Source organism: Pinus tabuliformis, chromosome 5_2, assembly GCF_031772625.1.
Source record: "Pinus tabuliformis cultivar Carrire ecotype Pingquan chromosome 5_2, CPIR1, whole genome shotgun sequence".
In the NCBI taxonomy this organism is placed as follows: Eukaryota; Viridiplantae; Streptophyta; class Pinopsida; order Pinales; family Pinaceae; genus Pinus; species Pinus tabuliformis.
Window position 1 is genome coordinate 431,315,128 of NC_142306.1, and position 144,179 is coordinate 431,459,306.

Consider the following 144,179-nt stretch of genomic DNA (forward strand, 5'->3'; position numbering starts at 1 on the left):
TAAAATGATTATCAAATTATTAAGTACAGAAAACAAATTCATTTGAATATTTATATTTTTTTAAGGAATATATTAATTTTGCTCTTAAGAACAATTATGTTTTAAAATATATTTATTTATATTTTACATACAAAATGTAAAATTTTTTAAGATGTATTTTTCAATAAAAATATTATCATTACAATAAGACTTGTAGTTGAATAGGTTTGGATTCTCCATCACAACAATACAAAATTACAATTAACAAAATATCTCATTCTACCAATTAGTAAACCCTAAATTCACTGGATTCTAAACCTTAATTCTAAAATAAATTTAATATTTTTAGTTTAATTTAATTATATTTAAACTAAGCAATAATTATTAGCTACTATATAGCATTTATTTATTTATAAACAAAAAAATAATATTATTTAAAAAATAATTTAAATATTTTAAATAACAAATTTATATGAATAGTTATCAATTATATATTAAAAAATTAACACTATTACGATAAATTATGTTCCGACCACTCATAACTACTATAGTTATTAAAATAGTGTAACTCAAAGTACAACTTTTTCCAAAAATTAAGACTATTACCCTAAATTATTTTCCTACCACCTTATAACTATTTTAGTTATTAAAATAATGTAACTAATGGTACAACTTTTTCTAAAAATAATGTAGGCGCACGTTTTCACAGTGACATGACGGATTTTCAAACCGCATTACATCATTAGAGATATGTTACTTGATGTTTTACTGTTCGTTCGCAAGGCTTTCCACATCAGTTCCCTTGCAATTTGCATCTCAATACAACAAACATCGATCTTTTGACTTTTTAAGTCTCCAACAGTTCTCAAAATTTCCACAAGATTATTGATTATTGAAAACTTTTAGGTATCAGTCGCTTTCCATGCTCGTCTCATCTAATATTTAAAGTTAGCATCGAGATACATTAACAGAGAGTGGGGATTCTACATCTTGAAGTTATAAATACGAGTTAGCAATAAGTTAACATAAAGCTTGAAGAGATATTAAAATCAGTTTAAGCTTATAAAATCTGTATGTATTATTTTTAATTGAGCTATTTTATAGATATATGTATTTATAAGTTGTAATTTGTTGTTGGAGAATTTTATTTTTTTCTGTAAAAGGAAGATAGGGTTTCTAGTGGTTTGTTTAATTTTGTGAATGGAAAATAGAGTGTAGCTATATGTTTGAAGTTAAAAAGGTTATATAAATGTGTATAAGTTAACAATAATTAAATGACTTTATTTTTTCACTAATCAGTTATATAGTTATAAAAGAAATATGAAATATTTATTTCAAAATAAAGCTCATTCAAAATTTAATATAATTAGGAGAAAATCGTTTAATATTTTATTTTGAAAATTTCTCCAAAAAAATGCTTGGTGTCTTGTATAGCAATTCTTTATCACTCTTCTTACATTATTTGTACAAAATAAGACATGTCTACTCATGCAAAACTTCTAATTATGTATTCACTAATATATTTATTATTCATCCATCCACATGTCTCTTGCATAAATAATTCTAATTTCTAAAAATGTATATTATTGTTTCCTCTCTCAACAATTGTGCCAATTTTCAATGTTTCTTATTATTTTTTCTAACTTTCTTGATTTTTTCATGTATTATTTCATTTTTTAAAAATGTAAAATTGTATATCAAATTTATATTAATACATATTGTTAATGTGTAACTTTCATTTTAAATTCCACATAAAAGTAAAATTTATTTTTACCCTAATACATACTCTTACTCTTATAAAATACATGTAATTAACCTCACATTAATATTACATTAAAAATTTAAGTATTCATAATATAATTTTGAATTACGTTCACATAAAAGATACCTTTCTTAAAATATTTCCCATAGATTATACAAATTATCCTCAAGTGACTTCATAGCACATTCATCCACGGTTAGAGGGTGGACATATTTGGAGTTTAAGCCTTTGTGATTTATTTATGTATATGTGCTCCAATTTCTCATTTTAATAAAATCTTCATCCTCTTACAAATTAACAATTTCTCACTTTTCTCTTTGTATATTAAGATTACCATCATTTGGATAGAGGGCATTATAATGGCGCTGGGTGGATATTCAATTTAATTAAATATAATTTTTTTAGCTTAATAAAATGTGAGAGTTTAGGATAATTTATATTTTGTTATTGCTCTACCCACAGGGGAAATGTTTTGCATAAATGATCAAGAGAACTTATAGTTTAAAGAATGTAACACGTGTTTAGTTATAAACATTTATGTAAAGAGAACTTAACGAGAAAGAATGGACACTCACGTTTTTCATATTTTAAGTTAAGAAAAAAAAATATATCACAGAGAAAAAATATATATGAATAATGTTTGGGGAATTTATTATTATTATTATAATGATTAAAGTATAAAAAATAATAATGTATATATATTTTTTTCAATTGTGGTTTAGGTAGATCTATTTAAAGGGATTTATCCGCGGGCTTATTTGATCAGGCCTAATTTGAAAGGTGTCTCGGAAATTTGACCACATAACTTTCCAGTTGGCAAGTTAATTAACAATGAGAATTCTACTAATTAAACTATCACTTATAACTATGATGTATATATATATTAATATAATATAAATTAATTTTAAAAGTAAATAAATATATTAATATAAAATCAATTATATTTATTTTATTTTATTTATTTAATTATTTATTAAAAATTAATAATAATTATGATAATATTTGAAAGAGAAAAATTAATAATGTAGATTTTATAAATTTCAAATAAAATATAAAAATATAACACAATACTCTTAGCCTCATAGCCTCATAGATAAATTTAAAAGTATAAATTTTCAATCATAAATCATATCTAAAAAATGGTACTAAAAACTCAGGGAAATAATTGTGAAAAGTAGTATTAATTTATTTTATTTATATATAAAAACAATATTTTCAAATTAATTAATTTCATCTTCTTACACCTTAATATATATTCTTTTTATATGATTATAAATCTATATTAAACTTATATATTAAACTTAATCATTAATGATTTGACATCTTCCTGACATTTACATGTTAAACTTAATCTCTTGAACGATTAGACGTTTAACGAAGATTTAAATGTTAAACTTGATCTGAAATTCAGATGAAACGTGAATTGCCAGTTATGACATGTGAAAATACTATTGTAGAGATTTGACGCGTAAGAATTAGGATTGGGAAAGCCAATGGTCAGAAGTTCACAATATTCCGTCTTTTGTGTGGAGTTTTCCTTCACCATGTGTATCAGTGAAAGAGCGGTACTGCAGTGTCGGTTGGTAAGGGTTCACCATTTTCTTTGAAGTTCAGTTTCTCGTATCAAAATTTCGACAGATGTTGGTTGGTTTTAGCTTGTGAGAGATCCTTCCTTGACCGCGTTCAATAAGACTTCAGAAAACCGCTGCTTGAATGTTTCCAATATCTCATAAAATATATTTCTGACGGTTCAGCCCCACGCGAACATAAAAATATGTCGTCGACGGTGGTTTTTAGTTGTCAAACATCACTGTTCGACTTCCAAGTCTGCGCTGTGTTTAAAAGATTCGCAGCTGACGTTTGCCATCTCCCTCCAGTCAATGCACGTCCCTACATTCCTTAAGCCATCATAAAAACATGCGCAAGGAAATTCATACTGCAATTTACCAAGTGTGATGAAATGATAGTAACGACAAAACGGTGGAAGCTATAAGAAGGCCTCGGCATTTGAAAGAGTGGCTCAGAGCAGAAGCAACCAGCACCAGTGTTCTTAACGTTGGTGTTTCTTTGAGAAGACAAACGTGAGTCGTGGCTATCAAAATGAGGAATCAAATTAGTATTTTGAGCTGCATGCTGTTGATTGGAATACTCAGTTGCGTTCATGGCGGCGCGCCAAAGCCATTTGAATCAAAATATGGAGAGAAGTTTATGGGACGGAAGATAGTGGAGGCACCGGGCAATATAACTAGATCCACGTTTCGTGGGGAGAAAGAGCAGAGGAACGGAGCGAAAATAGTTCAACAGTAAGTAAATCGCTCACTGCGACATTACGTTCCGTTTTGTTAATCTCTCTGTTGTTGTTTTTTTTAATTATTTGATGTTGGAGGCTGAATTGACACGAGAATGCTTCATATGTGTATTCAAACAGAAGCAGAAGCATTAGTAACAGTACAAGAGAAGAAGAGGAGCTGACCGTGTTGTCATGTGCAACGGGTAATCCCATCGACGACTGTTGGCGGTGCGACCCCAACTGGGAGCGCAACAGAAAACGGCTGGCAGATTGCGGCATTGGATTTGGCAAGGATGCCATCGGAGGCAAGAACGGCAAGTTTTATGTCGTTACGGATGCCGGTGATGATGCCGTGAATCCATCCCATGGCACACTGCGTCATGCCGTGATTCAGACGGAACCGCTGTGGATCATCTTCCAGAATGACATGCTCATCCAGCTCAGGGAAGAGCTGGTTATTAACAGCTTCAAAACAATCGATGGACGAGGCGCCAACGTTCACATTGGTAAGGGCCCGTGTATCACCATAAAAGATGTGACAAACATCATCATTCATGGCATCAACATTCATGAGTGTAAGCGTCTACGAAACGCTATGGTAAACACCTTTCCTCTGAATAGAAAAATAAATCATGGCGATGGGATTTCCATCTCGACAGCGAGGCACATCTGGGTGGACCATTGCTCTATGTCTAACTGCGAAGATGGCCTCATTGACGCAATCAAGTCATCCACCTATATCACCATTTCCAACAATTACTTCACTCGCCACAACAAGGTAAGCGACCTCACATACTCATTCCTTCATTAATTGCAATTCACTCTATTTTGTTCCTTCTCTTCTACCTTGACAATGGCCTGCTTCTCTCCAATGGTAGGTGATGTTATTGGGTCACAGTGACGACCACCATCATGACAAAGTTATGCAGGCAACGGTTGCACTCAACCATTTTGGCAAAGGTCTCGTGCAACGAATGCCAAGGTGAGTAATTATTTGCTATTTCATTCATTTCCCGTCTTGTTTTGCATTTTGTTGTGAAGGAAAAGTATGAAATAGTTATTATATTATTTAGAGATTAAATGATGAATTAAATGGATGTAGGTGCCGATTTGGATACTTCCATGTGTTTAACAACGATTACACTGAGTGGGGAATGTATGCCATCGGTGGAAGTTCAAACCCCACCATTTTGAGTCAGGGCAATAGATTCATGGCATCTGCAAATCCCTTGGCTAAACAAGTAACCAAGAGGCAAAACGCCACAGAAAGTGAATGGAAAAAGTGGAACTGGATATCAGAAGATGATATGCTACTAAATGGTGCATATTTCACGCCGTCAGGATCTCAGGTGCTTTCGACCTATGCAACCGCATACAGTGGCAGACCAAAGAGCTCAGCCGTTGTGGAAGAGATCACCAGGAACGCAGGCGTGCTCTCGTGCAAGAAAGGAACTCGCTGCTAACTGCAACTTCTTACCCACAATTATGACACCTGAACTTGAGCAGCCGCAAACATTGCTTTTACTTTTGTAAACTGTGTCTTCTTCAATGTCGCCCTTCTTATCCTTCACATTATCTTTTATAATAATAAGTTATCCGGCATATTGATATTGATCTGCAATTTATTACTTTGTCAATTTCGCAAGTATAAAAGATTCATGTTTATATGAAAATGTAAATTTTAAAATTAATCATTTTAAACTTTGTCCGCAATGAAGGACTTAATCAGAAGAATTATGTGCCGAATTATGTGCCAAAGTGTCTTGAGTCTTTGGTTAATTTTTTTTCCTAAAAATTTTGCAGCAATAGTATTTGAATTATGGTTTTGATGGTGGAAATAGATTTAGCCCCATCAAAAACCTTTGGAACACCCAAAACTTTGAAATTTGACAACTGTAAAAAAATCAAATTCTATTATTAATATATATTTGAAAATATTATCTATTCAAGATTTTTAATATAATAATACTCATCACTCTTATCTTTTTTATAATAATAATAATAATAATAATTTAATAATAATTTGATTTTTATCTATTCAAATTTATATCTTAAAAATATGTACGATTAAATAGGAATTATATATATATATAGAGTTCATTTTCCAACCAGCTTTAAATCATATTAGCATGTTCACACCATCATATTCAAATTGATGGATAATGCTCTATCCACAATATAGGTGTGTAACTTACCTCATTTTCATTACATATCCATGTGGTTCTTCATATCTACTTGAGGTCATTAATAGATTTGTAGAAATAGGCTACCTTAATAGTACAATTCATATATATACAATGTCAAATCAACTCACTCCTTCAAACACCCATTAAAACTATCCAACAACCTTATATAACTGTTGATATGTTCAGGATTCATATATATTCATGGCATGATGAAATTTTAGATTACGGTAATCCCGAAGAGTACCAAACATCAATCTAGCCAAAGCACATCAATCAATAAAGTCATGTAATTAAAAAATCTAAAATGCAGTCAATTATTATTGTAAATTATTGTGAAAAGAAGACATTAAAATACTAAAATAATGATATCAACTTTATGAACATACAATATTGATACTCTCATAATATGATCATTTATAAAAAAAATATCATGAAATTATTAAAACATATATATTAGCCATTATGTATGTCCTCCCATCTCTCATTCTCTCTCTCTTCCCGTTTTATCTCCCACAATTCTCTCTCTGTCTCTCTCTCTCTCTCTCTCACACACACACACACAAACACACACACACACACATGCTCACTCTCTTTCTTTCCTTGTTCTTCTATCTTCCATACACTCCCTCTAGCACCCTTCCCCAATGCCCCCTATCCCCCACCTTTCCCTCTCTAAGTCTCCTTCTTCTTAATTCTCTTTCTCTACCTCGTGACTCTATCTCCCTTTTATTCATTTCCTCTCACTCATTAACTCCCTCTTTATCCATTTACACCACTCTTCTCATGTCTCCCCATCCTTATCATCTTTTGTCTCTCCGCCCTCACTCCACTCCCTTCATTTCCATATCTATCCTTCCATCCCTTCACCCCTTCCTTATTCCGTCCTTAACAACCAAACCCCAACTCTACCCCTCTCTCCCTCCCTCGCTCCATACATCTTAATGATTCTAGACATAAAAGAACATACATGTTTTGAAAATAAACACTCATTCCTGAAAGCGTGTTTTTTTATAGATTTCCCACGTATTGCTGAAGCCTAACTCATGCTTTTTGAATGCATACACATTCTTGAAAGCATGCACAAGCAATTGAAATTGTGCACATGTTCTTCAAAATCCAAATTGACATGTATGTGAGGCGATATGGGGAGTACTAAATCGATAACATTATGAACATGTGCATCTTTTCAAAGATTCTCATTTGTTACTAGATTAGTGAATTCATGATGGCACCCTCATAATAAATTAAAATCATGGTATAGGGGAACTAGAACAGAATAATTTAGTTAGTAATTCACACTCAATATGTCACTAAGTATTTAGAATGATGCTAATAGGAATTAGATACTAATGGCACGATTAGCATTGGAATCCAATATTTTGTGAGCCATGTTAAACATGAAAAATTGAATCGATAGTAAATACAAAAATATACTAATAAAAGGTTGAATTCGACAAGTTTCTACACCCATGGGTTGGCGTATGTGTTACTCTAATCTACTAGTTCTATTAGTTGATTTACTCAATTACACAATCAACCCTTCTATACCATCAACCTATACACTTGGTTTACCCTCTTATTTAGTCCATTTTCAAACCACATTCATGTATTATTGAGTTAAGTTGACTTCCTATAAAAAAGTAGTAATAAAGGAAAAGTTGATTCCTAATGTCCCTTATCTAGGTGATAGTGGGGTGTCAGAAGGTGTGATTCAAATGGAGCCACTCTAGGCCATCTTCTATAATGACATGGTTATATAACTAAAGTAAGAGTTGATAATTTATAGTTTCAAAACAACCTATGAATGAGAAACCATCATTTGTATTTCTAAGAGCTTGTGTATAATGATAACAAAAATGTTATAGACATAATCATTCTTGCCATGCGCATTCAAACCTATAAGCATGTAACAAACATTATAGTAAACATATCTCTTCAACCTTCACAGGGAGGAAAATATGGGTGGACCATTACTCCATGTATAACTGTGAAGATGGTCTCATTGTCATAATTAACCCATGTTTATTCCCATTTTTAACAATTATTTCACTCACTACAACAAGGCGAACTTGAATATTTAATCACAGACCATGTGTTAACTAATAAATTCATTGGAATTCACACTATTTTATTCATTCTCTTATAGATTGACAATGATAAGATATTTAGGTTGGTATGTTTTTTTCCTATTGTAGGTGTTAATGTTGGGTGAGACTGACAATTTCCATGATGAAAGAATTATGTGGGCATAAGAAACCATTTTGGCGAAGGTACTGAGCATCAAAAGACAAGGTGAATATTAATTATTTTTTCATTCTACCACTTCCTATATCATTTTGCATTTTTTTTTGAAAGAACAACATTTTTAATATTATTATTTGTATATTAAATTGTGAATTACATGAATGTAGGTGTTGGTTCGGACACATATATGTAATTAAAAATAACTAGAATTCATGACAAGTGTATGTATCCATGGAAGTTCAAAACCCACTATTTTCATTTAAGCCAATTTAAAACAATAATGAAATTAAACAGAATTTAAACTAGAAACCAAAAATTGATGTGGTGCTTAGCTATGCATATCACATGAGCTTTTGTGATATGGAATTGCATATAGTTTCATACTAAAGATGTTGGCCCTAATGACATAAATCACTTGGAATAAAATCATTCTCTCATCAAATAAAAAAACTCAAAGTTAACTAAACTTCTTACCCACTATCATGATTGAATTCAAGCACCCTCAAACATTTTTATTATTTTCAAAATAGTATCCCTCTCCTTTTAGTTCTCATTTCCACTTTTTTCATTTTTGGTAAATTGAATTACTTATATTTCATCTGAAAAAAAGTGACTATAGATCTTGACATTTAGATCCATCCACTAAAACATAACAACCCAAAAACCCGAGTACGACAAAGCCAGAGAGAAAAATTCTCACTCCATTACATCTAGCATAGTTATCATTTCCACAATGGAAACAAACAAGACAAGATGAGACCAAGTCTATAAGTACTTATCTACATTGTTTTCATAGTTTTCATAGCGCAATATATTATTCGATCTTTGAAAATTATGAATAAATCAATAATGATCATGAAGCTACATTTGTCAAAGGCTTCTAATAGGATTAGCTAAGCTTATTTACTGCAAGACCTAGATGCTTATAGTTTCTCTTGGAAATGGATCTCGTGGGTGATATATCTTATATCGAAACCCTTTTTATCTATATTTATTAATTGTTCCCCTTCGGGTACTTTTAACCTGTCACGTGGGCTTAGGAAAGGAGATCCCTTATCCCCCTTTTTATTCATCTTGGCAATGGGAGGACTAGGGAGATTATTTTAAAAAATATACAGGGATTGTTTGAGGGTTCCATTTATTTGGTGAAGGCCTCCCTATGAAATAACAATAATTTGTTGATGATATATGTCTATTTGGTAAACCAATCCTTATAGAGGTGAAAGAGTTTAGTTCCCTTCTCTAAATTTTTATGAAATCCTAAGGTATCCTTGTCAATTATCTCAGTGTGTCGTTAGATTTAAATTCAAAGCACACTTCGTATGGGAAACGTTTCCTTTTAAGTCTCACCAACAAGATTGAAAATTAGATGTTTTGACCTTCGAATTTTACAACAATATTGGACCTCATGAAACCAATGTTTCAAGTCATTCCCATTTATCAAATGTTGTTTATGTCTACACCTAAGTTTATTTGGAAGACTTTTATTTATAAATGGAGATATTTCCTATGAAGGGGTGCAAATAAGGAAAGAAAATGATCCTTGGTGGCATGGGAAACTCTAATTCTACCAAGGTTTGTTGACGTGTTAGGTTTGCGTGACTCAGAAACATTAAGTGTGCAATTAGGGGTAAACTTATGGTGATGGTGGTTGGTAGGTGGGATAGATTTATGGAATAAGATCTGGTTGCAAAATAACATTCCCCTCTTGTAGCAAGAGGAAGATTGAGATATAATTTGATTGTTGATGGATCAAGTATATGGAGATGGGCTCAGGAAAATAAAAAGGTGGTGATGAGTCTTTCTTTTTGGGAGATACATAAGGGGGGTTAAACCATGTTTTGGGAAGAAGCATGGAAATAGTTACCACGAATTACTAAGAGAGAAGACATTAGAATTTTGAAACTTTTTACAATGAACTTAGGAGCAGTGCGGGTTAGGCACTAATGGCAAGTGGAGATAGATGATGAAACTTGGAAGAGGTGGAACGTTAAGCAACTCTAGCTCTTCTCATCTCAGGTATTTCCATGGGAATTATTTCAACAAGAATTATTGGAAAGAAAAATACAATTATCACGAGAGAAAGATTTTTGGTGTCTCGGTAATAGTCCTACAAGAATGTTAAATTTAAATGAAGCTCACTCATTTCTTATGGGCCATGAAGATCAAGAGAAAAACAATATTTGGAGCAACATCTCGTCAGACATTCACTATCCCAAAATTTTGACTTAGCTATTGTTGATTGTAAGGTGCAAACTACTTACTTGGGAGTGGATTAGAAAAAATGGTGTTGAAGGACCATCCTTTTGTAAACTTTGTTCACATGCTAAAGAAAATATAGAGCATATGCTTAACTCATGTACATTTTCAAAGGGAGTGTGGTCCATTCTTCCCTTCGTTTTCGGTAATAATAATGAAAACCAAGTCAATATAGTAGAATCATTAGTTTTATGGAATTGTTCTATGTTAAAAGACCCTATAGTTAATAGTGATTGGATCCTAGTTACATGTTTTATTCTCTGGAATTTGTGGAAGGAAAGGAATGTAAGAATTTTTAGGGATAAGAAGAGTTTGGTTTCTATGTTAAATGACGCGATTATACAAAAAATTAGAGAAACCCTTCTTGTTGTCTCTTGGTTGATCGATGATTGAAAGGTAGACATTTTAGAGGTAGCAACCTTGAAGAGACTAAATTTGACTTAAAACATGAGCATTCTCATAGATAAGCCTCTTCAGGACCTGACTTCTTCATAAAATACTTATTTTCCCCTTCATTGTGCTATTATCAAATTGACTTTTGATGGACCTTCTCAGGGTAACCCTAGAATTTCCTATTCTGGAGGTGTATTTTTTATTGGAACTCATCTACATCGAGAATATTTTCTCAGAGTTTTGGATTGAATAGTAAAAATATGGTAGATTTTTTGTCTTATGGAGAGTCACATGTGTAGGGAATAGAAGAGGGAACACAAATACAAACTGGCTTTTATAGTAACAAATAAATCTATTCTCAACTAACTTATTTTTCCTATTCAATTAACATGTAACATTGTTTTATGGGATAGAGTGCTCTCCATATTTTGAAAAAATAATAAAGCCAAGTCACTTCATAGGATTTAAAAACATTTTATTAAACCTATCATTTAATTCGCGAGGAGCACATGCATGAATTTGATACTTTAAAAAATTATAACAGAGTGTCAACAAAGTTCATGCAAGCACACAGGGTATCACCAGTTCAATACTTTGTGGGCATAAATCTATTCATGGTAAGAGGTTTTGTGGCCTAGGTTGGGTTCGATCCCCTAGTTGAGAAAATAGTGCAAGAATACACAAAGTTATGTATTTTAGAGATAAGGATTAATTTTGAGAAGAAAACTCATAGACACCAGTAACTATATATATATTTTTTTAAGATATTTAAATATTTCATGGTATTGGGAGGAAGCAAATTCTACAACTTAGTATGGGGGCGATGTGTAATTCCCTCCTTGCTTAATATTGAGTTTACATTTGTTCCTTTTGAAAAAAAAATAAAATATTTTCTACATAAAAAACCAATGTCAACCAATAAAAAACAAAAATCAATATTCATATTTGGTTACTTTTAATTAAAAGCATTCTAAAACATCAATAATCATAATCTCACATTCTTTCTCCATTATTGATATTACAACTGAGTCTTAGAAATATGTCTTAAACATATTTAACTCTCACACTTAATTATAAGTAAAATAGTTAATTGTTCATGTGAAGTAAAATAATTTTATCTCAAAGAATATTATATTTTCAATTTTAAGTGTGAGAAAGATGTATAATTTTTAATTTTAGGTCTTCAATAAATTACTTGAATATCATGTAAATTAATTTATTTTAATATCAACTTTCTTTATATATACAAAGAAATAAAACATTTTAGTGTTGCTTATAATAAAATGTTCCAATGCCCAAAAATAAGAAATGATTAAGAAAAAAAAATCAATTACTTTCTAATATGGGTAATAAGAAGGAAATGTAAAATTCATTTCATTATTCATATAAAATTAATATATGATATTTAAAAGATACTAATGATAATGAATAATTTAATATAAAGTATAGATAAAGTATTAAAATATTTATGTGTAGTTAAAAATATATTAGTAATAAAGCCCTAAGGGATACTTCAGTTGATCAAGTTCTTGTTGCTAAGTATCTCGTCTATCCCGAGGTCACAAGGTCAAATCTCCTGAACGCCCTTAGGGTTACGCCCTACTATTTTTCTAGCCCACAGGGGTTTGGTCTTGTGGTCAGCGAACGGTCTGCTAAGTCGTTGGTGCTGCTGTGAAAGTCACGGGTTCAAGTCTCGTCTTACCCTGAGGGACTGTTCCTTGGGGCTGGGTGGTTCCTACTAGTTGTTATAGTGGTGCCGGTGGGATTCGACCCCGTGTAACACTATTACAATACTACCACCGTTGTAGATTCAGCTATATATATATATATATATATATATATATATATATATATATATATATATATATATATATATATTTAACCAAAACAATATTTTAATATGAACATTGTGATTCATAAGTAAAATATTTCAATGCACATGTTAAGTAAAATGTTTTAATGTTGAATACTTATATAAAAGACATTAAAAAATCCATCTTAATCACATATTGAGTAACATGCCACTCAAATGTCACGAGGAGAGAATGTTTCCTCAAATTTTGATCTTTTTCAACTCGTGATAGATTTATAGTTAAAATGGATATACTTTATTTTTCGTGTGTCAATACCATGTTGATCATGAAAGGAATTATACATCTCCCTTATAGTAAACAAAACAACATTCAAATGTTTTAACCATAATACTTTTTTACTTTCTACTTCACTTAACATTGAAATAACGTTCTTATTTTAATAGTTTTTCAAATGCCATGTATCATCTCCCTATTAAGAGTTGCATGAATTACACAACTCCCTCAAAGATAATTACAAATAATGTATGAACATAATAATACCTTATTGTTCTTCACTTACTCTTTAATTTTATATACATGTAAATTGGGTACAAAATTATTTCACTGAATTTGGGCATTGAAATATTTTATTTATAGTTTACATGATTTTTATTGAAGGAATCACATATCTTCCTCATATAAGAATTTAATTTCCATGTATTTCCAATTTAGAGATGAGAAGATATTGATATTAAGTGACATGTTTTTTTTATTAATATATTTTCAAATGACATATATGAACTCCATAGAAAATATGGAAGGATATACACATCTCCAAAATCACTTATTTGTTCAATAAGAAATCTCTTACTTTGGATTACTTTACATTAATTAAGGGGCATTTAATATTTATTTATGAATTACATTGAATTTTCTTTTATTAATAATTTTTTAAAATGTTTTGTGTGAAATCTATCTTAAGAATATAAGAAATTAGATATCTCTTTCATATTGGGTTATAGAGGGTGTTTTTTTTTACTCCTATTAAGTTTCTCAATTTTGATCTTTCATATATAAAATGGATATTGAAATATTTATATAATGCGAACAAATTGAAATATCTAATTTATTTATGTCTAATTTTTTTTTTCATATTAATATATTTTTAAATACCACATTTCAACTTCACAAAAAATTGCACACATTTTCTTATCTCTATATATAAAGTTGACACAAATTTATTTATTTAAAATTTAAGAAATTACACATCATTTTTATGACTGAAGAAGGAAAGTAAGCACAAAAATCTAACATAAATAAAATATATAATAATTAAATATAAATATAATTAAAATTCCAAGAATTAAAAGGGAAAAAAAATATTGTATTACAATGCTCTATATAAAATAAAAGAGTATATAAAATATGCAATTATATTTAAGCAATTGTTTTAGGGAAACTTAGTTCCCCACAAATGAGATCTAAAATGAATAGCTAAATTTAAAAACATTTTTTTAAAGATAATTTAAATAAGAAAAACATTATTTATTTATAAGATGTATGAAAGAGAATTGAATCATTTTTACTAAACGGAAAAATTGATTTAGATATTCCAAAAGGTAAATTCACATGAGTAGTTATCAATTTTATATTAAGAAATTGATAGTGTTATACTAAAATTTATTTATACTATTTCTTATATATTATTTATTAATATTGTGCAATTGAAAATATAACAATTTCTTAAAAGTCACAAATAGGTCGGTTAAAGCATATATTTGATTGGAACACAATTAGGGAAACTAAGTGTTTACCAAAGCACTCTAGTTAAGATTCTTTCAATATACTTACATTAATGTTGTCAAAAATATTTATAGGATTAGGAGTTTCAAGTGAGAAAACATTTGAAATAGTTTTTAACTTTATCTATTAATGATAGGTTTTTTTAATTATTTTTTTCTATTTCAATTATTGTTTCTTAATTTTGACATTTCTATATTTTTTCACTATTTATGTTTTTGTTTTATTTATTTTTTTTTTTTTTATTTTGGTTGGTTTAATCCATAGGGATTTAAACTTTGAATTTCATGATTTACAGCATAGTTACCAAATTGGGTCCTATTTCCCAAAAATTACCTAAATTTGCCAATTTTGATAAGTACCAAATCTGCCACTTCAATAAAGTACAACTTTTGTATGATGCATTATGGCGTAGTCAAAACTTTCTGGTACCTCGCCTGAATTGTCGCCTCCAACCTTCACTATCCAATGTGATTCGTGCCCCCAACACATGATCTTCCTTTCCATAGAGTTAGTGAATCTTTGGGACAATCATTCAGTCACTCATATTTGACCTAGATCATTCAGTCATTCATATCCGACCCAAATCAACTAGAATAATGTCACTCATATCCCACCCAGATCAAATAGAGCAATGTACAAACATAACTTGATAAGTATCTCGCAACTGGTAACTGACTTGAACAAGAGAAATAGTGCTTACCCAATAAGCGTTACTAAGCAAGTGCAAGCTCGGAACCTCCATTGTACCTACTCCCTCCTTATCACCCAGCCCGTTATGCCCAACATGAGCATCGGTGGATCAAGGGAAACCTCCATTCTACCTACTCTCTTCTTATCACCCAGCCTGTTATGCCCATCATGAGCATCGATGGATCAAGGGAAGGAAGAATCTCAATCCATAAATTTCTAAAGTAGACTACCCTCTCTAAATTACTTCAATAGGTAGTAAATCCAGTCAAGAAGTACTTAATACAATTAATCAACAAGTTGTAAGTTTCATGTTTTGACCTGTCGAACCATGGTGGAAATAATGGAGGGAAAGATACCGAGGAAAACCCAGGTTGTATAAGATGGCCACTGTGAAGGTCTCCTCAGTTTCTCACCCAGGTTGTATAAGAGGGTCACAGTTAAGATCTGGTTCTCTTAGTATAATCTATAAATTATGTTTATGTAAAAAATTAATTCCTATATTGTAAAGATTATAAAATGGCATATTGTAATTGTAAACCAGTAGTTCCTATATATAAAATAAAATAGACAGTAACTCTCAAATCTAAAATAATAGAAAAATATTAAGTGGCCTGAATGTTTGTAAATCGCATTTATATTTTCCAAATTTTGAATCATTTTTTAATCTCTAGTATTTCAATTTTTACATTGAATTTTAGTTTTGAATTTTGTTTCTTATTATTAGATTTTACTTTTACATGTTTTCTAGTGAAAGATATTTATAAATTTGATGCATTTTGCTCCTTATTATTTCTGAACTATTTTAGAGAGAAAGGTTCTATAACATCTTAGATAGGGGAAATTAATATTAGAGACAGGTAAAGATAAATATCTCTATTAAAAAATAATTTAATAAATTTTCATTAAAAAATTTAATATACTGATTGTTCATTCAAATTTTAAAATAAAGTTAAAGAAAATGTTAAGTATTTGTAAAATATGTATTACTGAATTCTATATTGAAGTTCCTCTTTGCACCAACAAACCAAAAACAATTTCTCACATGCCAAAGCAAAGTGTATCTCCGTGAAATCCATAATTCACCTAAAATTGATTTCCACAAAAGAAAATATAATTCCATGAGAACTCTTAGATCGCCATCATTTTATTGAGTTAAAAGGTTAAAAACCAAATCAAAAACCTTTGGGACACCCAAATCCTTGAAATTTGACAACTGTAAAAAAAATCAAATTCTATTATTAGTATATATTTGAAAATATTATCTATTCAGAATTTTTAATATAATAATACTCATCACTCTATCTTTTTTATTATAATAATAATAACTTAATAATAATTTGATTTTTATTTATTCCAATTTAGATCTTAAAAATATCTACGATTAAATAGGAATTATATATATATCACAAATAGCTCATTTTCCAACCAGCTTTAATTCATATTAGCATGTTCACAACATCATATTCAAATTGATGGATAATGCCCTATCCACAATATAGGTGTGTAACTTATCTCATTTTCATTACATATCCATGTGGTTCTTCATATCTACTTGAGGTCATTAATATATTTGTAGAAGTAGGTTACCTTAATAGTACAAATCATATATATACAATGTCAAATCAACTCAATCATTCAAACACCCATTAAAACTATCCAACAACCTTATATAATTGTTGATACATTCAGGATTCATATATATTCATGGCATGATGAAATTTTAGATTACAGTAATCCTGAAGAGTACCAAACATCAATCTAGCCAAAGCACATCAATCAATAAAGTCATGTAATTAAAATATCTAAAATGCAATCATTTATTATTGTAAATTATAGTGAGAAAAAAGACATTAAAATACTAAAATAATGATATTAACTTTATCAACATACAATTTTGATACTCTCATAATGTGATCATTTATAAAAAAAATATCATGAAATTATTAAAACATATATATTAGCCATTGTGTACATACTCCCATCTCTCCCCCTCTCTCTCCCCGCTTTATCTCCCACAATTCTCTCTCTCTCTCTCTCTCTCTCTCTCTCTCTCTCTCACACACACACACACACACACACACACACACACACACACACACACACACATGCTCACTCTCTTTCTTTCCTTGTTCTTCTCTCCTCCATACTCTCTCTCTAACTCCCTTCCCTAATGCCCCCTATCACCCACCTTTCCCCTCGCTAAGTCTCCCTCTTCTTACTTCTCTTTCTCTACCTCGTGACTCTATCTCCCTTTTATTCATTTCCTCTCACTCATTAACTCCCTCTTTATCCCTTTATAGCACTGTTCTCATGTCTCCCCATCCTTATCATCTTTTGTCTCTCCACCCTCACTCCACTCCCTTCATTTCCATATCTATCCCTCCATCCCTCCACCCCTTCCTTATTCCTTTTTTAACAACCAAACCCCAACTCTACCCCTCTCTCCCTCCCTCGCTCCATACATCTTAATGATTCTAGACATAAAAATAACATACATGTTTTGAAAATACACACTTATTCTTGAAAGCGTGTTTTTTTATAGATTTCCCATGCATTGTTGAAGCCTAACTCATGCTTTTTGAATGCATACACATTCTTGAAAGCATTCACAAGCAATTGAAATTGTGCACATGTTCTTTAAAATCCAAATTGACATGTATGTGAGGTGATCTGGGGAGTACTAAATCGATAACATTATGAACATGCACACCTTTTTAAAGATTCTCACTTGTTCCTAGATTACTGAATTCATGATGACACACTCATAATAAATGAAAATCATGATATAGGGGAACTAGAACAGAATAATTTAGTTAGTAATTCACCCTCAATATGTCACTAAGTATTTAGAATGATGCTAATAGGAACTAGATACTAATGGCATGATTAGCATTGGAATCCAAAGTTTTGCGAGCCATGTTAAAAATAAAAAATTGAATCGATAGTAAATACAAAATTACACTGATAAAAGGTTGAATTCGACAAGAGTCTACACCCGTGGGTTGGCATATGTGTTACTCTAATATACTATATCCATTAGTTGATTTACTCAACTACACAATCAACCATTCTATACCATCAACATATATACTTGGTTTACCCTCTTATTTAGTCCATTTTCAAGCCACATTCATGTATTATTGAGTTAAGTTGACTTCCTAGAAAAATGTGGTAATAAAGGAAAAGTTGATTCCTAATGTCCCTTAGCTAGGTGATAGTGGGGTGTCAGAAGGTGTGATTCAAATGGAGCCACTCTAGGCCATCTTCTATAATGACATGGTTATCTAACTAAAGTAAGAGTTGATAATTTATAGTTTCAAAACAATCTATGAATGAGAAACCATCATTTGTATTTCTAAGAGCTTGTGTATAATGATAACAAAAATGTTATAGACATAATCATTCTTGCCATGCACATTCAAACCTATAAGAATGTAAGAAACATTATAGTAAACATATCTCTTCAATATTCACATGGAGGAAAATATGGGTTGACCATTGCTCCATGTCTAACTATGAAGATGGTCTCATTGACATAATAAATTAACCCATGTTTATTCCCATTTTTAACAATTATTTCACTCACTACAACAATGCGAACTTCAATATTCAATCACAGACCATGTGTTAACTAATAAATTCACAGACCATGTGTTAACTAATAAATTCATAGACCATGTGTTTGACATGTTGGGTCAAACTAACAATTGCCATGATGATAGAATTATGTGGGTATAAGAAACCATTTTGGTGAAGGTATTGAGCATCAAAAAACAAGGTGAATATTAATTTTTATTTTTATTTTTTTCGTTCTACCACTTCCTATATCATTTTGCATTTTTTTGAAAGAACAACATTGTTAATATTATTATATGTAGATTAAATTTTGAATTACATGAATGTAGGTGTTGGTTTGGACACATATATGTAATTAAAAATAACTAGAATTCATGAGAAGTGTATATCATCCATGGAAGTTCAAAACCCACTATTTTCATTTAAGCCAATTTAAAACAATAATGAAATTAAATAGAATTTAAACTAGAAACCAAAAATTGATGTGGTGCTTAGCTATGCATATCACATGAGCTTTTGGGATATGGAATTGCATATAGTTTCACACTAAAGATGTTGGACCTTATGAAATAAATCACTTGGAATAAAAGCATTCTCTCATCAACTAAAAAAACTCAAAGTTAACTAAACTTCTTGCCCACTATCTTGATTGAATTCAAGCACCCTCAAACATTTTTATTAGTTTCAAAATAGTATCCCTCTCCTTTTAGTTCTCATTTCCACTTTTTTTTTTTTGGTAAATTGAATTATTTATATTTCATTTGAAAGAAAGTGACTATAGATCTTGACATTTAGATCCATCTGGTAAAACATAACAACCCAACAACCCGAGTACAACAAAGCCATAGAGAAAAATTCTCACTCCATTACATCTAGCATAGTTATCATTTCCAAAATGGAAACAAACAAGACAAAATGAGATCAAGTCTATAAGTACTTATCTACATTGTTTTCATAGCTGAAATACATTAAGTGGAGAGAAAATGAAGTTCAAAAAAAAGAAACAAAGTTCCTCTTTGCACCAACAAACCAAAAAGAATTTCTAGCATGCCAAAGCAAATTGTGTCTCCGTGAAATCCATAATTCACCTAAAATTGATTTCCACAAAAGAAAATATAATTCCATGAGAACTCTTAGATCACCATCATTTTACTGAGTTAAAAGGTTAAAAAGGTTTATATAATTACAAATATTTTCAATATTAGATATAATATGAGTATAAGATGCAAAATCTAATAGAAAGTGATTTCCCTCTTCAACCCTCTGAGGATAGCAGAGGTGATAAACTCTTTCATCTTATGGAATTTTGGAAATCAATCAATACCTAGTTTCACTCTTAACCTCATGCTAATTATTTCTAATATTGACAATGTTCATTTTCTTCTTAGAACTAGTCAAGGCAGGGAGATAATTTTGGTTTTTGAGATTGGGGTTAATCACCTCCTTATAACATCATATTTTTTTCCCCTCCACCTCTTTATTTTCCCAAAATTTCTCCTTGAATTTGGAAGTAATAATATTTTGATTATTATCCAAATTGTCAAATATGATTTCCTTCTTTAATTTCTCCTTAAATTTGGAAGTAATATTATTTTTAGTATTATCCAAATTGTGAAACATGATCTCCTCCTTTATTCCTCAATGATATAGCCAATACTCGTGATCCTTATGCCACACTTTCTTGACTTGAAGGAGGGAATTTTGAGTAGAGTTGGAAGTAATATTGGGAAACCTCTTGCCCTCCATGTTATATGACTTCTTATACATATGAAAACTAGTCAAAAACCAAGTTTTTTATGTGGGAATGTCTTTCTTGAATTAGGAGGACGGGGTAGAGAGTCTTGTATTCTTGAGGTTTTAGGCAATAAAATACTTTTCTATTGTTTCAATCTTCTTACATGAATCTCTAGATATATTTCAACCCCAAACCCCACACCCTTGTAAAACAACAGGAGTGACAAGAGTCTCAAAGAGGATATTTTTTATACAAAATCTAAAAATCTACCAACTTACAATCATTTTCAACCCATAATAAAATTTCTAGCCTCCATTTATCCTTTTCTCAATGTTATAATTCCAATTGTGCTTATGATGGATGCCATTTCCCAGATATTTGTATGAACGAACTTCTTGAAGGCGTTGTTTTCATGAATGAAAATATCATAGGTGATATTTTTGGATATTATGACTTTGGTTTTGTTCGTATTTGTAGTCATATCCATTTGAAGTAGAAATCTTGGAGGCTTTTGAGTTTCTTCCCAAGATCATAATAGTTCCTTGGAGAAATAACAATATAATCAATGTAAAGGAGAAGTTTTATGATCATACAAGTGACTTTGGGGCCAACCCAACCTACATATTCCAAAATCTCTGAGACTTTATACATCTATATGCCAAAAATGGTAAGGGATATGGGAAAAACATACCTAAATCCAATATTTCATATAATTTCCTCCGAACAACCCTGAGTGGCCATAAACTTTGCAATACAATTCTCATATAGCCTTGCCATAAAATATTTGAACTCGATAGGAACCATTACCTCTTCTAGCCTCTTCCATGACTCTTTTCTAGGAATAGTGCCAAAAGCTTTTATAAAGTAAACAAAACCACAAAAGAGATAAATTTTGTTATTGAAGCATTCCTCTCCAATTATCCTAAGAGTAACAAGATGGTCCATGGTTGAATTATATCTCTTACACCCAACTTGGCCGTTAGCTCTTTTACCATTGTTTTCAAGCCAAAAACTAATCTTCTTTTTCAAAAATAAGCACATATAGTTTGGCTAAAATATGGCTAAACATCAAGGTCTTGTAATTAGACAGAGTTATTTTATCCTCGCTTTTAAATATAGAAGCAATAAGGCTCTATATCCAAGTGATAGGGAAGAACTGGTTCACTACGAAATTAAAGTGGTTGTGTATGTGCAAGATGAGGAAATATTCTCCCGTTTCAATAATTTCAACTTTGTATCCTTCAACGTTCTTAGCTTTCTCACTAGCAAGTTTCTTAACCCCAAACTCGATATCCTCTAAGGAAAATATATGATTCTCTATAAGGAATTCAAAATCGTGACCATGGTGTTAGGGGATCCATTGACTTTTTAAAGGTAAATATTCTAGTTCTTCAAAGGAATCAAAAAATTTTCTTTAGACTTAGGAATGACAAATTTCCTCTAAAACTTTTTAGGATCAAACTCAAAGAGGTGTAGTAGTTTCTCTTTCTTTTTATTTGTAAGATATATTTTCTTTCTTTTAATACACAGTTTCTAGGTATTTATATTATCAAGCTTTAAGGTTTCGTTAGGAGAATCTCTAATAGTTTTTCTAACAATTTTGAAATCATTATCATACCAAAGATGGTAGTTCTATTATTCTTTTTATATGACACATTTATTGCTAGAGAACTTGTTAATGGTCATTGTGAAATTATCATGGAGGCTTTCTAGGTATTTATATTATCAAGCTTTAAGGTTTTGTTAGGAGCATCTCTAATAGTTTTTCTAGAAATTTTGCAATCATTATCATACCAAAGATTGGCAGTTCTATTATTCCTTCTATATGACACCTTCCTAGAGAACTTGTTAATGGTCGTTGTGAAATTATCATAGAGGTTTTTCAATGTTATCGCTATAAGTTAAGAGGTGTAAATCCCTATTTAAATACTTTAAGAAGCTAACAATTTTTGCTCTGTCCAAAAGTAGGTTCCTTTGACTCTCTCAATTGTCATGCATGTGCTTGTTTTGCATGGAAAAGTTGGAAGTTAAGGTTAAAGGTCTATTATGAGAGCCAATATCATGGTAGTCAAGATCATGGTCATTTAATAGGTCAAGATTTACATTTTGGCATAATCTACAACACTAAGTTCAAGTCCATAAATACAAATCAACACTAAGCTCAAGTCCATGAATACATATCATTTAGTTGTAATTTGGCCACTTAATTACACCATTACAAATTATAAAACCTTGAAAAATATAAATTTTAACTAACTCTATTTCAAGTAAAATTTCAGATAAATCTATTAACTATATAAACTTATATATAATTTAAAATATCAAAACACAAATATTACAATCGTAACGATATCATTTATATATATAAACTTAAACCTTCATTCCTAAAAATATATCTTTATATTCACATGTGCATCTTTATATTCCAATAAAAATTGATTAAGTGTTTTCAAGAAAAGTTTTTCTGATTCACTTGCATATACGAGCTCTTGTTTTTGCCTATTTTTATGTGTGATTGCGTTGGGCTGAAGTAGTGTTTGTGTGAGGGTGAAGTGAGGATATAGTTTTTTTTATGTTGTTGACATAGTGTTTGTGTCTGAGTGAGGTGATGATATGTTCTTCTTATGTTTAAAAGAGAGATCAAAATAAGATTAAATATATTAAATTAGTAAAAAATTAATTAAATATTAATAAATATATTTATATAAAATTAAATAATTATATTTATTTAATTATTTTTAAAAATATATTATTAAAAATTATTATAATGTTTAAAAAATAAAAAATAAAAATAGAAATTTTATAAAATTAAAAACAAATTTAAAAATATAACATAATAATCTTACAATCATAATAATCTTACTTTTATTTTAATTAATTTCAAATTTATTTTCGCTAAATTAATAAATATTTTATTTTTATTATTTTAGCCCCATTTAAATTTATAGATTAAGCTTAATCTTTATTGACATTTTTGTACCGTTTACATGTTAAACATGATCCTTTTAATGATTAGATATTTACCTAGATTTAGGTGTTAAACTTGATCTTAAATTCATATTAAACGTGCAATGCAACTTATGTCATGTGAAAATACTGTTATAGAGATCTGACGGCAAGCAATGAGGATTCGAAAAACCAATGGCTTTCCACATGTCAGTTAAATTTGCATCTGAATACAACAAACTTCGATCTTTTGACTCTTAAGCCTCCAAAAATTCACTTTTTTTTCCAAAGATAATTGAATATTGCAAACTTTTAGGGATCGTTAGCTTTCATCGCTTTCTCATGTAATGCTTAAAGTTAGCATCAAGATACAATCACAGGGTGTGAGGATTGGCCATCCTAAAGTTACAAAGATTATGGGAATGTGTACAAGTTAGCAATAAGTGCATAAAGCTTTGAAAGATATTAAAATGAATTTATGTATATTAAATTTATATGTATTATTTTTAATTCAGCTATTTTATGAATATACAATAAGCTAACATAAAATTTCAAAAATATTAAAATGAGTTTATGCTTACTAAATTTGTATGTATTATATTTTTAATTTATCCATTTTATGAATATAAGTTGTAATATTTTGTTGGAGAATTTTATTTCTTTCGTAAATCGAAGATATGGTTTCTATACTACTTGATAAGGGTTTTCTTATTGTTCATCTTTGTGAACGGAAGAGGGAGTGGAGTTACTTTTGAAGTTACAAGGGTGATATAAAAGTGTATAAATTAATAATAATTAAATAATTTCGCTTTTTAAGTAACAAATTATATAGTTATAAAAGAGATATGGAATTTTTTATTTTTTTTTCTAAATAAGACTATACTATTATTCATAGTAAAAGAGTAAAATTACAACATGTTGAGCATAGTGAGCCAACTAGCCTGAGAGGAAGGTCGTTTGAGACATACATTGTCCAGAACTGAGAAATTGGATGAGATATTGTTTTGCAGTCCCACGCAGGGGTTCCAGAAGAACACAAATAGCGAGAAAACACAACAGAAACTAGAGATTGACCTCGACACGATAGCAGAAACAGAGTTTGACACATTTAACAAGAAAGCCCTTTCAATTGGGCCGCAAAACCTATTAAGAAGCTGCAAAGCTTGATTAAACATCTGGAATCTCCTCCACGACCTTGCACCAACCCCCTTTAGCTAGGTCCTGAGCTTGGGTCGCCTCATTTTCGCGCGTGACTGGAGGAATAGGTGCCATTGGATTGACATTGACAATGCTGGCCAGCGGTTCCATCTCTTGCTGCAAGCCTGCAATTGGCATCAGAGCACTGGGTTCGCCCTCTTCATGGCATCCTCTGTAATTGGCATTAGAGCACTGGGGTCACCCTCTTCTTGGGCTTCCTCTAGAAAGAGGACAGAAACATGTGCAGTGATCCAAGGGCGATTAAGGGAGCAATTGAAGGTGAAGATAGTAGAGCCGAAGGAGGGCGAAGTCGAAGAGCCTGGAGAGCTGGGTTTGATGAATTGATTAGGCCTCAGAATGCCCCCTCTTCCACTGCGTGATCGAGGTTCCTGATTCGAGGCGGTGTCACCGGAGGAAGGGCATGAAGGAGCGCCCCGCACTTAGCCTCTACGGCTGAGCATCCTTTCGCGGAGCTTAGGCATGACAACAACGTGAATGTAAACAATACAAACAATAGGAGAGGAACAACGCGGACCGAGCACACAAGCTTGCGGTCGGGAGCCTACAATCATAGTGGAGGACGGCGAATAAGAGCCAGAGCCCAACCACCACGAAGCCTTCACACCAGCAACACCCACAACCATCCAAAACAACATAAGAAACAACAGCGTATAGCCATGGCAGAAACTGGCTAATAAACAATTTCCTCTACCTCGAGACCCTCCCGCCATAACTATGGCATTCATGGGAGCCAAGGGTCGATAACAGTCATCGCATGTGAGGAGGGATGGCGTATTAATGCTGGCCCAGACATTCCCTTACACTCTATTACTCCCACCTGCGCATGATCCTACCCCCACATGGCATTCAGTCCTCTGTACATGGCTGGCAGGTGGCGTCTCGGCTTCGCCCACTCCAGTCCCATCGTAGTGAATGCGCCTCTAATCACCTGCATCCGGGGATATGGAATATTTATTTTAAAATTAAACTTAATCAAAAATTTAATATCATTATGAGAAAAATATTTAACATTTTATTTTGAAATTTTCTAAAAAAAAGAAAGTTAGATGTCTTATATAGCAGCTCGTTATGTTATTCTTACATTACTTTACAAAATAAGATATGTTGACTCATCCAAAATTTTTAATTATGTATTCACTAATATATTTATTATTCATCCATCCACATTTCTCTTCCATAAATAGTTTTAGTTTCTAAAAATGTATATTATTATTTCATCCCTCAACAATTGTTCCAATTTTCAATGTTCCTTATTATCTTTTCTAACTTGATTATTTCATCTAATATTTCATTTAAAAAAATTCTAATTTCTGAAAATGTATATTATTATTTCCCCTCTCAACAATTGTTCCAATTTTCAATGTTTTTTATTATCTTTTATAACTTTCTTTATTTTTTCATGTGTTATTTCATTTAAAAAAAAGATATTATATTAATTTTATACTAATACATATTGTTAATGTCCAACTTCCATTTCAAATTCCACATAGAAATAAAATCTATTTTTACCTTGAATGCGTACTCTTATGAAATGCATGTAATTATCCTCGTATAAATATTATTTTCACGAATTACTTATTCATAATGTAATTTTCAATTGGATTCACATAAAGGATACTTTTCTTAAAATATTTAATTTATATCAACATTACGATTGATTCCAATATAATCAGTATATTAACATTACTATTGATTCCAATATAATCAGTATCAATGGCTAGGTTATGATCATCCATTCAATTAGACATTTTTATGGTAGGAAGGAAATTAATATAACAGCCAAAATTTCTATGTTATCTATGTTTAATTTACTCATATAGTTTAATTAGGCATTTTTATTGTAGGAAGGAAATTAATTTAACATCTAAAATTTCTATGTTATCTACATTCCGTTTAGTCATAGTGAGAGGCTCGTGGTCATTCAGGTGTGATTTCTCTATCATGTATTAACATCTCTTTACAACATTTACACATGTCTATTAATAATTAGCAATGTTTATTTATATATTCACAGGAATTTACATATACACATCAAATAGTTCATTTTCCAACAAGTTTAAATCATATTAGCATGTTCACAACTTCATATTCAAATTGATAGATAATGTCTAATGCACAACTTAGGTGTGTAACTTAACTCAGTTTTTATTACATATCCATGTGGTTCTTCATATCCACTTGAAAGGTTATGAATATATTTGTATAAGTAGATTACTGCAATAGTACAAATCATATATATCCAATCATTAAGTAACTCTTAATATGTTCATGATTCATATATATTCATGACATGAAGAATTATTAAATGATTGTATAATCCAAAAGAGTGCCAAACATCAATCTAGTCAAAGCACATCAATCAAGAAAGTTAGGTAATTAACAAATATGGAATGCACTCAATTATTAGTGTAAATTAAAATGAAACTAAAGGAATTACAATACTAAAAATATATATTTACTTTATCAACATACACTATTGACACTCTCATAATCTGATTATTTTCTAAAAAATAACATCACGTTGTTAAAATAATATATTAACTATATTTAATGAATCTTAAATTATTTCAAATTTAATAAAAAATAATAAATTTGGGGATAAAACATGAATATAAATATGAATAATGAACATGAGATCAATTATAATATGTGCATGATATCCAAAGGTTACATCAAATAATGTTAACCTAAAACATTTATCTTAATGATGAATATATAAAACATAAAGTAAATACAATGTCATTAAATCAAAATATTTAACACTTATTATAAAATCACATATTTTAGACAAAAGAAAAGTGTTATAACTTTTTTACAGCTACAATTAAATACAAATTAAAAATAAGTTATAAACAATCAAAGTTCAAATTTACATTATTGTTAAAGCATATATTGTTAAAATAATAATACAATTGGTTTCAAAAATTCTTAAATATTGTTCAAATCAAGTCTTTTAACAATAACTACAATTATTTATTGCTAGTTATATTTATCCTTGTGGAAGAGAAACTATCTCCATAAAATATTTTAACTTGTAGTGCATGCTCGAATTCTAGAAAATTGTGAAGTAATATTGGTATTTAATAAAATGTGTATATATTGAATGTTGAAAATATTGTATGCTATATAAATGATGACATATTTATAAATATGTGAGTTTAGGATGGTTTGTCATTTGTTATTTCTCTCTGTAAAGGGGAAGCGTTTTGCATAAAGAATTAGATTACCTTCCTACAACCTAAAGAATGTAATACATGTTTGTCTATAAACATTTACCTAGTGATAAATTAATAAGTATGAATAGACAATGGCTATAGTGTATTTTTTCATATTTAGAGTCAATGTAGAATATAAAATGCAACATTTACCAGAAATATGTATGTTTATTATTATAATGATTGAAGTATAAAAATTAATAATGTGAATATATATATATATATATATATATATATATATATATATATATATATATATATATATATATATATATATACATCTTATGTTTGACATATTCCTCCAGTGGATGCATGTCCCTACATTCATAGTGCAATTTACCAAGTGTGATGAAATCATGATAGTAACGAAAAAATGGTAGATACTATAAGAAGGCCCCGACATTTGCAAGAGTGGCTTAGAGCAGAAGCAACCGCTACTAGTGTTGTTAGTGTTGTTGTTCTCTTGAGAAGACAAAGCTGAGTCCTGGTTGTCAAAATGAGCAATCCAATTAGTATTTTGAGCTACGTGCTGTTGATAGGAATACTCCGCTACGTTCATGGTGGGGCGCCAAAGCCATTTGGATCAAAATATGGAGATAAGTTTATGGGACGCAAGATAGTAGAGCCACCAGGAAATATAAGTAGGTCCACATTTCATGTGGAGAAAGATGAGAGCAACATAATGAAAATAATTCAAGAGTAAATAAATCACTCAATGCAACATTACATTCCATTTTGTCAATCTTTCTATTTTTCTTTTTTAATTATTCATTGTTGGAGGTTGAATTGACACTAAATGCTTCAATGTATGCATATTCAAATAGAAGCAGAAGCATTATTAACGAGAGCACAAGAGGAGGAGATGAGTCGTGTGTGTTGTCATGTGCAACGAGTAATCCTATTGATGACTGTTGGCATTGCGACTGCAATTGGGAGTGCAACAGAAAACAACTGGAAGATTGCAGCATTGGATTTGGCAAGCATGCCATCGGAGGCAAAAATGACATGTTTTATGTGGTTACAAATGCTGGTGATGATGCCATGAATCCATCCCATGGCACACTGCATCATGCTGTGATTCAGATAGAGCCGCTGTGGATCATCTTCCACAACGACATGCTCATCCAACTCAAGCAAGAGCTTGTTATTCACAGCTTCAAAACAATCGATGGATGAGGCACCAAATTCCACATTGGTAAGGGCCCATTTATCACCATAAAATATGTGACAAGCATCATCATTCATGGCATCCACATTCATGACTGTAAAAGTATAGGAAATGTTGTAGTAAATATGTATCCTTTGAAGAGTGGGTCAAGAAAAATAAATCATGGAGATGGGATTTCCATCTCGACAGCGAGGCACATATGGGTGGAAAACTTCTCTATGTCTAACTGTGAAGATGGCCTCACTAACGTAGTCAAGTCATCCACCTATATCAGCATTTCCAACAGTTATTTCACTCGCCACAATGAGGTGACCTCACATACTCTTTCATTCATTAATTGATATTCACTCTATTTTATTCCTTATCTTCTACCTTCACAATGCTCTGATTTTCTCCAATGGTAGGTGATGCTATTGGGTCACAGTGACGCCCACCATCATGACAATGTTATGTAGGAAATGGTTATCTCATTCATTTCCCATCTTATTTTGAATTTTTTGTGAAGGAAAGGTATGAAATAACTATTATATTATTTAGAAATTAAATTATGAATTAACTAGATGTAGGTGCTGATTTGGATACTTCCATGTGTTTAACAATGATTATAATAAGTGGGGAATGTATGCCATTGGTTTAAGTTCAAACCCCACCATACTGAGTCAGGGAAATAGATTCATGGCATCTGCACATCCCTTAGCTAAAGAAGTAACCAAGAGGCAAAATTCCATAGAAAGTGAATGGAAAAAGAGGAACTGGATATCAGAAGAGGATGTGCTGCTAAATGGTGCATATTTCACGCCATCACGATCACAAGTGCTTTCGACCTATGCAACCACATATAGTGACAAACCAAAGAGTTCAGCCCTTGTGGAAATGCTCACTAGGAATGCAGGTGTGCTCTCATGTAAGAAAGGAACTGCCTGCTAATTCCAACATCTTGCTAGCCATTATCATGAATGAATTTGACTTTTCTCAAACATTGTGATTTCTTTTTGAAATTGTGTCCTCTGGAATTTGAGTGCCTATAGACACTGTCATTAATTTTCAAAACTGTGTATTCTTGAATGCCCCCCTTCTCACAGTTCTCAATTCCAAAAATTATCGGCAGTCCTATTCACGGTTTGCAACTTTAGCTAATAATGAGGAGCAATTACTTGACATTATCTTGTATCCTAAGTTATCCAACATATGGATGTTGATATGATATTTATTACCTTTTCAATTTCATAAATATAAAATGTTTGTGTTTATAAATATAAGTGATTCATGTTTACATCAAAACGTTTAAGAAATTTTCAACCACATTCTCATTGTGAGTTGCATGATCAACAGAGTCATTAAGAATATAACGTGTAGAAGTTCCATGTGCTTCAATTAGTAGAACAACCTTCATGTTATTTTCAATTGGTTCATGATTATACCATGTTTATGTTACTTGTTCATCATCATCAACATAGAAGTGTCCTTCAGGGAGGGAAATCATATTATCAGCCACAACTACATCTTCTTATTCATCCACTTCTTATTGTGCTTCAACATGTGCTTGGACATGCCCTTCTTATTGACCATAAACATGAAACACATGTCTACAACCAGTATCATGCATAAGACAATCATAATTCAGAGGCCATATTCCAATCCTCCTCAAGCCAGCCCTAATATTTGATGGTGTGAGAGCCCTTTTAATAGGCTTTACTTGCAAGCTCTAGTAGCCCAAACACTTCAATTCTTTGTCATCCACGAAGCTCACTTTAACCTAAAATAGTTCTAGAAATGTCCAAACACACTAAGATCAAGGGGCTACAATATGTTAGTGGTATAAGATGGTAGTGTTAATATTTTTATGCCCAAATTATTTTCCTCCTCAATTGTTTCCACAACAACAAGGCTTCCATGGCCATCTTAAAACAATAGGTGTATGTTCTTAAGTGAGACACCACTTGGTATAGATGCATAAAAGTGACAAAGCCAATTCAAAAAAAAATCTTTAGTCATCCATGAATGGGGATGTGCAGCCATGCATGCACATAGTTCACAATTTTTTATATAGTTGTTCAATTGATTTTTACTTTTGAATAGATAAAATCATGGGATTGAAGCACCAATTGCATTGACGCAACATAGAATAGGTATCCACTCCCTGCTTTTAGGAAAAATATTTGGCACATTTTGTCTCCCTCTCTTGGAAATTACCGGCATACCACAATTCCTTCTTGCGTGTAAACTTGTTTCATCAAAGTTAGTATTATAGAAACTAGAAACAATTACAGGGTGTAGATTTAAAACCCTCTGTATGTCAAGGACCTTAGTTGTACACAATACAAGGTTTGGATGCCTTTTTTTAAACCCAAACCACCATGTTTTACCAGGAAACTCATCTTTAAATGGGTTTCACCTTCCGTGATCAATTTGAGAAGCTATGGATTTGAGTTTTATCAACTCTAGCCCATGTCCCAATTGGTCAATCTCCTTACACGACTCAAGCACCTCAACCTCCTCCTCTTCATTTATAACTGTAACAGGCCCTCTATGTTTTATATGAGAGAGCTCATTTATCCAATAATGAATTGATAAGGGAGAAATACCATGATTTTTTGCAGATGACAGAAGTGAAACCATTAAACTATATATCGTCAGTTACAACTAACATTTCGTCTTTTTTTCAACCTCTTATACCATTGATCTTGTTAGTTGAACCTGGACCTTAGAATATGTTTGATGGTGGTAAAAAAACGTGTTCTGCCTCATGGTTATGCTCAAAAAATATTTCTTGGAGCATTTTCACATTTGCATGATCTGTCATATCATAATTTGATGAAGTGCATCACAACTGGGCACCCCTGGTCTCCCACCTACCACTTCTCCTTGTACAAGCAACATAACTAACTCTTGCCATAAATGAAAATACCTACAAATTTATTGCATGCATTTAGTTAACAATAGTATATTATATAGGCTCAAAGAAACGTTGAAATTCAACATTCGTATAGGCTATTAGTATTTTTCCCTTCCTACAATCAATTAACAACATGTTGATTGATTCAAATATTCTAGAAGATTTCAATAGAGAATTTGCAATAACATGGGTGATAATAAAGACACAATTCACAATTAAAAATAGTAGCATCTTAACAAATTTTCACACATATTCCTTATTCATAGTATCCTTGAAAGACAAATCTACAGAAGGAGTTTTTTTATATTTATTCAAATATATCACTATTTGTATTTTTAGATAACTTGTTTTTCCACTTAAAATAATATGACTATATTTGCACTTGGAAAATGACTGCGAGCGTGTTGAAATTGACCTAGAATTGGTTGTAGTTTTTCAATTATATCAATAAATGTTTTTGATATAAAAAGTTATGACTTATAATAAAATGAGGTAGACATTGGAGGAATTTCAAATAAAACAAGTGACACCTAGTTTTTGTTCTCGTTAAGATGTTGATATGGTCTACTTATTTTTGATAACTTGTTTTATGTCTTAAAATAAAATGATGTACTCTATTTTAAGGACTAAAATATATGGTTATTTTTTCAATGTTATTATTCTTATAGATAACACTCTCCTTGCATGAAGGAAGCTCTAGGATTTCCTTATTAAAGGTTATATTGAGCTATTAATTACTTTTAAAAAGGCTTAGCCTCATGTCCATGAACAATGACTTAACCAACATAAAAATTGATCAATTTCTTTATAATGGTTAGTGATTCTCCTATTATAGGAGTGGTTCTTAGTTTGGTAATATTATTATTCCTATAGATAACACTCTGTACGAATGCAGGAAGCTTTAGCCTTGCCTTGATAAAGGAAATTAACAACTCAATAGAACATCTAGTCTTGCCTTAGTAATAGTTAGTGATTATCCTATTGTGGAAATGGTTCTTAGTTTTTCAATATTGTTATTCCTATGGATAACACTCTCCATGAATGAAGGAAGCTCTAGTCTTTCCTTAGTAAAGGTTTTATTGAGTTGCTAATTTCCTTTAAAAATATTGAGCCTCATGTCCATGAACACTCACTTTACCAACATAAAACTTATCAACATAAAACTCGATCAACTGATTTATAATGGTTTGTAATTCTCCTACTATGGGAATGGTTCTTAGTTTTCGAATATTTTTATTCCTATAGATAACACTCTCTAGACATGAAGGAAGCTCTAGGCTTGCCATAGTAAAGGTTCTATTGAAGTTCTAGGATAACCGAATTGATGTGTCTATCTATGAGAAACAAAATTTGGCCTAAAGAGAAATAGGATTATTCATTTAAGATTATTCCCATAGATTTTATTCAAATCAAAAATTGTGTTGAGCGCTAGTCAGTCCAACATCATGAATAATATAAATCATCCCAAAATATCATTGAAAGCTTCAGAACCAAGTATCATATAATTTTCATAGAATAGCTAAGTTTGTTCCAAGGAATGATTTACAATATCTACTATAGATAATAACCCAATAAACCCTTATTTATAAAATTAGTCTTCGAAGTAGGTCATGTGAATGCTCAACAATAGCTACAAGTCTCTAAATATCCACAATTGGTCTAACTGAAGTAACCAAGAGGCATGACTAAGTTTTGTCTAGGTCAAGAATTTCTTTAATAATATGGTCAAAATTTGTCACATTAAATCCTCCTAGAACCCAATGAAAGTGCCTCGAATTTGTCTCATACTTGGTCAAAATACACCACAAAAAAAATGCATTAGGTATTCTTGAATAACTAAATTCACTTTTGAATAATAGGACTGAAACCATAACTACTTGCAACCTACAACCTGCAAGGACAATTTTTTTATAGTTCAATGTTGTATGTGGATTTCATGGTTTCCTATTGTTGTTTGTGCATGAGGCAATCTACAAGGATAAATGTTTTTACAGTTCAATGTTTTGAGTGCATTTCATGGTTTCCCATGACAGTTTGTGCACGATTCTATACTACATAGGTTTTTTTGAAAAAAAAATAATAAGAATATTATTCGCTATGCATCTCTAACTGCTCGATGAGGGAGAATATTATTCGCGAGAAGCATAGCGGAGGTTTGGCAGGACATTTCGGCGTGAATAAGACCCTTGAGCAGCTTAGTCACTTTTATTTTTGGCCAAAAATGCGACGAGATGTACAACGTTTTGTGACCAAATGCAAGGTGTGCCAATTGGCAAAGGGGCACAGCCAGAACACAGGACTGTATGCACTGTTACCCATCCCAAGCAGGCCGTGGGATTCTGTCAGTTTGGATTTTGTCTTAGGTCTGTCGAAGACGCAACGAGGAAATGATTTAGTAATGGTAGTGGTGGATAGGTTCTCAAAAATGGCACATTTTGTACCTTGCCGAAAAACCAGTGACCCCACCCACGTGGCTCACTTATTTTTCAATAAAATTGTCAGGTTACATGGATTACCTAAATCTATCCTTTTGGACAAGGACGTGAAATTCACGGGACACTTTTGGCGTACATTATGGAAGAAAATGGACACACAGCTAAACTACAGCTCTGCATATCATCCGCAAACCGACGGGCAGACAGAAGTTGTGAACAGGAGTTTGGGAAACCTGTTACGCAGTTTAGTCGGGGAGAATTCACGGATGTGGGACCGGGTGCTAGCACAGGCAGAGTTTGCCTATAATGACTCGCCTAACCGTAGCAAAGGTTTTAGCCCTTTCCAGATCTTGTATGGTATGCACCCACGGGAAGTGCACGAACTGTGGGACCTTGGACTACAGGAGAGGCGGAGTGCAGACGGAGAAGACTTCGCAAACGCGATGCGGGACTTGCATGAACAGGTAAAGATGAAGATACAGGACAAGAGCATAAAGTACAAACAGCAAACGGACCCGAAGAAAAGGGAGGCACAATTCGACGTGGGGGACAAAGTCCTTATGCATTTACGCAAAGAGCGTTTCCCCAAAGGCACGTACAATGAATTAAAATATAAAAAAATAGGTCCCTGTAAGATTCTGCAAAAGTTTTCAGCAAATGCCTACAAGATACAGTTATCGCCTGGAATAGGCATTTCACCTATTTTCAACATAGCAGACCTGTTTCTGTACACAGCTAACCCAGAAAGAAAAGAGGAGGATGGAATCACACAACCTACATGGCGTACCTAGGAAGATGAGGAAAATTGGAAGAGACAGATGCCTTACGTTCAACCTCACGAGATCGAAAGCATTCTCTACACTCAGGTGGTTAAATGAACTCAGCGAAAAGAGTACACGCAGTACCTGGTCCAGTGGAAGAACCGTCCCATCAAGGACAGTTTATGGCTTGATGCTAGGCAGATTGAATAGACAGGAACATCCGTTGAGAAGCTCATGGACCGGAGCCATGATTTCTTTTTGCCCCGGGAGCCTGATGCAGGAGCATCTAGCTCGCCATGACCGGGTGAAGTCTCTCCAGGTTGGAATATTGACAAGAATCTGGAATGTTTTTTTTCAAGTTTATGAAGTCATAAGATAGGTAGTCCTTTTATTTTATTTATTTTTTAACTGTTAAAAGGTAAAGTTAAGTGCTAGTTAGAGTCATTACAAGTTTAATAGAACTTAAAGCTAGTTAGGAGTTGATCTGTTAAATTAGGAAAGACGAAAAGTAACAATATTGTTTGCAAGCAGAACTTGTAACTGAAAACTAAACAGTTGTTCAACAAATTATTTTCCGTTCAACTGACCAAGAAAGACAGCTCGAATTAACTGTAAATTCAGCATATAAAAGACGGAATGTAACAGCAACAGAGGGTTCTGTGATTTGACAAAAATTATGAAATAATTGAAAAATATCTATTTTTCCTAATCATTTATTTTTGCATACCAAATATTGTCTGTCTGCTGAATAACAAAATTTTCTTACTTGTATAACGAATCAAAACTACATTATTGACAACCAGAGAGAAGCCACGGTGAGCGTATAGTATTTTGTACTTTTCACACATGAACAGACCATCAATAAATTAATCGATTGTATAATTGCAAGCGGAGTATGACACGGAGGGACTGACTGAACTGAAGTATCGCTGTCGGGGGCTCGGGAATGCCCAGAACCGCATGATAAAACAAAGAGGTAAACTACAGAAAAAGATAACGCTTAAAAACTAAGAATTTATCATAAATGTCTGAGCAATGAAACCATAGTCCAACCAGTTTACGTTCAAATCAATTCATAGTTAGTTACAATACACATATATAACTGTTGATAAAAAATCCAAGTGCCACGTCCAAGAATTGGATGAACCCTGGCCTAGGGTTTGGAGGTGGAAAACCCAAGGTTCCAAATGATAAATAATTGACAGAAAATGCGACCGAGACTAAAGACTTACAGAGGACAATAACAACCCACGACAACAACAATTGACGAGACAACACTACAGTAAGTTAAGGGAGCAGCGTGAGGCAAATACCATCAGAGGACCAGAGCCTACTGGAGAACACACCATCCTTTGAGCGTTAAAAGAAGACCGGAGGACCCACGAGCCCAGGCCGAAGCACAACCTGCAAAATCAACAAGGAAACGTTATTACCTGAGCATTATCGTTAATTCATCGAAGCAAGTACAAACAAAAAAGAAAGATTTGAGTACTATTTACCTGTGCAAGTGGACCGGGAAGCCAAGAAGTCGAGCCTAACCGAACGACTGAAACAAAGACCAGAGGAGCAGTGCCGGTTAATACGAATCTCAATGGGGAAACTCAGATTGAATCAAGGAGGAAGAGTATACCTGTTGGAGTTGCTGAAATCTGGGGAGCCAGTACCGGATAACCGAGAGCAAAGAACAACGAAATAACCAAGCACAAAACAGTCATTACAGGCATTCCAAAACCATAGCAGAGTGACCAAAACAGAGAAGAAGTAATGGCACATGACAACGGAGGTCATATGATAGAGGTGAATACAGAACTTGACAACAACTCAAACTTCTTAACAACCTCAAGTTAAGGAACCATTGAATGGAACCCAGAAACTTACCGTGAATATCAACCAACAGATGAGCTAGCAGAAATGAGAATAAGTTATGCCGTTGAAGCCGAACAAACCATATCCAGTTGCAGGGAACTTACAGTCAAAGACAAAGACCGTAGACAAACCCTCCCAAGAACCGAACCCTCTCGAATGACTACAGGACCAAGATATTTTACCTTAGAACATGGGAAGTAGACAGGCCTGAGGCGCATTGAAGGGAGTTGATTGCAGCAGTAATTGCACACACTTTCCAACCAAGACACATCACCATTTTGGCAAGTCATCACTAGAGAAGAGCCACCATTTGTGAATCCGGTGACCGCAAAACTTAACCCAAGTTGCACAGAGTTGTGGGACCGTGAGTTGGGCTACATCAAAAAATTATATATTTTTAATTTTATACTTTCATTTTAATTAATTTCAAAAATTTATTTTGGTTAAATTGATAAATATTTTATTTTTATTATTTTAGCTCAATTTAAATTTATAGATTAAGCTTAATCTTTATTGACATTTTTGTACCGTTTACATGTTAAACATAATATCTTTAATGATTAGATATTTACCTAGATTTAGGTGTTAAACTTGATCTTAAATTCATATTAAACGTGCAATGCAACTTATGTCATGTGAAAATACTGTTATAGAGATTTGACGGCAAGCAATGAGGATTCGGAAAACCAATGGCTTTCCACATGTCAGTTAAATTTGCATCTGAATACAACAAACTTCGATCTTTTGACTTTTAAGCCTCCAACATTTCACATTTTTTTCAAAAGATAATTGAATATTGCAAACTTTTAGGGATCGTTCGCTTTCATCGCTTTCTCATGTAATGCTTAAAGTTAGCATCCAGATACAATCACAGGGTGTGAGGATTGGCCATCCTAAATTTTCAAAGATTATAGGAATGTGTACAAAGTTAACAATAAGTTAGCATAAAGCTTTAAAACATATTAAAATGAATTTATGTATATTAAATTTATATGTATTATTTTTAATTCAGCCATCTTATGAATATACAATAAGCTAATATAAAATTTCAAAAATATTAAAACAAGTTTATGCCTATTAAATTTGTATGTATTATATTTTTAATTTAGCCATTTTATGAATACAAGTTGTAACTTTTTGTTGGAGAATTTTATTTCTTCCGTAAATCGAATTGTGAATGGAATAGGGAGTGGAGTTATCTTTGAAGTTACAAAGGTGATATAAAAGTGTATAAATTAACAATAATTAAATAACTTAGTTTTCTAAGTAACAAATTATATAGTTATAAAAGAGATATGGAATAATTATTTTAAAATAAAACTTAATCAAAATTTAATATCATTATGAGAAAAATATTTAACATTTTATTTTGAAATCTTCTTAAAAAAAGAAATCTAGATGTCTTATATAGCCGTTCTTTATGCTTTTCTTACGTTACATTTACAAAATAAGATACGTTGACTCATTCGCAATTTTTAATTATGTATTCACTAATATATTTATTATTCATCCATCCACATGTCTCTTCCATAAATAATTTTAATTTCTAAAACTTTTCTAACTTGTTTTTCTCACCTAGTATTTCATTTTAAAAAATTCTAATTTCTGAAAATGTATATTATTATTTCCTCTCTCAAGTATTGTTCCAATTTCAATGTTTTTTATTATCTTTTCTATCTTTCTTTACTTTTTCCCTGTGTTATTTCATTTAAAAAAAAGGTAAGATATTATATTAAATTTATATTAATACATATTGTTAATGTCTAACTTCCATTTCAAATTCCACATAGAAATAAAATCTATTTTTACCTTCAATACATTCTCTTATGAAATGCATGTAATTATCCTCGTATAAATATTATTTTCACGAATTTACTTATTCATAATGTAATTTTCAATTGGATTCACATAAAGGATATATTTCTTAAAATATTTAATTTATATCAACATTACGATTAATTCCAATATAATCAGTATATTAACATTACTATTGTTTCCAATATAATCAGTACCAATTGCGAGGTTATGATCATCCATTCAATTATACATTTTTATGGTAGGAAGAAAATTAATATAACATCGAAAATTTCTATGTTATCTATGTTTCATTTACTCATATAGTTTAATTAGACATTTTTATTGCAGGAAGGAAATTAATTTAACATCTAAAATTTCTATGTTATCTACACTCTGTTTACTCATGGTGAGAGGCTCATGGTCATTGAGGTGTGATTTCTCTATCATGTATTAACATCTCTTTACAACATTTACACATGTCTAGTAATAATTGGCAATGTTTATTTATATATTCACAGGAATTTACATATACACATCAAATAGTTCATTTTTCCAACAAGTTTAAATCGTATTAGCATGTTCACAACATCATATTCAAATTGATAGATAATGTCCTATGCACAACTTAGGTGTTTAACTTAACTCAGTTTTTATTACATCTCCATGTGGTTCTTCATATCCACTTGAAAGGTTATTAATATATTTGTATAAGTAGATTACTTCAATAGTACAAATAAGATATATCCAGTCATATATATTTACCATCAAATCAAGTCACTTGTTCATACACCCAATCAAATTATCCAACAACATTAAGTAACTCTTAATATGTTCATGATTCATGTATATTCATGACATGAAGAATTATTAAATGATTGTATAATCCAAAAGAGTACCAAACATCAATCTAGTCAAAGCACATCAATCAAGAAAGTTAGGTAATTACAAATCTAGAATGCACACATATATTAGTGTAAATTACAATGAAACTAAAGACATTACAATACTAAAAAATACATTTACTTTATCAACATACAATATTGACACTCTCATGATATGATTATTTTATAAAAAATAACATCACATTATTAAAATAATATATTAACTATTTTTAATGAATCTTAAATTATTTAAAATTTAATAAAAAAATAATAAATTTGGGGATAACAATATGAATAATGAACATGGGATCAATTATAATATGCGAATGATATACAAAGGTTACTTCAAATCATGTTAACCGAAAACATCTATCTAAATGATGAATATATAAAACATAAAGTAAATAAAATGTCATTAAATCAAAATATTTAACACTTATTATAAAATCACATATTTTAGACAAAAGAAAAGTGTTATAACTTTTTTATAGCTACAATTAAATATAAATTAAAAATAAGTTATAGAGGATCAAAGTTAAAATTTACATTATTGTTAAAGTATATATTATTAAAATGATAATACAATTGGTTTCAGCAGTTCTTAAATATTGTTCAAATGAAGTCTTTTAACAATAACTACAATTATTTATTGCTAGTTATATTTATCCTCGTGCAAGAGAAACTATCTCCATAAAATATTGTAACTTGTAGTGCATGCTCAAATTCTAGAAAATTATAAAGTAATATTGGTATTTAATAAAATGTGTATATATTGAATGTTGAAAATATTGTATGTTATATAAATGATGAAATATTTATAAATATGTGAGTTTAGGATGGTTTGTCATTTGTTATTTCTCTCTGTAAAAGGGGAAGTGTTTTGCATAAAGAGTTAGATTACCTTCCTACACTTAAAGAATGTAATACATGTTTGGCTATAAACATTTACCTAGTTTAAAATTAACAAGTACAATAGACAATGGCTATAGTATATTTTTTCATATTTAGAGTGAATACAGAATATAAAATCATATTTAGAGTGAATACAGAATATAAAATACAACTTTTACTAGAAATATATATGTTTATTATTATAATGATTGAGTTATAAAAATTAATAATGTGAACATATATTAATATAATATATATATATATATACATATATATATAAATTCGCACCTTACGTTTGGCATCTCCTTCCAGTAGATGCATGTCCCTACATTCATAGTGCAATTTACCAAGTGTGATGAAATCATGATAGTAACGAAAAAACGGTAGATACTATAAGAAGGCCCTGGCATTTGCAAGAGTGGCTCAGAGCAGAAGCAACCACCACTACTATTGTCAATGTTGTTGTTTTCTTGAGAAGACAAAGTTGAGTCCCGGTTGTCAAAATGAGCAATCCAATTAGTATTTTGAGTTGCATGGTGTTGATAGGAACACTCCAATGTGTTCATGGCGGGGCGCCAAAGCCATTTGGATCAAAATATGGAGATAAGTTTATGGGACACAAGATAGTAGAGGCACCGGGAAATATAAGTAGGTCCACGTTTCCTATGGAGAAAGATGAGAGCAACGGAACGAAAATAGTTCAAAAGTAAATCGCTCAATGCAACATTACATTCCATTTTGTCAATCTTTCTATTTTTTTTTAATTATTTGTTGTTGGAGTCTGAATTGACATTGAATGCTTCAATGTATGCGTATTCAAACAGAAGCAGAAGCATTATTAACAAGAGTACAAGAGGAGGAGAGGAAATGAGCGTGTTGTCATGTGCAACGGGTAATGCTATTGATGACTGTTGGTGGTGCGACTGCAATTGGGAGTGCAACAGAAAACGAATCGCAGATTGCAGCATTGGATTTGGCAAGCATTCCATCGTAGGCAAAAATGACAAGTTTTATGTGGTTACAAATTCCAGTGATGATGCCATGAATCCATCCCATGTTACACTGTGTCATGCCGTGATTCAGACGGAGCCGCTATGGATCATCTTCCACAATGACATGATCATCTAGCTCAAGGAAGAGCTTGTTATTCACAGCTTCAAAAAAATATATGGACGAGGTGCCAATGTCCACATTGGTAAGGGCCCGTGTATCACCATAAAAGAAGCAACAAGCATCATCATTCATGGCATCCACATTCATGACTGTAAAAGTCTAGGAAACGCTGCAGTAAATATGTATCCTATAAAGATCGAGAAAAATAAATCATGGAGATGGGATGTCCATCTCGAGAGCGAGGCACATATGGGTGGACTATTTCTCTATGTCTAGCTGTGAAGATGGCCTCATTGAGGCAATCAAGTCATCCACCTATATCAACATTTCCAATAGTTATTTCACTCGCCACAACGAAGAGACTTCACATACTCATTCGTTCAATAATTGAAATTCACTCTATTTATTCCTTATCTTCTACCTTCACAATGCTCAATGGTAGGTGATGCTATTGGGTCACAATGACGACCACCACCATGACAAATTTATGTAGGAAACTGTTGCACTCAACCGTTTTGGCTAAGGTCTCGTCCAACGAATGCCAAGGTGAAATAATTTAATTGTTATTTCATTAATTTCCCATCTTATTTTGAATTTTATTGTGAAGGAAAAGTATGAAATAGCTATTATATTATTGAGAAATTAAATTATGAATTTACTGGATGTAGGTGTCGATTTGGATACTTCCATGTGCTTAACAATGATTACACTAAGTGGGGAATGTATGCCATCGGTGGAAGTTAAAACCCCACCATACTGAGTCAGGGAAATAGATTCATGGTATCTACAAATCCCTTAGCTAAAGAAGTAACCAAGAGGAAAAACACCACAAAAAGTGAATGGAAAAAGTGGATTTGGATATCAGAAAATGATGTGCTGCTAAATGGTGCATATTTCATGCCATCGGGATCGTAGGTGCTTTCGACCTATGAAACCGCATATAGTGCTAGACCAAAGAGTTCATCCCTTGTGGAAAATCTCACCAGGAATGCAAGCGTGCTCTCATGTAAGAAAGGAACTGCCTACTAATTCCATTGTCTTGTCAACCACTATCACGAATGAATTTGACTGCCCTCAAACATTGTCATTGCTTCTCAAAATAGTGTCTTCATTCATTTGAGTGCCCACAAACATTGTCATTACATTTCAAAACTGTGTCTTCTTGATTCCCCCCCTTCTCAAAGTTCTCAATTCCAAAAATTATCGGCCCTCCTATGCATGGTTTGCAACTTTAGCTAATAATGAGGAGAAATTAATTTACATTATCATTTTTACTAAGTTATCTAGCATATGGATGTGTAGCTGCTTTTTATTACCTTTTCAATTTCGCAAATATAAAATGTTTGTTTTTATAAATATAAGTGATTCATTTTTATATCAAAATGTTTAAGAAACTTTCAACCACATTCTCATTGTCAGTTGCATGATCAACAAAGTAATTAAGAATATAACATGTAGAAGTTACATGTGCTTCAGTTAGTAGAACAACCTTCATGTTATTTCAATTGGTTCATGATTATACCATGTTTATGTTACTTGTTCATCATCAACAACATAGAAGTGTCCTTGAGGGAGGTAAATGATATTATCAGCCACAACTACATCTTCTTGTTCATCCACTTCTTCTTTTTCTTCAACATGTGCTTGGACATGCCCTTCTTATTGACCATCAACATGAAACACATGGCTACAATGAGTATCGTGCATAAGACAATCATAATTCAGAGGCCAAATTCTAGTCCTCCTCAAGCCAGCCCTAATATTTCATGGTTTGAGAGCCCTTTTAATAGGCTTTACTTGCAAGCTCTAGTAGCCCAAACATTTTCACCTCAACCCTTGGATTCTTTTTCATCCACGAAGCTCACTTTAACCTAAAATAGTTCTAGAAAGGAAAAAACGCACTAAGATCAAGGGGATACAATATGTTAGTGGTATAAGATGGTAGTGTTAATATTTTGATGCCCAAAATATATTCCTCCTCAATTTTTTCCACAACAACAAGGCTTCCATGGCCATCTAAAACAATAGGTGTATGCTCTTAGGCAAGACACCACTTGGTATAGATGCAAAAAAGTGTCAAAGCCAATTCAAAAAAAAATCCTTAGTCATCTATGCATGGGGATGTGCAGTCATGCGTGCACATAGTTCACAATTTTGTATATAGTTGTTCAATTGATTTTTACTTTTGAATAGATAAAATCTTGGGATTGAAGAACCAATTGCATTGACACAAATTAGAATAGTTATCCACTCCCTGCTTTTAGGAAAAATATTTGGCACATTTTGGCCCCCTCTCTTGGCAATTACGCGCATACCACAATTCCTTCTTGCATGTAAACTTGCTTCATCATAATTCCGTATATGGTATGGAGCATAATAATGGTTATCGTATGCACTATAAATATTATTATAGAAACTAGAAACAATTACAGGGTGTAGATTTAAAACTATATGTATGTCAAGGACCTTAGTTGTACACAATACAAGGTTTGGATGCCTTTTTTAAAACCAAAACCACCATGGTTTACCAGGAAACCCATCTTTGAATGGGTTTTTCCTGCCCTGATCGATTTGAGAACCTATGGATTTGAGTTTTATCAACTCTAGCCCATGTCCCAACTGGTCCATCTCCTTACACGACTCAAGCACCTCAACCTCCTCCTCTTCAGTTATAACTGTACGAGGCCCTCTATATTCTGTATGAGAGAGCTCATTTATCCAATAATGTATTGATGAGGGAGAAATACCATGATTTTTTACAGATGCCCGAAGTTAATACCATTAAACTATATATCGTCAATTACAACTAACATTTTGTCTTTTTTTCAACCTCTTATAGCGTTGATCTTGTTAGTTGAACTTGCACCTTAGACTGTGGTTGATGGTGGTAAAACATCATCTTTTGCCTCATAGTTATGCTCAAAAAATATTTCTTGGAGCATTTTTCACATTCACATGATCTGTCCTATCATAATTTGATGAAGTGCATCACAACTAGGCACCCCCGGTCTCTCGCCTACCACTTCTCCTTGTACAAGCAACATAACTAACTCTTGCCATAAATGAAAATACCTATATAATTATTGCATGCATTTAGTTAACAATAATATATTATATAGGCTCAAAGAAATGTTGAAATTCAACATTCGTATATGCTATTAGTATTTTTGCTTTCCTACAACCAATTAAAAACATGTTAATTGATTCAAATATTCTAGGATATTTCAATAGAGAATTTTCAATAACATGGGTGGTAATAGAGACACAATTCACAATTAAAACTAGTAGTAGCTTAACAAATTTTCATACATATTCCTTATTCATAGTATCCTTGAAAAACAAATCTACACAAGGAATTTTTTATATGTATTCAAATATATCACTAATTGTTTTTTGAGAACTTGTTTTTCTACTTAAAATAATATGACTATATTTGCACTTGGAAAATTGTTGCGAGCGTGTTGAAATTGTCCTAGAATTGGTTGTATGTTTTCAGTTATATCAATAAATGTTTTTGATATAAAAAGTTATGACTTGTAATAAAATGTGGTAGACATTGGAGGAATTTCAATTAGAACAAGTGACACCTAGTTTCTGTTCTAGTTAAGATGTTGATATGGTCTACTTCTTTTTGATAACTTGTTTTATGACTTAAAACAAAATTATGTACTCTATTTTAAGGCATAGAATATATGGTTAGTTTTTAAATGTTATTATTCTTATAGATAACACTCTCCTTGCATGAAGGACACTTGTTTTATGACTTAAAATAAAATGATGTACTCTATTTTAAGGCATAGAATATATGGTTAGTTTTTCAATGTTATTATTCTTATAGATAACACTCTCCTTGCATGAAGGAAGTTCTAGGATTTCCTTATTAAAGGTTATATTGAGCTATTAATTACCTTTAAAAGGGCTTAGCCTCATGTCCATGATCAATGACTTTACCAACATAAAACTCGATCAATCGCTTTATAATGGTTTGTTATTCTCCTATTATAAGAATGGTTCTTAGTTTGGTAATATTGTTATTCCTATAGATAACGCTCTCTACGAATGAAGGAAGCTTTAGGATTTCCTTGCTAAAGGAAATTAGCAACTCAGTAGAAGATCTAGTCTTGCCTTAATAATAGTTAGTGATTCTCCTATTGTGGGAATGGTTCTTAGTTTTTCAATATTGTTATTCCTATGGATAACACTCTCCATGAATGAAGGAAGGTCTAGGCTTTCCTTAGTAAAGGTTTTATTGAGTTGCTAATTTCCTTTAAAAATATTGAGCCTCATGTCCATGAACACTCACTTTACCAACATAAAACTTATGAACATAAAATTCGATCAATTGATTTCTAATGGTTAGTAATTCTCCTATTATGGGAATGGTTCTTAGTTTTCAAATATTTTTATTCCTATAGATAACACTCTCTAGACATGAAGGAAGCTCTAGGCTTGCCATAGTAAAGGTTGTATTGAGGTTCTAGGATAACCAAGTTGATGTGTCTATCTATGAGAAACACAATTTGCTCTAAAGAAAAATAGGATTATTCATTTAAGATTATTACCATAGAATTTATTCAAATAAAAAATTGTGTTGAGCCCTAGTCATTCCAACATCATGAATAATATAAATCATCCCAAAATATCATTGAAAGCTTCAGAACCAAGTATCATAGAATTTTCATAGAATAGCTATGTTAGTTCCAAGGAATGATTTACAATATCTACTATAGAGAATAACCCAATAAACCCTTATTTATAAAATTAGTCTTCGAAGTAGGTCATGTGAATGCTCAACAATAGCTACAAGTCTCTAAATATCCATAATTGGTCTGACTGAAGTAACCAAGAAGCATGACTAAGTTTTGTTTAGGCTGAGATTTTCTTTAATAATATGGTCAAAAAATTTCACATTAAATCTTCCTAGAACCCAATGAAAATGCCTCAAATTTGTCTCATGCATGGTCAAAATACACCACCAAATAAATGCATTACGTATTCTTGAATAACTAAATTCACTTTTGAATAATAGGACTGAAACCATAACTACTGGCAACCAACAACCCGCAAGGACAATTTTTTTGTAGTTCAATGTTGTATGTGGATTTCATGGTTTCCTATTGTTGTTTGTGCATGAGGCAATTTGTAAGGATAAATGTTTTTACAATTCAATGTTTTGAGTGCATTTCATGGTTTCCCGTGAAAGTTTTTACACGATTCTATACTATATAGTTTTTTTAAAAAACAAAATAGTAAGAACAATAACAATAAATGACTTGGACAGAGATCAAGCAACCTAATAAAACTAAAATACATATTGTTCAAAAATTGAAAACAAAATGAAATACATATTGTGCAAAAACTAAAATAAATAAAATGAAATACATATTGTCCAAAAATTGAAATAAATAACCTGAATATACTATGAAATTTTCTCTGATGGTATGTATCCAGGGCTGGTGAAGAGTTGGAATGTTAAAAATGTAAATTTAGCAAGGGTTGAACTTATTTTATATCTTTTTGTAGTTGAATTTAATTGGTAACAAGGATTTACTTGGACTGCAATCTCCCAACGATGGGTAATTTTCTATGGTTGATCTGTGTGTTTCGATATGTTTTAATGGGAAGTTTAATGAGGTGGGTGTGATATATTGAACACAGTGGCTTGAGTTGTTCAATAATACAACAATTATGGCTGACATACAGCAAATTTTTATATGTGTAGGTATGAATGTGCATTGTGATACTTAGCTCCAATTTAGTTCAGTGGTGGCTGAAGTGATGGGTACCTTGTACTCATGGATTAGAGCATTTTGGGACAATTTATAGTTTTATTTGTTTTCTAGTTGGTACAATATGTTTTATACTCTTGATATATAAAAGACTATTTATGGAGAGTTTTGGGATGAGTCAACATTTTGGGAAAATTTTGACATAAATTAAAATATATTTGCACTTAATGTTATATATATTTGTTTAAATATTGGTTTCACATGTGTCAATCTTTTGGTGGCTTGGTGGGACCGGTACTATAACAACTACAGGTCCATGCACAACATTAGACATCTCTCCCCTACTATTTTTTAGTTACAATATGTATGTCAAGAATAACAAATATATTTGAGAAGAAAAGGATAACAAATAAATTTGAGAAGCAAAATCATAAATATAACTAATTATTTTTTAGCTACTTAAGAATTTCATTATATCTAGAGGCACAACTTAGTATGAGGGACATGTGTAAATTCCCCTCCTCAATCTTGGGTAGAGACTTCTCTTTTAAAATAAAAATAAAAAATCTCTCTACATAAGAGAGAAATATAGGTTATAATAATAAAAACTAAAATGAATGTGCATATTTTGTTACTTTTAATTACGCACAGGCAGCTTATGGGCACGGGAGGTGCGAATGCCGTTGGATCGCTTGGTGGATGATTGGACGGCAGGGCTTAAACCATGCGGCTTTGTCGGATGTGATAGGAATATAAACCATGGTTAATACCATATCACATCCGCCCATCAAAATGCTACACAGAGGGTTGTCCAACTACAAGCGTCGATTGCAAATTGCAAGATTGGACCCGGCGATCATATACACTATGGTTGAATGCTACATCACATTTGGTTCATCGGAGCAGTGGAGTACCGCCCATCGGCCATCAACAATATCATGGGGCTGATATATAAAGGACCTCATGAATTGCTGATTGCGATTTAAGCTGCGGACCCGATACAGTTTAGATGCGGGTTTAATCTTAATATTGAAGTCTGCCCCTTAGTCTTTTGATTGTTTCGCTCATATTTCCTATGTATTTACGTATTTTCCTTGTGCGTGGTTTTAAGGGCCAAAATGCATATGATAATGGCGCCAATATTTTAGGAGGCTGAAATGATACCGATGGCGATTGCGATCAGGATGTGGCAGGTCCGTTAAATAATGCCATCCCTGTTTATGCCTGCTATCATGAGAAAACAGGAACATTGTTACAGTTTTCTGAATATGTTTCCTCTGTGTATGACTTGGACCTGGCCATTGATTCAACGTGTCCTATGAGCATGAATAAGACAAAGGAAACCGAAAGATGGGAAGCTGAAGAAGCAAGCGAGCATCAGAGGAAATGACAACAACCGAGGAGGAAGCCAAAGAGCCAGCGTGTAAGAGGAAACAAATGGAAAGAGGCATGGGAATGCATAAAATAGTAAAAACAGAGGACTGAGGGAGCTGTTGGTGTGGTGAAGAACTAGAGTGTGAGATAGCAGAAGCAACAACGGTGAATGTTGTTGAAGGCTGTTGAACGTTGTGGAAATAAGTTGGAGGAGACAGAGGCAGCGAGAGGATCCATTAGAATAGAAAGAGGGCCTCTGGGCTAACAAGACAACAGACAGTCAAAAGGGAGAAGCAGCCAACAGAGAACATAAGCTTGAACAAGAAGTTGTTCTTTATGCAGAGCTTAGTTCAACTAACAGTAGACTGACTAAAGATGCGTGAAGACATTATCAGAAGTCATGAAGGGTACTGGACACTCTGTGTGGGCAGTATGAAGAATTGGGAAGACTACTTCAAGAGAACACTGGTTGTCATTGATACTGTAGTTTGGAGACTACAGTGAAGCTGTAAATAGATAGAACTCAATAGAGAAGAGTTCTGAGAGCAGAACTGGAATCCTTGGGGCTGGTGCCTCAAAAGCAAGAAGGATAGGAGTCCGTGGGACTGGTGTCTTAGGAAATAGAAGGATTGGAGTCCTTGGGTTTGATGCCTCAGAAGTAGGAAGGATTGGAGTCCTTGGGGCTGGTGCCACAAAAGTAAGAAGGATTGAAGTCCTTGGGAGTTGGTGCTCCTAAGTCCAAAAATGGTGTCTTGGAAAAATAGAGTTGGTGCTCTGGAGGTTGGAGCCTCACCAAAGTCCAAGTTGGAGCTTGGCAACTGATTGTGACCATCTATATATTGTATCTACTTTACTACACAATTTATGTTAATAAAAGCATTTATTCTTGCTTTTCATCTTGTGCTCTGAATATATATGTTTAACTGGTAAAATAATAGTGGGAAAAAGAAATACTGATTCACCCTCCCTCTCAGTATTTCCAACATTTAAAATGATGCTAATAAGAATTAAAGCCTAGTGGCATGATTAGTATTGGAATCCAAAGTTTTGTGGCCCATGTTAAACAAGAAAAAATGAGTCTATAGAAAATACAAAATTAGACTGATAAAAGCATGAATTAGCCAAGAGTCTACACCCATGGGTTGGCATATGTATTGCTTTAGTCTACAAGATCTATTAGTTTATTTACTCAACTAGACCATTAACCTATAAACTTGTTTTACCCTCTTATTTAGTTAATGTTGAGCACTTAATGAAAGAGGCTCAAGATTGGAAGCTAGACGAGGAGAGGGGTGAACTCCTTTATCATTCTATTGTTTTGTATTTCTCATATGATATATTTGTCTATGTTTTTATGTTGTTAAATGAGTTTTAAAACCATTATTTTATGTGCTTTTTCAAAGTGATCCATTGCCTAAAAGACATAAAATTTTACTTTGCAAATTTTCCTATCACCTTCAATTTTGTATAACATATTAGTTTGTTATCAATACTCAAGTTTATTTTGAAGGTTTGATTTTGTTTGCATGTTTTTTACGATGCTTGGAAGGTTGAAGCTCAAAATAGGACAAGGATAGCTTGTGGAGTCAAGGTCTCAAATTGTTTCAAGGAGAACACATATATCTCAAGATCCACTAATCATGGCACATGAAGAAGGTCATGAAGGGATGTCTAAAGTTGAGATAACGTTTAAAAAATATTTCTTTGAAATGTCTGAAATGGTGAAAGTTGTTTATGAGGAGAGGAACTTAAGGTTGCAAAGAGAGAGCTCAAAACCTCCAAAAGAAGATGGAGGAAAATGATACAAACCTCCAAAAGGGAATGGAGTGAATGGTGGTAAGCCACTACTTCCTCCATACTCATGCTCATCCTCATCTTCTTCTACTTCTAACCCTTCACAAACACCTCCAAATTCTCCAAAGGGACATGGAAAAACTCCTTTCTTAAAGATTGACATAAAGTTTGAATTTCTTATGTACAATGGAGAGGTAAATACTGACAAATTAGATAATTAGGTTCGTCAGATTGAAGTGTATTGTAGGATACGAAGAATCAAGGATGATGAAACCAAAATCCAGCTTGCTTCTCTTAGGTTGGAAAGTGCAACACCCATTTGTTGGGAGGTGAAAACTCAAGAGGACATGAATAAAAGTGGTAAGGCTTTATCCTCTTGGAATTATTTTTTTGTTGCAATAAGATGAGAATTTTATCTATTAGCATACATGAAAAATTCTATAATGGATTGTAAAAACATTAGGCAAGCTAAGGGTAAAAATGTGCAAACCTATACTCAAGAATTTAGGAAAAGATCTTTGATTTTGGGTATAGATTTATCCTCTCGAGACACTCTACTCAAATAGATCCGAGGTTTACATAGTTATTTGAGAAACATCTCATGTTTAACCCTACAAAAGTAGATGAGAAACATCTCATGTTTAACGCTACAAAACTAGATGACATAATGATCTAATCTATAGTGATAATCAATCCCATAATGAAAGCTTGGTCGTAGCCATGCATCACTATCAGATTGAACACATCTCCTACCAAGCTTATTTATGGTCTAACCTGCTTTGGCTTAACCTACAAAACAAAAAATGTTTTTAGAACTTGGCATGACTGTAGTCCAATGAATTACTCTAAGCATACATATTGAATGTAACAAGACTTACGGGAACATATAGACCTCTGCAACAACCTTGTTAGATTTGTTCACAAGGTTAAAGTAATGCTTGGCATGACATCCTTCAACATGGTAATTTGGACATAGCCATTGTAATGGAAATGGAGGCATTGTAGTTCTGGCGGCTAAACTAATATCCAAATTGAACCCAAACCCAACACTAACACTGGCACTGGTCTTCACCAATATGACAACTTTGCTATCATTAGTTGGGTCATTCAAGACTTTTTTGAGTCTCTTGGAATCTAGCAACCTTCTTACAGTTCTACAAGCAGAAGAGAACAACACAGAGCAAGGTATTACAATATTTGAAACATTTTATACCACATTCTATTCCCTCGTAAGAAAAATTGTCACCAATTTGAGAGTCAATGAGAATAAAGAATCGTTAGTGCCCCATTTCATTTCCAAGTTCTACACATTGACAATTTCTAAGACTTTAACAACCATGCCAACATAATGGAAAATGGGAGCAATGGGGGGGAATGCAATTTGAATATCACTCGAGATGTTAGGGTTGTGGTTGTGTCCTCTAGTTCTATGACCACTAATCATTAGCATTGTGCTTGTTACAGATCCCCTAACACTTTACATAAGAATGATTTGCAAGATTTGTAAGAGAACAATCCAGAAATTGTTATTTTAGTTAATTTTTAAAGAACCTTCTTTATTTATGATTCATAAATGATGTAATTCATGTAGAAAATATACCTACATCTTCCTCCACAACCAGTGTTTGTGCCAATACCCAGAGCTCGGTAAGACTATGTATGTTAACATGTTCTTAAAATAACTTGTTTATATTCATTTTTAAGTAAATCGTTTATATTCACCTATACACTGTTGTTTAGATTTGGAAATAATGACTATTTTCATACCGTTGGGACCATTTGGGATTGGACCAACAGATATCAGGCTCAAAGTTCTTGCACAATTAACCCTAAAATGATACAATAATTAATGTCAAATCTCAACCTCGAAAAAAGTAGTTCCATTATTGTTAGATCATAAATGGACTTGAATTTTCACTCCTTGTTTACATTTGATTAGTTAAGGTAGTATTCTCATTGGAAATGAATTGGATGATTTGGGAAAGTAGAAAAAATAAGGCCTATTTCTCGTAAGAGGATAGTTAGTATGTAAAACCCACCCGATAAATAAATTTATTTTGTGCATGCAACTATCTCGACCAACATGATCGCACCAAAGAGGTAATCTTGTGAAGTCTCCAATATGTCGAAACTGATGATTTCTTGGAAAAAAAAAATCTTTTGCAGAAATTGAATCCAAGCAATGAGATTGTCCCCATATTGTTCATATTCATAGCATTGTCCATAAGGATTGATTTGTTGGAGTTATATGAGAATAACCCAAAATAAATGAATTTTTGAAACTCCTCCACTTTTCACTTATAATTTATGTAATTCATGAATATTAAACAAAATCCTCCATTTTTCACTCATAATTCATGTAATTCATGAAGAAAAGTGACCTACTTCTTCCTCCACGATTTTTTTTTATATGAGGAGCTAGATAAGCCTATGTTTTGATTTTGTCAATTCAACTTTGTATATTATGACTTGATATGTATTGACATGTTCTTAAGATTTGTTTATATTTAATTGTTTGATATGTAGTAATATGCTTTTGAAATAACTTATTTTTGTTTATATTGAGTTATATGTTCTTCTTTTAGTTTGGAAATGATGAATATTGAGTTATATTTCCATTGATGACTGCTCCAATTGAATCTTCCTTCAAGTGATGGCACCATCAAATCTAAACAATACAATAATCAATACCAATGGTGAACCTCCACTAAGGTATATTTTTTGTTAGATTGTAAATAAATTGGAGTTCGAAAAAATAAGGCCTATTTCTAGTAAAGGGATAGTTAGGTATGTGAAACCTTCCTGATAAATAAATTTCTTTTGTGCATGAAACTATCTTCACCATGAAGATCACACCAAAGAGTTAATCATCTTGTGAAGTCTCCAATATGTCCAAACTGATGATTTCTTAGAAAAACAGGTTTTTCGAGAAATTGAATCCTAGCGATAAAATTGATTGTACCATTTTTAACTTCAAGTTAGTGTTATATGTATACCATTGATCAAATTCATAGAATTTTCCATAAAGAACAATTTTCCAAAGTTATATGGGAGTAACCAAAAATATGTGCTTTCAGTGAATCTTCAAACAACCTCCTTCATTTGTCACTTAGAATTCATGTAATTATTCAACTTGGTATTTTATGACTTTATATGTACTGACATGTTCTTAATATTTATTTTATATTGAACTATCTTATATGTAGTGATATGTTTTTAAAGTAACTTATTTTGTTTATCTTGAGTTAAATGTTGTTCTTTTAATTCGTAAATGATAAATATATTTCACACAGTTGGGTACATTTGTGATTGCTCCAATAGAAATTGACTTCAAGTGATGACACCATCAAAGCTAAATGATCCAGTAATCAATCTCAATACTCAACCTCAACTAAGGTATATTTTTTAGTTAGATCATAAAGAGATTGGAGTTTTTTGGTATTTTTTTTTTAGATCGACAATAGATTGGAGTTCTTGCTTCAAATTTACATTTGATTGGTTGGCGTAACATAAGACCTTTTTTTTTCTCGGAAGAGAATATTTGTGTATCTAAAACCTTCATGATAACTAAATTTATGTTGCGCGTACAACTATCTTCAACATGACAATCACACCAAAGAGGTAATGATTTAGTCACCCAAATTGATTATTTCCTAATAAAAGAGGATTTAATGACCTAACAATCACTAGAAATTCAAAGATTTTTATTGATAATATAAAAGTTTATTTGTCAAATTAATTGATCTAATTCATTTCAATTATTATTTAGGAATAGAAATTTTGAAAATAATATACTATAACAATTCTTCGAACAAAATATGAAAATAAGTGGTTGAAAAATTCTAACTTAAATAATTATTACCTTATATTTTTTCCCTTTAAACACAATGTAAATATAAATAATAATGATGAAATGATTGAAGTTAACATTATAATAACAAAATTTGGAAACTTGGATTACTAATTCATAAATCAAGAACTTATTGCCCAATTTCTTCACAAACACAAATAATATGTGGACATAACTTGTAATCTATTTTCTTAGTTTTGAAAATATATTTCAATATTCAAAATGACATATTATTGTGTGTATCCCATACACAAATAATCAACTGCAAATGTATTAGTTGATTATTTTTTATTAGGATCATGGATTATAACACTCATTGCTATACTATATGATTTTTTTTCTTTTTTATTGAACTGTCACTTAAAGTATTACCGAATGTTATCCTAAGCTCTTGCATTTATTTAACCATAATGTGCATGCATATAATTGAAAAGATTCAGCTTGATTGGAAAGGGTTATTAGAGTGTTAATTTATGGCCATCCACCGAAACTACAAGAGCCATTGGCTCTGCCCCACCAAGCATGTGCTCGAAAATTATGGCAATTACACCACCTGGATAGCATATTGTGATGTGGTGCCACCACTTGAGGTTTGGCTTTAATGCTGATAGCCTGGCCTACCGCCAGAGGGCCAAGGCATTAATGGAAATGTTTTTCCACCTTAAGATCCATGGTGGATGGATCTGATGGTTCCAACACTTCCTGCTAACCCTAAGCATCTCCTTCATCTGTCAAACTCGCTCATTTCTCATTTGGGCGTGGTATTTCCCGAGTATTGTGTCTCTTCAATTTTTCAAGGTCGGTAGGGAATACTATGGCGGTTCTGCAAATATTTTTAGGGTTGATAGGGGGTACCATGCTGGCACCGGACCTCCATGGTTCATCGTCCTCAGGCAAGATCTCAAGTAAGATTGTAAGGGTTTCTACTATACTATAAACTGAAATTAATTCCCTTGCTCAGATCGAAAACTACTGAAGAATACTTATGCTGCAGGTGTGCTCTTCGAGTGCTACATTGTTCCTCCAGCTAAATCGCAAAGCACAAGGAAGGTCTCTCCTCCGAGGTAAGGGCTTCAAGTTTGCACTGAGAATTCCTCTATTTCCTTTTTTGTTTTTCCTGTAGAGAGGGTTAACTATCTCATGGTGACTACAAGTATTAAGCTCTCCCTCACCTGGGGTGGCTCTTACTTAGGTAAGAAGGAAACTTAAAATATTTTTGGTCTTATATCTGGTTAAAAAATTGTTCACGAAATCCAAGGTTTAATCCTCTAGTTTGCCATTGCAGGTAAACCCTTTGTCAAATGTCTTTCACGAAGCGTAGCTATGGAAGGCACTCTAACAACGTACTCGTCTTCTATGTCTCCAGGTTGGTCTGCCATGAAACCCTCCGATGACATTGAAGAGGGGAATTTAGTTTGTTTGTTTTGTTTACTATTGATAGTAGTTAAGGGTTTTGATAATTTACCAATGAGAGGGTTTGTTGGCTTTAAGTCCATCTCAGCCAAAACTTCACTGCATAAATAGTTTTTAGCTTCCCTTAAGAGGGTTTCCTTGATGCATAGCTTGGCTATTTTCTTTTCTGGTTGTTTATGGTTGCTCAGCCAGGGTGCATGATATCCTCACTTCCTTCCTTTTGGATTGGACCGAGATCTGAAATGGACCATAATCGCTCTGTCATGATTATATATGTATTCAACATTTTGATTGATGATTAAATGGAAGAAAATTCTGATAGCTTTGGACTAATTGTCGCCCTTCGTGTGTTTGAAGGATTCCAATGTTGTTTAATTGTAGCAATAGGGTTCCATCCAATTTATGCATTACATTAATATGATTTATGGTTTTATTGTCATATAGTTATTGTTTCTTGTGATTCTTAAACTTATTTCTATTGCTATAATCTCAAATTTGCTATGAGAAGGAATTATCTTACAGGAATTTTGAGATTATTTTCTCTTTCATTGCTTGAGACATCAGTGTGTTGTGTATATTATGTTCCTACGAATAAACAGTTAAAGTTTAGAATAAAATTAACAGTATCAATATTTTTGGTAATCTGTTTAATAGATTGTATCATTGTGTTACCTAAACCAAGAGAGCATAATCCTAAAAAAAGATAGAATATACTTACTACTTTTCCATTCTTTATACAATAGAATATACTTAAATATTTAGCTATAACAATGATTTTTTGTTCCTGGTTGAAGATAATGCCTTTCTAGGAATTAAATGATAAGCCCAGAGTTGGTCACTTATCTGTTTATGATTGTTTTAGAGATGTATAAATACTTTCTGTTTTTCTGCAAGGCCTCACCACCTAGCCATGGACCTGGCAATTACATCCAGCATCCCCCTCCAAGCACTTCCTGCTCCTGATAGTTACTAGGAATACACAATCTGGTATGTTGGCCTTTATGAGTCATTTTTTTATCTACATATATATTTTGCCTATCCTAAGTGAATTTTAAGTTCTGGTGGAACTTTTTCACTATGGCCTCCATTTCAGCTAACATATCACGACCCAATGCTAACATATTAACCAGGCTATTCCAATCTATGTGTACCTGACACTTTATTCCATACAACACCTCAAAAGGGCTCATGCCTAATGATTCGTGATGACCATTATTATAGGCGAACTCTACCCTATGGAGGTAGTCCTCCCACTTGTGCGGTTGTGGCATTATGAACATCCTCAAAATGTATTCCAGGATTTGACTCACTTGTTCTGTCTGGCCATCCATTTCTGGATGGTAGGCAGTACTAAATTGAATCTGAGTACCTAACCCAGCAAAGAGGGTTTTCCAAAATGTGGATGTAAATTTTACATCTCTCTCGAAAATTACTACCTTGGGTATCCCGTGTAATCGGAAAATTTCCCTCATGAATATATCTGCGATTTCTATAGTCTTGTAGGTGGATTTTACAAGTACGAAATGGGCGGTTTTGATTAGCTTATCCACTACCACCATAATTGAGTCATGCTACTTCGTAGTGGGGGGTAGTCCTGTGATGAAATCTAGAGTGATCGTCTCCCATTTCCACTCGAGAATGGATAAAGATTGTAATAGACCAGTAGGATGTTGATGCTCTACCTTCACCAACTGACACTCTAAACACTTTGATAAGTATTCCGCAACATGTTTCCTTAAACCTAGCCAGAAATAATTTTTCTTGATGGCTGACACAAGCTTTTGGTATCCTGGGTGGGCGATGTAAGGCTTCCTGTGAAATTCATCCAGTAACAATTGTTTGACAGAATTTTGGTTGGGAACATAAACCCTGTTTCTGAATGTTAACAATTTGTTAGAGTTTATAACATAATTAGATTGTTTCCCCCTCTTTCGATCCTCTAATGCTTTCTACCAAAGGAATGCATATTTTGGGCCTTTGAGGGATTCTTCCTTGATGATTTCAAGAAGGTTAGATTTTATTTGACTGAATTGTCTTTCGTAGACACAATGCATTTTCCTACTCAATGCGTCGGCCACTCGATTCTCTTTTCCTTTAAGGTGCTTCATTTCGAAGTCAAATTCGCTCAGGAATGTGGTCCACCTGGCCTGCCGAGCATTTAAACTAGATTGGTTAAAGAAATTTGTTAGGCTGCTATGATCAATTAATAACATAAATTTCTTTCCTAGGAGGTAGTGCCACCATATTTTAAGTGTGTGCACTACTGCGGATAACTCCAAATCATATGCAGAGTATCACTGCTCATAGTCCTTCAGTTTCCGTGATTCTCAGGCTATGAATTTTCCTTCTTGTGTTAATACCCCACCGACCCCCTCCTTAATTGCATCTGTGGATACCACAAATGATTTTTCTGGATCTGCTACCTTTAGCACCAGTGTAGTGGGAAGTAATTTCTTTAACTGCTCAAAACTTCGTTGACAATCCATTGTCGAGTGAAGGGCATGCCCCTTTTTCTATAGCAAGGTCATAGGAAAAGTTATTTTTGAAAAGCCTTTAATGAATCGACAGTAATAACTTGCCAGGCCCAAAAAGGATCTAATGTCAGCAACATTTGGAGTTGTCCATTCCATTATATTTTTCATGTTTTCTAGATCTACCGCTATTCCCTCAGCTAATATAACATGGCACAAGTACTGAATCTAGTCTTTGTAAAAATCGCACTTGATATACTTAGCGTACAACTGATTGTCTCGCAAAATCTGCAAGACTATTCTCAAGCGCTTCTCATGCTCCTCCTCATTTTTTGAATAAATTAATATATCATCAATAAAAATCAGTACAAATCTATTTAGAAAAGGCTAAAAAATGCCATGCATAGGCACATGAAAGTGGCTAGGGCATTGGTAAGGTCGAAAGGCAGTACTACAAACTCGTAATGACTGTAACGAGGTTGGAATGCAGTTTTGCAAATGTCTTCATCCTTTATTTTGATATGGTGGTAACCAGACCTTAAATCAATTTTTGAGAATACGCTGGCCCCTTGCACTTGATCAAATAAATCATCAATACGAGGTAAAGAATAATTCTTTTTTACAATCAGTTTATTTAGCTTACAATAGTCAATGCATAGCCTTAAGGTCCAGTCTTTCTTTCGAACAAACAACACAGGGGCTCCCCAAGGAGATACAGTAGGGTGAATGTACCCTTTATCTAAAAGTTCTTGAAGCTGCATTTTGAGTTCTGTTAACTCTAGAGTGATCATGCGGTAGGGAGCTTTCGAAACAAGAGTTGCTCCAAGTATTAGTTCAATGGTAAAATCAATATCACGTCTAGGTGGCAATCTAGGGATGGATTTAGGAAACACATCCACAAAATCTTGAATTACAGGAATATTCTCTAATGAAGTCATCTTATTTTCGTCATTAGAGTATCCTAATTGGACAAACATAAATCTGGCAACCCTTTCTAATGCATCTTCCTAGCTGGTTAGTAGTAATAGGATGCAATTTAATGTTTTTCTTGATTCCTTCAACTTCCTTTATTTGCCCCAACTCTGTGAGGTAGCTTACGTATTTCTCTTTACAATCCACTAGGGACCAATGCCCTTCCAACCTATCCATCCCTATTAGTACATCATATGAACCTAATGGAAGTATATTTAGATCAACATGGATGGGTTGTCCTGAAACTGTTATATGGTAGTTTTCTATTTTCGTAGATACCTTTCTCTTAGTTCCGGTGGCTAGCTGAACTAGCCAAGATTTCTTAAATTTGTGTCTTAGCAGCTGACATTTCTCTACCACTTTGGGACTAATGTAATGTAGGCTAGCACATAGAGCAAATAAAACAGAAACATGTTCATCATCAATCATACCTTCGCACTCGATCATGGTGGGCTAGTATTCTGCTTCATGATCGTCCAAAGCATCACTAATTCTAGGCATACTTCTTGCTATATCTCCAACTATGGAGGTTTCATACATATTTGAAAGCTTCTCTGTTCAAGTTTTGTGCAGGAAGTTCTTGTAATAGTGAGATTCCCCACATCCCCAGCGTTGCAGAGATTGTTTTGGCGATTGATCAGTGGCAGGTTTAATAATTTCCTTTGTCTGTCTATTTTTGGTGTATACTAGGACCTTGGGCGCATTCCTGGTAAACTTCACAAAAGTTCTTTGTTGATTACTCCTTACATTTACGTTCCATTGTCTGTTTGGGGTAAATTCTTCATTCTTCTGACTAAAGCTTCTTTGGGCACTTCACTTTCCTATTTCATTTGCTGATAACAGATATGAGCTTTTCGCACAGCATCATCCATTGTTCTAGGATAGTAAAATTCTAACTTTTCCTTCATAAAATTGGGTAGACTGCTAATAAACCGTTGAATTTTGGCTTTTTCCTCCGGCATGTACGGGACATATTGTAACAGGAGGTGAATCACTTCACATATTCATCCATGGTCAAGGTCCCAAACCTTAGCTCATGGAACTCCTTTTATTTTTCATCATAGTAACATTCGGTCAAATATTTGTCCTTAAAATGTTTCTAGAATTATTGCCACGTCACTTGTTCTTCATCAATCTTTCTCGTAGTTTTAATTTCTTCCCACTAGAGCATGGCCTTTCCCCTTAATTGGTAAACTTCAAATCGTGCTTTAAGTTTGTCAGTATATTCATAAATCTGAAAATATTTACCCATGTCAATCAGTCATGCTTCAGCTGCCTCTTCAAATTCTCCTTCGAAAAGTGATGGTTTATTTTTTTGAACTCACCCTATAATTCCATCTTCTGTATTTTTGTCTTTCTTTGGTGAGAAAAATTATCCAAATGTCACTCTTCATCCTCCTCATGTCCCTCTGCTGATTCTGCATTTTCCTCACCATGGTGGACTATTGGGGACTTCTCTTTATCCTCTGTACTGGGGTCTAGTCATCATTGATTCTGTCGGTCGGATAGAGTTTTGAGAATCTTTTCCTTCTCCTACCTCAGTTGTTCATTATCTATCCTCAAATTCATCATTCTACTACGTAACTATTGCACAATTTCAAGTAGGGCAGTGTTGGCTTGCCAGGATTCTTCTCCCAGCTGTATCCATAGATCCGGATTGGCCTCAACATAAGGCACTTTCGTCTAGTTTGATAATCCGGGAGTCCTCTGCATTTCTGTTCGTTGGTTCTGACTTCTACCTCTATGTTCACATTTGCATAGATATAAGTATTTTGTAATTTAATTAAATGTGTAATATCTATCCCATAAGTCTCAGTGTGCGAGCAAGGGCTCTGATACCATTTGTAATACTCATTGCTATACTATATGATTTTTTTATTTTTTATTGAAATGTAACTTAAAGTATTACCGAATATTATCCTAATCTCTTGCATTTATTTAAACGTAATGTCCATGCATATATTTGAAAAGATTTAGCTTGATTGGAAAGGGTTATTAAAGTGTTAATTTATGATTGTCTGATGAAACTACATGAGTCGTTGGATCTGCCCCACCAGGCGCTTGGTCGAAAACTGTGGAAATTACACCACCCGAATAACATATTATGATGTGGCGCTGCCACTTGAGGTTCAGCTTTAATTCTGATAGCCCAACCTACTGGGAGAGGTCTAGGGAATTAATGGAAAGCTTTTTCCACCCTATGATCCATGGTGGATGGATTCGACAATTCCAACACTTCCTACTAAACCTAAGCATCTCCTTCTTCTATCAAAATCGCTCATTTCTCATTTGGTTATGGAATTTCCTGAGTATTGTGGCTCTGCAACTCTGTTAAGGTCGGTAGGGAATACTATGTCAGTTCTACGAATATTTTTAGGTTTCATAGGGGGCACCATGTTGGCACCAGGCCTCCACGTTTTGTCGTCCTCAGGCGAGCTCTTAGGTAAGATTGTAAGGGTTTCTGCTATACTCTGAACTTAGTTTAATTTCCTTACTTAGAAGGAAAACTACTAAAGTTTACTTATGTTGCAGGTGTGCTCTTTGAGTGCTACCTCGTTCCTCCAGCCAAATTGCAAACCACGAGGAAGATCTTTCCTCTGAGGCAAGGGCTTCAGGTTTGCACTGAGAAATCCTTTGTTTCCTTTTTTATTTTTATTTTAGAGAGGGTTAACTATCTCATGGTGACTACAGGTCTTCGGCTCTCTCTCACCTGAGGCGACTCTTTCTCAGGTAAGAAGGAAACTTAAAATGTTTTTTGTCTTATATCTGGTTAAAAAATTATTCATGAAATCCAAGGTTTAATCCTCTGGTTTACCCTTGTAGGTAAACCCTTTTTCCTGCGTGTTTCTTGAAGTGTAGCTATGGAAGGAACCCTAACAACATACTCATCTTCTGTGTCTTCAAGTTGGTCTGCCATGAAACCCTCCAATGACATTGAAAAAGGGAATTTACTTCGTTTTTTTTTGTTTACTGTTGAGAGTATTTAAGGGTTTTTATAATTTAGTGGATGAGAGCGTTTAATGGCTTGAACTCCATCTTGGCAAAACCTTCGCTACGTAAATAGTTTTTAGCTTCCCTTAAGAGGGTTGCCTTGATGCAAAGCTTGGCTATTTTCTTTTCTGGTTGTTTATGGGTTCTCAACCTGGCTGTGCGATATATTTATATTTATGACTCAAATGGTTTATAAATTATAATGTTGTACTCGGGATAGTTTCTCTGTCTATTTGAAGTTTATTGTTTCAATGGTTTCATGTAGTCTCTACTGATACGAGGTCAGTTGGCTTTCATTCCTTCCTTCTAGATTGGACAGAGATCCAAAATGGACCATAACCACTCTATCATGATTATATATGTATTCAACATTTTGATTGAAGATTAAATGGAAGAAAATTTCGATAGCTTTGGACTGATTTTCACCCTTCGTATGTTGAAAGGATTCCATTGTTGTTTAATTGTAGCGATAGGGTTCCATCCAATTTATTCATTACATTAATATGATTTATGGTTCTATTCTTAGATAGTTGTTATTTCTTGTGATTCTTAAACTTATTTCTATTGCCATAATCTCAAATTTTCTATGAGAAGGAATTATCTTGCAGGAATGTTGACATTGTTTTCTCTATCATTGCTTGAGACAGTAGTGTGTTGTTTATATTACGTTCCTATGAATAAACAGTTAAAGTTTATAATGAAATTAACAGTATCAATATTTTCTGGTCATCTGTTTAATATATTGTATCATTGCATTATCTCAACCAAGAGAGCATAATCCTAATAAAAGATAGAATATAATTACTACTTTTCCATTCTTAATACAATAGAATATACTTAAATTTTTAGCTATAACAATGATTTTCCATTCCTGCTTGAAAATAATGCCTTTCTAGGAATTAAATAATAAGCCCAGAGTTGGTCACTTATCTGTTTATGATTATTTTAGAGTTGTATAAATACTTTCTGTTTTTTCTCAAAGGTCTCACAACCCAACCATGGACCTGGCAGTTACGTCCAACATCCCCCTCTGAGCACTTCCTGCTCCTGACAGTTACTAGGCATACATAATTTGGTATCTTGGGCTTTAGGACTATTGTCCATCCTCAAGTCGCATACTACTTCAACTATTAGCCATAGTTTTGTTTCCCGCTAGTTACTTGTGCCTAGCTGAAGGAAAAATCTCAGTAACCTCTCATGCCTTCTGTCTATCCCCCTTTCCCCAATCTTTTCCCTCTTTTGGGGAGGAAAGGTGGGAGCTATTTCTAACTTTCCAAGGAGTTATGTAACTGTTTTCATTTCGTTTTGTTAACAAACTATTTAAATTCTTTAAATAAAAATATCATAATATTTTGGCTTTTCCAGCCTGCAAATAAATGTTTTTGCAACAGAGGGTCTTACATGGATACTGTATGTTTATTGCTGGAAGGATTAATTGTTTGGCTGACTTAGCTAATTTTGACTTCATATTTTCGTCACTGTTCTCTATTGGGCATGAAAGGATGGTATTTTTTTAATGCTTTATAGAACTTGAAAATATGGTATTGTTGGTAATGTTTTATTTTTAGGTTAATTATTTTACATATATTGAAAAGTGTAATTATATTAATTTAATAAAATTTTCAAGAAAATTTTAAAGGTAAAAATGCTTCTTAAATTTTAGGAATTTTAATAAATCTTACTGATATCTAATATAAAAACATTACAATATGATATTGCAAAATATTGAAATTACCTTTTAGATTTATACTTCACCTACTTTCAATGAAAATGGACTGTAAACACAGTAATTCTGTGGTGGGCATGAAAGGATGGTATTTTTTTAATTCTTTATAGAACATAAAAAGATGGTATTGCTTGTAATGTTTTATTTTTATTTTTAATTATTTTATATATCATATATTGAAAATAGTAATTATATTAATTTAATAAAATCTTCTGCAAAATTTTAAAGATAGAAATGTTTCTTAAATTTTAGAAATTTTAATAAATCTTATTGACCTCTAGTATAATGACTTTAAAATATGATATTGTAAAATATTCAAATTATCCCTCAAAATTATATCCCCTTAGATTTATACTTCACCTATTTCTCTAGTAGACATGAAAGGATGGTATTTTTTTAATGCTTTATAGAACATGGAAAAATTAAAATGTTTGTAATGTTTTATCTTTATGTTAATTATTTTACATATATCATATACTGAAAAGTATAATTTTACTAATTTAATATAACATTTTGTAGATAGAAATGTTTCTTAAATTTTAGAAATTTTAATTTGGCAAGAATATTCATATATCTTTCTTAGATTTATACTTGACTTGATTCCAATGAAAGAGGGTTGTTACGAGTAAAGAAAATATTATGGAAAGATTTTTTGTTAACCGCTTCTATATTTTACTCTTCATGTGAAAAATTGTTTCCTAAATGTGAATTTTATCTGAAAACTAGGTAGTTGGCTCATAAGAACTTCGACGTTACATTGAGTATCGAGATAAGTATTTGTTTAATTCATATTTATTTAATTAGTTTCTATAATGTATTTCTTTCTTAAAATTTTGGTTTAAATTATGTTAAAACTTTCTAAAATAACAAATTTAAATTGTTATATTAGATACATTTTAAAAATGGATAACAAATAACTAATTTACAATTTTATAACAAATAATTATAATTCGCGGAAAAAAGACAAAAAAAAGAATTAAAATTTACTTTATTGAGTAATTTTCCTTCTATGAATTTCTTGGGGAACATGATTTTGGATTGCTTTTATCTCCACATTTACCATTAAATATCACTTTTCTATGTTGGGGTTTGAGAGCAGAAGTGATTGTTACATTAGAATTTCTGCCTCCTTGAACGTTTTCATTAGAAAACTTTAGTAACTTTTGTTTTCAAAGTTTTTCTTCAAACATGATAATGTGATGTCTTCTTATTTTTTATTTTAAGGGTCGAACACATTTTTTGTTGCCATTGTGATTGGTTACACTGAATTTCTCTTTTGTTTTCTTCTTTTCAGTTTCATTCAGAACCTCAAATATCGCAGGAAGCTCATGGATCATGTTGAAAGATGCCTCTTGTCATTTATCTAAAATCTAGAGCGCACACCAAAATAGAATGCCACTGCAAGTAACCATCCATTAGTGTGAATAGCTACCAAAGATATCCAATATTTTTCTTTAATTCCATCCCTTTAAAATTTAATTCACATATATGGCTTAAGAAGCTCAGGTGGAACTTCTTCAGCAGGTACATTAACTTCCCATATTTCATTTGGGAGGTCGTACAGATGCAAATTCTTTTTGTCGATCACATTACTGGTAAAATTCCTCCTCGAACTTATTCGACACTATGGTATTCGAGCCCCAGGCAACTTGAACAGGGATCGTTACTCACCCGACCCAATCCAATTTGTTCTCTGACTTACCATGCGGGTGCTTGTGCATGTATGAAATTTCCAGCCCACCAAAGCTCTTAATCCAACATTAAGCAAACGGGTAGATTTATTAACCCCCCAACAAACAATTAGACCTGGTTCTTCCACCTCAATCATACACACATGATACCCTCCCATTGCAATGACCTGAAACCAGAGATGCCATCATGGGTGGAACACCCATCTACACATAGATATGGTTGTCCAAACGAGGCTTCCAACCCACAAATAAATCCATCTCCGACTGTCAAACCTCGAAACCCTATTCCCAGTGGAGCTCTGTATACACTGGCCACATCACTTCAGAAGCTGGTCATGAGTTTGGATCCATCGACATTCACACCACATAGAGCCAGTCCGTTTTCTCCATAAGAATCCACCAAAGAAGCCATAGACCCCGTTTCCAGCTACACACCATTCTGACAATTATTGTCCCTCGCCATTACCCAAAAGCAAAAAATGCAGATCTCAACCTCTAGCTCTTTGTGGATGCCATAAACCCTAGATTTTGCTCTGCATTATGATATTTAAGAAAGTTCCCATATCGTAACTACCACACAACAAATTGAATCGTAATTGACTAATACTCATTTTTAATTTGATGGCAGAGGTTACTTCCATCATCTAGCACCTGAATCAAAGGTAAATAAAGGTACAGGTGGCACGGGAGGGGAGTTATTCTGAGATGGAATGCCTTACGACATAAATATTTAGTTGTTCATGTGAAGTAATATAATTTTATATCAAAAAAAAAAATTAGTTGTGAGTATGAGGAAGATGTATAACTCATATATTTTTAAGAATATTTCAACAAAGGAGTTCAATAACTTACTTGAATATCCATATTAATTTATTTTTGTAATTATCAACTTTCTTTAGAGCGCTTGGGATAGCTAAATTACCTATGGCCATGGGAATGAAGTCTCACTAAATTAAAAGGCTTGGGTTCAAATCTTGTGTTATCCGCTCGATTGGGTTGTGAAGTTGGACATGATGAAGGTGTAGTCCTACCAATCTTACAAAAAATAATAAAAAAATTATCAACATTCTTTATATATTTAAAAATTATTTTAGGCTTGATTATAATAAAATATTGCAATGCCAAAAAAATAAGAAATAATTGGGAAAGTAAAAATATTGATTACTTTCTAATATGCGTACCATTAAATTCTTTATATAAAGTTAATTTATGATATTTGAATAATAATAATAATAATAATAATAAAATCAACTATTTAAATATTAATATTTATTTTAAAATACATTAAATAAAATTATTTTTATGTTCTAAATGGAGGTCTCTATGAGGAGACTAGGGTTTCCCTAGTCACCGATAGTTTTCCTACAAGCCTAAAGCATGTTCGAGCTTGTTTGGATGGTTTAATCGCAGGGATTATTATGCTTGTTGAGTCTTTAAACCCCTAGCTTCTCTTGTTTCCATTGTCGTCCATGTTTTCTCTACATTCTGTTCACAATGACATGGAGAAGGAAGAAACTTTGAAAGCCTCACTATAGTCTCAAAAACCTTAGGGACTTCTTCTCCGAAAAAAAAAATTGTGAAGGAATTATCTGAGACCCCTGTAGTGGATCTCTCTCCTTAATATTTGTGCAAGAGAGCCTTGTCTCTCTTAAAAGATTTGTTGGATGGAAATTTCATCGGCTTTTGGCCAAATCTAGAAGCTGTTGAAACTTGGATCATAAAACAATGGTCCCTGAAGATTCAAGGACTAGTAACTTTCTTTGCAGTTAGAAGGGGATTCCATGTCCTTTTGTTTCTATACAAAAAGGAAAGAGATTTTATTTTCATATCAGGTTTGTATTTCATGGGCTCCATAGGCCTCTTTATCACTTCATGGACTCTTGATTTCAATTTATATTATGACATCACTAGATTCCTAGTGTGGGTTCATTTTTTGCACCTCCTTGTTCATCTCTAGGGCCTGATGCACTGAACACAATGGAAACAATATGGGCCACTATCTAAATAAATAATAACCAAAAGGAGGACAATTTTCTTGTGCTTGCATCTATGTTGACCCTAAAGACAAATCTTGGAGAATGGATCCATATCTTCGAATTGGACTAGAGCATATTTAGTTTAAATACATCATTTGTCATTGTCAGAGGAACTTCGCCAAAAAATTCCCTAGGAAAAGATATGAACAAGCCCTAACCCTTTTTTCTAAAGATATGAGTTTCCAACCAACATAAAAGAAAATACGAAAATGACATAACAAGCTTACAGACCCAAAAAAATATATTGCATCATATTCGATCCTGAAACCTTCCTTCAACAAAAACTCTTTTAGGGCCCTTCAAGATCCTAAACAAGAAGAAGATACCCCTATGAAGGAATCCCCTAATGAGGATTAGGGAAATTCAAAAGTGTCAGTGGAAAAAGAATAACAAGCCTGTTCATTAGTCATCCCTCTTGGTCCAAGCCATATTTTGAGAAAACATTAGAGGAAATTTTAGCCTAAAAGCAACATCAAGAAATTAATAAAAAAATGCTATGTAGATAATTTTTTAGTATTACGTTATTTTTATGTATGACAATTAGAGTAGTTCATGCAAAATCATGCATGGGAGAAAACACTGGAAAAACCTTCTCATCAAGCGCAATGTAAGCCCCTCTCAGGTAGGAAATCCAATAAAGGAAACCGAGAACGTGAAATAGATTCTAACTTGGCTTCAGGTTCCCAACTTTGTGCAAATTATCTGCTCCAAAAACCCCAAAAATAACTCAATGTACTATTTTTTCATTCTCTTATGCTCAGAATACATAAGAATATATTGTTGTAAGCATGAATAAGGTCTCATTTGTAATACCTATGGAAATTATTGGAATATGTATCCCATGAGTTTAGTTATTGTCTCAATAAAAGATCCCATAAAGAAATGGCAATGCATTGAATTCCCCTGGTATTTGTTGTGACTAGGCACAAATTTAATAAAATCACTTCTCATTCGTGTCTTATATATATATATATATATATATATATATATATATATATATATATATATATATATAAAGATATTAAAACATTTTAATATTTTAATTATCTATAATTCTCACCATTTTTAGGTATTTTGTTCAATAAATTTGATCTAAAATCCAACAAAGAATGGTTGGAATTCTAGGTTTGGATTGTGTTGTGTACACGATCCAAGTGTCCAAGAGATATTTGGAAGGGTTTAATCCATTTCTGTATTCAAAAATACACATGGTGTGTGTAGCATGTGCATTTTTTCATTTTATAATTGTATATGTGAATGCATAAATATGTATAATGAGTATAGATCTATCTTAACAATATGTTGAGTAAAACATCACTGAATTGTCACCCTTAGAGGAGAAAGAATTTCCTCAAATTTTAATATTTTCAACTCACAATATATTTATAGTTAAAATAGATATACTTTAATTCTCACATGTCAATCTCATGTTAAGCATGAAAGGAATCATACATCTCCCTTATAGTAAATAATACTACATTCAAAGGTTTTAACAATGATATCATTTTACTTTCTACTTCACTAACATTGAAATGATTTTTTGTTATTAATAGTTTTTCAAATGCCATATATATACTATATATTAAGATTTGCATGAATTACAACAATCTCTCAAACATAAGTATACAATTTTGCATGAATTACAGGGTCTCTCAAACATAAGTATAAAGACATAATCACATTTTTTTAATTTTGAGTTACCTTTTCTTTTTATATACTTGTAAATTTGGTACACCATTATTTCATTTAAGTTGGGCATCTAAATATTTTATTTATAGTTGACATTTTTTAGTCAACTCTACGATGAGGTTTTTTTTAATATCCTTGTAAATTTGGTACATGATTAATTGACATATTTTTTGGTTATTAATATCATTTCAAATGATATATGTGAACTCCATATAAAAAATTGAAGGGCATACATATCTCCAAAATCACCTATAGGCCAAATAAGAAATATCTCACTTTCAATCACCTTATCTTACGTTACATTATTTAAGGTCCCATTTTAATATTTCCTTGAGTGACATTGAATTATTTTTTATTAATAACTTTTTAAAATGTAGTGTGAACTCTATGTTAATTACTTAAGAAGCTATACATTTCTCTCATATTGGGTTGCAAAAGGTTTTGTTTTACACCTAATAAGTTTCTCACATTTAATCACTTATATATCAATTAGATTTTCAAATATTTATTTGATGGGAACACATTAAAATGTCATACTATCTCATATATGTTAGTTATTAATGTTGTGCAACAGAAGATACAACTATTTCATAAAAGTCACAAATAAATCACTTACAACATGTGTATTCCACTGGGATTTGAACTTCAAATCTCATGGTTTACACAATACTTTACAACAAAAGAATCCCTAATTAAGATTCCCATAATGATCCTTTTTTCTATTTTCAATTTAGATTTACAACATCAATTTTTTTTATATGTTTCTAATATTTTACCTTAACCCGAAATAAATATTTATAATTAAAACTACTAAAACTACCCTCGTGAGGAAATATTTTATATATTTTCAATAAAATTTATATATTGAAGATAATAAAACAAAATAATAAAATAAATAACTTAATTTTTTATAATTTTTTATTTCCGCTTCAGGGTTTTCTGTTCTTTAGAAATACGTTTGAATATCGATCACTCCTGCATTAAAATATAAATAAGAAAAACCAAACATGGAACACATCATTTTCATTTGCTGGAGAACGCATTTGAAAACGACAATTTCAAATTGAAACTATTGGACGTAGGAGCACGTTGTCACAGTGATATGAGGGGTTTAGAAATCTCACAGCATTACATCATCACAGATGACCGTTTGATGACTTGCAGTTCGCTCGCCAGGCTTTCCACGTGTCTTTGCATGCATCTGAATACAAGAAGCGTCGATCTATTGACTTTTACGCCTCAAATTTATCAAAATATTATTGAATATCGCAAAGTTTAGGTATCGTTCGCTTTCCTCGTGTGATAGTTAAAGATAGGATCCACCTCCAAGTTACAAAGGTTAGATTTCAAGTTATAAAGGTTATATGAATTTTTACAAGTTAGCAAAAGGTTAACATAAATCTTTAAAAGATACTGAAATAGGCCTATCCATATTAAATGTATGTATTTTTTTTAACTTAATGGTCTTATGAATATTAGTTGTAATTTGTTGTTGAGATTAATTTTTTTATTATGTAAAGTGAAGATAGGTTTCATGATGCTAGTGCTTTAGAATTTTCTATTTGAAGTTATAAAATTTATATAAATGTGTACAAATTAACAATAAGCAAATGGCTAGAGCATTTTACTAATAAATTATGTAGTTATTGAAGAGATATGGAATATTTATTTTTAAATAAAAATTTTCAATACTAAAATAACTATTTAGATATCTTATATAGCCACTCCCTATCTATATTGTTTGTACAAAATTCAATATGTCTCAAAATTTTCGAATCATTAACTAACTAATATCTTTATTATTTATTCATCCACTTGTCCCTTTCATAAATAATTCTAATTTCTAAAATTATGTATATCATTCATCCACTTGTCCCTTTCATAAATAATTCTAATTTCTAAAAATGTATATCATTATTTCCTGGCTCTGTAATTTTTCAAATTTTTAAAGTTTCCTATTATCATTTTTCTTGATTATTTCAAAAAACGTTTTATTTTTAAATTAAAAAATGTAAGATAATATATTAAATTTATACTAATATGTATTGTTAATATCTAACTTCCATTTCAAATTACATAAAGAAATAAAATGCATTTTTACTTCAATGTTCACACTCATGAAATCCATGTAATTATCCTTGTAGGAAGATTACTTTCATGAATTTATTTATTCATAATGTAAATTTGAATGGGATCCAAATAATGGATATATTTCTTAAATTATTGAATATGTATCAACATTACTATTGATACCAATATTATCAGTATCAATGGTGAGGTTATGGTCATCTTTTCAAGTAGACATTTTCATGGTAGGAAGAAAACCAATATAACATGGAAAATTTCTATGTTATTTATATTCCATTTACTCACATAAGAGGCTAGTGGTTATTGAGATTTTAAGGATTGCAATTAGCTATAACATGGTCCTTATATTAGTTATACTTTGTGAGTTGCTTCATATGATCTTCCCTCATGGAAATGTGAAATCTATTTATCATGTATCAACCTCTTCTTACAACAGTTACACATGTATAAGATTAATTAGCAATAATATATATATATCTATATCTATATATATATATATATATATATATATATATATATATATATATATATATATATATATATATATATATATATATATAATATCATACATGTTCTTACTCATATTAGCATGTAACATAGCATTCATATTGGAGTTCTTCATATCCACTTGAGAGGTCATTAATAGATTTGAATAAGTATATCACTGGAATTTTACAAACCATATATATCCACCATCAAACAAGTTACATACATCCAATCAAACTATTTCACAAAAGTAAGTAACCCTTGTTATTTTCATGATTGACATATATCCATGACATGAAAAATTATTAGAGTGTATAATCCAAAAGAGTACCAAACATCAGTCTAGTCAAAGCACATCAATCAAGAAAGTTAGATGTTCATCCAATCTAGAATGCACTCAATGATTATTCTAAATTATAGTGAAAAGAGAGGCATACATTGCTACAAAATGATATTAACTTTATCAACATACAATGTTGATAATCTCATAATCTCATTATTTTCACAAAAATAACGTGACATTATTAAAAGATATATATTAACCCTTTTTAAGGAAGTTTAAACTTGAATTATTCCAAATTTAATTAAAAATCATATCTATGGGATAAAAATATGAATATGAATAATTGAAGATGGGGTAGACGTTAGGTATCCAATCACTTTGACTGATTTTTGGTGTCTGAATCAATGTTCGATAAGGAATTCTTTACCAAAGAAACTATTATCCCCTATCTTGGATTAGATCATTGGCTAATTCATTCTGAGATTTATTTTAAGGAAGCCCCATGTAAAAAACCTTTTTGTTTTGAGAGATTTTGGCTTAAGCCACCTGAGTTCTTAGAGAAAGCTAGAGTATGGTGGGAGACAATTACAATACAAGGAAATAATAAGATGCATACCTTGTAGTTGAAACTTGACGAATTGAAAGAAAATATTCTGTCATGGATAAAGGCAAAATTTGGTAATACATTAAGGAAAAACAAAGGTTGGAATATTAGATAAAGGATATTCAGTAGCATATGATTATAGAAGGACGCTCTTTTGATTTATTGATGAAGGAGGGGATCACACTAAATAAGCTACAAATGAGAATGCAACAGGAAGAAACATTATGGCGACAAAATCTAGAGTTCAATGGTTGAAAGAGGGGGGGAAATAACTCTAACTTTTTTTTACAAATCTATGATTCAACACAGGCATGTGAGCTATGTTTTCTCATTGACTAGAAATGATAGATAGAGAAGTCTACAACATTAGTAAATTGAGGAGGAATCGATAGCTTATCATAGGGATGTACTAACAAATCCTTCACACAATATAAAATTTGCTATCAATAATATTAGAACATGTACTCCAAAAATATCAGTAAGGAGCAGAAATTAGCTTTAATGTGACCAATTGGTTTCCAAGAAGTGTTGTAAGTAATCATGTCTATGCCTCAAAACATATCGCATGATCTAGATGGCTATACTTCAATGTTTTTCAAAGTTGGTTGGATTTTTTTGGACAAAGAGATTCATGAGGTGGTGGAGGAATCTAGGAAGGTTTAGTTTATGTGGGGAGGTTTGAATGCTAGCTTTTTTACCCTAATTCATAAGGTTGGAAAATAATAAGATCCTATTGGTTTTAGAACCATTCCATTGTGCAATCTCATTTACAAGGTGATTTCCATTGTTATTTTTAATCATTTGAAGCCATCGTTGACAATACATATTTGTTCGGAACAAACTAGCTTTGTAGAGGGAAGAAACATTTCTAGTGGAATTATAATAGTGCAAGATATTATTCAATCTTTGAAAATTATGAATAAATCAATAATGATCATGAAGCTACATTTTTCAAAGGCTTCTAATAGGATTAGCTAAGCTTATTTACTGCAAGACCTAGATGCTTATAGTTTCTCTTGGAAATGGATCTCGTGGGTGAGATATCTTATATCGAAACCCTTTTTATCTATATTTATTAATGGTTCCCCTTCGGGTACTTTAAACCTATCACGTGGGCTCAGGAAAGGAGATCCCTTATCCCCCTTTTTATTCATCTTGGCAATGGGAGGACTAGGGAGATTATTTTAAAAAATATACAGGGATTGTTTGACTGTTCCATTTATTTGGTGAAGGCCTCCCTATGAAATAACAATAATTTGTTGATGATATATGTCTATTTGGTAAACCAATCCTTATAGAGGTGAAAGATTTTAGTTCCCTTCTCTAAATTTTTATGAAATCCTAAGGTATCCTTGTCAATTATCTCAGTGTGTCGTTAGATTTAAATTCAAAGCACACTTCGTATGGGAAACGTTTCCTTTTAAGTCTCACCAACAAGATTGAAAATTAGACGTTTTGACCTTCGAATTTTACAACAATATTGGACCTCATGAAACCAATGTTTCAAGTCATTCCCATTTATCAAATGTTGTTTATGTCTACACCTAAGTTTATTTGGAAGACTTTTATTTATAAATGGAGATATTTCCTATGAAGGGGTGCAAATAAGGAAAGAAAATGATCCTTGGTGGCATGGGAAACTCTAATTCTACCAAGGTTTGTTGACGTGTTAGGTTTGCGTGACTCAGAAACATTAAGTGTGGAATTAGGGGTAAACTTATGGTGATGGTGGTTGGTAGGTGGGATAGATTTATGGAATAAGATCTGGTTGCAAAATAACATTCCCCTCTTGTAGCAAGAGGAAGATTGAGATATAATTTGATTGTTGATGGATCAAGTATATGGAGATGGGCTCAGGAAAATAAAAAGGTGGTGATGAGTCTTTCTTTTTGGGAGATACATAAGGGGGGTTAAACCATGTTTTGGGAAGAAGCATGGAAATAGTTACCACGAATTACTAAGAGAGAAGACATTAGAATTTTGAAACTTTTTACAATGAACTTAGGAGCAGTGCGGGTTAGGCACTAATGGCAAGTGGAGATAGATGATGAAATTTGGAAGAGGTGGAACGTTAAGCAACTCTAGCTCTTCTCATCTCAGGTATTTCCATGGGAATTATTTCAACAAGAATTATTGGAAAGAAAAATACAATTATCACGAGAGAAAGATTTTTGGTGTCTCGGTAATAGTCCTACAAGAATGTTAAATTTAAATGAAGCTCACTCATTTCTTATAGGCCATGAAGATCAAGAGAAAAACAACATCTCGTCAGACATTCACTATCCCAAAATTTTGACTTAGCTATGGTTGATTGTAAGGTGCAAACTACTTACTTGGGAGTGGATTAGAGAAAATGGTGTTGAAGGACCATCCTTTTGTACACTTTGTTCACATGCTAAAGAAAATATAGAGCATATGCTTAACTCATGTACATTTTCAAAGGGAGTGTGGTCCATTCTTCCCTTCGTTTTCGGTAATAATAATGAAAACCAAGTCAATATAGCAGAATCATTAGTTTTATGGAATTGTTCTATGTTAAAAGACCCTATAGTTAATAGTGATTGGATCCTAGTTACATGTTTTATTCTCTGGAATTTGTGGAAGGAAAGGAATGCAAGAATTTTTAGGGATAAGAAGAGTTTGGTTACTATGTTAAATGACGCGATTATACAAAAAATTAGAGAAACCCTTCTTGTTGTCTCTTGGTTGATCGATGATTGAAAGGTAGACATTTTAGAGGTAGCAACCTTGAAGAGACTAAATTTGACTTAAAACATGAGCATTCTCATAGATAAGCCTCTTCAGGACCTGACTTCTTCATAAAATACTTATTTTCCCCTTCATTGTGCTATTATCAAATTGACTTTTGATGGACCTTCTCAGGGTAACCCTAGAATTTCCTATTCTGGAGGTGTATTTTTTTATTGGAACTCATCTACATCGAGAATATTTTCTCAGAGTTTTGGATTGAATAGTAAAAATATGGTAGATTTTTTGTCTTATGGAGAGTCACATGTGTAGGGAATAGAAGAGGGAACACAAATACAAACTGGTTTTTATAGTAACAAATAAATCTATTCTCAACTAACTTATTTTTCCTATTCAATTAACATGTAACATTGTTTTATGAGATAGAGTGCTCTCCATATTTTGAAAAAATAATAAAGCCAAGTCACTTCATAGGATTTAAAAACATTTTATTAAACCTATCATTTAATTCGCGAGGAGCACATGCATGAATTTGATACTTGAAAAAATTATAACAGAGTGTCAACAAAGTTCATGCAAGCACACAGGGTATCACCAGTTCATTACTTTGTGGGCATAAATCTATTCATGGTAAGGGGTTTTGTGGCCTAGGTTGGGTTCGATCCCCTAGTTGAGAAAATAGTGCAAGAATACACAAAGTTATGTATTTTAGAGATAAGGATTAATTTTGAGAAGAAAACTCATAGACACTAGTAACTATATATATATTTTTTAAGATATTTAAATATTTCATGGTATTGGGAGGAAGAAAATTCTACAACTTAGTATGGGGGAGATGTGTAATTCCCTCCTTGCTCAATATTGAGTTTACATTTGTCCCTTTTGAAATAAAAATAAAATATTTTCTACATAAAAAACCAATGTCAACCAATAAAAAACAAAAATCAATATTCATATTTGGTTACTTTTAATTAAAAGCATTCTAAAAAATCAATAATCATAATCTCACATTCTTTCTCCATTATTGATATTACAACTGAGTCTTAGAAATATGTCTTAAACATATTTAACTCTCACTCTTCATTATAAATAAAATAGTTAATTGTTCATGTGAAGTAAAATAATTTTATCTCAAAGAATATTATATTTTCAATTTTGAGTGTGAGAAAGATGTATAAATTTTAATTTTAGGTCTTCAATAAATTACTTGAATATCATGTAAATTAATTTATTTTAATATCAACTTTCTTTATATATACAAAGAAATAAATCATTTTAGTGTTGTTTATAATAAAATGTTCCAATGCCCAAAAATAAGAAATGATTAAGAAAAAAAAAATCAATTACTTTCTAATATGGGTAATAAGAAGGAAATGTAAAATTCATTTCATTATTCATATAAAATTAATATATGATATTTAAAAGATACTAATGATAATGAATAATTTAATATAAAGTATAGATAAAGTATTTAAATATTTATGTGTAGTTAAAAATATATTAGTAATAAAGCCCTAAGGGATACTTCACTTGATCAAGTTCTTGTTGCTAAGTATCTCGTCTATCCCGAGGTCACAAGGTCAAATCTCCTGAATGCCCTTAGGGTTATGCCCTACTATTTTTCTAGCCCACAGGGGTTTGGTCTTCTGGTCAGCGAACGGTCTGCTAAGTCGTTGGTGCTACTGTGAAAGTCACGGGTTCAAGTCTCGTCTTACCCTGAGGGACTGTTCCTTGGGGCTGGGTGGTTCCTCCTAGCTGTTATAGTGGTAGCCGGTGGGATTCGACCCTGTGTAACACTATTACAATACTACCACCGTTGTAGATTCAGCTATATATATATATATATATATAACCAAAACAATATTTTAATATGAACATTGTGATTCATAAGTAAAATATTTCAATGCACATGTTAAGTACAATGTTTTAATGTTGAATACTTATATAAAAGACATTTAAAAATCCATCTTAATCACATATTGAGTAACATGCCACTCAAATGTCATGAGGAGAGAATGTTTCCTCAAATTTTGATCTTTTTCAACCCGTGATAGATTTATAGTTAAAATGGATATACTTTATTTTTCGTGTGTCAATACCATGTTGATCATGAAAGGAATTATACATCTCCCTTATAGTAAACAAAACAACATTCAAATGTTTTAACCATAATACTTTTTTACTTTCTACTTCACTTAACATTGAAATAACGTTCTTATTTTAATAGTTTTTCAAATGCCATGTATCATCTCCCTATTAAGAGTTGCACGAATTACACAACTCCCTCAAAGATAATTACAAATAATGTATGAACAAAATAATACCTTATTGTTCTTCACTTACTCTTTCATTTTATATACATGTAAATTGGGTACAAAATTATTTCACTGAAGTTGGGCATTGAAATATTTTATTTATAGTTTACATGATTTTTATTGAAGGAATCACATATCTTCCTCATATAAGAATTTAATTTCCATGTATTTCCAAGCGAGAGATGAGAAGATATTGATATTAAGTGACATGTTTTTTTTATTAATATATTTTCAAATGACATATATGAACTCCATAGAAAATATTGAAGGATATACACATCTCCAAAATCACTTATTCGTTCAATAAGAAATCTCTTACTTTGGATTACTTTACATTAATTAAGGGGCATTTAATATTTATTTATGAATTACATTGAATTTTCTTTTATTAATAATTTTTTAAAATGTTTTGTGTGAACTCTATCTTAAGAATATAAGAAATTAGATATCTCTTTCATATTGGGTTATAGAGGGTGTTTTTTTTACTCCTATTAAGTTTCTCAATTTTGATCTTTCATATATAAAATGGATATTGAAATATTTATATAATGCGAACAAATTGAAATATCTAATTTATTTATGTCTAATTTTTTTTTCCATATTAATATATTTTTAAATACCACATTTCAACTTCACAAAAAATTGCACACATTTTCTTATCTCTATATATAAAGTTGACACAAATTTATTTATTTAAAATTTAAGAAATTACACATCATTTTTATGAATGAAGAAGAAAAGTAAGCACAAAAATCTAACATAAATAAAATATCTAATAATTAAATATAAACATAATTAAAATTCCAAGAATTAAAAGGGAAAAAAAATATTGTATTACAATACTCTATATAAAATAAAAGAGTATATAAAATATGCAATTATATTTAAGCAATTGTTTTAGGGAAACTTAGTTCCCCACAAATGAGATCTAAAATGAATAGCTAAATTTAAAAACATTTTTTTAAAGATAATTTAAATAAGAAAAACATTATTTATTTATAAGATGTATGAAAGAGAATTGAATCATTTTTACTAAAAGGAAAAATTGATTTAGATATTCCAAAAGGTAAATTCACATGAGTAGTTATCAATTGTATATTAAGAAATTGATAGTGTTATACTAAAATTTATTTATACTATTTCTTATATATTATTTATTAATATTGTGCAATTGAAAATATAACAATTTCTTAAAAGTCACAAATAGGTCGTTTAAAGCATATATTTGATTGGAACACAATTAGGGAAACTAAGTGTTTACCAAAGCACTCTAGTTAAGATTCTTTCAATATACTTACATTAATGTTGTCAAAAATATTTATAGGATTAGGAGTTTCAAGTGAGAAAACATTTCAAATAGTTTTTAACTTTTTCTATTAATGATAGGTTTTTTTTATTATTTTTTTCTATTTCAATTATTGTTTCTTAATTTTGACTTTTCTAATTTTTTTCACTATTTATGTTTTTGTTTTATTTATTTATTTATTTTTTATTTTGGTTGGTTTAATCCATAGGGATTTAAACTTTGAATTTCATGATTTATAGCATAGTTACCAAATTGGGTCCTATTTCCCAAAAATTACCTAAATTTGCCAATTCTGTTAAGTACCAAATTTGCCACTTCAATAAAGTACAACTTTTGTATGATGCATTATGGCGTAGTCAAAACTTTCTGGTACCTCGCCTGAATTGTCGCCTCCAACCTTCACTGTCCAATGTGATTCATGCCCCCAACACATGATCTTCCTTTCCATAGAGTTAGTGAATCTTTGGGACAATCATTCAGTCACTCATATTTGACCTAGATCATTCAGTCATTCATATCCGACCCAAATCAACTAGAATAATGTCACTCATATCCCACCCAGATCAAATAGAGCAATGTACAAACGTAACTTGATAAGTATCTCGCAACTGGTAACTGACTTGAACAAGAGAAATAGTGCTTACCCAATAAGCGTTACTAAGCAAGTGCAAGCTCGGAACCTCCATTGTACCTACTCTCTCCTTATCACCCAGCCCGTTATGCCCAACATGACCATCGGTGGATCAAGGGAAACCTCCATTCTACCTACTCTCTTCTTATCACCCAGCCTGTTATGCCCAACATGAGCATCGGTGGATCAAGGGAAGGAAGAATCTCAATCCATAAATGTCTAAAGCAAACTGCCCTCTCTAAATTACTTCAATAGGTAGTAAATCCAGTCAATAAGTACTTAATACAATTAATCAACAAGTTGTAAGTTTCATGTTTTGACCTGCCGAACCATGGTGGAAATAATGGAGGGAAAGATACCGAGGAAAACCCAGGTTGTATAAGATGGCCACTGTGAAGGTCTCCTCAGTTTCTCACCCAGGTTGTATAAGAGGGTCACAGTTAAGATCTGGTTCTCTTAGTATATTCTATAAATTATGTTTATATAAAAAATTAATTCCTATATTGTAAAGATTATAAAATGGCATATTGTAATTGTAAACCAGTAGTTCCTATATATAAAATAAAATAGACGGTAACTCTCAAATCTAAAATAATAGAAAAATATTTAGTGGCCTGAATGTTTGTAAATCGCATTTATATTTTCCAAATTTTGAATCATTTTTTAATATCTAGTATTTCAATTTTTACATTGAATTTTAGTTTTGAATTTTGTTTCTTATTATTAGATTTTACTTTTACATGTTTTCTAGTGAAAGATATTTATAAATTTGATGCATTTTGCTCCTTATTATTTCTGAACTATTTTAGAGAGAAAGGTTCTATAACATCTTAGATAGGGGAAATTAATATTAGAGACAGGTAAAGATAAATATCTCTATTAAAAAATAATTTAATAAATTTTCATTAAAAAATTTAATATACTGATTGTTCATTCAAATTTTAAAATAAAGTTAAAGAAAATGTTAGATATTTGTAAAATATGTATTACTGAATTCTATATTGAATTTTACATTGTTGATTTTTCTTTTTTTTAAATGAATTTGAATTTAGTTACCTTAATTTATATAATATTTCACAACCGTCACCAATTAAACTTCCCACCCCTCTTTTTGTTTTTTTGGTTTTCAATGTGGACCTACAACATCAACTTTTATATTTTTATTTTTTTTTCGCTGACCAACCAGGAGGCTTGAACCTGTAATCTCAAAAATTGATCTACCCTCGAACAAATATATTATATATTTTCAATGGAACTGATATACTTGAGATAATAAAATAAATAACTTTAATTTTTTTTTTCAACTCCGAGTAAAAATGGTATTTTATTGCTTTCATATAGATACGTTTAAATAACGATCATTCATACATTAAAATATGAATGAGAAAAACAAAGAATTTTGTTGAAATATTTTCAATGAAACTGATATACTTGAGATAATAAAATAAATAACTCTAATTTTTTTTTCAACTCCGAATAAAAATGGTCTTCTATTGCTTTCAAATAGATGCGTTTAAATAACGATCATTCATACATTAAAATATGAATGATAAAAACAAAAATTTAAGTTGAAATATTTCGTAGATTAAAGCATCCCTAATCTCACTAACTGTTCGCTAGCATGTCAGTTAAATTTTCGTCTGAACACGAAAGCGTCGATCTGAACATTTCTCAACTTTCTCAAAAGATTATTGAATTTTGCAAACTTGTAGGTATTGTTCTTGCAAACTTTTAGGTATCGTTCGCTTTTCACGCTTTTCTCATGTGATAGTTAGGGGAAGGGGGAGTGAGGGTTCCTCCTTCAAGTTACGAAGATTATATGAATTTGTATAAGTTAGTTTTAAAAGATATTGAAATAAGTTTATATATACATTTTAAGATTATATAAATTTGTACAAGTTAGCTTTAAAAGATATTGAAATAAAATAAGTTTATATATAGATTTTATGAATATTAGTTGTATATGTGTTGTTTTTAATTTAACCATAAGAATTTTATTTTTTTCTATAAATTTATTATAGGTTTCTTATGCTAGTGGTTTAGGGTTCTATCATTCTCCACCTTAGTAAATGGAAAAGGAAGTGGGGATTTTGATTTGAAGTTACAAAGATTATATGAATGTTTACAAATTAACAATAATCAAATGATCTAAAAATTTTATTAAGAAATTATGTAGCAATTAAAGAGATATCAATATCTATTTCCAAATAAAACTTAATAAATATTTAATAAAATTAGGAGAAAATTCTTTGCCATTTTATTTTGCAATTTTTTAGTAGTAAAATAGTCATCTAGATTTTTTATATGGCCACTCACTCTCTTAGTGGGCTTACATTATTTGTAGAAAACAAAACATGTCCACTTATGTAAAATTTCTAATTATTAATTCACTAATATCATTATTATTCATCCATTCACATGTCCCTTCCCTAAATAATTCTAATTTCTAAAGATGTACATTATTATTCCTGCTATCAACAAATTTTCTATTATCATTTCTAGCTTTCTTGGTTATTTCAAGTAACATTTATTTTTTAATTAAAAAAATGTAAGATACTATATTAAATTTATACCAATGCATATTCTTAATGTCTAACTTCCATTTCAAATTCCACAAAGAATTGGAATATATTTTTACCTCAGATGCTCACCCTTATTGAATGCATGTAATTATCCTTGTAGGAATATTACTTTCATAAATTTTCTTTTTCATAATGTTATTTTGAATGGGATGCACATAAAGCATATATTTCTTGAAATATTGAATATGTATCAATATTACTACTGATACCAATATAATTAGTACTAATGGTGAGGTTATGGTCATCCATCGAATTAGGAATTTTCATTGTAGGAAGAAAACCAATATAACAAGGAAAAATTCTATGTTATCTACATTCCATTTACTCAAGGTGAGATGCTCATGGTCTTTGAGGTCTGAGGATTGCATGTATCTATAACATGCCCCTTAGTTTATCCAAGGTGATAATATGCCCCTTAGTTTATTCAAGGTGATAACATGCCCCTTAGTTTATTCAAGGTGAGAGGCTCATGGTCATTGAGGTTTGAGGACTACATGTAACTATAACATGCCCCTTAGTTATACCTTTTGAGTTACTTCATATGGCCCACATCATGGAAATGTGTAATTTCTCGATCATGTATCAACCTCTCCTTACAACACTTACACATATCTAAGTTATATATATAAATATATATATATATATATATATATATATATATATATATATATATATATATATATATATATATATATATATATATATATAGATAAACACACACACACACACACATTTACATATACACATCAAATAGCTCATTTTCTAACAAGTTTTAAATAATATTAACATCTTCACAACATCATATTCAAATTGATGGATAATGTCTTATCCACAACTTATGTGTGCAACTTCAAGTTACATTAAATATCCATATGGTTCTTCATATACACTTTAGAGGTCATTAGTAGATTTATACAAGATGTTTAGATTAATAGTACAAATCATATATATACACCATAAAATCAAGTCACTTATTCATACGCCCAATCAAAGTATCCAACAACATTATATAACTATTGTTATGTTTGTGATTCTTATATATTCATGCCATGATGAATTATTAGATGACTGTATAATCCCAAATAGTACCAAACATAATTCTAGTTGAAGGACATCAATCAAGAAATTCATGTAATTAACAAATCTAAAATGCACTCAATTATTATTGTAAATTAGAGCGAAAAGAGAGACATTACAACACTAAAAACAGATATTAACTTTATTAACATAAAATATTGATACTCTCATAATATGATCATTTTATCAAAAAGAACATGACATTATTTAAACATATATATTATTCATTGTGTACCTTCCTCCATCTCTCTCCTCTCTCTCTCTCTCTCTCACACACACATGCTCACTCTCTCCCTTCCTTGTTCTTCTCTCTTCTCTACTCTCCCTTTATCTCCCTTACCCATTGGCCACTATCACCCACCTTTCCCTCTCTACATTTCCCTCTTCCTACCTCTCTTTATCTACCCTGTGACTCTATCTCCCTCTTAATTTCTGACTCTCACTCATTAACTCTCTCCTTATCCATTTACACCTCTCTCCTTCATTCCCTCTCTTTATCCTCCTTTGTCTCTCCAGACTTACTCCACTTCCTTGATTTCCATATATGTCCCTCCTTCCCTCCCTCGCTTACTTATTCCATCATTTGAAGCAAACTTCCAGCTATATCTCTCCCTCCCTCCCTTGCTCCCTACATCTTAAATATTCTAGACATGAAATAACATCCATGTTCTCAAAAATAGACACATTCTTGAAAGCATGTGTTTTTTTGAAATCTCCCCCACACTGTTGAAATCTTACTCATGCTTTTGAGAATGTGCACATGTTCTCGAAAACATGCACAATAATTTGAAAATGTGCACATGTTCTTGAAAATCCAAACTAATGTGTATGTGAGGCAACATGGGGAGCACAAAGTCTATAGTATTACGAACATGTACACATATTTTAAAGATTTCTCACTTTTTCTTACATTAGTGATTTCATTATGGCCCCATTATGACTTCTTACGCCATCATTATCTTCGAAGCACCCTCATAATAGATTAAAATCATGATATAGTGGAACTTGCATAACATAATTTAGTTTAGTAATGCACCCTGAGTAAGTTGCTATGTATTTAAAATGATGCTAATAAGAATTAAAGCCTATTGGCATGATTAGTATTGGAATCCAAAGTTTTGTGACCCATGTTAAACAAGAAAAAATGAATCTATAGAAAATACAAAATTACACTGATAAAAGCATGAATTGGCCAAGAGTCTACACCCATGGGTTGGCATATGTATTGATCTAGTCTACAAGATCTATTAGTTTATTTAGTCAACTACACCATTAACCTATATACTTGTTTTACCCTCTTATTTAGTCAATGTTGAGCACTTAATGAAAGAGGCTCAACATTGGAAGCTGGACGAGGAGAGGGGTGAACTCCTTTATCATTTTAATTTTTTGTATTTCTCATATGGTATATTTGTCTATGTTTTTATTTTGTTAAATGAGTTTTAAAACTATTATTTTATGTGCTTTTGAAAAGTGATCCATTGCCTAAAAGATATAAAATTTTACTTTGCAAATTTTCGTATCACCGTCAATTTTGTATAACAGAGTAGTTTGGTATCAGTGCTTAAGGTTATTTTGAAGGTTTGATTTTGTTTGCATGTTTTTTATGATGCTTGCAAGGTTGAAGCTCAAAATAGGAGAAGGAGAGCTTGTGGAGTCAAGGTCTCAAATTGTTTCAAGGAGAACACGCATATCTCAAGATTCACTAATCAGGGCACATGAAGGTCATGAAGGGATGTCTGAAGATGAGATAACTTTTAAAAAATATTTCTTTGAAATGTCTGAAATGGTGAAAGTTGTTTATGAGGAGAGGAACTTAAGGTTGCAAAGAGAGAGCTCAAAACCTCCAAAAGGAGATGTAGGAAAATGATACAAACCTCCAAAAGGGAATGGGGTGAATGGTGACAAGCCACTACCTTAACCTCCATCCTCATGCTCATCCTCATATTCTACTACTTCTAACCCTTCACAAACACCTCAAAATTCTCCAAAGGGACATGGAAAAACTCCTTTCTTAAAGCTTGACATAAAGTTTGAATTTCTTATGTACAATGCAGAGGCAAATACTGACAAATTAGATATTTGGGTTTGTTAGATTGAAGCGTATTGCAGGATACAAAGAATCAAGGATGATGAAACCAAAATCCAGCTTGCTTCTCTTAGGTTGTGTTAGACTCCGTCTTCTCAAATCCTCTATTAGAGTCCAATTCAGACAGGTGGCTGTCAAAGTCTCTTTTCAAATATGCAGGCTAATGTCAACCAGCCTTCACCAACCACAGCTTAGATGTTTGCATAGCTTGTTCTCAGAATGTTTCAATAACACTTGCAGGCCAGAAGGGAGCTTCGATAAGTTTTCATTTCAGGATTGTCATCGTCAAAGTGCTCAAAGGTATTTCTTCTTCAAATCTCGGTTTTGAAGAAGAAATTTTCAAGTTTGTTTTCTATAAATACGCTGCCATGCTACCAGTGTACTTCTCAGAGATCGAAAGGTTTACCATGTATCGTGATTGAGATTCCAAAGTTAAAGACTTGTTGCATCGAAGGCTTGTGTTGAAATTGGGGAATTACCTGCTGACACTAAATTCCCCCTCACAACTGTGAAAAGATTGAGAGCTGGTATGAAGAAAAAATTGAAGGGAGTTTCTAGAGATGTAGAATATACCAGGAGTATCTCATTTCAAATTGCAGCCAGCCTGAGGCGTAAGCTGGTGCCAGAAAACATAAAGAGTGCATTTGATGTTTCATTGGATGTCAAAGGTCACAAAGAAATGTCAGAACAACTTTCTCCCATGGTAATAGCAGAGAAATTGGCTTCCAAACTAGAAGCATCTGGACTTTCTGGTTTCCTTGTACAAGCGTGCAATGGCCATCTCAATTTCATGTCTATCAGTGTATCAGAGGATTCGATGCAGAGTTTTCATTGTGAAAATTTTCCTGTTATGGAATGTGATCTACCATCTCCAACGAAAACTGGAGGTAATTGTAAAAGAGACAAGGATTTCGATGATAATAAAAGTTTTCAGCATCATGAAAAACACAAGCTGGAGATTCGTATGAAAAGATCAACATTTGATCCTGAAGAGTTTGCCTTGTACAAGAAGTATCAAATAAGGGTGCATAACGATAGACCGGAGGAAGTGCGGGAGAGTTCTTACAAAAGATTTCTTGTGGAAACTTCACTTATTTTTGTTCCACCATGGAATGACAACTCTACTCCTCCTTGTGGCTTTGGCTCATTTCACCAGCAGTACTTGATTGATGGTAGATTGGTTGCTGTCAGTGCGGTTGATATATTACCTAAATGTCTTTCAAGTAAGTACATGTTTTGGGATCCTGATTTGGCATTCTTATCACTTGGGAAGTATTCAGCTCTAGAGGAAATAAAATGGGTGCAAGCAGCACAAAAGCACTGCCCTACTCTTCAGTACTACTATCTTGGTTACTACATTCACTCTTGTCCGAAAATGAGATACAAGGCAGCATATAATCCTTCAGAACTTCTATGTGCTGTGCATTACCAGTGGACTCCTTTCCAGCTTGCAAAGCTGGTGCTTGATAAAGCAGCATACCTTTGTTTCTGTGATGTTTGTGACCATGCAGAACCAATTTTAAAGCCCTGCCACTGATGAAATGCATGATTCCTATGGGCAAGATGATCATGAAATGGAGGATAATCTGGAATTCCGTGATGGAGAGTTACATGAATTTCAAAGCTCAGGTAGCAGTGACCATTCCATGGGTGTTGAGAATGTCGTTGAAGCACCCGCTGTGGATTTTGATACTGAAGATATTGGTGGGGTTTTAATTCAATGGAATGGTCTGTGGTTTCGATTTAAGGACTTGAAGGCTTCTGGTATTATGGGTCGACAGAGGTTTGATTTGTTAACCGGACACTTGCAAAAGTATATTAAAGTAGTTGGCACAGAACTTTTTGAACGTATTGCTTACTGTCTGGGTTGAGTGCACAATGTATCTCTAGCAGTGTTCATTGTAATATTATGTTGCATATACTGTTTGTCTCTTTCTATTATAGGTGGAAATGCAAGTGGTGGCAGTGATGCAACTAAAGAACAACATGTGCATGCGGCCTATTTTCTTTACAACACAGTCAGTAAGGATTAGCAATCGGCTTGAGTGATGACAATGATGGCAGCTTGCTCTCAGTTTCCATGGTTGTGGAGGCAAAATCATGTTTGAGCAATTTGGAAGGCCGAAGCTGCATTACATACCCGTGGACAACGTTGAAAGTGTGCGCTACGCATTGGAGGTGTGCGCTACACACCAAGCTGAGCGCTACACATTGGGCATCAGCAGCCAGTGTAAAAATACACAGGCGCTACGCATCAGGCTATGCGCTATGCACTGGGATAGCGTGCTACGCACTCAGTCCAGCACAAAATTTGTTTATATTTATGCGCCCAGATCATGTCTAATCACCTCCAAGTCTGCAAATCTTCTTTCTCGCATTCGAGGGAATTGCAATAACTCAGTACTTTTACTTCGCGAGATTGAACTATACCAATTCCGCTTTTGCTGCTGCAACAACAAATTTAATCCCAGTAGTCACGTTTGTGATGGCCACTGTTCTGAGATATAAAAACATCGACATTAGGAGCCTGAGAGGGCTAGAAAAGGTTGTGGACACTATTGTTTGTGTAGGTGGTACAATGGTGATGACCTTATACAAGGGTTCTGTAATTAAAATGCTAAATGCATACAATTCCACAGCTAGCAACAGCTTATTGGGTTCCATTATGCTTTTTGCCAGCGTTTTTTCTTGGTCGTCATGGATTATATTTCAGGCTCCAGTTTTGAAGAAGTATCCAGCTCAATTGTCATTGACTGCACTGATGTGTATGTTCGGAGCATTGCAGCCCGGTGTAATTGCTTTGATTTTTGAGCATCACACATCAAGTGTCTGGACCATTGGCTGGAATCTTGAGCTTCTCAGCTACGTTTATATGGGATTGATTTGTTCAGCATTCACTTTCTTTGTGCAAACGTGGTGTGTACACTTAAAAGGACTAGTATTTGCAGCAGTTTTCAATCCATTGAATACCATAGTAGTGGCAATTTTGGAATGCTTCATTCTTCATGCAAATCTTCACGTTGGAAGTGTGGTGGGATCGGTTTTGATCGTGGCGGGTCTGTATTCTGTGATGTGGCAGTCAATTGCAAATACTCTGGCATTCGATCCATGCGGTGGATTTAATCCATATTATCAAGATCTTTTCCTAATTTGGGGGCAGTTGTAATTTCCAGAATGTGCAAAGTGGCAGAGAACAAGATCCGATTGCCTATCTTTGTCTTCAGTAATGGGATTGACACCTGTAAATGCCACCTCTTCATCAGTTATCAACAGATTCGAGTAGAAAATGGAGCGCTTTTCTATCTTCAGAAACGCTGATTGGCTCTTAGTTTTGTTTGTTTAATAATGATAAAACAAATTCCTTGTCTTGGGGTCGATTTGTTTTCCCCTAGCAGAGTTTATTTAATGTATTGAAAAAACCATTTGTAGAGGTTGGAGAGAGTTCTGAGAGCGGTGCGTGGAGAAAAACAGAGTTTCATTGTATAGTTTTGACAGGGATTCAATAAAAAAAAAATACAGCTCTGACTCCTGAGATTCCTGTGGTATGACATTTGACATATGTTGCTTCTCTGTCTCATACATTCCTTGTTATGTTTACTGTTTCATTTCATAATCATTTCCGTTGAATACTTTTAAGTGATAAAGGCAGAATTCAAATTATTTGCTTTGTCTTGAGGAAGTGTTCATATTTAATGTTTTCTTCTGTTTGACAAGGATCCATCTTCTATGCCCTTGTCGACTTCTCAGCAGTCTTGCCATTCCGTTTATCTCAATTTAAATGTTAAATTTCTTGCCTATCTTGCCTCAGGAGATAATCTGTGTTTTTTATTACATTTCCCTGTTCAAGCTGTTCTTTGCCCCATGCAGCCCAGAAAACCCAATCATTCATTAAAACCTCATTTCATATCTCTTTACTAGCCTAAAATCAGTATTCCTTATCGATCATCTGAGCCCCTTTGATTATATTTTGCTGAGATAAACCCGGAGAGAGCCCTCTCCTACCCTCGTAGGGCTAGCTATGAGGCTGAGCTTGGTTTGATGTTGCCTCGAGTTTTGCCTTCCTCAGCCTGAGGCAGATTTGAGTGCTAACAGGTTGGAAAGTGCAACACCAATTTGGTGGTAGGTGAAAACTCAAGAGGACATGAATAAAAGTGGTAAGGTTTTATCCTCTTGGAATTATTTTTTTGTTGCAATAAGATGAGAATTTTATCTATTAGCATACATGAAAAAAGCTATAATGGATTGGAAAAACATTAGGAAAGCTAAGGGTAAAAATGTGCAAAGCTATACTCAAGAATTTAGGAAAAGATCTTTGATTTTGGGTATAGATTTATCCTCTCGAGACACTCTACTCAAATAGATTCAAGGTTTACATAGTTATTTGAGAAACATAATTCTCATGTTTAACCCTACAAAACTAGATGAAGTTTGTGTACAGGAAACTCATTTAGAAGCAAGGGGAAAGAATGGTCCCCAATATGGAAGCAAAAATCTGTTCAAGAGTGGAGACAAAGGAAAGGGGAAAGTCAAAGAAAAAGGGGAGAAGAATGCTTCAGTCAAGAACGAGGGAGAAAAAACTCACATGTAAACATTTGTTCAAAAGAAGGTCATGATGAAGATCATCATTGGAAACTTCATCCTGAAATGAGACCTTGAAAGTTTAACAACAAAGGCAAACAAAAGACTTCTACAACTACACAACATGATTGAGGATCCAATTCCGGGGATGAAACAAAGGTCACAACCATGGGATTTAAAGGTAAGGAATTTATTGCAAGTACTAGTTCTTCCAGTAACCTCAATGAAACTCGACACGAAAACGAAAGAATAGATTTTGTCCACATTAGACTCATTTGAAAACATACCAAGATAGATATGTTGTTTGATTGTGGATCACAAGCAAATCTTATTTCATAAGACATTATTAAGAAATTAAACTTGGAAACCATTCCTCATCCAAAACCTTATCCTTTAGGTTGGATATGTGACAATGCAAAATTGCATGTGACAAAAAGATGAGAACTAGAATTTTCCATCATTGCAAACTTATAGATGAGGTAGAGCTTGATATATTTCCACTTGACATTTTTGGCATTGTTTTGGGAAGCCCATATCTATATGACAGGAGAACCATATTTCATCGCCATGAGAAAAAATATCACCTTTTTACAAATTTGATTGAGTACTTTGTTAGAGCACATATAAAGAAGTTGAATTTATCACTTGTGAATGTTGGACAAATGCAGAGGATTTTTAATGTTAGTAAGAATTTCGTAGTCTTGATGATCAAACCCAAAGAGAATTTTGAAAATGAAGCCTTCCAAGGATATGATGCAAGATTAAAATCTGATTTGATTTGGTTGTTAACACCTATGATAAGATGTTTCAGGAACCTGAAGGATTTCCTCCTAAAAGAGGAATCCAAGATGAGATCCAATTGCAGCAAGATTGTCCTCTTCCAAACATTGGCATGTACAGGATACAGTTATGGAGAATGCAGAAATTAAGAAAAAAATCCAAGAGTTACTTGATGAAGGGGTCATCAGACCAAGCACATAGCCATGTGGGTCACCAATTGTTTTAGTACCAAATAAATATGGTACATGGTGTATGTCTGTGGTATTCAAATCCTTGAACAAGATCACAGTAAAGAATCGTTACCCTCTTCCTCAAATTAATGATTTACTTGATCAGTTGAAAGATAGTGTTTATTTCACTAAGTCGGACTTGAGAAATGGCTATCATCATATTAGGATTTTTGAAGGAGACATATGGAACAAAAATTTCAAAACAAAGCAAGGTTTGTTTGAATGGTTGGTTATGCCATTTGGGCTTTGTAACTCTCCTGCAACATTCATGGGAGTTATGAATTATGTCCTCAGACTTTTTCTTGAAGCCTTTGTGATAGTCTACTTAGATGACATATTGATTTGTGGCAAGACTCATGAAGAGCATGTCAAGCATGTCAGCTAAGTCTTAGATGTATTAAATAAATAAAGTTTGTTTTTAAAGATGTCTAAATGTGAATTGGGAGAAACCTCGTTAGTGTATTTGGGACATATTGTTGGACTGGGTGAATTGAAGATAGATCTATCAAAGGACAGAGTCATTGTGGATTGGCCTAAGTCCAATAATGTAACAGAAGTTAGGAGATTTTTGGGAGAAACCCATTATTCGAGAAAGTGCATTTCCAACTTCTCATCAATTGCAACTCCATTACATGCCTTGACAAGTGTGAAACAATTTTTTCAGTGTGGAGGCAAGCAACAGAATGCCTTCAATGCATTGAAAGAGAGAATCAATACAACACCAATACTTGCACTCCCTGATTTAAGACATCCATTTGAGATACATACCAATGCAACTGACTATGCCATGGGAGCAGTCTTGATGCAACATGGTAAGCCCATTTGTTAGCATTCTGAAACTTTTATTGGTGTAGTAGTTAACCAATCTAGATATGACAAAGAATTGTACGCATTGGTGCAAAGTGTGAAAAAATGGGAACACTGTTTGATAGGAAAAGAAACTACAATTCACATTGATCATCAACCATTGCAATACTTGCAATAACACACCAAGCTACAACAAGCGAGTCATTTGATATGGATGGGTTACCTGCAACAATTCCATTTGATAATAATGTATAGAAAAGGTATCTATAACAAAGTTGTTGATATGGTATCCACAACAATTGTTAGTCCATCAATTATTATTAAGCATAATTCTATCATGCATGACATCTGTATTGAAGAGTATGCTTTAGATGACTATTTTAAAGATGTATATGCAACTTTGTGTCAAGGAAACTAAGTAGAGGAATTAGATTATTATGTTCATGATAAATTGTTGTATCATCTTGGCAAGTTATGCATTCCATAGGGTGAAAGAATCAACATGATAAGGGAAGCACATACTTCTCTTATTGTTGGCCATTTTGGTGTAGGAAAGAGAGTGACACAATTACCAAGGTATTTTTATTGGCCTTGTATGAATGAAAGTGTGTTGCAACATGTAGGAGGATGTTATTTATGTGCTACTAGTAAAACTAGCAATAGAAAGTTAGGATTGTATACGACACTTCCAGTTCCTTTGCATCCTTGGGAAAGTGTTTCTATGGAATTTTTAGGAGGGTTACCTATGTTAAAAAAAAATCATGATTATCTTTATGTTGTGGTGGATTGTTTTTGCAAGATGTGTATTTTGATGCCTTGTAAGAAGTAGGTTACAAGTGAACACACTGCACAAATGTTCTTTAAAATTGTATGGGTGCATTGTGGGTTGGCCAAATCTATTATTTTTTATCAAGATTCTCGATTTGTCGGGAAATTTTGGTCAAGCTTATGGGGACTCATGGACACCAAGTTGAAAAAGATCACATCATTCCATCTACAAACCGATGTTCAGACAAAAGTGGTGAACAAAACAGTATTACATCTTCTTTGTGATTATTGAAACAAACATCCTAATCTTTGGGATGAACACTTACACTACATTCAAAATGCTTACAAACGGGCAAAGAATTCATCGACTCAAACATCTCCATTTGAGGCATACTTGGGATACTTACGAAAATAACCTTTAGATTTTAGGTTTGGGAAAGATGCTGCTATTAGTGGAGATAATGAAGATTCATTGAACAAGTTCAATTGGTGCATCAAATGGTTCAAGAACACTTGGAAAAGAGTCAAGCCAAGTACAGGAAAAGGCATGATAAGCATCGTGTTGACCACAATTTTCATGTTGGAGATGAAGTTTTTCTTTACATGAGCAAGGAGAGACTTCAAGGAGAAGGTAAAAAATTGAAACCAATAGTATCGACCTTTTAAGTTTTAGAAAAGATTGGTAATAATGCCTTCCAGTTGGATTTGCCTCCATATATGCAAATGTATTTAGTTGTTAATGTTGAGAATTTTAGATTATATGGGCCTCTTTTAATTGAGGATCAAGGAGATAATGTTCATATTCCTTTAATAAAATATTTCTCTCCCAACTTTCCTGAATAATTGCAGCAGGATATTATCCTTGACAGAAAAAAATGAACTTCAAGAAGAGGGAACATGGAATACCTTTGTGTGGGGCTCAATGGTACAAATCCAAGCAAAGCCAGATGGATTGAGATTGGAAGTGTGAGGTAACTATGCCCTCATATTTTTGTTGATTGAAAATAGTCTTTTGGATGTCCAAAACATTATAGTGTGGAGGAGTGATCCAAAGGATTAGTAAACTGCTCAAAATTGAAAAAAGTGTTGAAAAATGCTCGAAACTAGTGCCAAAGCGTAGATCTCACCGACCTGAATCCAACGCAACTTGAATCACTCAAAATCGATATCGTATTCTCCCAATATTGCATTCTGATCTCTTTCCCAAACAAGTAAAATTTTTGCAGGTTGGATGTAGGACTACTAACTGGGCAGTTCATATAATGAATCAACAGGCTGACTGTATAGGTTCACTGGTATTCTCGGACCAATGGGAGGCCACCAAGTGGCCTCATGTGATTAATTCGATTTGGTAAGTTTTGATTGGTGGCTAGAGTTTTTAAGTGGACCAATGGTGGGATGCCACGTGGCACCCCGACACAGCATAAAATTTTGGTATGGGTTGGTCGAAGGCCCGACTGGGTTCAAACAATGGGATCTCTGAACAAGAAATGTGACGCTCTACTGCATCTTGAATGATGTTACTTAATAAACCATAACATCAAAATCCTATTTAAAATTTAAGCAGTTTGAACTTCGGGGTGGGGGTCGGGGCAAAGCCCCTCGCCCTTGGTCACTACACTACCCATGAGCCCATGGGCAGAGCGACCAAGCGCTCGGGGCTTGGCCCTTACCCACGGTCTAAACCTTGAACCGTACTGCCGAAGGCAGACGCAACACAGAGCTTAGTGGAATGGATGTGGATAATATGGGGGCCAACCCCAAGCTATATGCGCCATGGAACTGAATGCTGACGGACTAGGGGGCTAGGCTGACGGGGTTGGGTGTGAGCCCCAAGCCTGAGGCTCATTGTCCTATGTGGCCCAAATTTTTCGCCAATAAGCCTTTTTACACATTTAAAAGAAATAACAAATTGCACCTAAACCGACGAGCATCTCACTGATGTTGGGCGAAATTGGCACTTGACAGGCATTGGAATGGAAGAATTCATAGAACAATTAGTAGAGAAGTCTAATTTGTAGAGGAGAGTGAGTAGAGAAGCCTAGTTTGTAGAGGAGTTAGCAGAAAAAATTCTCTAGAACATAACTTCTTCAGTTTTTGGCCAAATTGAGCCCAACAAGAGCCCAAGCGGGGTCTCTTTTTACTATTATGGAGCCATTGGAGACATAATTCTTACACTATGAGCATTGTAAATCTATATAATGACAAGTTTGAGCACTTAATGAAAGAGGCCCAACATTGGAAGTTGGACCAGGTGATATAGCCGAGAAGAGGGCTGAACTACTTTATCATTTTGTAAAAATATAAAAATATAACACAATACTCTTAGCCTCATAGATAAATTTAAAAGGTATAAATTTTCAATCAAAAATCGTATCTAAAATGTAGTGCCTAAAAACTCACATAATTAATTGTGAAAAGTAATATTAATTTATTTTATTTATATATAAAAACAATACTTTCAAATTAATTAATTCCATTGATCAAATTAATACATATTTTTTTATATGACTCTAAATCTATATATTAAACTTAATCATTAATGATGTGACATCTTCCTAACATTTACATGTTAAAAAACGATAAACTTAATCATTAATGATGTGACATCTTCCTAATATTTACATGTTAAAAAACGATTAGATGTTTAACTAAGATTTAAATGTTAAACTTGATCTTAAATACATATTAAACGTAACGATTACATATTTACCTAAGATTTACATGTTAAACTTGATCTGAAATTCATATGAAACGTAGATCAAATTCATATGAAACGTCAATTCCCAGTTATACTCCATTGTTGTTGTTTACTTGAGAAGCAGAGGCAAGCAGCACCATTGTTGTTGTTTACTTGAGAAGACAAATTTGTATAGTAATACTCCGCTGCGTTCAGGGCGGGGGACCCAAGCCATTTGTATCAAAGTATGGAGAAAAGTTTATGGGATAGAGGCACCGGGTAATATAACTAGATCCAAGTTTCACGTGGAGAGAGTTCTGAGCAATGTAGATAAAATTAGTACATAGACCAATGCAATCGGATAAACTCGTTAATAATTAATAATCGAGGGAAATTTTTAAAATCATATATTTTAAATAATTAATGCTTCAAACTATAAATTTAAACAAATATAGAAAATAGTAAAATATTTTTATTTTTTTATTATATAATTATTTTCGAAATAAAAATTAGTTATATATATATTATTTTTTATTAAAAATTTTTGTTAAATTTATAAATGACTTTTAATTAATATTATAGAATTTTATTTAATATTAATAAAAATAGTAAAAAGTATTAATAGTAAATTAAAATGATTATCAAATTATTAAGTACAGAAAACAAATTCATTTGAATATTTATATTTTCTTAAGGAATATATTAATTTTGCTCTTAAGAACAATTATGTTTTAAAATATATTTATTTATATTTTACATACAAAATGTAAAATTTTTTAAGATGTATTTTTCAATAAAAATATTATCATTACAATAAGACTTGTAGTTGAATAGGTTTGGATTCTCCATCATAACAATACAAAATTACAATTAACAAAATATCTCATTCTACCAATCAGTAAACCCTAAATTGCTAGATTCTAAATCTTAATTCTAAAATAAATTTAATATTTTTAGTTTAATTTAATTATATTTAAACTAAGCAATAATTACTAGCTACTATATAGCATTTATTTATTTATAAACAAAAAAATATTATTATTTAAAAAATATTTTAAATATCAAATTTATATGAATAGTTATCAATTATATATTAAAAAATTAACACTATTACGATAAATTATATTCCGACCACTCATAACTACTATAGTTATTAAAATAGTGTAACTCAAAGTACAACCTTTTCTAAAAATTAAGACTATTACCCTAAATTATTTTCCTACCACCTTATAACTATTTTAGTTATTAAAATAATGTAACTAATGGTACAACTTTTTCTAAAAATAATGTAGGCGCACGTTTTCACAGTGACATGACGGATTTTCAAACCGCATTACATCATTAGAGATATGTTACTTGATGTTTTACTGTTCGTTCGCAAGGCTTTCCACATCGGTTCCCTTGCAATTTGCATCTCAATACAACAAACTTCGATCTTTTGACGTTTGCCATCTCCCTCCAGTCAATGCACTTCCCTACATTCCTTAAGCCATCATAAAAACATGCGCAACGAAATTCATACTGCAATTTACCAAGTGTGATGAAATGATAGTAACGACAAAACGGTGGAAGCTATAAGAAGGCCTCGGCATTTGAAAGAGTGGCTCAGAGCAGAAGCAACCAGCACCAGTGTTCTTAACGTTGGTGTTTCTTGGTGTTGCTGCATGCTGTTGATTGGAATACTCAGTTGCGTTCATGGCGGCGCGCCAAAGCCATTTGAATCAAAATATGGAGAGAAGTTTATGGGACGGAAGATAGTGGAGGCACCGGGCAATATAACTAGATCCACGTTTCCTGGGGAGAAAGATCAGAGGAACGGAGCGAAAATAGTTCAACAGTAAGTAAATCGCTCACTGCGACATTAGGTTCCGTTTTGTTAATCTCTCTGTTGTTGTTTTTTTTAATTATTTGATGTTGGAGGCTGAATTGACACGAGAATGCTTCATATGTGTATTCAAACAGAAGCAGAAGCATTAGTAACAGTACAAGAGAAGAAGAGGAGCTGACCGTGTTGTCATGTGCAACGGGTAATCCCATCGACGACTGTTGGCGGTGCGACCCCAATTGGGAGCGCAACAGAAAACGGCTGGCAGATTGCGGCATCGGATTTGGCAAGGATGCGATCGGAGGCAAGAACGGCAAGTTTTATGTCGTTATGGATGCCGGTGATGATGCCGTGAATCCATCCCATGGCACACTGCGTCATGCCGTGATTCAGACGGAGCCGCTGTGGATCATCTTCCAGAATGACATGCTCATCGAGCTCAGGGAAGAGCTGGTTATTAACAGCTTCAAAACAATCGATGGACGAGGCGCCAACGTTCACATTGGTAAGGGCATGAGCCATCACGTGGGCCGATACCTAAGCATTGGGAGCTCCATCTGTCCTTCTTCAGAATTTGGGCTTCTGCCATCATGCCCACCCTCCTCCTCATTGCTGCCCTGGAATCTCTGAGGCAGCGACGTTACTTCGATAGAGGAGGAGGGCGAATTGTAATCATGCTGCTGCGGGAGGGCCCTGCCTCTGGTTCCCCCTCGTCGGCTGCCCATCCGCGGCCTTTCCCTCGGCATTGCTGAACTTCTCCCTCTATGCAAACCAACACAAGCACCCTGAGCTCCTACCGCTACGAAAACCAACACAATCACCGCACTGATGCAGGTGGTGCTCCTTCTAGGCCCAAAAACCGACGGAACGCACCTCAAATCCTTACTCCCATTTCTGTCTGAGCGGAGCAGGGCCTCACCACAATGATCACTCATATCCCTCTGCAAATCGAGCCCTCTCTGCTTTAAACACTCTGCTGCGTCGAACGCCATCCTCCTCCCTCGAGCCGAGAAGACAGGCATTAATGCCTTCGTCCGTCTGCTTTCAAGCGGATTAATATCCCGCTGCGCGTGGTACCACCTGACGTCGTAGGCCTGCCACCTGCCCATTTTTTTCTTTGGCTAATTTTTTTCCTAAAAATTTTGCAGTAATAGTATTTGAATTATGGTTTTGATGGTGGAAATAGATTTAGTTCCATCAAAAACCTTTGGGACACCCAAAACTTTGAAATTTGACAGCTGTAAAAAAATCAAATTCTATTATTAATATATATTTGAAAATATTATCTATTCAAGATTTTTATATAATAATACTCATCACTCTTATCTTTTTTATAATAATCATAATAATAATTTAATAATAATTTGATTTTTATCTATTCAAATTTATATCTTAAAAATATCTATGATTAAATAGGAATATATATATATATATATATATATATATATATATATAGATATATAGATATATATAAAAAACAAATAGTTCATTTTCCAGCCAGCTTTAAATCATATTAGCATGTTCACAACATCATATTCAAATTGATGGATAATGCTCTATCCACAATATAGGTGTGTAACTTACCTCATTTTCATTACATATCCATGCGGTTCTTCATATCTACTTGAGGTCATTAATAGATTTGTAGAAGTAGGCTAGCTTAATAGTACAATTCATATATATATATATAATGTCAAATCAACTCACTCCCTCAAACACCCATTAAAACTATCCAACAACCTTATATAACTATTGATATGTTCAGGATTCATATATATTCATGGGATGATGAAATTTTAGATTACGTAATCCCAAACAGTACCAAACATCAATCTAGCCAAAGCACATCAATCAATAAAGTCATGTAATTAAAAAATCTAAAATGCAGTCAATTATTATTGTAAATTATTGTGAAAAAAAGGCATTAAAATACTAAAATAATGATATTAACTTTATGAACATACAATATTGATACTCTCATAATATGGTCATTTATAAAAAAAATATCATGAAATTATTAAAACATATATATTAGCCATTATGTACATCCTCCCATCTCTCCCTCTCTCTCTCTTCCGATTTTATCTCCCACAATTCTCTCTCTCTCTCTCTCTCTCTCACACACACACACACACACACACACAAACACACACACACACATGTTCACTCCCTTTCTTTCCTTGTTCTTCTCTCTTCCATACTCTCCCTCTAACACCCTTCCCCAATGCCCCCTATCCCCCACCTTTCCCTCTCTAAGTCTCCTTCTTCTTAATTCTCTTTCTCTACCTCTTGACTCTATCTCCCTTTTATTCATTTCCTCTCACTCATTAACTCCCTCTTTATCCATTTACACCACTCTTCTCATGTCTCCCCGTCCTTATCATCTTTTGTCTCTCTGCCCTCACTCCACTCCCTTCATTTCCATATCTATCCCTCCATCCCTTCACCCCTTCCTTATTCTGTCCTTAACAACCAAACCCCAACTCTACCCCTCTCTCCCTCCCTCGCTCCATACATCTTAATGATTCTAGACATAAAAGAACATACATGTTTTGAAAATAAACACTCATTCCTGAAAGCGTGTTTTTTCCTATAGATTTCCCACGCATTGTTGAAGCCTAACTCATGCTTTTTGAATGCATACACATTCTTGAAAGCATGCACAAGCAATTGAAATTGTGCACATGTTCTTCAAAATCCAAATTGACATGTATGTGAGGCGATCTGGGGAGTACTAAATCGATAACATTATGAACATGTGCATCTTTTCAAAGATTCTCACTTGTTACTAGATTAGTGAATTCATGATGGCATCCTCATAATAAATTAAAATCATGGTATAGGGGAACTAGAAAAGAATAATTTAGTTAGTAATTCACCCTCAATATGTCACTAAGTATTTAAAATGATGCTAATAGGAATTAGATACTAATGGCATGATTAGCATTGGAATCCAATATTTTGTGAGCCATGTTAAGAATGAAAAATTGAATCGATAGTAAATACAAAATTAGACTAATAAAAGGTTGAATTCGACAAGATTCTACACCCATGGGTTGGCGTATGTGTTACTCTAATCTACTAGATCTATTAGTTGATTTACTCAACTACACAATCAACCCTTCTATACCATCAACCTATACACTTGGTTTACCCTCTTATTTAGTCCATTTTCAAGCCAGATTCATGTATTATTGAGTTAAGTTGACTTCCTACAAAAAATTAGTAATAAAGGAAAAGTTGATTCCTAATGTCCCTTATCTAGGTGATAGTGGGGTGTCAGAAGGTGTGATTCAAATGGAGCCACTCTAGGCCATCTTCTATAATGACATGGTTATATAACTAAAGTAAGAGTTGATAATTTATAGTTTCAAAACAACCTATGAATGAGAAACCATAATCTGTATTTCTAAGAGCTTGTGTATAATGATAACAAAAATGTTATAGACATAATCATTCTTGCCATGCGCATTGAAACCTATAAGCATGTAACAAACATTATACTAAACATACCTCTTCATCCTTCACAGGGAGGAAAATATGGGTGGATCATTGCTCCATGTATAACTGTGAAGATGGTCTCATTGACATAATTAACCCATGTTTATTCCCATTTTTAACAATTATTTCACTCACTACAACAAGGTGAACTTGAATATTTAATCACAGACCATGTGTTAACTAATAAATTCACTGGAATTCACACTATTTTATTCATTTTCTTATAGATTGACAATGATAAGATATTTAGGTTGGTATGTTTTTTTCCTATTGTAGATGTTAATGTTGGGTCAAACTGACAATTGCCATGATGTTAGAATTATGTGGGCATAAGAAACCATTTTGTCGAAGGTACTGAGCATCAAAAGACAAGGTGAATATTAATTATTTTTTCGTTCTACCACTTCCTATATCATTTTGCATTTTTTTTGAAAGAACAACATTTTTAATATTATTATTTGTATATTAAATTGTGAATTACATGAATGTAGGTGTTGGTTTGGACACATATATGTAATTAAAAATAACTAGAATTCATGACAAGTGTATGTCATCCATGGAAGTTCAAAACCCACTATTTTCATTTAAGCCAATTTAAAACAATAATGAAATTAAACAGAATTTAAACTAGAAACCAAAAATTGATGTGGTGCTTAGCTATGCATATCACATGAGCTTTTGAGATATGGAATTGCATATAGTTTCACACTAAAGATGTTGGCCCTTATGAAATAAATCACTTTGAATAAAATCATTCTCTCATCAAATAAAAAAACTCAAAGTTAACTAAACTTCTTACCCACTATCATGATTGAATTCAAGCACCCTCAAACATTTTTATTATTTTCAAAATAGTATCCCTCTCCTTTTAGTTCTCATTTCCACTTTTTCCTTTTTTGGTAAATTGAATTACTTATATTTCATCTGAAAAAGAGTGACTATAGATCTTGACATTTAGATCCATACAGTAAAACATAACAACCCAAAAACCCAAGTACAACAAAGCCAGAGAGAAAAATTCTCACTCCATTACATCTAGCATAGTTACCATTTCCACAATGGAAACAAACAAGACAAGATGAGACCAAGTCTATAAGTACTTATCTACATTGTTTTCATAGTTGAAATACATTAAGTGGAGAGAAAATGAAGTTCAAAAAAAGAAACAAAGTTCCTCTTTGCACCAACAAACCAAAAATAATTTCTAGCATGCCAAAGCAAAGTGTGTCTCCCTGAAATCCATAATTCACCTAAAATTGATTTCCACAAAAGAAAATATAATTCCATGAGAACTCTTAGATCACCATCATTTTACTGAGTTAAAAGGTTAAAAACCAAATCAAAAACCTTTGGGACACCCAAAACCTTGAAATTTGACCGCTGTAAAAAAATCAAATTCTATTATTAATATATATTTGAAAATGTTATCTATTCAGGATTTTTAATATAATAATACTCATCACTCTATCCTTTTTATTATAATAATAATAATAACTTAATAATAATTTGATTTTTATTTATTCAAATTTAGATCTTAAAAATATCTACGATTAAATAGGATTATATATATATATATATATATATATATATATATATATATAACAAATAGCTCATTTTCCAACCAGCTTTAATTCATATTAGCATGTTCACAACATCATATTCAAATTGATGGATAATGCCCTATCCACAATATAGGTGTGTAACTTATCTCATTTTCATTACATATCCATGTGGTTCTTCATATCTACTTGAGGTCATTAATATATTTGTAGAAGTAGGTTACCTTAATAGTACAAATCATATATATACAACGTCAAATCAACTCAATCATTCAAACACCCATTAAAACTATCCAACAACCTTATATAACTGTTGATATGTTCAGGATTCATATATATTCATGGCATGATGAAATTTTAGATTACAGTAATCCTGAAGAGTACCAAACATCAATCTAGCCAAAGCACATCAATCAATAAAGTCATGTAATTAAAAAGTCTAAAATGCAGTAATTTATTATTGTAAATTATACTGAAAAAAAGAACATTAAAATACTAAAATAATGATATTAACTTTATCAACATACAATTTTGATACTCTCATAATGTGATCATTTATAAAAAAAAATATCATGAAATTACTAAAACATATATATTAGCCATTGTGTACATCCTCCCATCTCTCCCTCTCTCTCTCTCCCCGCTTTATCTCCCACATTCTCTCTCTCTCTCTCACACACACACACACATGCTCACTCTCTTCCTTTCCTTTTTCTTCTCTCCTCCATACTCTCTCTCTAACTCCCTTCCCCAATGCCCCCTATCACCCACCTTTCCCTCTCTAAGTCTCCCTCTTCTTACTTCTCTTTCTCTACCTCGTGACTCTATCTCCCTCTTATTCATTTCCTCTCACTCATTAACTCCCTCTTTATCCATTTATAGCACTATTCTCATGTCTCCCCGTCCTGATCATATTTTGTCTCTCCACCCTCACTCCACTCCCTTCATTTCCATATCTATCCCTCCATCCCTCCATCCCTTCCTTATTCCGTCTTTAACAACCAAACCCTAACTCTACCCCTCTCTCCCTCCCTCGTTCCATACATCTTAATGATTCTAGACATAAAAGAACATACATGTTTTGAAAATACACACTCATTCTTGAAAGCGTGTTTTTTTAATAGATTTCCCATGCATTGTTGAAGCCTAACTCATGCTTTTTGAATGCATACACATTCTTGAAAGCATTCACAAGCAATTGAAATTGTGCACATGTTCTTTAAAATCCAAATTGACATGTATGTGAGGCGATCTGGGGAGTACTAAATCGATAACATTATGAACATGCTCATCTTTTTAAAGATTCTCACTTGTTCCTAGATTAGTGAATTCATGATGGCACGCTCGTAATAAATTAAAATCATGATATAGGGGAACTAGAACAGAATAATTTAGTTAGTAATTCACCCTCAATATGTCACGAAGTATTTAAAATGATGCTAATAGGAATTAGATACTAATGGCATGATTAGCATTGGAATCCAAAGTTTTGCGAGCCATGTTAAAAATTAAAAATTGAATCGATAGTAAATACAAAATTAGACTAATAAAAGGTTGAATTCGACAAGAGTCTACACCCATGGGTTGGCGTATGTGTTACTCTAATCTACTATATCTATTAGTTGATTTACTCAACTACACAATCAACCCTTCTATACCATCAACCTAAATACTTGGTTTACCCTCTTATTTAGTCCATTTTCAAGCCACATTCATGTATTATTGAGTTAATTTGACTTCCTAGAAAAATGTGGTAATAAAGGAAAATTTGATTCCTAATGTCCCTTAGCTAGGTGATAGTGGGGTGTCAGAAGGTGTGATTCAAATGGATCCACTCTAGGCCATCTTCTATAATGACATGGTTATCTAACTAAAGTAAGAGTTGACAATTTATAGTTTCAAAACAATCTATGAATGAGAAACCATCATCTGTATTTCTAAGAGCTTGTGTATAATGATAAAAAAAATGTTATAGACATAATCATTCTTGCCATGCATATTCAAACCTATAAGCATGTAAGAAACATTATAGTAAACATATCTCTTCCATCTTCACATGGAGCAAAATATGGGTGGACCATTGCTCCATGTCTAACTATGAAGATGGTCTCATTGACATAATTAATTAACCCATGTTTATTCCCATTTTTAACAATTATTTCACTCACTACAACAAGGCGAACTTCAATATTCAATCACAGACCATGTGTTAACTAATAAATTCACTACAATTCACACTACTTTATTCATTCTCTTATAGATTGACAATGATAAGATATTTAGGTTGGTATGTTTTTTTCCTATTGTAGATGTTAATGTTGGGTCAAACTGACAATTGCCATGATGTTAGAATTATGTGGGTATAAGAAACCATTTTGTCGAAGGTACTGAGCATCAAAAGACAAGGTGAATATTAATTATTTTTTCGTTCTACCACTTCCTATATCATTTTGCATTTTTTTTGAAAGAACAACATTTTTAATATTATTATTTGTATATTAAATTGTGAATTACATGAATGTAGGTGTTGGTTTGGACACATATATGTAATTAAAAATAACTAGAATTCATGACAAGTGTATGTCATCCATGGAAGTTCAAAACCCACTATTTTCATTTAAGCCAATTTAAAACAATAATGAAATTAAATAGAATTTAAACTAGAAACCAAAAATTGATGTGGTGCTTAGCTCTGCATATCACATGAGCTTTTGGGATATGGAATTGCATATAGTTTCACACTAAATATGTTGGCCCTTGTGAAATAAATCACTTGGAAGAAAAGCATTCTCTCATCAAATAAAAAAACTCAAAGTTAACTAAACTTCTTGCCCACTATCTTGATTGAATTCAAGCACCCTCAAACATTTTTATTATTTTCAAAATAGTATCCCTCTCCTTTTAGTTCTCATTTCCACTTTTTTTTTTTGGTAAATTGAATTACTTATATTTCATCTGAAAAAAAGTGACTATAGATCTTGAAATTTAGATCCATCCAGTAAAACATAACAACCCAAAAACCCGAGTACAACAAAGCCAGAGATAAAAATTCTCACTCCATTACATCTAACATAGTTATCATTTCCACAGTGGAAACAAACAAGACAAAATGAGACCAAGTCTATAAGTACTTATCTACATTGTTTTCATAGTTGAAATACATTAAGTGGAGAGAAAATGAAGTTCAAAAAAAAGAAACAAAGTTCCTCTTTGCACCAACAAACCAAAAAGAATTTCTAGCATGCCAAAGCAAAGTGTGTCTCAGTGAAATCCATAATTCACCTAAAATTGATTTCCACAAAAGAAAATATAATTCCATGAGAACTCTTAGATCACCATCATTTTACTAAGTTAAAAGGTTAAAAAGGTTTATATAATTACACATATTTTCAATATTAGATATAATATGAGTATAAGATGCAAAATCTAATAGAAAGTGATTTCCCTCTTCAACCCTCTGAGGATATCAGAGGTGATAAACTCTTTCATGTTATGGAATTTTGGAAATCAATCAATACCTAGTTTCACTCTTAACCTCATGATAATTAGTTCTAATATTGACAATGTTCATTTTCTTCTTAGCACTAGTCAAGGCAGAGAGATAATTTTGGTTTTTTAGATTGGGGTTAATCACCTCCTTATAACATCGTATTTTTTTCCCCTCCACCTCTTTATTTTCCCAAAATTTCTCCTTGAATTTGGAAGTAATAATATTTTGATTATTATCCAAATTGTCAAATATGATATCCTTCTTTAATTTCTCCTTAAATTTGGAAGTAATATTATTTTTAGTACTATCCAAATTGTGAAACATGATCTCCTCCTTTATTCCTCAATGATATAGCCAATACTCGTGATCCTTATGCCACCCTTTCTTGACTTGAAGGAGGGAATTTTGAGTAGAGTTGGAAGGAATATTGGGAAACCTCTTGCCCTCCATGTTATATGACTTCTTATACATATGAAAACTAGTCATAACCAAGTTTTTTATGTGGGAATTTCTTTCTTGAATTAGGAGGACGGGGTAGAGAGTCTTGTATTCTTGAGGTTTTAGGCAATAAACTACTTTTTGATTGTTTCAATCTTCTTCCATGAATCCCTAGATATATTTCAACCCCAAACCCCACACCCCTGTAAAACAACAGGAGTGACAAGAGTCTCAAAGAGGATATTTTTTATACGAAATCTAAAAATCTACCAACTTACAATCATTTTCAACCCATAATAAAATTTCTAGCCTCCATTTATCCTTTTCTCAATGTTATAATTCCAATTGTGCTTATGATGGATGTCATTTCCCAGATATTTGTATGAATGAACTTCTTGCAAGGAGTTGTTTTCATGAATGAAAATATCATAGGTGATATTTTTGGATATTATGACTTTGGTTTTGTTGGTATTTGTAGTCATATCCATTTGAAGTAGAAATCTTGGAGGCTTTTGAGTTTCTTCCCAAGATCATAATAGTTCCTTGGAAAAATAACAATATAATCAATGTAAAGGAGAAGTGTTATGATCATACAAGTGACTTTGGGGCCAACCCAACCTACATATTCCAAAATCTCAGAATTTATACATGTATATGCCAAAAATGGTAAGGGATATGGGAAAAACATACTTGAAAACAATATTTCATATAATTTCCTCCGAACAACCCTGAGTGGCCACAAACTTTGCAATATAATTCTCATATAGCCTTGCCATAAAATATTTGAACTCGATAGGAACCATTGCCTCTTCTAGCCTCTTCCATGACTCTTTTCTAGGAATAGTGCCAAAAGCTTTTCTAAAAAACAAAACCACAAAAGAGATAAATTTTGTTATTGAAGCATTCCTCTCCAATTATCCTAAGAGTAACAAGATGGTCCATGGTTGAATGATATCTCTTACACCCAACTTGGCTGTTAGCTCTTTTACCATGGTTTTCAAGCCAAAGACTAATCTTCTTTTTCAAAAATAAGCACATATAGTTTTGCTAAAATATGGCTAAACATCAAGGTCTTGTAATTAGACGGAATTATTTTATCCTCGCTTTTAAATATAGAAGCAATAAGGCTCTATATCCAAGTGATAGGGAAGAATTGGTTCACTACGAAATTAAAGTGGTTGTGTATGTGCAAGATGAGGAAATATTCTCCCGTTTCAATAATTTCAACTTTGTATCCTTCAACGTTCTTAGCTTTCTCACTAACAAGTTTCTTAACCCCAAACCCGATATCCTCCAATGAAAATATATGATTCTCTATAAGGAATTCAAAATCGCGACCATGGTGTTAGGGGATTCATTGACTTTTTAAAGGTAAATATTCTAGTTCTTCAAAGGAATCAAAAAAATTTCTTTAGACTTAGGAATGAAAAATTTCCTCTAAAACTTTTTAGGATCAAACTCAAAGAGGTGTAGTAGTTTCTCTTTCTTTTTATTTGTAAGATATATTTTCTTTCTTTTAATACATGATTTCTAGGTATTTATATTATCAAGCTTTAAGGTTTCGTTAGGAGAATCTCTAATAGCTTTTCTAACAATTTTGAAATCGTTATCATACCAGAGATTGGTAGTTCTATTATTCTTTTTATATGACACATTGATTGCTAGAGAACTTGTTAATGGTCATTGTGAAATTATCATGGAGGCTTTCTAGGTATTTATATTATCAAGCTTTAAGGTTTTGTTAGGAGCATCTCTAATAGTTTTTCTAGAAATTTTGCAATCATTATCATACCAAAGATTGGTAGTTCTATTATTCTTTCTATATGACACCTTCCTGGAGAACTTGTTAATGGTTGTTGTGAAATTGTCATAGAGGTTTTTCAATGTTATCGTTATAAGTTAAGAGGTGTAAATCCCTATTTAAATACTTTAAGAAGCTAACAATTTTTGCTCTATCCAAAAGTAGGTTCCTTTGACTCTCTCAATTGTCATGCATGTGCTTGTTTTGCATGGAAAAGTTTGAAGTTAAGCTTAAAGGTCTATTATGAGAGTCAATATCATGGTAGTCAAGATCATGGTCATTTAATAGCTCAAGATTTACATTTTGGCTGGAAATATGGTTATCTAATATTACATAATCTACAACACTAAATTCAAGTCCATAAATACAAATCAACACTAAGCTCAAGTCCATGAATACATATCATTTAGTTGTAATTTGGCCACTTAATTACACCATTACAAATTATAAAACCTTGAAAAATATAAATTTTAACTAACTCTATTTCAAATAAAATTTTAGATAAATCTATTAACTATATAAACTTATATATAATTTAAAATATCAAAACACAAATATTACAATCGTAACGATATCATTTATATATATAAACTTAAACCTTCATTCCTAAAAATATATCTTTATATTCACATGTGCATCTTTATATTCCAATAAAAATTGATTAAGTGTTTTCAAGAAAAGTTTTTCTGGTTCACTTCATACACGAGCTCTTGTTTTTGCCTATTTTTATGTGTGATTGTGCTGGGCTGAAGTAGTGTTTGTGTGAGGGTGAAGTGAGGATATAGTTTTTTTATGTTGTTGACATAGTGTTTGTGTCTGAGTGAAGTGATGAATGATATGTTCTTCTTATGTTTAAAAAAAAGATCAAAATAAGATTAAATATATTAAATTAGTAAAAAATTAATTAAAGATTAATAAATATATTTATATAAAATTAATTAATTATATTTGTTTAATTATTTTAGAAATATATTATTAAAAATTATTATAATGTTTAAAAAATAAAAAATAAAAATAGAAATTTTATAAAATTAAAAACAAATTTAAAAATTTAAGACAATAATCTTACAATCATAAATAACCTCAAAAGATATAAGTTTCCAATCATAAATCTTGTCTAATGAGTAGCCGTTAAAAAATAATTGCGAAAAGTAATATTAATGTATTATGATATTTATACATAAAACTTATATATTTTTAAGTTTATACTTTTATTTTAATTAATTTCAAATTTATTTTCGCTAAATTAATAAATATTTTATTTTTATTATTTTAGCTCAATTTAAATTTATAGATTAAGCTTAATCTTTATTGACATTTTTGTACCGTTTACATGTTAAACATGATCCTTTTAATGATTAGATATTTACCTAGATTTAGGTGTTAAACTTGATCTTAAATTCATATTAAACGTGCAATGCAACTTATGTCATGTGAAAATACTGTTATAGAGATTTGACGGCAAGCAATGAGGATTCGAAAAACCAATGGCTTTCCACATGTCAGTTAAATTTGCATCTGAATACAACAAACATCGATCTGTTGACTTTTAAGCCTCCAAAAATTCACATTTTTTTCCAAAGATAATTGAATAGATCGTTAGCTTTCATCGCTTTCTCATGTAATGCTTAAAGTTAGCATCAAGATACAATCACAGGCCATACTAAAGTTACAAAGATTATAGGAATGTGTACACGTTAGCAATAAGTTAGCATAAAGCTTTAAAAGATATTAAAATGAATTTATGTATATTAAATTTATATGTATTATTTTTAATTCAGCTATCTTATGAATATACAATAAGCTAACATAAAATTTGAAAAATATTAAAATGAGTTTATGCTTACAAAATTTGTATGTATTATATTTTTAATTGGTCTATTTTATGAATATAAGTTGTAACTTTTTGTTGGAGAAATTTATTTCTTTAATAAAATCGAAGATAGGATTTCTATACTACTTGTTTCTCCAATAAAATCGAAGATAGGATTTCTATACTACTTGTTTACAAAATTTGTATGTATAATATTTTTAATTTATCTATTTTATGAATATAAGTTGTAACTTTTTGTTGGAGAAATTTATTTCTTTAATAAAATCGAAGATAGGATTTCTATACTACTTGTTTAGGGTTCTCTTATTGTTCAGCTTTGTGAACGGAAGAGGGAATGGAGTTACTTTTGAAGTTATAAGGGTGATATAAAAGTGTATAAATTAATAATAATTAAATAATTTTGCTTTTTAAGTAACAAATTATATAGTTATAAAAGAGATATGGAATATTTATTTTAAAATAAAACTTAATTAAAATTTAATATCATTATGAGAAAAATATTTAACATTTTATTTTGAAATTTTCTAAAAAAAAGAAAGTTAAATGTCTTATATAGCGGCTCGTTATGTTATTCTTACATTACTTTTACAAAATAAGATATGTTGACTCATCCAAAATTTTTAATTATGTATTCACTAATATATTTATTATTCATCCATCCACATTTCTCTTCCATAAATAGTTTTAGTTTCTAAAAATGTATATTATTATTTCATCTCCCAACAATTTTTCCAATTTTCAATGTTCCTTATTATCTTTTCTAACTTGATTATTTCACCTATTATTTCATTTAAAAAAATTCTAATTTCTGAAAATGTATATTATTATTTCCCCTCTCAACAATTGTTCCAATTTTCAATGTTTTTTTATTATATTTTATAACTTTATTTTTTTTTTTCATGTGTTATTTCATTTAAAAAAAAAGATATTATATTAAATTTATACTAATACATATTGTTAATGTCTAACTTCCATTTCAAATTCCACATAGAAATAAAATCTATTTTTACCTTGAATGCGTACTCTTATGAAATGCATGTAATTATCCTCGTATAAATATATTTTCACGAATTACTTATTCATAATGTAATTTTCAATTGGATTCACATAAAGGATATTTTTCTTAAAATATTTAAGTTATATCAACATTACGATTGATTCCAATATAATCAGTATATTAACATTACTATTGATTCCAATATAATCACTACCAATGGCTAGGTTATGATCATCCATTCAATTAGACATTTTTATGGTAGGAAGGAAATTAATATAACAGCCAAAATTTCTATGTTATCTATGTTTAATTTACTCATATAGTTTAATTAGGCATTTTTATTGTAGGAAGGAAATTAATTTAACATCTAAAATTTCTATGTTATCTACATTCTGTTTAGTCATAGTGAGAGGCTCGTGGTCATTGAGGTGTGATTTCTCTATCATGTATTAACATCTCTTTACAACATTTACACATGTCTATTAATAATTAGCAATGTTTATTTATATATTCACAGGAATTTACATATACACATCAAATAGTTCATTTTCCAACAAGTTTAAATCATATTAGCATGTTCACAACTTCATATTCAAATTGATAGATAATGTCTAATGCACAACTTAGGTGTGTAACTTAACTCAGTTTTTATTACATATCCATGTGGTTCTTCATATCCACTTGAAAGGTTATGAATATATTTGTATAAGTAGATTACTGCAATAGTACAAATCATATATATCCAATCATTAAGTAACTCTTGATATGTTCATGATTCATATATATTCATGACATGAAGAATTATTAAATGATTGTATAATCCAAAAGAGTGCCAAAAATCAATCTAGTCAAAGCACATCAATCAAGAAAGTTAGGTAATTAAGAAATCTGGAATGCACTCAATTATTAGTGTAAATTACAATGAAACTAAAGGAATTACAATACTAAAAAAATATATTTACTTTATCAACATATAATATTGACACTCTCATAATCTGATTAGTTTATAAAAAATAACATCACATTATTAAAATAATATATTAACTATATTTAATGAATCTTAAATTATTTCAAATTTAGTAAAAAATAATAAATTTGGGGATAAAACATGAATATAAATATGAATAATGAACATGGGATCAATTATAATATGTGCATGATATCCAAAGGTTACATCAAATAATGTTAACCTAAAACATCTATCTAAATGATGAATATATAAAACATAAGGTAAATACAATGTCATTAAATCAAAATATTTAAAACTTATTATAAAATCACATATTTTAGACAAAAGAAAAGTGTTATAACTTTTTTATAGCTACAATTAAATACAAATTAAAAATAAGTTATAGACAATCAAAGTTCAAATTTACATTATTGTTAAAGCATATATTGTTAAAATAATAATACAATTGGTTTCAACAATTCTTAAATATTGTTCAAATCAAGTCTTTTAACAATAACTACAATTATTTATTTCTAGTTATATTTATCCTTGTGGAAGAGAAACTATCTCCATAAAATATTTTAACTTGTAGTGCATGCTCGAATTCTAGAAAATTGTGAAGTAATATTGGAATTTAATAAAATGTGTATATATTGAATGTTGAAAATATTGTATGCTATATAAATGATGACATATTTATAAATATGTGAGTTTAGGATGGTTTGTCATTTGTTCTTTCTCTCTGTAAGGGGAAGTGTTTTGCATAAAGAATTAGATTACCTTCCTACAACCTAAAGAATGTAATACATGTTTGTTTATAAACATTTACCTAGTGAGAAATTAATAAGTATGAATAGACAATGGCTATAGTGTATTTTTTCATATTTAGAGTCAATGTAGAATATAAAATACAACATTTTCCATAAATATGTATGTTTATAATTATAATGATTGAAGTATAAAAATTAATAATGTGAATATATATATATATATATATATATATATATATATATATATATATTCACAGCTTATGTTTGACATATTCCTCCAGTGGATGCATGTCCCTACATTCATAGCGCAATTTACCAAGTGTGACGAAATCATGATAGTAACGAAAAACGGTAGATACTATAAGAAGGCCCCGACATTTGCAAGAGTGGCTCAGAGCAAAAGCAACCGCTACTAGTGTTGTTAGTGTCGTTGTTCTCTTGAGAAGACAAAGCTGAGTCTTGGTTGTCAAAATGAGCAATCCAATTAGTATTTTGAGCTGTGTGCTGTTGATAGGAATACTCCGCTACATTCATGGTGGGGCGCCAAAGCCATTTGGATCAAAATATGGAGATAAGTTTACGGGACACAAGATAGTAGAGCCACCAGGAAATATAAGTAGGTCCACATTTCATGTGGAGAAAGATGAGAGCAACATAATGAAAATAGTTCAAGAGTAAATAAATCGCTCAATGCAACATTACATTCCATTTTGTCAATCTTTCTATTTTTCTTTTTTAATTATTCATTGTTAGAGGTTGAATTGACACTGAATGCTTCAATGTATGCATATTCAAATAGAAGCAGAAGCATTATGAACAAGAGCACAAGAGGAGGAGATGAGCTGAGCGTGTTGTCATGTGCAACGAGTGATCCTATGGACGACTGTTGGCATTGCGACTGCAATTGGGAGTGCAACAGAAAACAACTGGAAGATTGCAGCATTGGATTTGGCAAGCATGCCATCAGAGGCAAAAACGACAAGTTTTATGTGGTTACAAATGCCGGTGATGATGCCATGAATCCATCCCATGGCACACTGCATCATGTTGTGATTCAGACGCAGCCGTTGTGGATCATCTTCCACAATGACATGCTCATCCAACTCAAGGAAGCGCTTGTTATTCACAGCTTCAAAACAATCGATGGACGAGGCGCCAAATTCCACATTGGTAAGGGCCCATTTATCACCCTAAAATATGTGACAAGCATCATCATTCATGGCATCCACATTCATGACTGTAAAATTATAGGAAATGTTGTAGGAAATATGTATCCTCTGAAGAGTGCGTCAAGAAAAATAAATCATGGAGATGGGATTTCCATCTCGACAACGAGGCACATATGGGTGGACCATTTCTCTATGTCTAACTCTAAAGATGGCTTCACTGACGTAGTCAAGTCATCCACCTATATCAACATTTCCAACAGTTATTTCACTCGCCACAACGAGGTGACCTCACATACTCTTTCATTCATTAATTGAAATTCACTCTATTTTATTCCTTATCTTCTACCTTCACAATGCTCTGATTTTCTCCAATGGTAGGTGATGCTATTGGGTCACAGTGATGACCACCATCATGACAATGTTATGTAGGAAATGGTTTCACTCAACCATTTTGGCCAAGGTCTCGTCCAACGAATTCCAAGGTGAATAATTTAATAGTTATTTCATTCATTTCCCATCTTATTTTGAATTTTTTTGTGAAGGAAAAGTATGAAATAGCTATTATATTATTTAGAAATTAAATTATGAATTAACTGGATGTAGGTGCCGATTTGGATACTTCCATGTGTTTAACAATGATTACAATAAGTGGGGAATGTATGCCATTGGTTTAAGTTCAAACCCCACCATACTGAGTTAGGGAAATAGATTCATGGCATCTGCACATCCCTTAGCTAAAGAAGTAACCAAGAGGCAAAATGCCACAGAAAGTGAATGGATGAAGAGGAACTGGATATCAGAAGAGGATGTGCTTCTAAATGGTGCATATTTCATGCCATCAGGATCACAAGTGCTTTCGACGTATGCAACCGCATATAGTGCCAAACCAAAGAGTTTAGCCCTTGTGGAAATGCTCACTAGGAATGCAGGTGTGCTCTCATGTAAGAAAGGAACTGCCTGCTAATTCCAGCATCTTGCTAGCCATTATCACGAATGAATTTGACTTCTCTCAAACATTGTGATTTCTTTTCGAAATTGTGTCTTCATGCATTTGAGTGTCCACAGACATTTTCATTAATTTTCAAAAATGTGTCTTTTTGAATGCCCCCTTCTCACAGTTCTCAATTCCAAAAATTATCGGCAGTCCTATTCACAGTTTGCAACTTTAGCTAATAATGAGGTGCAATTACTTGAAATTATCTTTTATCCTAAGTTATCCAACATATGGATGTTGATATGCTATTTATTACCTTTTCAATTTCACAAATATAAAATGTTTGTGTTTATAAATATAAGTGATTCATGCTTACATCAAAACATTTAAGAAATTTTCAACCACATTCTCATTGTGAGTTGCATGATCAACAGAGTCATTAAGAATATAACGTGTAGAAGTTCCATGTGCTTCAGTTAGTAGAACAACCTTCATGTTATTTTCAATTGGTTCATGATTATACCATGTTTATGTTACTTGTTCATCATCATCAACATAGAAGTGTCCTTCAGGGAGGGAAATCATATTATCGACCACAACTACATCTTCTTGTTCATCCACTTCTTCTTGTGCTTCAACATCTGCTTGGACATGGCCTTCGTATTGACCATAAACATGAAACGCACGGCTAGGACTAGTATCATGCATAAGACAATCATAATTCAGAGGCCAGAATCCAGTCCTCCTCAAGACAGCCCTAATATTTGATGGTGTGAGAGCCCTTTTAATAGGCTTTACTTGCAAGTTCTAGTAGCTCAAACCCTTCGATTCTTTGTCATCCACGAAGCTCACTTTAACCTGAAATAGTTCTAGAAAGGGCCAAACACACTAAGATCAAGGGGCTACAATATGTTAGTGGTATAAGATGGTAGTGTTAATATTTTGATGCCCAAATTATTTTCCTCCTCAATTGTTTCCACAACAACAAGGCTTCCATGGCCATCTAAAAACAATAGGTGTATGTTCCTAAGCAAGACACCACTTGGTATAGATGCATAAAAGTGACAAAGCCAATTCAAAGAAAAAATCTTTAGTCATCCATGAATGGGGATGTGCAGCCATGCTTGCACATAGTTCACAATTTTGTATATAGTTTTTCAGTTGATTTTTACTTTTGAATAGATAAAATCAAGGGATTGAAGCACCAATTGCATTGACGCAACGTAGAATAGTTATCCACTCCCTGCTTTTAGGAAAAATATTTGGCATATTTTGTCTCCCTCTCTTGGAAATTACCCGCATACCACAATTCATTCTTGCATGTAAAATTGTTTCATCATAGTTCCATATATGGTATGGAGCATAATAATGCTTATGTATTCACTAGAAATAGTATTATAGAAACTAGAAACAATTAGAGGGTGTAGATTTAAAACCCTCTGTATGTCAAGGACCTTAGTTGTACACAATACAAGGTTTGGATGCCTTTTTTTAAACCCAAACCGCCATGGTTTACCAGGAAACCCATCTTTGTATGGGTTTCACCTTCCGTGATCAATTTGAGAAGCTATGGATTTGAGTTTTATCAACTCTAGCCCATGTCCCAATTGGTCAATCTCCTTACACGACTCAAGCACCTCAACCTCCTCCTCTTCAGTTATAACTGTAACAGGCCCTCTATGTTTTATATGAGAGAGCTCATTTATCCAATAATGAATTGATAAGGGAGAGATACCATGATTTTTTGCAGATGCTAGAAGTGAATACCATTAAACTATATATCGTCAATTACAACTAACATTTCGTCTTTTTTTCAACCTCTTATACCATTGATCTTGTTAGTTGAACTTGTACCTTAGAATATGGTTGATGGTGGTAAAACATCGTCTTCTACATCATGGTTATGCTCAAAAAATATTTCTTCGACCATTTTTCACATTTGCATGATCTGTCCTATCATAATTTGATGAAGTGCATCACAACTGGGCACCCCTAGTCTCCCACCTACCACTTTTCCTTGTACAAGCAACATAACTAACTCTTGCCATAAATGAAAATACCTACAGATTTATTGCATGCATTTAGTTAACAATAGTATATTATAGAGGCTCAAAGAAATGTTGAAATTCAACATTCGTATAGGCTATTAGTATTTTTCCCTTCCTACAATCAATTAACAACATGTTAATTGATTCAAATATTCTAGGAGATTTCAATAGAGAATTTGCAATAACATGGGTGATAATAAAGACGCAATTCACAATTAAAAATAGTAGCATCTTAACAGATTTTCACACATATTCCTTATTCATAGTATCCTTGAAAGAAAAATCTACAGAAGGAGTTTTCTATATGTATTCAAATATATCACTATTTGTATTTTTAGATAACTTGTTTTTCCACTTAAAATAATATGACTATATTTGCACTTGGAAAATGACTGCGAGCGCGTTGAAATTGACCTCGAATTGGTTGTAGTTTTTCAATTATATCAGTAAATGTTTTTGATATAAAAAGTTATGACTTATAATAAAATGAGGTAGACATTTGAGGAATTTCAAAATAAACAAGTGACACCTAGTTTTTGTTCTCGTTAAGATGTTGATATGGTCTACTTCTTTTTGATAACTTGTTTTATGACTTAAAATAAAATGATGTACTCTATTTTAAGGCCTAAAATATATGGTTAGTTTTTCAATGTTATTATTCTTATAGATAACACTCTCCTTGCATGAAGGAAGTTCTAGGATTTCCTTATTAAAGGTTATATTGAGCTATTAATTACCTTTAAAAAGGCTTAGCCTCATGTCCATGAACAATGACTCGACCAACATAAAAATCGATCAATTTCTTTATAATGGTTAGTGATTCTCCTATTATAGGAATGGTTCTTAGTTTGGTAATATTATTATTCCTATAGATAACACTCTCTACGAATGAAGGAAGCTTTAGGCTTGCCTTGCTAAAGGAAATTAACAACTCAATAGAAGATCTAGTCTTGCCTTAGTAATAGTTAGTGATTATCCTATTGTGGGAATGGTTCTTAGTTTTTCAATATTATTATTCCTATGGATAACACTCTCCATGAATGAAGGAAGCTCTAGGCTTTCCTTAGTAAAGGTTTTATTAAGTTGCTAATTTCCTTTAAAAATATTGAGCCTCATGTCCATGAACACTCACTTTACCAACATAAAACTTATCAACATAAAACTCGATCAATTGATTTATAATGGTTTGTAATTCTCCTATTATGGGAATGGTTCTTAGTTTTCGAATATTTTTATTCCTATAGATAACACTCTCTAGACATGAAGGAAGCTCTAGGCTTGCCATAGTAAAGGTTCTATTGAGGTTCTAGGATAACCGAATTGATGTGTCTATCTATGAGAAACACAATTTGGCCTAAAGAGAAATAGGATTATTCATTTAAGATTATTCCCATAGATTTTATTCAAATCGAAAATTGTGTTGAGCCCTAGTCAGTCCAACGTCATGAATAATATAAATCATCCCAAAATATCATTGAAAGCTTCAGAACCAAGTATCATATAATTTTCATAGAATAGCTAAGTTTGTTCCAAGGAATGATTTACAATATATACTATAGATAATAACCCAATAAACCCTTATTTATAAAATTAGTCTTCGAAGTAGGTCATGTGAATGCTCAACAATAGCTAGAAGTCTCTAAATATTCACAATTAGTCTAACTGAAGTAACCAAGAGGCATGACTAAGTTTTGTCTAGGTCCAGATTTTCTTTAATAATATGGTCAAAATTTGTCACATTAAATCCTCCTAGAACCTAATGAAAGTGCCTCAAATTTGTCCCATACTTGGTCAAAATACACCAAAAAAATGCATTAGGTATTCTTGAATAACTAAATTCACTTTTGAATAATAGGACTGAAACCATAACTACTGGCAACCTACAACTTGCAAGGACAATTTTTTTATAGTTCAATGTTGTATGTGGATTTCATGGTTTCCTATTGTTGTTTGTGCATGAGGCAATCTGCAAGGATAAATGTTTTTACAGTTCAATGTTTTAAGTGCATTTCATGGTTTCCTATGACAGTTTGTGCATGATTCTATACTACATAGGTTTTTTTGAAAAAAAATAGTAAGAACAATAACAATAAATGACTTGGACAGAGATCAAGCAACCTAATAAAACTAAAATACATATTGTTCAAAAATTGAAAAAAAAAATGAAATACATATTGTGCAAAAACTAAAAAAAATAAAATGAAATACATATTGTGCAGAAATTGAAATAAGTAACCTGAATATACTGTGAAATTTTCTCTGATGGTATGTCTCCAAGGCTGGTGAATACTTTGAATGTTAAAAATGTAAATTTAACAAGGGTTGAACTTATTTTATATCTTTTTGCACTTGAATTTAATTGGTAACAAGGATTTACATGGACTGTAATCTCCCATCGATGGGTAATTTGCTATGGTTGATCTGTGTGTTTTGATATGTTTTATGGGAAATTTAATGAGGTGGGTGTCATATACTGAACACAATGGGTTGAATTGTTGAATAAAGCAACAATTATGGCTCACATACATCAACTTTTCATATGTGTAGGTATGAATGTGCATTGTGATACTTAGCTCCAATTCAATTCAGTGGAAGTTGAAGTGATGTGTACCTTGAACTTGTGAATTAGACCATTTTGGGACAATTTATAGTTTTATTTGTTTTCTAGTTGGGACAATATGTTTTGTACTCTTGATATATAAAAGACTATTTATGGAGAGTTGTGGGATGAGTCAACATTTTGGGAAATGTTTGAAATAAATTAAAATATATTTGCACTTAATGTTATATATATTTGTTTAAATATTGGTTGCACATGTGTCAATTTTTTGGTGGCTTGGTGGGACTAGTACTATAACAACTACAGGTCCATGCACAACATTAGACATCTCTCCCCTACTATTTTTTAGTTACAATATGTATGTCAAGAATAACAAATATATTTGAGAAGAAAAGCATAACAAATAAATTTGAGAAGAAAAATCATAAATATAACTAATTATTTTTTAGCTACCTAAGAATTTAATTATATTTAGAGGCACAACTTAGTATGAGGGACATGTGTAAATTTCCCTCCTCAATATTGGGTAGACACTTCTCTTTTAAAATAAAAATAAAAGATTTCTCTACATAAGAGAGCAATATAGGTTATAATAATAAAAACTAAAATGGATGTGCATATTTGGTTACTTTTAATTAAAAACATTATAAAACATCAATAATCATATTCTCACTTTATTTCTCCTCTATTGATATTACAAACATATTTAAGTAATGTGTTCTAAAAACATTTCACTCTCACTTTTAAGTATAAATAAACTAGAAATTCCACCAAATGTTGCAATGGAAACATCGTAAGTCAGTAAAATATGAAAAAAAGCATAGATGAAGAGTGTTTCCTCATCATAGAAGTAGATTCTTCGAGGGAACACCCACCTCTGTTTTAGAGTAAATATTTGTGTATCCTTCTGAAGCAACAATTCAAACTAGACATTTCCCATTAATTCAGCTTCCAAAATCATATCATTGTAGTATTTGATTCCCCAAAACAATGCATTGTCATATGTAAAGGCACCATCAAAGACATAAATAAGACTAGGGATATCTTAACTTATTAACATTTAAATGAAAAACTGATAAGGTGTTGTCAGAAATGATGAAGTGGGAAAACCTAGGGGAAAAGGATTGAGCTACTTACTAAGATATGCATATGGATCAAGTGGCTTGTAGTTGAAGCTGTAAATTTGGGTCAAGTTGTTGAAGTTTGGATGTTGAGTAACAATATTCCAAACACCGTAATTCATCATGTAATTGAAGTTTGAGATAGTATTTTAATTCTCGAATACTCTTTGTAGTTGAGCTTGACATGCCAATGTATTTTAATTAGGAACATGTGAAAAGTGCATCATACAAGAGGAGATGTATTGCTATTAGTGGGTGTTTGTACACCCAAAACCATTAGATTTAGGGGAATATCTCTTGCAATGAATTGAAAGTTCATGAGATTTGTATCGTGTCAACTAATTCATTTAATAAAGAAACAAAATCAAGAGGACTCTGCCAAAGTGAATAGGTTTGAAATACTCAATACAAGAACCAAGAGAAGTGAGATTGGTGTGGTAGCCACTAGAGCATGTAGGAAAGAGACAACAGTGTGATATTTGTGACACAATAATGGATATTCCTCTCAGCTAGAAACTATATATATATATATATATATATATATATATATATATACATACATATATATATATACATATATATATATATATATATATATATATATATATATATATATATATATATATATATATATATATATATATATATATATATATATATATATCACCTTCCAGGTAAATACAACAAAACATGATTCATCACATTAAACTAATTTCATAGGAATTCTAAATTCAAATTGATCCAACTTTCACTAATGAATTAATCTCACCAACATTATTAATCACTAATCCATAAAACAGGGTATGGCCACAACTGAGGTTTTCTCAAATTGTCAATAACACATAAGTTGGGGTTTTCCTTTTTAAGGCATGGAGAGATAAATTATTGGATTTTTACTAGTTACTATAATCTGGGACATTAGTTTGGAGTGCATTCAACATTTCCACTAAAATTTTATGAGAAAAATCATAAACTTCAATTGCAAATCACATGGGAATGAACAAACAAGATCTTCAATTTACAATATGAACATGGGAATGGGCAACCGTGTTTGTCATTTGGTAAATAGAGTTACGCTTTTGTGATAATTTGAGACATGTTGTAGACAGTCAGTGTTAAGAATTATTATCCTAGGTGAGAATGAGTCTAAAAGCTCCACTTTGTGTCGTAAAATCACATGAAAAAAGGATAAGCTAACACACTCTACACATGGCATCACTCTCTAAAAAAACATTCGATTCCATATTCTTAGTGTATTTTGAAGTGGGATTTTTCATGTTCAATTCATCTTCAATGAGATTTGGAATTTCTAATACCATGAGAGGGGTGGAAGGCATAAAAAAGATTCTTTCTCTCTGTTTCCTTCAGGTACTACTGATAAAGGATGTGTGTTCAGACGGATGGAATGATCTAATCTACAGTGATAATCAATCCCATAATGAAAGCTTGGTTGTAGCCATGCATCACTATCAGATTGAACACATCTCCTCCCAAGCTTATTTATGGTCTAACCTGCTTTGGCTTCACCTACAAAACAAAAAATATATTCAGAACTTGGCATGATTGCAATCCAATGAATTACTCTAAGCATACATATTGAATGTAACAAGACTTACGGGAAAATACAGACGTCTATGTCGACCTTGTTAGATTTGTTCACAAGGTTAAAGCAATGCTTGGCATGACATCCTTCAACATGGTAATTTGGACGTAGCCATTGTAATGGAAATGGACGCATTGTAGTTCTGGCGGCTAAACTAACATCGACATTGAACCCAAACCCAAGACCAACACTGGCACCGGTCTTCACCAATATGACAAATTTGCTATCATTAGTTGGTTCGTTCAAGACTTTTTTGAGTCTCTTGGAATCTAGCAACCTTTTTACAGTTCTACAAGTAGAAGAAAATAACACAAAGCAAGGTATTACAATATTTGAAACATTTTATACTACATCCTATTCCTTCGTAAAGAAAATTCTCACCAGTTTGACAGTCGATGACAACAAAGAATTGTTAGTGCCCCATTTCATTTCCATGTTATACACATTGACAATTTCTAGGACTTTAACAACCATGCCAACATAATGGAAAATGGGAGCAATGGGGGGGAATGCAATTTTAATATCACTGGAGATGTTAGGGTTGTGGTTGTTTCCTCTGGTTCTATGACCACACTAATCACTAGCATTGTGCTTGTTACAGATCCCCTAACACTATAAATAAGAATGATTTGCAAGAGTTGTAAGAGAATAATCCAAAATTTTTTCTTTTAGTTAAAATTATACTAACAAAATTTGGAAACTTGGATTAATAATTCATAAATCAAGAACTTATCGCCCACTTTCTTCACAAACACAAATAATGTGTGGACATAACTTCTAATCTCTTTTCTTAGTTTTGAAAATATATTTCAATATTCAAAATGACATATTATTGTGTGTAACCCATACACAAATAATCAACTGAAAATGTATTATTTGGCTGTTTTTTGGTAGGCTCATGGATTGTAACACTCATCACTATACTATATGATTTCTTTTTCTTTTTTATTGAACTATCACTTAAAGTATTGCCGAATGTTATCCTAAGCTCCTGCACTTATTTAACTATAATGTCCATGCATATAATTGAAAAGATTCAGGTTGATTGGAAAGGGCTATTAGAGTGTTAATTTATGGCTATCCGGTGAAACTACATGAGACGTTGGCTCTGCCCCACTAAGAACCTTCTCAAAAACTGTCACAATTACACCACCCGGATAGCATATTGTGATGTGGTTCTACCACTTGAGGTTTGGCTTTAATGCTGACAGTCTGGCTTGCTGCTAGAGGGACAAGGCATTAATGGAAATTTTTTCCACCGTAAGATCCATGGTGGATGGATCCGATGGTTCCAACACTTCCTGCTAACCCTAAGCATCTCCTTCGTCTGTAAAAATCACTCATTTCTCATTTGGGTGTGGTATTTCCTGAGTATTGTGGCTCTGCAACTCTGTCAAGGTCAGTAGGGAATATTGTGGTGGTTCTGAAATTTCTTTTAGGGTTGATAGGGGGCACCATGCCAGCACCAAACCTCCATGGTTCATCTTCCTCAGGCAAGCTCTCAAGTAAGATTTTAAGGGTTTCTACTATACTCTAAACTGAAATTAATTTCCTTGCTCAGACTGAAAACTACTGAAGGTTACTTATGTTGCAGGTGTTCTCTTCGAGTGCTACCTCATTCCTCTAGCTGAATCAAAAAGCACTGGGAAGTTCTCTCCTCCGAGGTAAGGGCTTCAAGTTTGCACTAAGAATTCCTCTATTTCCTTTTTTGTTTTTTCTGTAGAGAGCGTTAACTATCTCATGGTGACTACAAGTATTCAGCTCTCCCTCTAGTTTTCCATTGCAGGTAAATCCTCTATCCAATGTCTTTCATGAAGCGTAGCTATGGAAGGCACCCTAACAACGTAATGATCTTCTGTGTCTTTAGGTTGGTCTGCCATGAAACCCTTCGACAACATTGAAGAGGGAAATTTAATTCGTTTGTTTTGTCTACTGTTGATAGTAGTTAAGGGTTTTGATAATTTACCGATGAGAGGGTTTGTTGGCTTTAGTTCTATCTCGGACAAAACTCCATTGCGTAAATAGTTTTTAGCTTCCCTTAAGAGGGTTGCCTTGATGCATAGTTTGGCTATTTTCTTTTCTAGTTGTTTATGGTTGCTCAGCCAGGGTGCACGATATCCTCACTTCCTTCCTTCCAAATTGTACGGATATCTAAAACGGACTATAATCACTATGTGATGATTATATATGTATTCGACATTTTGATTGATGATTAAATGGAGGAAAATTTTGATAGCTTTGGACTAATTGTCACCCTTCGTGTGTTGAAAGGATTCCAATGTTGTTTAATTGTAGTGATATGGTTCCATCCGATTTATGCATTACATTAGTATGATTTATGGTTCTATTCTCATATAGCGATTGTTTCTTGTGATTCTTAAACTTATTTCTATTGTTATAATCTCAAATTTGCTATGAGAAGGAATTATCTTACAGGAATTTTGAGATTGTTTTCCCTTTCATTGCTTGAGATAGTAGTGTGTTGTTTATATTATGTTCGTACGCATAAACAGTTAAAGTTTAGAATGAAATTAACAGTATCAATGTTTTTTGGTCATATGTTTAATAGATTGTATCATTGCATTACCTAAACCAAGAGAGCATAATCCAAAAAAAAGATAGAATATACTTACTACTTTTCCATTCTTTATACAACAGAATATACTTAAATATTTAGCTATAACAATGATTTTCTGTTCCTCGTTAAAGATAATGCCTTTTTAGGAATTAAATAATAAGTCCAGAGTTGGTCACTTATCTGTTTATGATTGTTTTAGAGATGTATAAATACTTTCTGTTTTTCTAGGAGGCCTCACCACCTAGCCATGGACCTGGCAATTACATTCAACATCCCCCTTCGAGCACTTCATGCTCCTGATAGTTACTAGGCATACACAATCTGGTATCTTGTCCTTTAGGACTATTGTCCAACCTCAAGTCACATACTAGTTTGACTGTTAGCCATAGTTTTGTTTCCCACTGGTTACTTGTGCCTAGCTCAAGGAAAAATCTTGCTCATCCTCTCCTGCCTTCTGTTTGTCCCCCTTTCCCCATTCCTTTTCCTCTTTGGGGGAGGAAAGGTGGAAACTGTTTCTAAATGTCCAAGGAGTGATGTAACTATTTTCATTCAGTTTTCTTAACAAACTCTTTAAATTCTTTAAATAAAAATATCATAATGTTCTAGCTTTTCCAGCCTTAATTCTTTAAAAAACTGTGCTAAGAAAAATAACATTTTTTGAGGTACTACGTAAAACTTGGTAAGAAAAATTAATTTTGTGCAATAGAGGGTGTTACAGCTTCCCCCCCTTATGAGGAACACTGCCTCTAGTGTTCTTTTAAGAAAATAATGTCGGATAGTATTTCTGCATGGTCTCCTCTTCTTCCCAAGTAGCCTCTTCCGAGCCAAAGTGCTTCCATTTCACTTTAGCTTGGGTGATGGCTCGCTTCTTCAAGGTGGTTTCTCTCTGATCGAGAATATGAAGAGGTTATGCAAGAAACTCTCCCTCTTGTTTGACCTGTATATTTTCCTAGTTAATTATATCATGAGGGTTGTATACATATTTTTTTAGCAAGGGGACATGCAAGACATTGTGGACTCGAATGTGGCGGGGGAATGCTAATTTGTATGCCACTGGTCCAATTTGTTCAAGTATTTGGAACGGTCCACATTACCAGGGTGCTAGCTTGGCTCAGCCCTTCCACTGTAAAGTGCTTCTCCGGGGTTTAACTTTCAAGTACACATGATCCCCCGAATGAAATTATTTATGAGTCGTTCTTTTATCTGCATAAATATTTTGCCAATCCTGAGTGACTTTTAAGTTCTAGCGGACCTTTTTCACTGTGGCCTCCATTTCAGCTAACATGTCAAGACCCAATGCTAACGTATTAACCAAGCTATTCCAATCTATGGGTACCCGACACTTTCTTCCATACAACACCTCAAAAGGGATCATGTCTAATGATTCGTGATGGCCATTATTATAGGTGAACTCTACCACATGGAGGTAGTCCTCCCACTTGTGCAGTTGTGGCATTACGAACATCCTCAACATGTCTTCCTGGACTTGATTCACTCTTTCTTTTTGACCATCCATCTGTGGATGGTAGGCAGTATTGAATTGAATCTGAGTACCTAACCCATCAAAGAGGGTTTTCCAAAATGTGGATGTAAATTTTACATCTCTCTCGGAAATTACTACCTTGGGTATCCCGTGTAATCGGAAAATTTCCCTCATGAATATATCTGTGATTTCTATAGTCTTGTAGGTGGATTTTACAGGTATGAAATGGGCGGTTTTGATTATCTCATCCACTACCACCATAATCGAGTCATGCTGCTTCGTTGTGCGGGTAGTCCTATGATGAAATCTAGAGTGATTGTCTCCCATTTCCACTCGAGAATGGATAACGATTGTAATAGACCAGTAGGATGCTGATGCTCTACCTTCACCAACTGACACTCTAAACACTTTGACAAGTATTTTGCAACATGTTTCCTTAAACCTAGCCAAAAATAATTTTTCCTGATGGCTAACAAAATTTTTTGGTATCCTGGGTGAGCGGTGTAAGGCTTCCTGTGAAATTCGTCCAGTAACAATTGTTTGACATAATTTTGGTTGGGAACATAAATCTTGTTTTTGAATGTTAAAAATTTGTCAGAGTTTACAGCATAATCAGATTGTTTCCCCCTCTTCCCATCCTCTGATGCTTGTTGCCAAAGGAATGAATGTTCTAGGCCTTTGAGGGATGCTTCCTTGATGATTTGAAGAAGGTTAGGTTTTATTTGACTGAATTGTATTTCGTAGACACAATGCATTTTCCTGCTTAATGCATCAGCCACTTGATTCTCTTTTTCTTTAAGGTGCTTCATATCGAAGTCAAATTCACTCAAGAATGCGGTCCACCTGGCCTGTCGAGCATTTAAGCTAGATTGGTTAAAGAAATTTGTTAGGCTGCTATGATCAATTAATAACATAAATTTCTTTCCTAGGAGGTAGTGCCACCACATTTTAAGTGTGTGCACTACTGCGGTTAACTCCAGATCATATGAAGAGTATCGTTGCTCATAGTCCTTCAGTTTCCATGATTCATAGGCTATGACTTTTCCTTCTTATGTTAATATCCCACCAACACCCTCCTTAATTGCATCTGTGCATACCACAAATGATTTTTCCGGATCTGCTACCTTTAGCACCGGTGCAGTGGTAAGTAATTTCTTTAACTGCTCAAAACTTCGTTGAAAATCCATTGTTGAGTGAAAGGCATGGCCCTTTTTCTGTAGCAAGGTCATAGGAAAAGTTATTTTTGAAAAACCTTTAATGAATTGATAGTAATAACTTGCCCGGCCCAAAAATGATCTAATGTCAGCAACATTGGGAGTTGTCCATTCCATTATATTTTTCATGCTTTCTAGATCTACTGCTATTCCCTCAACTAATATAACATGGCACAAGTACTGAATCTGGTCTTTGTAAAAATAGCACTTGCTATACTTAGCATACAGCTGATTGTCTCGCAAAATCTGCAAGACTATTCTCAAGTGCTTCTCATGCTCCTCCTCATTTTTTCAATAAATTAATATATCATCAATAAAAATCAGTACAAATTTATCTAGAAAAGGCTGAAAATTCCATGTATAGGCACATGAAAGTGGTTGGGGCATTGGGAAGGCCGAAAGGCAGTACTACGAACTCGTAATGACAATAATGAGTTTGGAATGCAATTTTGCAAATGCCATCATCCTTTATTCTGATATGGTGGTAACCGGACCTTAGATCATTTTTTGAGAATACGCTGCCCCCCTGCACCTGACCAAATAAATCATCAATACGAGGTAAATAATACTTCCTTTTTACAGTCAGTTTATTTAGCTTACGATAGTCGATGCAGAGCCTTAAGTTCCTATCCTTCTTTCGAACAAACAACACAGGGGCTCCCCAAGGAGATACACTAGGGTGACTGTACCCTTTATCTAAAAGTTCCTGAAGCTGCATTTTGAGTTCTGTTAACTCCGGAGTGCTCACGTGGTAGGGAGCTTTCGAAACAGGAGTTGCTCCAAGTATTATTTCAATGGTAAAATCAATATCACGTCTAGGTGGAAATCCAGGGATGGTTTCAGGAAACACATCCACAAAATCCTGAATTACAGGAATATTCTCCAATGAAGTCATCTTATTTTGGTCATTAGAGTATCCTACTTGGATAGCATAAATCTGGCAGCCCTTTCTAATGCATCTTCCTAGCTAGTTAGTAGTAATAGGATGCAATTTAATTTTTTTCTTGATTCCTTGAACTTCCTTTCTTTGCCCCAACTCTGTAAGTTAGCTTACATATTTCTCTTTACAATCCAATGGGGACCAACGCCCTTCCAACTAGTCCATCCCTATTAGTACATTGTATGAACCTAAGGGAAGTATATTTAGATCAACATGGATGGGTTGTCCTGAAACTGCTATATCGTAGTTTTCTATTTTCATAGATATCTTTCTCTTAGTTCTGGTGGCTAGCTGAGATAGCCAAGATTTCTTAAATTTGTGTCTTAGCAACTGACATTTCTCTACCACTTTGGGCTAATGTAACTTAGTCTAGCACGTCGAGCAAATAAAACAGAAACAAGTTCATCATCAATCATACCTTCGCACTCGATCATGGTGGGCACGTATTCTTCTTCATGATCGCCCAAAGCATCATTAATTCTGGGCATACTTCTTGCTATATCTCCAACTGTGGAGGTTTCCTCCATATTTGAAAGATGCTCCATTCTAGCTTTGCGTGGGAAGTTCTTGTAATAATCAGATTCTCACATCCCCAGCGTTGCAGAGATTGTTTTGGTGGTTGATCAGTGGCAGGTTTACTAATTCCATTTATCTGTCTATTTTCAGTGTATGCTGGGACCTTGGGTGCATTCCTGGTAAACTTCACAAAAGTTCTTTGCTAATTAATCCTTCCATTTACATTCCATTGTCTGTTTGGGGTTAAATTCTTTATTCTTCTGACTGAAGTTTCTTTGTGTGCTTCACTTTCCTATTTCATTTGCTGATAACAGATATGAGATTTTGGCACAACATCATCGATTGTTCTAGGATAGTCAAATTCTAACTTTTCCTTCATAAAATTGGATAGAATGCTAATAAACCGCTGAATTTTGGATTTTTCCTCCAGCATATAAGCGAGATATCGTAACAGGGAGGTGAATAGCTTCACATATTTGTCCATGGTCAAGGTCCCAAACCTTAGCTCATGGAACTCCTTTTATTTTTCATCATAGTAACATTCGGTCAAATATTTGTCCTTAAAATGTTTCTGGAATTATTGCCACGTCATTTGTTCTTCATCAATCTTTCTCACAGTTTTAATTTCTTCCCACCAGAGCATGGCCTTTCCCCTTAATTGGTAAACTTCCAATTGTGCTTTAGGTTTGTGAGTATATTCAAAAATCTGAAATATCTACCCATGTCAATCAGCCATGCTTCAACGGCCTCTTCAGATTCTCCTTCGAAAAGTGGCGGTTTATTTTTTTTAATTCACCGTGTAATTCCATCTTCTGTATTTTGTCTTTATTTGGTCAGAAACATTATCCAAACGCCACTCTTCATCCTCCTTACGTCCCTCTGCTGATTCTGCATTTTCCTCACCATGGTGGATTGTTGGGGACTTCTCTCTATCCTCTGTACTGGGGTCTGGTCCTCGTTGATTTTGTCGGTCGGACAAACTTTTGAGAATCTTTTCCTTCTCCTGCCTCAGTCCTTCGTTATCTGTCCTCAAATTCATCATTCCAGTATGTAACTGTTGCACAGTTTCAAGTAGGGCAGCGTTGGATTTCCAGGATTCTTCTCCCAACTTTATCCATATATCTGGATTGGCCTCAACGTAAGGCACTTCTTGCTGGTTTGATAATCTGGGTGTCGTTCGTATTTCTGTTTGTTGGTTCAGTATTCTACTCCTGTGTTCACATAGGCATAGATATAAGTATTTTGTAATTTAATTAAATGTGTAATATCTCTCCCATAAGTCTCAGTGTGCGAGCATGGGCTCTGATACCATTTGTAACACTCATCACTATACAATATGATTTTTTTTATTTTTTATTGAACTGTAACTTAAAGTATTACTGAATATTATCCTAATCTCTTGCATTTATTTAACCGTAATGTCCATGCATATATTTGAAAAGATTCAGCTTGATTGGAAAGGGTTATTAAAGTGTTAATTTATGGTTGTCTGGTGAAACTACATGAGTTTTTGGATCTACCCCACCAGGTGCTTGCTCGAAAACCATGGAAATTACACCACCCGAATAAAATATTATGATGTGGCGCTACCACTTGAGGTTCGGCTTTAATTTTGATAGCCCGACCTGCTATAAGAGGTCCAGGGCATTAATGGAAAGTTTTTTCCACCCTTATATCCATGGTGGATGGATTCGACAAGTCCGACACTTCCTGCTAAACCTAACCATCTCCTCCATCTGTCAAAATCGTCCATTTCTCAATTGGGTGTGGAATTTCCCGAGTATTGTGGCTCTGCAACTCTGTTAAGGTTGGTAGGGAATATATGGTGGTTCTGTGTATATTTTTAGGGTTGATAGGGGGCACCATGTTCGCACCAGACCTCCACGTTTCGTCGTCCTCAGGCGAGCTCTTAGGTAAGATTGTAAGGGTTTCTGCTATATGCTGAACTTAGTTTAATTTCCTCACTTAGAAGGAAAACTACCAAAGGTTACTTATGTTGCAGTTGTGCTCTTCGAGTGCTACCTCATTCCTCCAACCAAATCGCAAAGCATGAGGAATGTCTTTCCTCCGAGGCAAGGGCTTTAGGTTTGCACTGAGAAATTATTTAAATTTCCTTTTTTGTTTTTATTTTAGAGACGGTTAACTATCTGATGGTGACTACAAGTCTTCGGCTCTCCCTCACCTGAGGCGACTCTTTCTCAGGTAAGAAGGAAACCTAAAATGTTTTTGGTCTTATATCTGGTTAAAAAATTATTCACGAAATCCAAGGTTTAATCCTCTAGTTTACCCTTGTAGGTAAACCCTTTGTCCAATGTCTTTCTTGAAGTGTAGATGTGGAAGGCACCCTAAAAACATACTCATCTTCTATGTCTTCAAGTTGGTCTGCCATGAAACCCTCTGACGACATTGAAAAAGGGAATTTACTTCGTTTGTTTTGTCTACTGTTGAGAGTATTTAAGGGTTTTTATAATTTAGCAGATGAGAGGGTTTGCTGGCTTGAAGATCATCTCAGCAAAACCTTCGTTGCGTAAATAGTTTTTAGCTTCCCTTAAGAGGGTTGCCTTGATGCAAAGCTTGGCTATTTGCTTTTTTGGTTGTTTATGGATTCTCAACTTGGTTGCGCGATATCCTCACTTTCTATTTATATTTATGACTCGAATGGTTTATAAATTATAATGTTGTACTCGTGATATTGTTTCTCTGTTTATTTGAAGTTTATTGTTTCAATGGTTTCATGTAGTCTCTGTTGATACGAGGTCAGTTGGCTTTCAGTCCTTCCTTCTTGGTTAGACAGAGATCCAAAACGGACCATAACTAGTCTTTCATGATTATATAGGTATTCAACATTTTGATTGAAGATTAAATGGAAGAAAAGTTTGATAGCTTTGGATAGATTGTCACCCTTCATATGTTGAAAGGATTCCAATGTTGTTTAAATGTAGCGATAGGGTTCCATCCGATTTATTCATTACATTAATATGATTTATGGTTCTATTCTCAGATAGTTGTTGTTTCTTATGATTCTTAAACTTATTTCTATTGCTATAATCTCAAATTTTCTATGAGAAGGAATTATCTTGCAGGAATTTAGCCCTGGTGATGGATCCCAGTTGGGATTTGAAACGTTGGCATAAAAATGTTCATACTGTGGATTGTTGGGTCTCTATAATACTAGTGATTACCCCATTACTATTGTAGTTATACCCCCTATTTATATTGTTGTTCCCCTATTACCCCCATATTGTTATTTCTGCGCCCCATAGAATCCCTCTATTGTTATTTTTGTGGCTTTATATTATTATTGTTAGGTCGGCTGGATTATATTGTGACTCCTTAGACTCCTATATATAGAAAGGAGGTTTTGTCATTTGTATCATCCAAGAATTGTTCATTTATGTAATGTAAAGGAGGTTTCCCCCTCGAAGAGGCTGAATTCTAAGGCGTGGATCTCTCTTTTCTATCTTTTTGTGAGCTGGTTTCATAACATTTGGTATCGGAGTTTTGGATTCTAGGGTTTCACTGCTCCAAACAGGTCATCGTGGCATTTGCGCTATAACTTGTTTTCTGTGACGTTTTAGAAGTCACAAAAAAAACCCATTTGAGAAGAATTTGCACTGAACCTTGGGTCCGAATTTCAGAGATTTTTGCACGATATTTTTGGAGATATGATCTGAGGGAGTTGGCCTTTTTGCAGACTCCTGAATTACATTCAAAACAGGTGACCTGGGAAAAATCGTCATAACTATCTCTCTGAGAATCGGATTGAAATTTCGTAAAAAGGTACAGAAAGAGGACGGACTGTAGTTTCTTTTTTGTGGGTTTCAGATTCAAAAGTTGAAACAGTGACTCGTGGAACGTCGTACAAGTTCACTCTACTGAACCAGTCTAAAAGCAAGTCACTGTGGGAGATTTCACATAACGCTTCCTTGGAGAATCCAATTGGGCTCAGACTTGTGGCATTGGAAAGAGGACGCAGAAGGCTACTACAGGTTGCAACCTTAGAATTGGATGATCTGAAATTACAGAGATACATCAGATTCAATATCAGGCTTCTATAAAGTGAAAAAAGGTGTGTAGTTTTTTTTTTAATTTTTGTGTAAGCTTGGTTTAACGGAATTCAAAGGGCATAGTAAAGCATTATTATCGGTAACTGATGCCCCGAGGAAAGAAAATGCAAACACCTAGTAAGGAACCTGAAAGCTCTAGCATGACTCATGAAGAAGAGGAAGAAATGCTACATGATATATCAAAATTACAAGAACAAGTGCAACATATGTCACGCTCACAAAAGCTAACAGAAGCTAAGATAAATGGCGTGGAATCTAAGATAAATGGCATGGAATATAAGATAAATGGTGTGGAATATAAGATAAAGGGCATGGAAGCTAAGATGGATGATTTGAAGACAAACATGGCAGATTTGAAGACAGATTTGAAGACAGACATGGCAGATTTGAAGACAGATTTGACAAATTTTCTACAAGAAATACTTACTAATGGTGAAAAGGTAGTAAAGGAAACTCATGATGAGAACAAAAGAAATGTTAATCATGATTCCATAGACTCTAATGTTGGATCGAAGACTCACCATGTTCCAAAAATCGATATGAGGAAGTTTGATGGCAAGGATCCCGCCACATGGATATTACAGATGGAGCAATTCTTCGATCTCAATAATGTGCAAAACACACAAAAGGTACGTATGGCAACTTTATATTTGGAACCAAATCAGTTTGTATGGTATCAATGGCTTTGTTCTCGTAAACAATTTATCACTTGGGCAATTTTTACGGAAGAATTGATAGCACATTATGAGGATACAAAAAGCAACACTTTTTTTAGCCAATTGATAAGTCTCAAACAAAAGGGTTCAATAATGAAGCAAGGGAGGAATGGAAGAACGACGAAGAAGTGTGGGCACTTATTCAAAAGCTACAACAAGATTCCAGTACTTCTGATACATTTAGCTGGCAAAATGATTCGTTATGGTACAAAGATCGCTTATACCTCTGTAAGAATTCCCAACTAAAACAAAAGATTATTATGGAATTGCACACTTCTCCCTTAGGAGGGCACTCAGGATTTTTAAAAACTTACCACAGGGTTAAGAAGGAATTTTTTTGGGATGGCCTTAAATCAGATATTCAAAAGTTTGTGGCGGAATGTTTGGTTTGCCAACAAAATAAAGTTGAAAAAATTAAGACAGCAGGTCTATTACAACCTTTATCCATTCCAAGCCAACGTTGGGAGGAGGTTTCAATGGATTTTATCACAGGTTTACCCAAGTCTGAGGGAAAGAGTGTCATCATGGTGGTAGTTGACAGACTTACCAAGTATGCACACTTTTGTGCATTATCACATCCATTTAAAGCCAGTACAGTTTCTACTTCATTTATGGAAACAGTTCAAAAGCTACATGGAAACCCAAAGATTATTGTAAGTGACAGAGATCCCATTTTCACTGGAAATTTTTGGACAGAATTATTTTCTTGTCTTGGGACTCAGTTAGCTCATAGCTCATCTTATCATCCTCAATCTCATGGGCAAACTGAGATAGTAAACAAATGTTTGGAAGGATATCTTCGTTTCTTTGTATCTGATAAACAGACACAATGGGTCAAATGGTTGCCTCTGGCTGAATGGTGGTATAACACTTCCTTCCATACAGCAACAAAAATGACCCCATTTATGGCACTTTATGGGTATCAACCACCATCCATCACATCATATTTAAGAGAGAATTCTAAGGTTCAGGCAGTGGAACATCACATCGAACATCAACAACAAGTCCTCCAACTCTTAAAGGATAACCTCGTGTTGGCACAAAATAGAATGAAACAACAGGCAGATCAACATCGCAGTGAAAGAAGTTTTGATGTAGGTGATTGGGTATTCCTACGGCTACAACCATATAAGCAAATGTCCCTAAAGCAAGCTAAGAAGGATAATAAATTATCACCAAAGTATTATGGTCCGTACAAGGTGTTGGAAAAGATTGGGACTATGGCATACAAATTGGAGCTTCCTGCAGCTTCTCGATTGCACCCAGTTTTCCATGTTTCATGTTTAAAGAAGGTTATAGGTGACAAGCTCCCAATTCAAACAATATTGCCAGAACTTGACGAGGAAGGAAAAATTATATTGGAACCAGAAGCAATCACAGAAACAAGAACTCGACAGCTACGAAATCGATCAATTTCAGAGTATCTTATCAAGTGGAAGAACTTATCCGCTGAAGATTCCACATGGGAGGACGAGAATTTTATGCAGAAGTATCCAGAACTGTTGAAGCATTGAGGACAACACTTTTTTTTAAGGAGAGGGGCATGTTGGGTCCCTATAATACTAGTGATTACCCCATTACTATTGTAGTTATACCCCCTATTTATATTGTTGTGCCCCTATTACCCCCATATTGTTATTTCTGTGCCCCATAGAATCCCTCTATTGTTATTTTTGTGGCTTTATATTATTATTGTTAGGTCGGCTGGATTATATTGTGACTCCTTAGACTCCTATATATAGAAAGGAGGTTTTGTCATTTGTATCATCCAAGAATTGTTCATTTATGTAATGTAAAGGAGGTTGCCCCCTCGAAGAGGCTGAATTCTAAGTCGTGGATCTCTCTTTTCTATCTTTTTGTGAGCTGGTTTCATAACATGGATTCTCTGGTAACTGACTCAAAAGATACAAACCACAGATCTCTTAAATGCAGAATTTTGACATTGTTTTCTCTATCATTGCTTGAAACAGTAGTGTGTTGTTTATCTTATGTTCCTATGAATAAATAGTATAAATATTTTTTGGTCATCTATTTAATAGATTGTATCATTGCGTTATCTCAACCAAGAGAGCATAATCCTAATAAAAGATAGAATATAATTACTACTTTTCCATTCTTAATACAACAGAATATACTTAAATTTTTAGCTATAACAATGATTTTTTGTTCCTCCTTGAAAATAATGCCTTTCTAGGAATTAAATAATAAGCCCAGAGTTGGTCACTTATCTGTTTATGACTATTTTAGAGTTGTATAAATACTTTCTGTTTTTCTGGAAGGTCTCACCACCCAACCATGGACCTGGCAATTATGTCCAACATCCCCCTCCGAGCACTTCCTGCTCCTGACAGTTACTAGGCATACACAAATTGGTATATTGGGCTTTAGGACTATTGTCCATCCTCAAGTCACATACCAATTCGACTGTTAGCCATAGTTTTGTTTCCCACTGGTTACTTGTGCCTAGCTAAAGGAAAAATCTCAGCAACCTCTCCTGCCTTCTATTTGTCCCCCTTTCCCAAATATTTTCCCTCTTTTGTGGAGGAAAGGTGGGCGCTATTTGTAACTATCGAAGGAGTTATGTAACTGTTTTCATTCAGTTTTCTTAACAAACTGTTTAAATTATTTAAATAAAAATATTATAATATTCTTGCTTTTCCAGCCTGAAAATAAATATTTTTGCAACAGAGGGTGTTACATGGATACCGTATGTTTATTGCTAGAAGGATTAATTGTTTGGTTGACTTAGGTAATTTTTACTTCAAATTCTCGTCACTATTCTCTAGTGGGCATGAAAGGATGGTATTTTTTAAATTGCTTATAGAACATTAAAAGATGGTATTGCTTATAATGTTTTATTTTTATTTTAATTATTTTATATATATCATATATTGAAAAAGAGTAATTATATTAATTTAATATTAATTAAATAAAATCTTCTGAAAAATTTTAAAGATAAAAATGTTTCATAAATTTTCAAAATTTTAATAAATCTTATTGATCTCTAGTATAATTACTCTAAGATATGATATTGTAAAATATTCAAATTATCCCTTAAAATTATATCCCCTTAGATTTACACTTCATCTATTTCTCTAGTAGGCATGAAAGGATGGTATCTTTTTAATGCTTTATAGAACATCGAAAAATTGTATTGTTTGTAATGTTTTATCTTCATGTTAATTATTTTACATATATCATATATTGAAAAGTATAATTACAGTAATTTAATATAACATTTTGTAGATAGAAATGTTTCTTGAATTTAAAAAATTTTAATCAGCAAAAATATTCATATATCTTTCTTAGATTTATACTTGACATGATTCCAATGAAAGTGGGTCATTATGAGTAATGAAAATATTATGGCAAGATTTTTTATTAACCGCTTCTATATTTTACTCTTCATGTGAAAAGTTGTTTCCTAAATTGTGATTTTTATCTGAAAACTAGGTAGTTGGCTGATAAGCACTTCGATGTTACATTGAGTATCGAGATAAATATTTGTTTAATTCATATTTATTTAATTAGTTTCTATTATGTTTTTCTTTCTTAAAATTTTGGTTTAAATTATATTAAAACTTTATCAAATAACAAATTTAAATTGTTATACTGGTATTTAGATGCATTTTAAAAATGGGTAACAAATAACTAATTTACAATCTTATAAAAAATATTTGTAATTTGTGCCAAAAAAGACAAAAAAACATAATTAAAATTTACTTTATTGAGTAATTTTCCTTCCACAAATTTCTGGGGGAGTATGATTTTCGATTACTTTTATTTCCACATTTACCATTAAATATCACTTTTCTATGTTGGGGTTTGAGAGTAGAAGTGATTGTTACCTTAGAATTTATGCATACTTCAATTTTTTCATTAGAAAACTTTAGTAACTTTTGTTTTCAAAGTTTTTCGTCAAACATGATAATGTGATGTCTTCTTATTTTTTATTTTAAGTGTAGAACACATTTTTTATTGCCATTGTGATTGTTTACACTTAGTTTCTCTTTTTTTTCTTCTTTGCAGTTTTAGTCACAACCTCGAATATCATAGGAAGCTCATGGATGATGTTGAAAAGACGCCTCTTGTCATTTTTCTCAAATCTAGAGTGCACACCAAAATAGAATGCCACTAGAAGTAACCATCCATTAGTGGGAATAACTACCAAATATATCCAATCTTCTTCTTTAATTCCATCCCTTTCAAAGTTAATTCACATAGATGGCTTAAGAAGCTCAAGTGGAACTTCTTCAGCAGGTAGATTAACTTCCCATTTTTCGCTTGGAAGGTCGTATAGATGAAAATTATTTTTGTCAATCACATTACAGGTAAAATTCCTCCTCAAACTTATTCAACACTATGGTATTCGAGCCCCAGGCAACTTGAATAGGGATCGTTACTCACCTGACCCAATCCAATTTGTTCTCTGACTTACCGTGCACGTGCTTGTGCATGTATGAAATTTCCAGCCCACCAAAGCTCCCAATGCAACATTAAGTGGACGGGTAGATTTATTAACCGCCCAAAAAACCATCAGACCTGGTCCTTTTGCCTAAATCCCACACACATGATACCCACCCATTGCAATGACCTGAAACCAGAGATGCCATCGCGGGTGGAACACCCATCTACACATAGATATGGTTGTCCAAATGAGGCTTCCAATCCACAAACAAATCCATCTCCGACTGTCAAACCCCGAAACCCTATTCCCAGTGGAGCTCTGTATACATTGGCCACATCACTTTAGAGGCAGGTCATGAGTTTGGATCCATCGGCACTCACACCACATACAGTGATAAAATTAGAGAATCTCAATTACTTTATTATTCAAATGCAATTACATATATATAAGAAGTGTTGTCTCAAGTTAGGTAGACTATATTGGACACTCAATCTGTTGGTTGAGGAAATTTCTCAACCACACACCAAACTAGGAACAAGTACATATAGCCAACTCTTATAGAATACGAATTGACTCCTTACATAGAAAGAATCACAACTAGAGACAAGTACGAATTACATATTTCAACACTCCCCCTTAATGAGTACCTATCTCCACATCAATGTGAAAAATCTAGTTGTGGTCAAATATACCAAAAATAATATGTTGATGTCCATATAAGGGAACAACCATCTATCAGAATGCATGGGTGCAAACCACTGCAACTGCTAGTCTTGTAGGATTCCCTTCACATACATGGTGCTATCAACCATTATAACTGCACATCTGTACCTGTACTTGTACCTGTAAATCCCCCTCCAATATCATCATAGGTTTTATTGGATTACCCATAACCATGCTCTGGGTTTTAACGGATCACCCTCAACCATGCCACCAAGGGCTCTCAGCAACCAAGGCTAAACACAACCACCAAGGCTCAACTCAGCCATGAAGGCTCAACACAGCCATGAAGGCTCTCCAGCCACTATGGGCCACAAACCTGCCACTAGGGCACTCCAGCCACTCTAGGCTACAAACCTACCACTAGGGCACTCCAAATACGCGACTCAACCAGGCCGAGGGTTCTCTCGGCTAACCCTAAACCATGCCAATGGGAATCTTTGTCCCACTTCACTCTTACATGCGGTTTCTAGCTCACCACAAACGGATATTACGAATACAAAGTGGTTTTTAGATTACCACGAACTATATGGGGATACACATGCCTTACAAGGCTTACATTTCACACTCCAACTCTGGAGTTACCAGGTACACAGTTTACAAAGACCACTATAAAACACCCTAGACTTGCTTACTTAATAAAATGTGACTCATAAAATAACATGCTAGTGAGTCTATTCCAGAAACTCACACTAACTCACACAAACTTTCACCTAGTTGTCCATCATCTTCCAATCTTTGATGCATCTCCTCTAATGCCATCTTCACAGTCATGTCTTCATCATATCCCATGGTTAATCATTCCTACAAATAAATTTTTCTATTGTTGGAATGGCCAATTCCAACATAGATTCAAACTCATGACAATAGTGGGCCAAACTAATTGTCAACTTCTAATTTTTAGCCATATTTACATTAATTACATGAGAATTTTAATTACTTGAATCAATGTGCTAAGAAAAGACGATGGAATACCTTATATAACGAGTCACTTTTCAATGACAACTTTATCACTCCAATTCCAGAATAAGAAATAGAGGGACAATTTATGCAACTGATGGAGGCATTTCAGTCACTGGAGTCACAGGAGTGCTTTTAGATTTCTCAAGTGGACTTTTGTCTTTTGAAGCATCTCCAGCTTCGACTTCATTTCTATTTTGGTGATTGTCATCACATTGTTCAAAGTAATTGCCTACACCCGCAAGATGGCTCGCCCATGAAGATTCTTCTTCGTCATGTCATTCCTCGTTCCTCACAATCCTCTCCATTACTAAAAGCCTCTTTAACATCAAAACCTATGAGAATAAATTCATCTTTGTTAAGCTCATCTTCCTCATCATGTTGATCCTTTTCTGGACAATTATGCCCTATGGCATGGCGATGGCCTCTGTACCCACATCACCATTCCTCAACGGATATAATCACTAGCAGTTTTGTTTGTCAGCATATGCACCAGTAGTTAATTGCAGGCACCACACAAATTCGCAATGAGTAGAAATCAAAAAATTCTAACGCGACATTGACAGGCTTTCTTTCAGCCTCATCACAGTGGGACTCACAACAAGCGTCAAGGAAAATTCTGATCTTCCATAAATAAAAAACACAATTTCCACGCATTTCACCAACTCTTTTGACAGGGCACTTATTTTCGACATCTCAAGAAATACACATGAATCTTTGGATAAACTTACACGCAAGGAATTGAAGAACAGTTCCTTCACCATGACTTAGATCTGATACAGTCAATGTGTCAGGGGAACTGGACTGTACTATCTCTTCAATGGGTTCTGAAAAATCTCTCACCGTCTCTAACGAAAGCCTTTCTCAGTGCTTAGCCTAGAATAAATCAGAATTGACAGCTCCAACATCTCTTCTCTTTTAGCTATGCCATGCTCTCCAGAGCAAAAATCCATCCACAGAACCACTGAAGAGCCACAGATCGGACAAGCTGAGTGCAGAGACGCTCCTCCGCTTCTCCCCTCCACTTTCACTGTACCATCGATTGCTGGAGGCTGTAATCTTTTAACTGATCACACCAAAAAATGAAGATAGCCACTACTTAAACGATCCATGCTGTGAAATGTTCACGCTGATCCATCGCTGAAAATATCCACGCTGTGTGTAGGAACCAATCGTCAACAACTCTGCCTTCCAAAAGATGCCCGCAGGTCTTCATTGGCAACATAATTTACAGCGTCCTGTATATGTCAGACCACAGCAGCAGCATGCTTAACAACAGGTGCTTAAAAAAACTGATGGACAAACCACATACACTAAAATCTTTATTTCCTCAGCCCGAGCCAAGCCCATGAGGGGCTAGGCCGTCAGGGCTCTTATACCATCATAAAAGTTGAGAATATCAATTACTTTATTATTCAAATGCTATTACATATATACAAAAAGTGTTGTCTCAAGATAGGTAGACTATCTTGGACACACAATCTGTTGGTTGAGGAAATATCTCAACCACACACCAAACTAGGAACAAGTAGATATTGCCAACTCCTATAGAATAGGAACTGAATCCTTATATAGAAAGAATCACAACTAGAGGCATGTAGGAATTAGATATTCCAACATAGAGCCGATCTTTTTTCTCCATAAGAAGCCACCAAAGAAGCCATAGACCCTGTTTCGAACTGCACACCATTCTCACAAGTATTGTCCCTCGCCATTACCCAAAAGAAAAAATGTGGATCTCAACCTCTAGCTCTTTGTGGATGCCATTAACCCTAGATTGCGCTTTGCATTATGATATTTAAGAAATATCCCATATCGTAACTATCACACAACAAATTGAATCATAACTGACTAATACTCGTTTTTAATTGGATGGCAAATGTTACTTCCATCATCTAACACTTGAATCAAAGGTAAATAAAGGTACAGGTGGCACAGGAGGGGAGTTCTTTTGAGATGCAATGCCTTACGGCATAAATATTTAGTTGTTCATGTGAAGTAATATAATTTTATATCAAAAAAAATTATTTTCATTTTTGAGTATGAGGAAGATGTATAACTCGTATATTTTTTAAAATATTTCAACAAAGGAGTTGAATAACATACTTGAATATCCACATTAATTTATTTTTGTAATTATCAACTTTCTTTAGTGCGCTTGGGATAGCTCAATTGCATATGGGCGTGGGAATGAAGTCTCACCAAATTAAAAGTCTTGGGTTCAAATCTTGTGTTATCCCCTCGATCAGGGTGTGAAGTCGGACATGATGAAGACGTAGTCCTACCAAGCTTACAAAAAATAATAAAAAAGTTATCAACTTTCTTTATATATTTAAAAATTATTTTAGGCTTGATTATAATAAAATATTGCAATGCCCAAAAAATAAGAAATAATTGGGAAAGTAAAAAAATTGATTACTTTCTAATATGTGTACCATTTAATTCTTTATATAAAGTTAATTTATGATATTTGAATAATAATAATAATAATAATAAATTCAATATATATCATAAATCAACTATTTCAATATTAATATGTATTTTAAAATATATTAAATAAAATTATTTTTAAGTTCTAAATGGAGTTCTCTATCAGGAGACTAGGGTTTCCCTAGTCACCGATAGTTTTCTTACAAGCCTAAAGCATGCTCGAGCTTGTTTGGATGGTTTAATTGTAGGGATTATTATGCTTATTGAGTCTTTTAACCCATAGCTTCTCTTGTTTATGTTGTCATCCATGTTTTCTCTACATTCTACTCACAATGACATGGAGAAGGAAGCAACTTTCAAAGCCTCGCTATAGTCTCAAAAACGTTAGTGACTTCTCCTCCCAAAAACAAAACTGTGTAGAAATTATCTAAGACCCCTGTAGTGGATCTCTCTCCTTAATATTTGTGCAAGAGAGCCTTGTCTCTCTTAAAAAATATGTTGGCTGGAAATTTCATGGGCTTTTGGCAAAATCTAGAAGCTGTTGAAACTTGGATCATAGAACAATGGTTCTTGAAGATTCAAGGACAAGTAACTTTCATTGAAATTGGAAGGGGATTCCATGTCCTCTTGTTTCTATACAAAAGGGAAAGAGATTTTATTTTCATATCAGGTTTGTATTTCATGGGCTCCATAGGCCTCTTTATCACTCCATGGAGTCTTGATTTCAATTTAGATTATGACATCACTAGATTTCTAGTGTGGGTTCAGTTTTCACACCTCCTTGTTCATCTCTAGGGCTTGATGCACTGAACATAATGGAAACAATATGTGCCACTATCTAAATAAAGAATAACCAAAAGGAGGACAATTTTCTTGTTCTTGCATCTATGTTGACCCTAAAGACAAACCTTGGAGAATGGATCCATATCATAGAATTGGACTATGAGCATATTTAGTTTAAATGCATAATTTGTCATTGTCAGAGGAACTTCACCAAAAAATTCCCCTAGGAAAAGATATGAACAAGCCCCAACCATTGTTTCTAAAGGTATGAGTTTCCAACCAACATAAAAGAAAATACAAAAATAACATAACAAGCTTACAGACCCAAAAAATATGTTGCAGCATATTCAATCCCGAAACCTTCCTTCAACAAAAACTCTTTTAAGGCCCTTCAAGATCCTGGACAAGAAGAAGATACCCCTATGAAGGAATCCCCTAATGAGGATTAGGGAAATTCAAAAGTGTCAGTGGAAAAATAATAGCAAGCCTCTTCATTGGTCATCCCTCTTGGTCCAAGCCATATTTTGAGAAAACATTAGAGGAAATTTTAGCCTAAAAGCGACATGAAGAAATTAATAAAAAAATGCTATGTAGATAATTTTTTAATATTACGTTATTTTTATCTATGGCAATTAGAGTAGTTCATGCAAAATCATGCATGGGAGAAAACACTAGAAAAACCTTCTTGTCAAGTGCAATGTAAGCCGCTCTCAGATAGGAAATCCAATAAAGAAAACCAAGAACGCGAAATAGATTCTAACTTGGCTTCAGGTTTCCAACTCTGTGCAAATTATCTACTCCAAAAGCCCCACAAATAGCTCAATGTACTATTTTTTCATTCTCTTATGCTCCGAATACTAAGAATATATTGTTGTAAACATGAAGAAGGTCTGAGTTGTAATACCTATGGAGATTATTGGGATATGTATCCCATGAGTTTAGGTATTGTTTCAATGAAAGATCCTATAAAGAAATGGAAATTCATTGAATTCCCCTCGTATTTCTTGTGACTAGGCACAAATTTAATAAAATCACTTCTCATTCGTGTCTTATATATATATATTCAGGAGGAAGTTTAAACTTGGAATCTCAACCAATCAATATTAATCACCACTAAAA

At 32.9% G+C, this 144,179-nt stretch overlaps 1 protein-coding gene and 4 pseudogenes across 1 annotated transcript; all 5 read left to right on the plus strand.

Annotated features, from left to right (window-relative positions):
• Positions 1-3,785: 3,785 nt before the first annotated feature.
• On the plus strand, positions 3,786-5,596 carry LOC149159468 (putative pectate lyase 18). Its single transcript, XM_089434324.1, has 4 exons — positions 3,786-4,044; positions 4,170-4,809; positions 4,910-5,013; positions 5,134-5,596. Exons 1-4 carry the CDS (start codon positions 3,842-3,844, stop codon positions 5,492-5,494), a joined length of 1,308 nt encoding a protein of 435 aa, XP_089290450.1. The 5' UTR covers positions 3,786-3,841; the 3' UTR covers positions 5,495-5,596.
• A 36,055-nt stretch (positions 5,597-41,651) lies between these two features.
• Positions 41,652-42,812, plus strand: LOC149159469 (putative pectate lyase 8 pseudogene; annotated as a pseudogene).
• Positions 42,813-55,458: 12,646 nt separating this feature from the next.
• LOC149159470 (arginyl-tRNA--protein transferase 1-like) lies at positions 55,459-87,674 on the plus strand (annotated as a pseudogene).
• A 229-nt stretch (positions 87,675-87,903) lies between these two features.
• LOC149159471 (WAT1-related protein At3g18200 pseudogene) lies at positions 87,904-90,416 on the plus strand (annotated as a pseudogene).
• A 3,812-nt stretch (positions 90,417-94,228) lies between these two features.
• Positions 94,229-114,943, plus strand: LOC149159472 (putative pectate lyase 18; annotated as a pseudogene).
• Positions 114,944-144,179: the final 29,236 nt, after the last annotated feature.

What these genes read in the sequence shown, in the direction of transcription:
- LOC149159468 (XM_089434324.1), top strand. Translation starts at nt 3,842, where the DNA reads ATGAGGAATCAAATTAGTATTTTGAGCTGCATGCTGTTGATTGGAATA. An exon ending in GGAGCGAAAATAGTTCAACA is followed by an intron (nt 4,045 to 4,169) that starts GTAAGTAAATCG and finishes GTATTCAAACAG; the next exon opens with AAGCAGAAGCATTAGTAACA. An exon ending in CTCGTGCAACGAATGCCAAG is followed by an intron (nt 5,014 to 5,133) that starts GTGAGTAATTAT and finishes AAATGGATGTAG; the next exon opens with GTGCCGATTTGGATACTTCC.